Source organism: Zootoca vivipara, chromosome 2 (genome assembly GCF_965207765.1).
Source record: "Zootoca vivipara chromosome 2, rZooViv2.hap1.1, whole genome shotgun sequence".
NCBI classification, from domain to species: Eukaryota; Metazoa; Chordata; class Lepidosauria; order Squamata; family Lacertidae; genus Zootoca; species Zootoca vivipara.
In genome coordinates, this window is record NC_142584.1 from 122161585 (window position 1) to 122277592 (window position 116008).

Sequence of the window (116008 nt, forward strand, 5' to 3'; positions counted from 1 at the left end):
GCTCCCAGTACGTTTCCGAGCACAATTCAAAGTGTTGGTGCTGACCTTTAAAGCCCTAAATGGCCTCGGTCCAGTATACCTGAAGGAGCGTCTCCACCCCCATCGTTCTGCCCGGACACTGAGGTCCAGCTCCGAGGGCCTTCTGGCGGTTCCCTCATTACGAGAAGCCAAGTTGCAGGGAACCAGGCAGAGGGCCTTCTCGGTGGTGGCACCTGCCCTGTGGAACGCCCTCCCAACAGATGTCAAAGAGGAAAACAACTACCAGACTTTGAGAAGACATCTGAAGGCAGCCCTGTTCAGGGAGGCTTTTAATGTTTAATATATAACATTGTGTTTTATTCTTCTGTTGGAAGCCGCCCAGAGTGGCTGGGGAGACCCGGCCAGATGGGTGGGGTATAAATAATAAATTATTATTATTATTATTATTATTATTATTATTATTATTATTATTATACTTTGAAGGTGGTCGGAAGAGGTTCTTGGGAAAGGGCTGGCACTTTCAAGGCAACAGGCTTTGGGGAAAACCTTTTCTAGTCTCTGCCCCGCCACTTATTTTCTCTCGCAAGTGCTGTTTCAGCAGACCTAGAGGAGGATCCTGGCCTGTTTGTGAGGCCAGTCTGGTTTCCAAAAAGACGGAGGAGGCTCTCCTTTGTCCCCTGCCCTGCCCTGCCCCTGAGAGCTGCCCCAGGAGGAGGCTGGTGGCTGCTCGACTTGGGGAACGGCCTCCCCAGGGACTCTTCTTCCTTGGAGGTTTTCAAGCAGAGGTTGGGTGGCCATCTGTCAGGGATGCTTGAGCTGAGATTCCTGCATTGCAGGGGGTTGGACTAGATGACTCTGAGGGGTCCCTCCCAACTGTACCATTCTAGGATCCGCAGTCTGAGTGAGCAAGCACAGAAGCACCCGAGACCCTGCCCTTGAGGACGAACCGCCCCCCCCCTCATTCCAGCCCCCCTCCCAGGCTCCCTTCTGCTCTGGTCCCCCCCCCCAAGCAAAGCACAGGAGAGAGCTTTGCATCCCCCTTCCCTTCTGCTCTTAGCTGCTGCTTTTATATCTATATATATCTGATGCTTTTCTCTTGCTGGCCATTTTTAGAATCGCACTCTTTCGTGCTTGCAAGTCGCCTCGAGGTCACTTGCTGCAAATAAATAAAAGGTGAGGCCTGCAGAAGAAGTGCCACTTGGTATCTTCTGCGTTATCAGCAAGAGGAATTCAAGGGCCCAGATCCCTGCCGCCCACCCACGCACCCTGGGGGGCATGGCTGACAGAGCTGGACCCATGGCAATTCCCTCCCTCCTTGGGGGGGGGTGACCTGTTAGCCTTGGCTGGCCCTTCCAGCAGCAGTGTGAGTCACCCAACACCCCCCCTCCCCATAGGGTCTGAGCTCTTTGATGGGAGACTTTGATGGAAGAGAGTGAAAACCCACCTTGCAGTTGCTCCTCTCCTAATAATAATAATAATAATAATCATCATCATCATATATTATAGAATCATAGAATCATAGAGTTGGAAGAGACCACAAGGGTCATCCAGTCCAACCCCCTGCCAAGCAGGAAACACCATCAAAGCATTCTTGACATATGCCTGTCAAGCCTCTGCTTAAAGACCTCCAAAGAAGGAGACTCCACCACACTCCTTGGTAGCAAATCCCACTGCCGAACAGCTCTTAATGTCAGGAAGTTCTTCCTAATGTTTAGGTGGAATCTTCTTTCTTGTAGTTTGAATCCGTTGCTCCGTGTCTGCTTCTCTGGAGCAGCAGAAAACAACCTTTCTCCCTCCTCTATATGACATCCTTTTATATATTTGAACATCCTTTTATATATTTGAACATGGCTATCATATCACCCCTTAACCTTCTCTTCTCCAGGCTAAACATACCCAGCTCCCTAAGCCGTTCCTCATAAGGCATTGTTTCCAGGCCTTTGACCATTTTGGTTTCCCTCCTCTGGACACGTTCCAGCTTGTCAGTATCCTTCTTGAACTGTGGTGCCCAGAACTGGACACAGTACTCCAGGTGAGGTCTGACCAGAGCAGAATACAGTGGTACTATTACTTCCCTAGATCTAGATGCTATACTCCTATTGATGCAGCCCAGAATTGCATTGGCTTTTTGAGCTGCTGCATCACACTGCTGACTCATGTCAAGTTTGTGGTCTACCAAGACTCCTAGATCCTTTTCACATGTACTGCTCTCAAGCCAGGTGTCACCCATCCTGTATTTGTGCCTTTCATTTTTTTTGCCCAAGTGTAGTACCTTACATTTCTCCTTGTTAAAATTCATCTTGTTTGCTTTGGCCCAGTTGTCTAATCTGTGAAGGTCATTTTGAAGTGTGATCCTGTCCTCTGGGGTATTAGCCACCCCTCCCAATTTGGTGTCGTCTGCAAAGTTGCTCAGGATGCCCTCAAGCCCACCCATTATGTATACCCCACCCATCTGGCTGGGTTTCCCCAGCCACTCTGGGTGGCTCCCAACCAAATTTTAAAAACACAATACAGCATTAAAGATAGTTGTTTATTTCCTTGGCATCTGATGGGAGGGCGTTCCACAGGGCGGGTGCCACCACCGAGAAGGTCCTCTGCCTGGTTCCCTGTAACTTTGCTTCTCGCAGGAAGGGAACCGCCAGAAGGCCCTCGGAGCTGGACCTCAGGGGGCTGTGGAAGGTGGGGAAAAGCTCCAGAGCCTCCTGGGGGCAGCAGAGGAAGGAAGGACAACTCCCCCCTCCCTCCCACGGGATGGGGGTGGCTTTAGGTTGGCAGCGTAGTGGCAGGTTCAGAAGTCCAGGGTCCCTTCCCAGCCACCCCTCTTCCAAGGTAATGCAAACTTCTAAGAAGATACAATTATCACTGAACCTTAGAACTGGGAGGGATCCCGGGGGTCATCTAGCCCAACCCCCTGCAATGCAGAAATTGTAGCTGGAAAATCCCTGGCAGGCAGCCACCCAACATCTGCTTTTAAAAACCCCATTCCCAGGTTCCCCCATCCAGCAAACTGAGGGCTAGTGAATGTACGAGGGGGTTAAGACTCCGGTCTCAAAGCCAAGTTTCTTTCTTCTTTCTCTTCCGCCACGTGAAGCTGACCAGGGAACGTGTCTCCTAAGTTCTTGCTGCTGCATGGAATGACGCATGAATCTGACCTTGGGACGTTGTAAGTAAAGCATTCAAACGGACTAACAGTGTGGCCTGTTCACTGCATATTTGAAAGGTAGAACAGCCTATTCTTCCCGCGCTTCACTGTGCTGTGTAATTCTGTGATTCTCAACTCTTGCTGGAGAGAGCGTTGAGTCCCGTGCCTCAGATCTCAGGATCCAGCTAATTCTTTTTTTAACGAACCTGACACGGGTTATATACCAACCCCAGCCTTTCCTTTTTGGGTGTGTCCCTTCCAATAGGATTCTACCTGACAGAGCTTGCCCCACCTTCCCTTGAGACTGAATCATAGAATCCTAGAGTTGGAAGAGACCACAAGGATCATCCAGTCCAACCCCCTGCCAAGCAGGAAACACTGAGGCCCTTGCACACTCGCTCTCCCAAATACTTTGCTCTGGCCACCCACAACTCTGGGACCCTTCCTTTTGAGGGGCAGAGAACAGCTGGGGGGCTTCTGGCTGAAGTTCTCTCGCTCAGCCCGACCTGGACACGGGCAGAAATGGCGCCCCCCCCCCAGCAGCCAGAAACTTGCCAAGTGCCCACTGCAAGACCCTCCACCCTCTCGTGACTCCAGGAGCGAGGATGCCCCTGAAATTGGGGCACTTGCCCCACAGAAGCCCCCCATCCCACCCTTCCCTCTGCCTTTACGGCTGATGTGGCATAAAAGACCAATTGCTTTTTATTAAACATTTTCGTCTGTTTTCACCACACACTCCAGAAAAAAAATGAGAAAAAAATAAATTTGACATAAAATAAACTCGAGAGCTAGAGAGAGAGAGAGAGAGAGAGAGAGAGAGAGAGAGAGAGAGAGAGAGAAGATGCCTGGGGAGGCCAGAGTGACCTGAACCTCCATCCAAAGGGAGGAAATATGTACACAGGCTCTGAGTTCGAGAGGGGGGGAAGGAGGCAGAGAGAGAAAGAGAGAGAGAGAGAAGAAGCAGCTCTTTTTATGTACAGTACAAATCCCGCGGTAATTACACCAGGGGGGGGGCAAGTCCATGGGGAGCAGGCAGCGGGGACTTCACATATGTACAATCTCTTTATATTATAATAATAATAATAATTCATCATCATAATAATACGTATAAATATCTACGGTGCCCGCCTGAGCCACCGTCATTGTCCGGGGTGGGGGTGGGGGGTGGGGAGAAAGAGGGGTGGGGGGGTGAGAGCGGGGAGGGAAGGAGAGTCCTTACAAAATAAATATGGGGGTCAGAGAGGGCGGAAATGGTCGGGTGCTCAAAGCGGGGCTAGGGGGGGGGAGAGGGTCCGGGGCGATGCGCAGCGGGGAGGGGGGGGAGAAAACAGCCACGACAACCACGAACTCTTGTGCCGAACACCTCTCACCCTGCGGCAGCTGCAGCAGCTCAGGAACCAAAAAGCACAACGGGGCAGGCGGGCGACGGACGGGGAGAGCCAGCAGCAGCAGCAGCACCACGCCAAGTGTGTGTGTGGGGGGGGGTTGGCCCCCGTCCCCTTTGCTTCTCTCCATGGGGGGGGGCGCAGGGGGTTCCCACCCATCTCGAGGGCCCCGCTTTGGGCTGGCTGGGCAGTTCAAAAAATGGCTTCTTTGAGAGACAGAGAAAGAGAGTTTGTCAAGCCCCCTCTCCCCCCCCCCGGTTGGAAATGGGGGGGTGGGAGCCTAGAGGGGGGGGCGGCTTGAGACCAGAGAGGAAAGGAAAGAAGAAAAGAGTCAACCCCCCCCCTTGCGCTGCCCCCCACAACACAGAGGAAAAGAGAGCTATGTATAGAGAGAGAATAAAGAATCGAGAATAACCAGAAACAAAGGTTGGGGGGGGGTCACTGTACATAGCAGGCAAAGCCCTTTGTCAGAGGATGGAGAGCGCAGAATGGGGGGGGGGAATGGGGGGAGGCACAGCCTTGCCTGGGGGGGGACTGGGCAGTGCGGAGCTTCGGGGCCTGGGGGGGTCCTCCCCTTCCCGCCCAGCCTTCCCTTCCCCCGCCCCTCTGGAGAAGAAAATGAGCAAGTGGGGGGGGCAGCCCCCACCCGCCATGGCAGCTGGCTGAGGCAAGTGCGCGTGGCAAGGGAATCGGGACCAGCCTCCCCCCTGCAGGCGAACTTCCTGCCCCCCCACCCCAACAGCAGAGGGGGGCCCGGGAGGGGGGGCCAAGAGGGACCAGCGCCCTCCCCCCCCTTGCTGGGGCTGCTGCCTTGGGAGGGGGAGGTCAATGCTGCCATGGGGGGGGGGAGCAGGTGGGGAGGAAGAAGGGGATGCCACTCCTGAGAAATACCTGGGGGGGGAGGGAGGGAGAACCCCCACTCTGTTTGGGGGCAGAGCAGGGGAAGGCGGTGCTCTGTGGGGAGGGGAGGGGTGGGGGTCAGAGAGGGTGTGATGGGGGGGTTAAGATTGTCGTCTGTGTCCTGCTATAAAACACCCTGAAAATGTTCCCGGCCCCCTCCCTGCGCCCGGAGGCAGACAGGCAGGCCGGACCCCCGCCCCGCCCCACCCACCCCACAGCGGCTCAGGGAGGTGGGGGGAGGCAGGGGGCGGCCGCTAGTGCTCAGACACGGTGTTGCGAAACTCTCCATTTTCCGTGATCTGGAGTCGCGGGGGCGGAGGCGGTGGCCCGGAGTGGATCCCGTTCCAGGGCTGCCCCATAGCGGCGCTCAGACGCGGGTTTGCTGCACCCACGGCGGAAAGCTGCCTCTCCTGTAACAGAGGGGGGGCAAGAGGGGGCACTTATTTATTAACGTTGGGGGGTGCCGGCTCTCGCAAGGCAGCCCCCGCCCTTCCCGCTTGGGCCCCAGAGGACCTCCCCCCACCCAGCAACGGGGCTCCTCAACAGCAGCCCAAGGGTGTCCAAGGGCCTTCCTCCCCCCATTTGCGGGCTCCATGGGGCTGGCTGGGACACCCTGTGGGTGGGGTCCGCCGCCCTCCCTCTCCCAGGGCTTGGCCTGGCAGCTGGGTCAGCCCATGGGGCATCTGTGGGGCCAGCCAGGCGTCCCCATGGAAAGGCTGCAAGGCAGGCGGGACTGCAGCGACCCCCGTGCCCACAAGTGGCCCCTGGCTGGAGCTGAGTGCATGAGGCTGGGCTGTGTCCTTGGCCCTGCCCCTGATTTCAGCTCCCCATAGCAGCCCCTGCTGGGTGGAGACGCCCTTTCCTGGCCCTGCCCTGAGCCCCCCAGCCAGATAGGCCCCACTTGGGTCTCCTCCTCTCCACCTGCTTTCCCAGAGGCCTCCATCCTGCCCCCTTCCTCACACGGGGAACTGCTCACCCCCCACCCCAGCCATTCCCAGGGTGCTTGTTATGGGTGCAGGCCAGACCCTCGGCTGCAGCAGGCCTCCCCCACTACTCTGACACCCAGGTTCTCTGGGGTTCAGCCCCCCCTTCCCCATCCACACTGGGGTGGGGACAGGCTTCCCTCACTGGCTGTGTTGGGGGGACCCCGAGAGGAAGTCCAGACTTGGACGTGTTCACCGTGCATTTTACGGGGTAATCAAGGACTATGGCACACCTCTCGGAAAGAGAAGGGTCCTCCTCTGCGGACCCCAAGCTTAAAGCCCACCCTCGGGGGCCCCAGGCTGGGCTGAGTGGGGCACAACTTGAGGCCTTTCCCCCCTGAGCAGGGGGGGGGGAGAGGAGGGCCCCACATGGGAGACCCTTAGGCCAGCGAGGGAATGCCCTCTGCCTTCGCCCCTTTCAAAGAACCGTTGACAGGGACGAGGCCGTTGTCATTTGCATTGACCAATGGGGGCTCTGTCCCCCAAAGGCTGCCATTGGCCAGGATGCTCAAGGGCACCCCCAAAGCCCCTCAGGAGCACCCATAGCCCCCCCAAGATGGGCAAAAGGGAGGGAGCTGAGGGGACACCCCGTGGCAAGCGGAGGGGAACAGGACAGGCCTTTTGGAAGCACCTAGGAATCCTGCTCCCTCCCCTCCCCTTCTCCAGACCCCACAATTCCTTTCCCATCTTTCCAGGCCCCCGCCACCTTCGAACCACCTACACGGAGGGTGGGGGCAAAGCTGGGCAGGACTGAGCACAGGGGGGGAATGGCGCCGTTATCACCCTCTGTGGAAGGGTGGCTGGGTGGGGGGTGGGTGCCCCCTCACCCATTCCTGGGGCTCGCTCATCCTCTCCCACACTGAACCTTGGGGGGAGGGCAGCAGTCGGGCACCGAGTTCCCCAGGGACAGCCGCCTCCACCCACCCACCCCCAGCCCCCCATGCCCCCACTCCCGCCCCCCTAGCTGGCACTAACCTCTTGGGCCAGCTGTCCACCACCACTCGCCCGGCCCCCCCCCTGTGCCTGGGAGGGTCCGGCCCCCTCCTTGCCAGACCGGTGGTGGAGGGGGGTCCTCCCACACCACACCCTCCCCCCACATGCACAAAGGACCCTGCCCGCCCCCACCTCCAGGCACATGCGCAGGCTGCAACCCCCCCCTCCCGCCGCCAGGGAACAGACAGTACTGGGTGTCCAAGTGGAATGTGGTGCGGACAGACACAAGACAAACGGGGGGGCAGCAGTGCGGGAGGCGGGGGGCCTGGGGTCACGCAGGGGGGGCAGGCTGGGTTTGGGGGTGCCCCTGTGGTGCTTCTGGCCTTCCTGGGGGAGGAGGAGGAGGAGGGTGTCCAAGAGGCTGCTCCTGCTGCATGTTAACAGAACGGCCCCTCCCTCCCTCCCTCCGACTGATGTGGGGAGGGGGTTGCTCAGAGGGGAGGGCCCCCATGCCCCCCTCCCCCCATGAGCAGCAGGTGCCCACTGCCAAGCTTTTGACTTGAGGACCCCTTTCCCCCCAGAATGAGGCTGTCCTCCTACATATAGATGGGCACCCAGTGGGGTCCCCCTAGAGGGTCACCCCCCCACACCTATAGGGACATAAAGGAGGAGCAGGAAGAGGAAAGGCAGGGGGAGGGAGGGAGGGGGAAGAGAGGGTCTACTCCTGATGGGGGGGTGGGAGAGGGGCGAGGGGCGTGTACGGGACCCACCTGGTCGGCTACTGAGTGGCGGGTGTCCCCCCGATCCCTCCATGTGAGAAAAGCTGAGTCATACAGAGTTACCTGGTGAACAGCTAGGATGAAACGGAGAAAACACAGTGATTGGGTCAGGGGGGGACCCCCCCCAGCAGTTGTGGGGCAGTGTGGGGAGGGGGAGGGCCTGGGCAGGGCAAGGAGCTGGGGCAGGTGGGCAGCATCTCCCCCAGCCCCCCGTCCATCTCTTTCCAGTGCCAAGGAGGCGGACGAGGGGCTGGAGGGGGAAGGGCTGCTCAGCCACGGGTGTGCTGGGGGGGGGAACCCTGTGTACCCCCCCCCAGCCAGGCTGTAAGAAGAGCCTTATGGATGGTTCCCCAAGTCGCAAGCCCAGAAGCCGCCCTGTGTTCCAGGCAGGAGGTGGGCTTCAGAGGGCCGAGACTCTGGCCCTGGGTCCCGCCTGGCTCTGCTGCTCTGGGGAGGCTCTCACTTTCCATCGCAGGCACTCCACCCACCCCCAGCCCCCCCCCCGAAAACTGAGCACAGACCCTCTGGCTGGAGGAACTCCTGCTTGGCAGAGGGGGAGCGAACGGGACAGGGGGCAGCCCCTCCCCCTCCCCGGGGGACTCCTGGGCGCCTTCTGGCACCTCGTTCCAACTTGGTCAGGGCCAGGCAAAGGGACTCTGGATCCCACCCCCCTACCCAGTGTGTGGGGCCGGGTCTCAGCAGGCGGGGAGCCCCCCTCCCTCCCTCCCTCCCTCCTTCCCTGCCCAGGCCCAGCCCCCTCCCGCCATGCAGAACGGGGAAGAGGCAGAAGCGGACTCAGGCGGTGGCAGGGTGGGGGGGGCGGCATGCCCGGGGGGCGAAGGTGAGCAGACGGAGGGAGCGATGCCGGGGGGGGGGGGAGACGCAGACAGGGATGGCGATGGAGACATGGGCTAGAACAATGACATTGTAATTTCCACCTGAGCGTCGAGCAGCCGCTTCCGCGGTTCGGAGGCGTCGAGGGCGGCCGAGTGATCCCTGCGCAGCTCCTCCTCCACCAGCATCAACCTGCAGGGACAGGCTTCACTGGAGTCAATCCGGGCCCCCCCACCCAGCAGGCAGGCGGCGGGAGCCGGGGCCGCCAGCAGCTGCGGGAAAGGGGGGCTCCCATGGGCGGCCCTGGGGGAGCAGCCGGCCGTCCGGAAGCCCCCCTCCCTGCCCCAGGCCCCACCCCGCCAGGGGCCCCCCTTTCCCGCAGCTGCCCAGCTGGGGGAAGGACAGAGCCTCTTGGCCGGCCCCTTCTTCTGCTGCCCCCTCCCTCCCTCCCCCCAGGGCCTCCCCGCGGCTCCGACCTGCAGCTCACCTGCCAATGATGCTCTTGATCTGGGAGTCCTTCTCCACCTGCTGCTGCCGGAGGCGCTTCTCGCTCTGCTCCAGCCGCTGCTGGTACTGCTGCAGGATCTTGCTGGTCTGCTCCTCCTGGCTCAGCAGGCGCCGCTCGTACTCCTCCAGCTTCCGGTTGGACATGTGCAGCCGCTCCTTCAAAGAGTGGATCTCCTCCTCGTACTCTTTCACCTGCACCGGGGGGGGGGGCACCCAAACGAGGCTTCATTTGGGAATCAAGATTGGCACAAGTGCCCTCAAGGGGATCCCGTCTGATCCTACAACACCACTCTAGTATCGCACCAACACGAACCCCCTCAAGATCAAGCCCTGAGTAGTAAGGGCACCCTTTCCTACCCCTTCTCTGTTGCCTGAGACTGTATGTAACCAGATTTCTTTATGAATGAATACAGTGTATTTCTAAATGAAACCCCCTTTTTCCTACTCTGGCCAAGGGCTCTCAAGGATGCAGGGAACAGCCATAATCCCTTAAGCAAGAGGTCAGGTAGCCAGGGTGGTGCTCCTCTGCATATCCATAATCCATTCAGGTACCATCTCCTGCCATTCCCAACCCGAAGCCAGAGGCAATACTCACACCTGGACCCATTGTTTTTCCCCACCAGGAACTCAAGGATCCCCTCCCAGATACTTACTGGTACCGGTACTTGCTTGACAATGTCCTGGGACATCGTGCATTGTTACCTTATGCTAATCCTGCTTACCTCCTGTTTACCTGTATGCTAATGCCCCTTGCACCTTCCCCTTTTCTGACGTTTTACCCTGTCACAAGTGATGTATGCATGATGCTTTCGATGTGCATTATGGGATGGTGGTGGGAAGTTTTAAAAGTTCCTGCAGCCCTGTTCACGGTGTTCAGTCTGGCATTGAACCTGCTGCGCAGTAATAAACATTGCTGTTTGCTCCGGATCGTGGCTGGACTCCTTCCTTTTATACTCCGCAACGACCGCAGGCCCTTGCCTGATGAGCTGGGTGGCTGAGCATTCTCGCACCCAGAATTTTGCCCTAACAGGAGCCATCTTGCAACCGAGTCTGAAAGCCGCCCCGCCCCCAGCCCCGTGGAGCCCAAGCAGGCTGCTTCCCAAGGACCGCCCGCCCCCCTTACCCGGTCCAGCCGACTCTCGTCCATGGACTTGGAGTACTCCTTCAGCTTGTACTCCTCCCGCTCAATGTGGGAGCTCTCAATGTCCGCAGAGAGGTGGGGCATGTTGGACACCCAGGCGACTGTCCTCTCGGAGGCCGGCATGACAGGGTTCAGCGTCGAAGGCGTGTGTGATTGCTGCAGAAGGGGCAGAAGGGGCACCGGGGGGGGGGGAGAGAGAGAGCATGTCAGTTGGGCCCTCCAACCCACCCCCCGGCCCCCGTTTCCACCAGGCCCCATCACTCTCATCTCTGCTGAGAGTCCATGGACTCTGTTACTCTCCCCTGAAGCTTGGAAACAACTCTGAGCAAAGTGATGGCGGGAATTGGGCCTGTCCATGCAAAGAGTGGACTGCAGGACATTCCGTGAATGGCGCACCCCTTCCCCCTGGACTGGCAGAGCTAAGAATGACCCCTTTGCCCCACTGGATGAGAAACAGCCATGGTGACTGTGCCCAGCACAAAACATTATGCCACAGCAGACACAGACATCCGGAAAGTAGTAGCACCACATAGAATCATAGAATCGTAGAGTTGGAAGAGACCACAAGGGCCATCCAGTCCAACCCCCTGCCAAGCAGGAAACACCATCAAAGCATTCCTGACATATGGCTGTCAAGCCTCTGCTTAAAGAACTCCAAAGAAGGAGACTCCACCACACTCCTTGGTAGCAAATTCCACTGTTGAACAGCTCTTACTGTCAGGAAGTTCTTCCTAATGTTGAGGTGGAATCTTCTTTCTTGTAGTTTGAATCCATTGCTCCGTGTCCGCTTCTCTGGAGCAGCAGAAAACAACCTTTCTCCCTCCTCCATATGACATCCTTTCATATATTTGAACATGGCTATCATATCACCCCACATTTACACCTCCATTCAAAACCCTATGAATCCACACTCTGTAAGACTAACTCCTTTCTTGCAAATTGAAGCCACTGGTTCGAGGCCCACCCTCCAAACAAGCTTGTTCCCTCTTCCACGTGGCAGCCCTTCAGATATTTGAAGACGACTCTCCTATCTCCTCTCAGCCTCCTCTTGTCCAGGCTAAACATACCCAGCTCCTTCAACTGTTCCCTCTAAGGCTCGGCTTCTAGACCCTGGATCATTTTGGTTGCCCTTCTGTGCTCACATTCCAGCTTGTCAACACCCTTCTTAAATTGTGGTGCCCCGAATTGGACACAGGATTCCAAGTTTGGTCTGACTAAAGCAGAATAGAGAGGGACTATTACTTCCCTTCACCTGGACACTGGACGTCCGCTCACGCAGCCTAGATGAGCATTAGCTTTTTTTTTGCAGCATCACATTGTGATCCACCAAGACCCCTCGATCCTTTTCACATGTACTGCTAGGGAGCCAGGTGTCCCCCATCCTATATTTGTGCATCTGGTTCTTCCTGTCCAAGTGCAGAACCTGACATTGGTCCCTATGGAAATCCGTTCTGTTCGTTTGGGCCCAGTTCTCCAACCTGTTAAGGTCATCTTGAATCCCAAATCCATCTTCTGCAGCATTAGCTACCCTTCCCAATTGGTGTCGTCTGCAAATGGGATGAGCATCCCCTCAGGTCCTTCTTCCAAGTTGTTTATAAAGACGTTGAACAACAAACAGGCCCAGGACAGCACCCTGAGGCACCCCACTGGTCGCTCTTTTCCAGGAGCGCTCTTTGTGTTCAGCCGGTCAACAAGCTACAAATCCACAGATCCTTTCAGCCTCCAAGCAGTCAGGTGGAAGAGGTCTGCCTGAGGACGGAAGACTGGATCCTGACTGAGATGGTCCGGGAGAAGGGGCAGCGTCCAGGGTTCCCACATTGATAGATTCAACAGATCTGGAAAACACAGTCTCCTGGGCCAGAATGGAGCTATTACCCCCAATGGTCACCAGACCTCCCTCCTCAAAGTATCTGACTGATAAAGATGGTACCTTGTCTGAAATGATTTGGGAGGCTTTGACTACGTTAGAGAAGAATCAAACAGGGAGGGTGAAAGGTTTAAGACGCTACCTGCAAAATTATAAAAAGGCCTGGGGAAAGACATATAGCGATTTGAAGAAAATGATTGTTGTTTTAAAAAATTGAAGTTATGATATTGAGAGGTACAGGACTTGATGGACTGTTGGAGCGAAAGACTTTGTTCCGATTTGTGAGACAGGATGCCAGGCCAAGATGGAAGGAAGAAGCCTCGGCCAAAGAAGATAAAGAAGAAGATGGACAAAATAAATTACTGAACTATGCAGGACTAATTATTACAAAAAGGGGCAATTGTCCAATGCATAATTTTTAAGCTTTGTGTACAGATTTTTACATTAGTATAACTTGTAAAAGTCACTTGTAATGAGATGAAGAAGGTTTTAAAATTGGCTTGTTAAGTATATAAGGTTTTATGGGTGTGCATAGACAAGTATTGGACTGCAAGAAGATCAAACCTATCCATTCTGAAAGAAATCAGCCCTGAGTGCTCACTGGAAGGACAGATCCTGAAGCTGAGGCTCCAATACTTTGGCCACCTCATGAGAAGAGAAGACTCCCTGGAAAAGACCCTGATGCTGGGAAAGATGGAGGGCACTAGGAGAAGGGGGTGACAGAGGATGAGATGGTTGGACAGTGTTCTCGAAGCTACGAACATGAGTTTGACCAAACTGCGGGAGGCAGTGGAAGACAGGAGTGTCTGGCGTGCTCTGGTCCATGGGGTCACGAAGAGTCGGACACGACTAAACGACTAAACAACAACAAAATAAATAAGTATATTATAATGAAACCAAGAGGGATAATAATAATAATAATAATAATAATAATAATAATAATAATAATAATAATAATTTATTATTTATACCCCGCCCATCTGGCCGGGTCTCCCCAGCCACTCTGGGCGGCTTCCAACAAAAAAATAAAACATAGTGATCTATTAAACATTAAAAGCCTCCCTAAACAGGGCTGCCTTCAGATGTCTTCTAAAAGTCTGGTAGTTGTTTTCCTCTTTGACGTCTGAATGGAGGGCGTTCCACAGGGCAGGCGCCACCACCAAGAAGGCCCTCTGCCTAGTTCCCTGCAACTTGGCTTCTCCCAATGAGGGAACCACCAGAAGATGGAGACACTCCTTCAGGTATACTGGACCGAGGCCCTTTAGGGCTTTAAAGGTCAGCACCAACACTTTGAACTGTGCTCGGAAACGTACTGGGAGCCAATGTACTGTAGGTCTTTCAGGACCAGTGTTATGTGGTTCCAGCGGCCGCTCCCAGCCACCAGTCTAGCTGCCGCATTCTGGATTAGTTGTAGTTTCCGAATCACCTTCAAAGGTAGCCCCACGTAGAGCGCATTGCAGTAGTCCAAGCGAGAGATAACCAGAGCATGCACCACTCTGACAAGACAGTCTGCAGGCAGGTAGGGTCTCATCCTGCGTACCAGATGGAGCTGATAAACAGCTGCCCTGGACACAGAATTGACCTGCACCTACATGGACAGCTGTGAGTCCAAAATGACTCCCAGGCTGCGCACCTGGTCCTTCAGGGGCACAGTTACCCCATTCAGGACCAGGGAGTCCTCCACACCTGCCCACCTCCTGTCCCCCACAAACAGTACTTCTGTGTTGTCAGGATTCAACCTCAATCTGTTAGCCGCCATCCATCCTCCAACCGCCTCCAGACACTCACACAGGACCTTCACCGCCTTCACTGGTTCTGATTTGAAAGAGAGGTAGAGCTGGGTATCATCCGCATACTGATGAACACCCAGCCCACACCCCCTGATAATCTCTCCCAGCGGCTGCATGTAGATGTGAAAAAGCATGGAGGGAAGTCAACCAAAACATGATGGCTTAATTGTTTATGATTTTTTCTTTTCTGTTGTTGTTCTGTTATTTTGGGAAAATCAATAAATTGCTACCAAAAAAGAAAAGAAACAAAAGGAAATGTATTATGGACACAGGTCGCACTTTACAAACATTCACCAAGCAAAAATTCAGTTATCCGAACATGAGGCTTTTAGTACCGAAACCTCCCTAGACGCACCACAGAGTCCGTGGTCAGGAAGACGGCAGACATTTCCCCACAAGAATCAGTAGGATTTGTTCCTTTGTTATGCGAGTGGAAATTGTGAACTCGCAACGCAAATGCTCACCTAACAAACCATATCTGGGTAACACATTGCGTTTGGTAAGTGGCATCTGCAGGCGGGGGAAACCAGCCCAGCCCCGAGGTTGCCTCTCCCCTCACCGGCAAGCTCCCCATAACGGACCAAAAACTGTACTCTGCCGAGCAAATTTCATAGAATCATAGAATCGTAGAGTTGGAAGAGACCACAAGGGCCATCCAGTCCAACCCCCTGCCAAGCAGGAAACACCATCAAAGCATTCTTGACATATGCCTGTCAAGCCTCTGCTTAAAGACCTCCAAAGGAGACTCCACCACACTCCTTGGTAGCAAATTCCACTGCCGAACAGCTCTTACTGTCAGGAAGTTCTTCCTAATGTTTAGGTGGAATCTTCTTTCTTGAAGTTTGAATCCATTGCTCCGTGTCCGCTTCTCTGGAGCAGCAGAAAACAACCTTTCTCCCTCCTCTATTTGACATCCTTTTATATAGAGGAGGGAGAAAGGTTGTTTTCTGCTGCTCCAGGGGCCAATGAATTGAATCCTGAGAGAAAAGAGAGGAAACTATTCCTTTTCCGTAGCTAGAAGAGACGCTCCACAAAACGAGGAAAGAGGACAAGCCCCTCCTGTCGTTTTTGCAGGAGGCCAGTTTCAATCCATCCTCTGGAGAGCGACGCTTCTCAAACCTTTTCCTCTGGGCCACACTTTCAGAATAAAAATCTGCTTGCCCCAAGGTGAATTTTCTTCTTCTAATCTCAGCTCGTTACATACAGTGAAGATACCAGCTAGCCTGACATCTGGCTGGTTGATAGGGGATCAAATACTTATAATCAAATACTTCACCTTATAATGCACATCAATCTCTGACTTTTGCCTTCTGGGTTTCTGGGGTTTTTCCTGTTGTTATTCTGTCTCTCACAGCTACAATAAACCTACCATTAAAATTATGGAATGGTCATTTCTTCGTCAGAGGGCAAACGGGCAAATTTAGCAGGGGATCAAATACTTTCTCTCCCCCCCCCCACTGCAGGGATGCATTTTAATCAACTGATTGCTTGTTTTTATGCATGTTGTCATGGGCGTACGCGGGGGGACCCCCCCCAAAGTAAAAATTTTTTGCCGTATTTTATGGACCAGAACCTGCACTTTTCCCCTCTGAAAACTGAAGGGGAAAAGTCGCTGCGAGTTATGGAAATCGGGCTGTTTTCGCCCCCTCCGCGGCTGCAGACAGCGACAGGAACGTGGGAGGGGGGAGGAGCAGCCTGAGCTGGGGGGGGGGGGCAGATGGGAGCTCCATCCTTCCTTCCTTCCATCTTTCCTTCCCCCCTCTTTATTTCTTCCTTTCTCTCTCTCTCTCTCTCTCTCCCTCCCTTTCCTCTCTCTCTCACCCTCCCCTTCCTTTCTTCCTTTCTTCCTTCCTTCTCTCTCTTCCCTCCCTCCCTCCTTCCTTCCCTTTCTCTTCCCCTGTTTTGCCCCCACCCCTAGTTTTGATCCTGCATGCTGTATAACTTATCTGATGTTAGCTGCTCTGAGCCCAGCTCCAGCTGGGGAGGGCAGGGTACCTATATATATATATATATATATATATATATATATATATATATATATATACATATATCTCTGGGGACCCAGGTGGCGTTGTGGTTGAACCAGTGAGCCTAGGGCTTGCTGATCAGAAGGTCGGCAGTTCGAATCCCTGCGACGGGGTGAGCTCCCGTTGCTCGGTCCCAGCTCCTGCCAACCTAGCAGTTCGAAAGCACGTCAAAAAATGCAAGTAGATAAATAGGTACCGCTCTGGCAGGAAGGTAAACGGCGTTTCCATGTGCTGCTCTGGTTTGCCAGAAGCGGCTTAGTCATGCTGGCCACATGACCTGGAAGCTGTACGCCGGCTCCCTCGGCCAATAATGTGAGATGAGTGCGCATCGTTTCCAGGCCTTTGACCATTTTGGTTGCCCTCTTCTGGACACGTTCCAGCTTGTCAGTATCCTTCTTGAACTGAGGTGCCCAGAACTGGACACAGTACTCCAGGTGAGGTCTGACCAGAGCAGAATACAGTGGTACTATTGTACTTCCCTAGATCTAGATGCTATACTCCTATTGATGCAGCCCAGAATTGCATTGGCTTTTTTAGCTGCTGCATCACACTGCTGACTCATGTCAAGTTTGTGGTCTCCCAAGACTCCTAGGTCCTTTTCACCTGTACTGCTCTCAAGCCAGGTGTCACCCATCCTGTATTTGTGCCTTTCATTTTTTTTTGCCCAATGTAGTACTTTACATTTCTCCCTGTTAAAATTCATCTTGTTTGCTTTGGCCCAGTTGTCTAATCTGTTCAGGTCATTTTGAAGTGTGATCCTGTCCTCTGGGGTATTAGCCACCCCTCCCAACTTAGGGCTCTCCTCTCCTTTAAGACCCAAACTGACTATCACACTTACGTCTACCGCCTGCACAGAGATGTCTGCAAATGTGAGATGAAGGCTGGCAACGTCGACCCCGCCTTGCGGGAATCCCTTGCAGACGACTGCAGTGCCAGGAGACCGACAGCCGTGACCAGAGGAGGAATGACCGCTGTGAGGAGCTCAGAGAGAAGAAATGCCATGGGGCACCTGCAGAAGCACAGCCGGACGGCTTCACCTGCCCCAGCTGCAACTGAACATGTCTCTTCCCCTATCAGTTTCTACGGCCACAGCAGTCACTGCAAACTTCCGTTCAAAAGGCAGCACTCCTCCATTGTCTCCCAAGACAGATAGGAGTGATCACAGTGCATTACAGGTGGAGCAAAATAAAACTTAAAAAACCACCGAGAGAGAACAATCAAGTGTACTGCAAGGGGAGAGAACGATCTTGAGATCTTGTATGATCTCCCTGTCCTAGGGGCTGAAAGCAGACTTCTCTCCCGCTCAAAGCGAACAAAAAATGGCGGCTCCCACCAAACGACAATGACCGCACCCGGCTGATCTCTTAAGGCAGTGTTTCTCAACCAGTGTGCCTCCAGATGTTTGGGGACTACAACTCCCATCATTCCTGACCACTGGTCTTGCTAGCTAGGGATGATGGGAGTTGTAGTCCCAAAACATCTGGAGGCACACTGGTTGAGAAACACTGTCTTAAGGGAGATCCTGCTTGCTGGCAAGGGGAATTGCACTCGTGGCAAGCAATGAACTACTCTGCAGGAGCATTTCTGACTTGACTGGGATTGCCTCTTTCCTCTCTCATGCAGAGACCGACGCAAGACTGTTATCCGTGCCGTCCTCCCCTCATTCACAAATCCTGCCAGCTAATAGCACAGGAGGGAAGGAGCCAAGAGGACCCTCCGGACCGGAAGCTCTCTCTCTGCATTGCTGCATCCTCTGGGTGGGAGCCCCTCGAGAGAAAGCCTTGTGCTGGCAAGCGGGGCCAGGGAAAAGAAAAAACTAAACACCCAAGTTTTAGAGAAAGACCTGAGGGGAAAGGAAGCTAAAGGAATGGACCCCCCCCCCAAAAAACTTTAACACTATTGTTATTATTATTAGGACATGGGTGGCGCTGTGGGTTAAACCACTGAGCCTAGGGCTTGCCGATCAGAAGGTTGGCGGTTCGAATCCCCGCGACGGGGTGAGCTCCCGTTGCTCAGTCCCAGCTCCTGCCAACCTAGCAGTTTGAAAGCACGTCAAAGTGCAAGTAGATAAATAGGTACCGCTACAGCGGGAAGGTAAACAGTGTTTCCATGTGCTGCTCTGGTTTGCCAGAAGCGGCTTTGTCATGCTGGCCACATGACCTGGAAGCTATACGCCGGCTCCCTCGGCCAATAATGTGAGATGAGCGCGCAACCCCAGAGTCGGTCACGACTGGACCTAATGGTCAGGGGTCCCTTTACCTTTACCATCACATAGAATAACAGGAAAGGCAAATCAGACACACACAGAAGAAGACTTGAGGCAAGGATAAGAATGGTCACAGTGTCAGGATAGGACCCGGGAGAGACCTCGGTTAAAATCCCGCTCCGCCCCGAAGCTCAATGGGTGGCCTTGGAACAGGGATTGGCTCTCAGCCTAGCCTGCCTCGCAGGGTTGTTGGGAGGGAGAACCATGCCTGCATTCTGGGGCTCCTTGCAGAATAAATGCAATGAATAAATGCTTGCGAGAGTAATCAATCTTGTGAATCGCCCTGAGATCTTGTGATGAAAGGCAGTATATCAATCTCATAAATAATAGTAATAAATAACAGCACACTCTTAAAAGGGCCTCTGGCTTGTCCATTACAGTGGTGCCTCGCTTAACGAATGCCCTGCTTAACGAAATTTCCGCTTAACGAAAGGATTTTTCGAGCGGAGGTTGCCTCGCTAGATGAATGCGTTTTATGAAAAATTCGTCTAGCGAATCGCGGTTTCCCATAGGAATGCATTGAAATTCAATTAATGCGTTCCTATGGGCAAAAAAAAATTAAAAAAAAATTTCAATGCATTCCTATGGGATTCGCTAGATGAATTTTTCGTTATAAGAAAAGACCCATGGAACGAATTAAACTCGTCTAGCGAGGCACCACTGTACCTCTAAATCCACTAGATTCCACCTGGTTTTCATTGGACCTTTAAAGCCTGGGAAAAGGGGCTGGCGGGGGGGGGCGTGTTTTCAAGGGAGGCTGTTTCTGCTCGGCGTGAGCCACCCGCCCCGCCCTGCTCACCTGCTTGGTGATGGATGGCTTGAGGGCGGAGGGGGTCTCCTTGTTGACGGACTGCTGGCGGGGGCGCGCCTGGCCGTAGGTGGGCTCGGGCTGCAGGAGGTTCCCGCTGGAGGGCCGGGGCTTCTGGGCGGAGGAGACGGTCAGCTGCTGGGACTTGCCCCGCTGGCCCTGGGGCTGCGGAGGGGCTGCGCGCTGGGGCTGCTGGGGCCCGATGGTGATCTGGGGGGGCGAGAGCATGTTCTGCAGGTTCTCCTGCAAGGAGAGCTGGCGCTTGGTGAACTCGGAGCCCTGGCGCGTGAACTCGTCGCTGTAGCTGTGGCTGTGGATGATGTGCTTGCTGGCCGAGAGGTCTTCGCTCTTGCTGTAGCCGTGGAAGGGGGCGAAGGCGTCCGGGTTCCCCTCCGCCGGCCGGTGCGGGTGGGCGTGGCTGTGGAGGGGGCCGCCGCCGGCCGGCCCGTCAGAGGCCATGTGGAAGAGGGGGTTCTGGAAGGAGAGGGGGATCCTGAGCTGCTGGGCCGCCGAGGAGGAGGTGCCCCCGCCGCCCCCGTCGGCGGTGACGCCCATCTGGCTGAGGCGCAGGCCGGCGGCGATGCTGGAGCCGCTGCCCTGCGAGAGGCGGCTGTGGCGGAGGCCCAGCCCGGCGGTGATGGAGGCCTGGCTGCTGTTGAGCAGGTCGCCGGCGCTGTGGAGGTTGGAGATGCTGTTCATGCGGCTGTCTTGGAGGTCCAGCATGGAGACGCTCTTGTTGACGCTCAGCACCTTCTGGTCCGGCTCGGTGATGTCGGAGCTGCTGGTGCAGTAGGCCGGGGAGGAGCGGGCCAGCGGGGGGCGGGCCACAAAGAACATGTCCTTGGAGCCCCCCTTCTCGCCCTTGGTGGGCGATGGCAGGCGGGTCATGTCCATGGAGCTGCAGGGGGGAGAGCAAGGGGGGGGGCTTACCTTCCAAGTCCCAGACTGCAGAATCCGGGATCGGCAGCCGTGTGACACCGGAAGTTGCGTCAACGTAACTTCCGGTGTCGCTTTGCCCTTCTATGGGCAACAAAAATGGCCGTCGCCACCTTCAAAAGTCACTTCTACGCATGTCAGGAAGTATGTCGACGTAACTTCCGGTGTCACTCCGCCCAGCTATGGGCACAAAAAATGGCCGCCGCCGACACAGGAAGTCACGTCTATGCACTTCCGGGCATGCGTAGATGCGACTTTTGAAGCCGGAGTCGGCCATTTTTGGTGCCCATAGAAGGGCAAATTGGAACGAAAAAAAATGGCCGCCGACAGGAGAAAATAACGGAGAAAAGTGGGAGACGAAGTGATACGGGGGACCACCGGGAAAAGGTAAGTAAAAACGGGGGTTTCCCGGGGAAAACGGGGTACTTGGCAGCTATGGTGGGCGGGTTAAGGCCCCTCTGCAGGAAAGAGGGCGGCAGCAGCAGCAGCTGCCGCCCCACTGACCTGGGGAGTGCCCACTGCCCCTGTCTCCTCCCTGCCTCTCTCATGCTTCCTGGAGGGAGCCGGGGGGGGCAGGGATGGAGGGTGGGTCCAGGAGCCCTGGAAGGGGGCACAGCCAGTCACAAAGGGGAGGGGCGTTGCCGCAACATGGGGCAGCCCGCGAACGGTGGAGCAGCCACCTCCGGGGGAGAAAAGCCCCCCCTTGCCCTCTGGACTTTAATCCTTTGTGTGGTGGGGGGAGCCCAGGCGCGCCTACCTCTTGGGGCCTGGCCAGACTCACCTGTTCATGCCTCGCATCATGTAAGGCTGCATGTCGACAGAGCTGTTGGGGAAGAGGGAAAGTCAGGCTAGAGACCCGTAGGGCCCCTTCCCACCCCGCCCTGGGCTTTCCTAGCCAATCCTGGCAGCCCCCTCCCACCCCGTGCAGCCGGCCTGACCTGTTGAGGTCCCGCATCATGTAGGTGGACTGCATGTCGGTGGAGGGTCCCCGGAGGATGACGGGCTTGGCCTGAAGTCGCTCGCCCTGGTGGCTGGGCTGGCGCTGGATGTGGGGGTTCCTGAGAGCGAGGCTGATGTCGTTGAGGAGGCGGGGCAGGGGCCCCAGCTTGATGAGGGCTTCCTGGCGGGGGAAGAGGGGCAGGCCGGGGGTCAGAGAGGGGGGAGGAGGAGGAGGAGAAGCCCCGGGGCCCCCCGCACCCCCTCCCCCTCCCCCTGGGTGGGGCCCGCACCTTGCTGAGCTGAGGCATGACCTCCCAGAGGAGGGCGTGGAGGGTGGAGAGCTCCCGGCCCAGGTCGATGTAGCCCTCAAAGCTGCTGCTGTTGGTGAGGGTGTCCAGGTTGGAGATCTCGTACAGGAACTGCTGCATGCTGGACCATTCCAGCTCCAGGAACTCGTTCATGAAGGCCATGTACTCCTCTTTGCTCCCAAACCTGAGGGCACAGGGGGAGGGGAGGGGAGGGGAGGGAGAAGGCAGCCCTTGAGGACCCCCCCCCCCTTGAACCATCAAGGAGGGGTGTCTGTGGAGCAACTCCTGCCTGCTCTCAATTTATCACCCCCGGTGTTGTTCAGAGTAGACTAGGCTACAGCCATGGGTCAGACACGGAACTGCCCTTGAAGCCAGTTTGCAATAATAATAATAATCTCTCTCTCTATATATATATATAAATGTAAAAATCGTGAAACTGCGTTCTACACTTTTCTCCGTAACCGCTTGACCGATCGTCCTGAAATTTTGACACAACGATCCAGGCCACTCCCCAAGCGTTGTTGGGGTCAGAAATCCCTCAAATCACACACCTGGGCAGGTGTAGATCTGGTTTTCCACCAAGTCAAACAGCGCCCTCAAGTGGCGTAGTACCCTCCTCCACCCCCTCCCTTCCTGTGAAATCTAAGCCACACCCACAAACCAAATGACATCATCAACCAAGCAACTGAATGAAACCACCAAGGCGGCCATTATCAGTCAGACTAGGCCGCTTTCCAGACTAGGCCAAGTGGAGGTGGGGGGGGGCAATAGAGGGCAGGGATACATAATGGGTCAGAACAGGGGGGGGGGAGACACAGGGATGAAACCTGCCCTCTCCACAGTATCTCGCCTCGACTCAGGAGGACTCTGAGGCTCAGGGGTATCTGAAGGGGGGCTATTACCCTCCATTTCACAGACTAACGCACAGCAACGCGTGCAGGGCCAGCTAATAATAATAATAATAATAATAATTTATTTATACCCCACCCATCTGGCTGGGTTTCCCCAGCCCCTCTGGCAGCTTCCAACCAAATATTAAAAACATTACAGCATCAAAGTTGTCTTTTAAAAGTAAAATAGTTGCTTATTGCCTTGACATCTGCTGGGAGGGTGTTCCACAGGGCGGGCGCCACTACCGAGAAGGCCCTCTCTCTGCCTGGTTCCCTGTAACCTCACTTCTCACAATGAGGGAACCGCCAGAAGGCCCTCGGCGCTGGATCTCAGTGTCCGGGCTGAACGATGGGGGTGGAGACGCTCCTTCAGGTATACAACCACAACTGGGGCAGAATGACACAGCCAGAGGGCCAGGCAGGGCAGGGCGCTGGGGGGGGCAGGAGGAGGCAACCGAGAAGCCTACAAGCCTCCTGTACCATTCAACATCAACAGAGGGGGGGTCCTTGGGTCAACTGCTGCCCATTTTATTGTCCCTGGTGCTGCTGGTTTGCATTATTATTATTATTATTATTATTATTATTATTATTATTATTATTGATATAATAGAATTGTAGAGTTGGAAGGAGCCTCAAGGTTCAGCTAGCCTAATCCCCTACAATGCAGGAATTGCAACGAAAGTGATTTATTCAATAGGTTTATTTAAAATCATAATTATCCTGCCCTTTAGGGTACTGACCCTTCCCCCAGGCAAAAGCAACCGGTAAAATAAAAAGCTATTAAAACAAGAAAAGGCATGTTAATAAATAGAACAGCAAGCAGCATTAACCAGGAGGAGCCAAAGCCGTGCTTAGAACAAAGGTCCACCTGAGATTCAGGTAGGAAGCAGCAGCTTCCTTGGGGCAGGGAAGTCGGCCGGGAACACTGTCTCCATCAAAGCGGCCAAGAGGTTTATATTATACGTACGTTTTCCATCCTATCAAATCCCATTTGCCAGCCTCTCTTTCATTGACATCCTAGATAGATTATTTGGTTTGTTGAATCTCCTTTGCATTCCCATCCCTTTTCCCTTCCCTTCCTGGTCCCTTATTTTGTCAACTGCGGATCGCAAACTTAACTCGACTTGCAAGAAGCCTTTTTCAAGACACTTACGGCATTTACAACACTGTCCGAGCTCTGGCGCATGTCTTAAAGGCTGCAGACTTGTCCCAAGCCAAGTGAGCAGAAGGAGAGCGGAAGGGGAACGAATCCAGTCTTCCCAGGTATTCCTTTTTATTCTAGTGACGTGGCCGTATATACTGTAGTTCCACTGGAACTGACAATCGGTTCCACTCGAAATATCTCTCTTTCCATCTATATTCCTTATCTTAGTTGTCATGCTCGCTAGTTCAGCAAATTCTATTAATTTATGTTAGGCGTAATATTTCTGAAATTCCTGATTAATGCATTTTAGGTTGTAGATTATTCAATCTTCGGCTGCAATCTTGTTTATGGTGTTTAAATTTCTTCACTTTTTTTCAATTGCCATGCTAGTAGTTTTCCCAGCTTTATTTGCCGATTCAAATTGTTTCTGCTTGAGTGCTTTATAATTCTTTGCTCCACTTTGCATTGTCATCATGAATTGTGTCTGAAGTACTTTCAGTTGTCTTTTGATGGTTGAGTCTCCTGGTTTTTCTGTCCATCTTTTTCCATAGATTAACATTCATTTTTGTTTTTCTTCTCTTTTCTTCTTCTAGTGTGAATTTTGTTGAATAAATAACCCCCTTTACTAGCATCAATCTTGAAGTGTTATTTTAATAAATCAAAACCTTTCCATTGGATTATGATCCTGTAGAGTCTACATTTTTTATTCCTGTTGTAAGTTCTTTAGATAGCCAAACCATATCTATTCTGGAGTGGGGTCCATTCACAGAATCATAGAATCGTAGAATTGGAAGATACCACAAGGGTCATCCAGTCCAACCCCCTGCCAAGCAGGAAACACCATCAAAGCATTCTTGACATATGCCTGTCAAGCCTCTGCTTAAAGACCTCCAAAGAAGGAGACTCCACCACACTCCTTGGCAGCAAATTCCACTGCCGAACAGCTCTTACTGTCAGGAAGTTCTTCCTAATGTTTAGGTGGAATCTTCTTTCTTGTAGTTTGAATCCATTGCTCCGTGTCTGCTTCTCTGGAGCAGCAGAAAACAACCTTTCTCCCTCTATATGACATCCTTTTATATATTTGAGCATGGCTATCATATCACCCCTTAACCTTCTCTTCTCCAGGCTAAACATAGCCAGCTCCCTAAGCCGTTCCTCATAAGGCATCGTTTCCAGGCCTTTGACCATTTTCGAACGGGAGTAATATGTGAACTCGTGTTTTGCACGATTTTTGTATCTCTGTTAAGTCCATCGATTACACCATTTTGAACAAGGTCTCTTTTAAGTTTCCCTTCTATAGCTTGGCCACATTTGCTCATTTTATCATGTTCTAATGATATCACTCCACTGAAGTCGCCCATTATTATTAGTTGGTCATTGTAAAACTGAGATTGACCTTCGTCAAAGGCATTCTTTGCCCCTCTCACCCATGGCTGACCCCGGCCTTTCGGGGATGGAAAAGTGGAGGGGGGTCACTGTTTTAACACATTAACAGCACAGTGGTGCCTCGCTAGACGAATGCCCTGTAAGACGAATTTTTCGCTTAACGAAGATATTTTTCGAGCGGAGGTTGCTAGATGGATTCGTTTCACGGAAAATTCATCTAGCGAATCGTGGTTTCCCATAGGAATGCATTGAAATTCAATTAATGTGTTCCTATGGGCAAAAAAAAAAATTCAAGGCATTCCTATGGGATTCGCTAGAGGAATTTTTCGTTATACGAATTGACCCCTGGAACGAATTAAATTCGTCTAGCGAGGCACCACTGTAGAGGCACGCAGGTCCCCTTTACCAAACACAATGCGTTACATGGAAATCACTCGCTGGCAGAGGTTGGCATAGCGAGTTCACAATTTCCATTGGTTCCTATGAGAACATGTTCTCAGCCATGGAATTTTGGCCCCACAAAGCCTAAATAAACCCAGGAAAGGCCTCTGAAACCTTCCCGTTTCTCAGCCAACCAGCAAAAGGCAAACAAGGAAGTAAAAAAATGATGTTTGGATACCTGAATCTGCAGTGCATCTAGAAAGGTTTGGGTACAAATTCCTTGTGTTGAGTTAATTTTCACATGTATCTGTGTCTACTTGGCTCTATTTTGGAAGGGGAGGGCTTCACTTACAGGAACTGAATTGTTGGGGGCACAGTGATAGGGGGGGGGGGGTCCCCATAGGATAATGAGGTTCTCAGCATTATTAGCAAGTGTCAGTTGCCTTTTTCACTAACGTGGCCCAGCCACCACAAGAGAATGACAACTGGGAACCACATATATAAACTCATTAAGAAGGCAGCTTTGATGGCTCCCATTCCACTAAGAAAAAACCCCCAACCTTCTGGGTTAAGGGCTGGAAGTAGGAGCAAACCAGAAAGGCCTTGTGTCGCCCCCCTCCAGGAAGAAGCGCCTCAAATGGCAACCTCGGGATTCCAGCTGGTGCATGTGGGAAGCCTGTTGGGAGGGGCCAGGCCCCACAGGTGCTCAGCACCCACACTTTGGAACACCCTGCCTATTGACCTCGGGCAAGACAACTTCACTGTCCTCTTTTCAGCACCTGTTTTTCAGCACTTTTCTTCAGACCAGCCTACCCAGCTACCCAGCCCAGTTTAAGGGGTGATATGATAGCCATGTTCAAATATATGAAAGGATGTCATATGGAGGAGGGAGAAGCAGACACGGAGCAATGGATTCAAACTTCAAGAAAGAAGATTCCACCTCAACATTAGGAAGAACTTCCTGACAGTAAGAGCTGTTTGGCAGTGGAATTTGCTGCCAAGGAGTGTGGTGGAGTCTCCTTCTTTGGAGGTCTTTAAGCAGAGGCTTGACAGGCATATGTCAAGAATGCTTTGATGGTGTTTCCTGCTTGGCAGGGGGTTGGACTGGATGGCCCTTGTGGTCTCTTCCAACTCCACGATTCTATGATTCTATGATTCATCTCTTTGTGGCTTCATTTTTTCTTCAATGTTTTAGATAGCTGTTTTCAACTTTCATTCATAAGCTGTTCTGAGGTTCTTTTTTACAATCAAGCAGTAATTTTTTTTCACAAAAAAAAGAGATCAGCTAGGCTAGCCCTGCCCTCCCCCCCCCACCCCACTAGTGGGTGGCTGTGCCCATCTCAGCTGAGCTGTGCTGGAAGCAGCCTCAGAGCCCTGTGTCTCAGAGGCAGGGCTGAGCTGGCAAGGGCCGGGCGGGCACCCCAAACCCTTTCCACGCCTTTGCCCTGCTGAGCCTGCTGCACAGATCGCGGCTTGTCCATGCTGCCCCCCTCCCTCCCCGCCTCCCCGTGACTCACTTGGAGAAGTTGGCCAGGTTCTGGATGACCTTGGCGATGAGGGTGAGGGTGCGGGAGGTCTGCTCGTCCGGGTACTCCTGCATGAGCCCAAAGAGGCTGGGCGACATGACGGCCGGGCACAGGAAGCGCAAGAAGAGGGAGGCGCTGATCAGGCGGTCGGCAATGTCCTCCCTGCCCCGCTCGGCGCAGCGCAGCCTCCAGGATGCAAAGACCTCCTTCAGCTCCCGCGGGAACACACTGCCGGGGGGGGGAGGCAGGGAGAGGGGTGAGCGGGCGGCCAGACAGGACCACGACCCTCCCCCCGTGGACCCCCTACTTCCCCCCGCCAAACCACCCACCCACCCACCAGCCCTGCCCGCTCCCGGCACTGACCAATGAGAGTTGACGACCTTGCAAAGGGCCAACTCGCAGCACATGCGCAGGTTGGCTTGGTGGTCTGCCAAGGTGGAGGCCGAGCACTTCATGGGGTCCACCTCGCAGTTCTCCTCTGACTCGTACAGGGCCCGGATGAACTCACCTGCGGGGAGACGGGGCAGGTGGAGCAGTCAGGAGCCTGGGGCCGGCCAGCAGCACCTCCATGCCCACATGCCCCACCCATGGGGGCAGGTCCAGTTGGAGGCCCCCCCTCCTCCTCCTCCACAAGCGTCCAGGGCTGTGTGGATGCGCCCACAGCTCAGGCCTGCCCGCCTCAGGAGAACACCCCAGGGTGACTTACAGCCTGAATGGAAGGACACTTCCTCCCCTCCTGTCCCCCACTCCTCCCAACCCACCCGCCCCCTGCTCACCAATTGCATCTTTGAGGTATTTTTGTCCAATCAGCTTGAGATACTCCTCTATGGCTTTGGTGGCCAGCGTGTTCTCCCGGAAGATGAGGTGCTCGCGGTCCATAAAGCGGTCCACCTCCGTCATGGCCATGTCGGACAGGAAGTCCTGCCAGGAGAGAGGCAGAGGGGGGAGGGGCGCTCGTTGCGAGGAGCCAAGTTGCAGGGAACCAGGCAGAGGGCCTTCTCGGTGGTGGCGCCTGCCCTGTGGAACGCCCTCCCAACAGATGTCAAAGAGGAAAACAACTGCCAGACTTTTAGAAGACATCTGAAGGCAGCCCTGCTTTTAATGTTTAATAGATATTGTGTTTTATTCTTCTGTTGGAAGCCGCCCAGAGTGGCTGGGGAGACCCGGCCAAATGGGCGGGGTATAAATAATAAATAAAAAATTATTATTATTATTATTATTATTATTATTATTATTACACTAGAGAGCTAGTGTGGTGTAGTGGCTAAGAGCGGTAGACTCGTAATCTGGGGAACCGGGTTCGCGCCTCCGCTCCTCCACCTGCAGCTGCTGGGTGACCTTGGGCTAGTCCCACTTCTCTGAAGTCTCTCAGCCCCACTCACCTCACAGAGTGTTTGTGGTGGGGGAGGAAGGGAAAGGAGATTGTTAGCTGCTTTGAGACTCCTTTGGGTAGTGATAAAGCGGGATATCAAATCCAAACTCTTCTTCTTCTTCTTATTATTATTATAGTGGCCAGGCGGCTCTCTGCCCATGGAACCCCCCCCCTTCCCTGCCCGAGGCCCGCTCCCCGACCCCTCCCTCCCCACCCAACCCCCTTGGGGGGGGTACCTTGGCCTTCCCGGTGCTCTGGAGAATGTGGACCAGGGCGCAGGCCACCTCCTCCTTGCTCTTGACGCTGAGGACGGGCTCCAGGACGGCGCAGAGCATGCGGTAGTTGTTGGTGACGTACTCGGCAAACTCCTTGTAGAGCTCCATGGGGAGGATGCTCATCGTCTGGAAGCGGCTCTTGACGCGGACGGCCGGGCAGCAGCCCGACTTGCTCTTGCTGGCGCTGGGCTGGCTGAGCGGGTACCACTGCTCGGCAAAGTGCCTGCCCGTCACGCTGGCGATGGGGATGCTGACCATGCCCACGTAGTTGCTCTTGTCCTTCTTCCGCTTCTTGTCCGTGTCCTTGTAGAGGTGCAGCCGGATGGTCCGCACCGCCGGCAGGTTGTTGAACTCAAAGTGCTCCCCCCAGAAGACGTTGTCTGTCCGCACCTTGCTGGTGGTCCGCGCGTACAGCATGTCGTCCAGGCACAGCTCGCAGTAGTAGCGCTTCTTGGGGGGCAGGTCCCGCGCCTCAATGATCCACAGCTTCAGGACGTTGTCCACACGGCGGCTGTTGTCCTGGGCAGGGGAGAGAGAGAGAGCGGGGGTCAGGCAAGTGGTAGGGGGGCAGGCAGAGACCCCAGGGGCCGGCGGTTAAATCCCCCTTGGGGTTTCAGACCAAAACACATCGTTTCCAGGCCTTTGACCATTTTGGTTGCCCTCCTCTGGACACGTTCCAGCTTGTCAATATCCTTCTTGAACTGTGGTGCCCAGAACTGGACACAGTACTCCAGGTGAGGTCTGACCAGAGCAGAATACAGTGGTACTATTACTTCCCTTGATCTAGATGCTATACTCCTATTGATGCAGCCCAGAATTGCATTGGCTTTTTTAGCTGCTGCATCACACTGCTGACTCATGTCAAGTCTGTGGTCCACCAAGACTCCTAGATCCTTTTCACATGTACTGCTCTCAAGCCAGGTGTCACCCATCCTGTATTTGTGCCTTTCATTTTTTCTGCCCAAGTGTAGTACTTTTCATTTCTTCTTTATCGTACTGCCAATACAGTCATACCTCGGGTTGCAGACGCTTCAGGTTGTGCATTTTCGGGTTGCGCACCGTGCCGAACCTGGAAGTACCGGAATGGGTTACTTCCAGGTTTCGGCGCTCACACATGCACAGAAGCGCCAAATCACAACCCGCGTGTGCACAGACGCGGCGCTGCGAGTTACAAACATGCCTCCCGCATGGATCACGTTCGCAATCCGAGTGTCCACTGTAGTAGGAGACTTGCTTGCTGCAACTTCTGAAACTCGGTGGTTAAAAAATCTTAATTTATTTGCAAAGCTAATTGTCCGTGATTTATTCTAGCTTGTCAGCTGGAACTGACTCCTTTCTGAGGAACAGCCACAAGGGACAGGACTTTTTAGTCTAGGCAAGCAACTTGGGACATCCCCCCCCCCCGAGTGATGCCCAGGACCTGGTACTGTATGTACCGTAAGTGTTACTGAATTCACTGGGAATGGTGAACACAGCGCTCTAAATGGACAATCGACAAGAAAATCCAATGCTTGCCACATTTGACTTTGAAATAAAAAAGAGTCCCCAAAAAGAGGGGATTGAGAAAAGAAAGTTGAGAGGCAACAGTAAAGGGGTCAGATCAGAATGTTGGGGAGCTGCATGTTCCTGATCTGAGGGCCAAGAGGACACCAGCACCGTTAAAGAGCAGAATCAAAGAAGCTATTGGAGGCAAGAAGAAGGATTCCTCCCAAAAATGGAAGTCTTGTCCAAATGAAGAGAATCATAGAATAATAGAGTTGGAAGAGACCACAAGGGCCATCCAGTCCAACCCCCTGCCAAGCAGGAAACACCATCAAAGCATTCTTGACATATGCCTGTCAAGCCTCTGCTTAAAGACCTCCAAAGAAGGAGACTCCACCACACTCCTTGGCAGCAAATTCCACTGCCGAACAGCTCTTACTGTCAGGAAGTTCTTACTAATGTTTAGGTGGAATCTTCTTTCTTGTAGCTTGAATCCACTGCTCCGTGTCCGCTTCTCTGGAGCAGCAGAAAACAACCTTTCACCCTCCTCTATATGACATCCTTTCAGATATTTGAACATGGCTATCATATCACCCCTTAACCTTCTCTTCTCCAGGCTAAACATACCCAGCTCCCTAAGCCGTTCCTCATAAGGCATCGTTTCCAGGCCTTTGACCATTTTGGTTGCCCTCTTCTGGACACGTTCCAGCTTGTCAGTATCCTTCTTGAACTGTGGTGCCCAGAACTTGACACAATACTCCAGGTGAGGTCTGACCAGAGCAGAATACAGAGAATAAAGAGCTGGGGGGTGGCTTGTGGAAGGAGCTAGCAGCCAGCAGCAATTCTGCTTAGCTGATCTTGCAGCTTCTGAGACCTTGTGATCAGAACTTGTAAACCGGGGCATTTCTGAGGGTGTTTGGAGGGGAAGAAGGCCCAGAGTGCTGTCTCAGGGTGTGCAGAGGACCAAGAGACATGGAGGGCGAGGGACCTGCTGCAGTGACCTGCCACACCTGCACTATGTTTGCCTTCCTGCCTGAGAAGGTGCAAAACTACACCGGCAGCCAGGGCAAGCTGGTTGCCTTTCTGGAGGATATAGGATACTGCGTCAAAGAGACCAACGCCCAGACTCGGAAGGAGGCACCTTTCTCCAATCCTACGTTCTCTGACAGAAACAGAAAGATATGATAGATGAGGAAGAGGATTTATTGAATTTATATACCACTGATTGGTTCAAATTGGGAAAGGAGAACGACAAGGTTGTATATTGTCTCTCTGATTATTTAACTTATATGCAGAATTCATCATGCGAAAGGCTGGACTGGATGAATCCCAAGCTGGAATTAAGATTGCGGGAAGAAATATCAACAACCTCAGATATGCAGATGACACAACCTTGATGGCAGAAAGCGAGGAGGAATTAAAGAACCTTTTAATGAGGGTGAAAGAGGAGAGCGCAAAATATGGTCTGAAGCTCAACATCAAAAAAGCCAAGATCATGGCCACTGGTCCCATCACCTCCTGGCAAATCGAAGGGGAAAAAATGGAGGCAGTGAGAGATTTTACTTTCTTGGGCTCCTTGATCACTGCAGATGGTGACAGCAGTCACGAAATTAAAAGACGCCTGCTTCTTGGGAGAAAAGCAATGACAAACCTAGACAGCATCTTAAAAAGCAGAGACATCACCTTGCCGACAAAGGTCCGTATAGTTAAAGCTATGGTTTTCCCAGTAGTGATGTATGGAAGTGAGAGCTGGACCATCAAGAAGGCTGATCGCCGAAGAGTTGATGCTTTTGAATTATGGTGCTGGAGGAGACTCTTGAGAGTCCCATGGACTGCAAGAAGATCAAACCTCTCCATTCTTAAGGAAATCAGTCCTGAGTGCTCACTGGAAGGACAGATCCTGAAGCTGAGGCTCCAATACTTTGGCCACCTCATGAGAAGAGAAGAATCCTTGGAAAAGACCTTGATGTTGGGAAAGATGGAGGGCACAAGGAGAAGGGGACGACAGAGGACAAGATGGTTGGACAGTGTTCTCGAAGCTACGAACATGAGTTTGACCAAACTGCGGGAGGCAGTGCAAGACAGGAGTGCCTGGCGTGCTATGGTCCGTGGGGTCACGAAGAGTCGGACACGACTAAACGACTAAACAACAACAAATATACCACCCTATACCAGCAGGTGTCAGATGATGTTGGGGGTCTTGTTTTACGGCCAGGTGCCAAACTCCGGAGGGCACAAGCACCCCACAGAATCCCTGGCTCCACAAGGTGGAAATGCAGCGAGAAAGGAGACCTCCCAACCTCTTGCCTGGCGTGTAACAACCCCAACAGGGGGGATGTGCATCTGCCAAGACCCTTAAACGTCTTGTCGGGGAAGAATGTGCCACCCCAGTGCCAGAGGATCAGCTCCCACTAGCGGCTGGAGCCCAAGCGTTTCCTCCACGCGGCTCTCCAAGCAGCTTCTGGCAAACGCCCGATACAAGCCAGAGCCCTACGCTGACAGCGCTCGTCACGCCTGGCGGGAGGTTCGGTTTGGAATCCCACGTGCTCCCGAGGCTTTTCAAAGGAAGATGACTGAGCTCCTTAGGGACATGAAAGGAGTCCCTGTCACCGTGGATGACAGCCTAATCTACGGTACATGAATGGGAGACCCTGAGAAAACACCGGCGCTGCCGCCCCCGAAGCGGATCCGGGACTCTGGGCTCAAGAAAAACAAGAAGAAAGGCGCTTTTGACGGGCGCAGTACAGGTTTCTTGGGACAAATAAACTCCCATCGTGGGACAAAAGCTATGCTCAGGAAAGGGAACACACTCTCGGAGAGCAGAAAGCACCAGCCAACACGACAGAACTGGGGTGCTTTCTGGGAACGGTGCAAGCCAATTTCGAAGAGGTGCGACCACGAAACCTGCTTACCAAAATCCACCACATTCTGGTTGCGAGGACCATGCCAGGAGGTCACCTTTACACAGTTGGACAGGTGTGGAATCCTACCAGGACTGCCCCGCGTGGTTCAGGATGTGGGCCTATTGCCTTCTGCTCCAGCACTCTTTCCCCACCAAGAAAGGAGTGCCGGGCAGGGGGAGTATCTGGGCATGCAAACCCTTTCAGAGATACTTATGGGCTGCCAGCGGTTGAACTAGAGGACTCTTCCAACACTAAAATTCTATGACTCCATGAGGTTCGTTTTCTTGAAACAACAGAATGGGGGAAACCAGAGACCTGTTCAAGAAAATTGGAGATATGAAAGGAACACTTCGTACAAAGATTACCATAATCAAGGACAAAAGTGGTAAGGACCTAACAGAAGCAGAAGACATCAAGAAGAGGGGGCAAGAATACACAGAGGAATTATACCAGAAAGATATGGAGGTCTCGTACACCCCAGGTAGTGTGGTTGCTGACCTTGAGCCAGACATCTTGGAGAGTGAAGTCAAATGGGCCTTAGAAAGCACTGCTAATAACAAGGCCAGTGGAAGTGATGATATTCCAGCTGAACTATTTAAAATTTTAAAAGATGATGCTGTTAAGGTGCTACACCTAATATGCCAGCAAGTTTGGAAAACTCAGCAATGGCCAGAGGATTGGAGAAGATCAGTCTACATCCCAATCCCAAAGAAGGGCAGTGCCAAAGAATGCTCCAACTACCGCACAATTGCGCTCATTTCACACGCTAGCAAGGTTATGCTTAAAATTCTACAAGGCAGGCTTAGGCAGTATGTGGACCGAGAACTCCCAGAAGTGCAAGCTGGATTTCGAAGGGGCAGAGGAACCAGAGACCAAATAGCAAACATGCGCTGGATTATGGAGAAAGCTAGAGAGTTCCAGAAAAACGTCTACTTCTGCTTCATTGACTATGCAAAAGCCTTTGACTGTGTCGACCACAGCAAACTATGGCAAGTTCTTAAAGAAATGGGAGTGCCTGATCACCTCATCTGTCTCCTGAGAAATCTCTATGTGGGACAAGAAGCTACAGTTAGAACTAGATATGGAACAACTGACTGGTTCAAAATTGGGAAAGGAGTACGACAAGGTTGTATATTGTCTCCCTGCTTATTTAACTTATATGCAGAATTCATCATGCAAAAGGCTTGACTAGATGAATCCCAAGCCGGAATTAAGATTGCCGGAAGAAATATCAACAACCTCAGATATGCAGATGACACAACCTTGATGGCAGAAAGCGAGGAGGAATTAAAGAACCTTTTAATGAGGGTGAAAGAGGAGAGCGCAAAATATGGTCTGAAGCTCAACATCAAACAAACCAAGATCATGGCCACTGGTCCCATCACCTCCTGGCAAATAGAAGGGGAAGAAATGGAGGCAGTGAGAGATTTTACTTTCTTGGGCTCCTTGATCACTGCAGATGGTGACAGCACTCACGAAATTAAAAGACCTTGTCCTGGGTGCCTCTCAGCCCCCTGTCTGCAGGAGCGGCAAAGTGGGCAGGGCTGGAGCCAGAGCCAGTGGAGGGGGGGGGAGAAAGGGGGGCAGGCACCTGAAGAAGCGGCCTTGCAAGAGCCCTCCCCCCGCAAGATATGGGGTCACAGTACAGGAAGGGGGGCAGCTGTGAAGATGCAGGGCTGACCAGCTCACCCCATCCCTCCAAGTGGCTGCCATTGTACTCTAGGGCATGAGGGACCGGGGGGGGGGCTGGCTGCTCGGCCCCAGTGGGCCAGTGGTGGGACAGGCCCTTTTCCTTCCCAGGAAATAGGCCTTAAGGTCTGGTGTGCCTCACGGAGAGAGAAATACGGTATCTATCTATCTATCTATCTATCCCCTGCCTTTTCCCCTGATGGGACTCAACCAAAAGAAATCCTCAGACTTGGTAATTTAAGGCCTAATCCAATGCTGTGAGGTAGCCGGCCAGAGTCCTGTTCCTGGAGATGACCTCATGGCCGACATCTTACCCTGCAACCGCCCTGAGATCTTGTGATGAAGGGCAGGATATAAATCTAATGAATACAAATAAGGAAAAGAGAAGAAGGGGAACATTTCATGGTGGGACACTTCCTGGGAAGAGGCCAACGGCTGACACCAGCACCGGAAGTGAAAGAGCCCTTTCACGGAATCATGGAGTCAGAAGGGACCCCGGGGTCATCTAGTCCAACCCTCTGCATTGGAGGAATCTCAACGAAAGCATCACTTGGCCTCTGCTTGTAAACCTCCAAGGAAGGAGAGTCCTTGGTTCGCTCTCGCGTCCCAGAGGAACCTGCGGCTCTCAGTTCACAACAACAAACCCCCCATCTTGCCAGCCAAGATACCTGAAGCCTGGACCCAGAACTGAAAATGGGGAGGAAAGCCGGGAAAAAAGACCCTTTTCCAACCCCAGGAGAGGAGGAGGAGGAGGAGGAGGAGGAGGAGGAGGAGGAGGAGGACTGGCTCCTCGTTGCAGAGTGGCCTGACCTGGAAAAAGCTGCCACTTCAGCTTACCAGTCTAACCAAGAAGTGACAGGCGCTGCTGCTAGAAGTGGCCCAGTTCAGGGCAGGAGAGAGCGAGAGCGAGAGCGAGACAGGGAGGCCTCACCCACAACTCTCTTTGCCTAGCCGCTTTCCCCCATGAAATGGAACAAACAAGCCACCAACTTTTCCATGGTTTGTTGCCTATTTTGTTTTGTTTGTTCCACCTCAACATTAGGAAGAACTTCCTGACAGTAAGAGCTGTTCGACAGTGGAATTTGCTACCAAGGAGTGGGGTGGAGTCTCCTTCTTTGGAGGTCTTTAAGCAGAGGCTTGACAGGCATATGTCAAGAATGCTTTGATGGTGTTTCCTGCTTGGCAGGGGGTTGGACTGGATGGCCCTTGTGGTCTCTTCCAACTCTAGGATTCTATGATTCTATTCTGATTTAGCGCTCAAGAGTAAGTTTTCTGGGGGAAAGCAGCGGGGCAAAGGCAAAAGCACTTGGACAAACAGAAGTGTGGAAGAGCCCAGAGAGAGAGATGTATGAAACTTAACAGAAAGACGGCCCAGTTGACTCTGGCTCCCACAGAGTTGGAAGGGCCCCCCAAGGGTCATCTAGTCCAACCCCCTGCAATGCAGGAATCTCAGCTAAAGCATCCAGGGCAGATGGCCGTGCAACCTCTGCTTTGAAACCTCCATTCCGCTCTCAAATAGCTCTTGTGGATGGCTTTGAAAGAGGAGAAGACAGATTCACAGAGGAGGAGAAGGCTACTGCTGATGGACAGCCCGTCTCCCTCTCAATCTCAGTTTCTGGGAATAGCGGGAGGGTCCCCCTGTCATTTGTAGCGCCATGGGGCAAAGCAAGGGGAGGACCCTGACAGTAAGAGCTGTTTGGCAGTGGAATTTGCTGCTAAGGAGTGTGGTGGAGTCTCCTTCTTTGGAGGTCTTTAAGCAGAGGCTTGACAGGCATATGTCAAGAATGCTTTGATGGTGTTTCCTGCTTGGCAGGGGGTTGGACTGGATGGCCCTTGGGGTCTCTTCCAACTCTAGGATTCTATGACCCCCATCCCAGAGCGAAGCAGGGGCAAAGGAAGTGACCTCAGCGGGAGGAAGTGGCGGCTGACTGGCTCCCTGCCAACCTGAGAGCTTTGGGGTGGGGGGAGAGATCAGGGACAGGGAAGAGGCCCTGACTTTCAGCAGGAGCTGGCGAGGGTTGGCAAGCGACAGGGGGCAGCCAAGGGCCAATGGGGGTGGGTGGGTTTTGTGGGGCCTACCTTGTTGGGCTTGACGGCCCTCTGCAGGTTCTCGATCCACTTGTCCCGCTCAGCGGCCGATCGGCAGGCAAAGCACTTGGTGCCCGAAGACGTGGTGACCTGGGAGGGGAGCGGCAGAAAGGCATGGGTCACCTGCGCTCTGCACGTTCCCATGCACCCGCCTGCCCTCCCTCTCCTCTCCCCCCCTCCCCCCACGTACCTCAAAGCAGAACTCCTGGCCCAGGATGCTGCTGTGGACGGGCTTGATGATGGAGTCCTCGTCCAGGTTGAGCTCCAGGGCCTCGGCGGCGCTGCTGGGGCTGAGCAGGGACTCGTGGGAGTGGGACTCCTTGAAGCTCTGCATGAGGCGGGCCCTGCGAGGGGGCAAAGGGACAGGTCAGGCGGGAAGGGGGTGGGTGGGGGGCAGGCGGGGGTGCGGAGGCCGCGTCCGGAGTGCAGGGGGAGCAGAGGGAGGCGGGGCCAGGGGGGCAGGGGGGCCAGGGAACCTGAAGGAGGGGGGCGCAGGTGAGGCTGCTCCTATGGGGTGGGGAGGGGGAGTGAGGGGGCAGGGGGGAGGTGCCGGTGGCGGCTGGGGCGGCAAAGCCCACCCTCAGGCGGGGTACCTGGCGTCTGCCCCCCAGGGGGACATTTCTGCAGCTGCCAGGGGGGTCCCAGCCTGGAACGGGGTCAAGGCGGAGGAGAGAAAGAAAGAGAGAGAGAGAGAGAGAGAGAGAGAGAGAGAGAGAGAGAGAGAGAGAGAGAGAGAGATGGAGACCAGTGTCAGAGGAGAGGTGAGCAGCGTCAGCCCCGGACACGGGGGTGGGGGGAGGAAGAGGAGGTTCCTGGGGTGGGGGGCGCCCCACAGCTCCTTCTTCTCTCTTATCCAAGGAAGCCTCTGGGAGGGAGAGACGCAGGTGGGGGGCAAAGGGGTCCCCCACCGACTCCGTGTCTCCGGTCCGAGGACAGAGCTGCCCCCCCCAGCCCTCTCAGAGGACCCCGCTGGGGCTCCCCTCGTGGGCAGCGGGCGCAAGCGAAGGCCTGTGAGCTGGCTCCTCTCGCAAGGGAGGCCCCCCCTCCCTTCCCCGGTGGCATTTCTGCTCGGAGCTGCCGCCCCCAGGAGGATATTTTTAGCCGAGCGGCGTAAGCGGAGGGAGAGCGAGAGAGAGAGCCCGAGCGTGTCGGGGCTGCCGTCAGAGGGGGGGGGGACTGGGGCTGGGAGGAGGCTAAAAATACACGCGGGGACCCAGGGATGAGCCTCCCAGGGAGGCAGCCAAGCACAGCCACCGCCGTGGGGAGTGGATCTGGGGGACGGGGGTGGAGAGCGTGCAGCAGAGGAGGGCAACCCGGGGGCAAGGGTTTGGGGGGAGGGAGACGGGGCCTGGCGTCCACCTGCAAGGGAAGGGGCACCCCAACCTGCCTCCCCACCTGCCCCTCAGCCTCTACCTCTCGGCCCTCTTCGTTGCCGTCGTCATCCCCTCACCTGTCATGGTCGGCGCTGCGGAAGCGGGGCAGCATTTGGCGGAAGCTGCTGGTCCGGTCCAGCTTGGGCTGGCTCTTGGTGCGCTTGATGGAGCTCTTCAGGCGCCGGCTGAGGAATCCCTGCTGCTTGGGGGCCCCAGAGGTCAGGGGGAGACAGAGTCAGAGCCTTGGGCAACCGCCCCACAGCCAGAGGGCAGCCAGAGCCCCCTGCCCTCCTCCTCCCAGAAGCCTCTCAGCATGTCCCCCACCTCCACCTTTGCTTTCAGGAAGAAAGGGGGCCTGTTTCCTGGGGAGGGAAAGGGCCTGTCCCACCATTTGCCCACTGGGGCTGAGCAGCCAGCCAGTCCCCCGTCCCCCCCCCCGTCCCTCATGCCCTAGAGTACAATGGCAGCCACTTGGAGGGATGGGGTGAGCTGGTCAGCCCTGCATCTTCGCAGCTGCCCCCCTTCCTGTACTGTGACCCCCATAGCTTGCTGGGGAAGGGCTCTTGCAAGGCCGCTTCTTCAGGTGCCTGCCCCCCTTTCTCCCCCCCCTTTGCCACTCCTGCAGATAGAGGTCTGAGAGGCACCCAGGACAAGGTGGGCAGGGTCCCACCAGGGGGTGGGGTGGGGCTCCCTCCCCCAGGCCTGTCATCCCTCCATGGCCCTCTGTCAGGGATTCTTAAATGGGGATTTCCACCTTGCAATGGGTCAGACCTGATGACCCTCAGAGCCCCCTTGCAATCCTTCCCTTTCTATGATTCGGTGGCCTCCCCTTCGCTGGAGGGAGTTGGATGGCGGCCCCTCAGGGATCCTGCAGATCTGGTCCCTGCACTGTGGGGGGGGGGGGTTGGACTAGATGGCCCTTGGGTTCCCCCCTTCTGACTCTCCCATTCTAGGATTCCTCCTCCAGATGCACGACCCCCGGTGGTGCGAGAGGGAGGGTGGGGGTGGGGTGGGGGGGTCTTTGCTCACCGAGGGCCGGAAGGGCGGAGCGGGTGGGGCGTCCATGTTGATGCTGTACTGCTTCCCTCCGGGGACGCTCTTCCGACGGGAACGGGCAGCGTGGTGCTCTGCAAAAGGAGAGGTGGCCGTCACGGGGGGTGCCCCCTTGCCGTGGCCGTGGGGAGTGCCCCCTGGGAGCCAGTGGAGAAGAGTGGAGGCCACAGGGGGAGGGGGGTCCGGTGCGGCTGCAGCAGGGTCTTCTTGTAGGGATGGGGGGTGACAGCAGAACGACACGGGCAGCGCCCCCCTCCGTCGAAATGGGGGGCACCGCCCCAGCCTCAGCACGTGGTTGACAGAGAAGCCGGGGCGCCCCTTCCCCCAGCCAGGCTCTGGCCCTAGAAGAAGGGGGCTTCCTCTTCTCCCCATAGGCAAGAGGGGCATCATCATGGGGGGGGGCCTCCTGCGTGCTGCCTCCAGGGGACCGCCTGGCATGTGTGGCGCTGGGTGGTTGTGAATGAGCAGATGGGGGGGAGAAGCTCTGCCGGAGGCAGCTCCTCCTCCTCAGGAGGGGCTGGGGGACACACACAGGAGCCTCAAATAGCAGAAAGAATTGGCGTCAGAGCTGGAAATAGCAGCCAAAGCGGCACAGAGGCCTGCCTGGCTATTTACCCCCCTACACACACACACACACCCAGGCCACTTGGCACCTGCATTTGAGAGACCACCCACCAAATACCCCCCCCCAGGACCCAGGGGGTCTGGGCTGATGCTGCACTGCCACCTCAGAAGAGGCATGGGATTCCAAATGGGATATTTGGATGGATCCCTGCAACGGTTGGGTTTCTGCCTGTGACACGGCTACTAGAGCTTGAAAGTCCTGCAGGGGAAGCGAGGCGACAATCCCCTCTGGCTCCTCAACTTCCAAGCCCCTGCCCCAGACGCTGCCACAACTCCAGGGAGGTCCAGCCGAGCCCAGCCTTCTCCTCTCTGTGGACAACCAGGCACCCCAAAGAGAAGGGGCCCAGGCGCCAGCAGGGCCTGACAGCAACACAGCTCCCCCCAGAAAACAGGCATCCTGATAGCAGAAGGGAGGACTTGGCCCTCTGTAACCCGAGGACCGGAAAATAGTCAATGGAACGCCAATTCTGGGATACTACGGGCCACTCACTAGTGAAAAGCAGCTTTAAAGGTAACATAACAAAGTGGTGCATGCTCTGGTTATCTCTCGCTTGGACTACTGCAATGCGCTCTACGTGGGGCTACCTTTGAAGGTGACCTGGAAACTACAACTAATCCAGAATGCGGCAGCTAGACTGGTGGCTGGGAGCGGCCTCCGAGACCACATAACACCGGTCCTGAAAGACTTACATTGGCTCCCAGTACGTTTCCGAGCACAATTCAAAGTGTTGGTGCTGACCTTTAAAGCCCTAAACGGCCTCGGTCCAGTATACCCGAAGGAGCGTCTCCACCTCCATCGTTCTGCCCGGACACTGAGGTCCAGCGACGAGGGTCTTCTGGCGGTTCCCTCGCTACAAGAAGCCAAGTTACAGGGAACCAGGCAGAGGGCCTTCTCGGTAGTGGCACCCGCCCTGTAGAATGCCCTCCCACCGGATGTCAAAGAGAAAAACAACTACCAGACTTTTAGAAGACATCTGAAGGCATTCCTGTTTAGGGAAGATTAAAATGTTTGATGGACTACTGTATTTTAATATTTTGTTGGAAGCCGCCCAGAGTGGCTGGGAAAGCCCAGCCAGATGGGCGGGGTATAAATAATAAATTATTGTTATTATTGTTATTATTCAGCCCTGCTGAAGCAGCGCCAGCATGGCTTCTGCAGAGGCAGGTCCCATCTCACAAACCAGCCCGTATAGACAGAGGAGATCTGGTTGATGGGGTACTTTCAAACAGCTTTGGACAAAATTCCTCACCAAAGACTTCCGAGTAAGGCGGAGCAGTCAAGGAACAAGAAGGAATCGATTTAGCTGCAGGAAGTTCTCCAAATGGAGAGAAATGGGGTCCCCCCCCAAGGATCGGAACCTGAGCTTTCTAACTTGCTCATAAATGACCCAGAGATAGGAGCGAGCAGTGAGGTGGCCAGGTTTGTGGATGAGGCTAAATTGTTGTTAAAGCAAAGAGAGATTGCAAAGAACTCCATAATAATAATAATAATAATAATAATAATAATAATAATAATAATAATAATTTATTATTTATACCCCGCCCATCTAGCCGGGTTCCCCCAGCCACTCTGGGCGGCTTCCAACAAAACACAGAAATCCATCAAACATTAAAAGCTTCCCTAAACAGGGCTGCCTTGAGATGCCTTCTAATCATAAAATCCTAGAGTTGGAAGAGACCACAAGGGCCATCCAGCCAAGCAGGAAACACCATCAAAGCATTCTTGACATATGGCTGCCAAGCCTCTGCTTAAAGACCCCCAAAGGAGGAGACTCCACCACACTCCTTGGCAGCAAATTCCACTGCCGAACAGCTCTTACTGTCAGGAAGTTCATCCTAATGTTTAGGTGGAATCTTCTTTCTTGTAGTTTGAATCCATTGCTCTGTGTCCGCTTCTCTGGAGCAGCAGAAAACAACCTTTCTCCCTCCTCTATATGACATCCTTTTATATATTTGAACATGGCTATCATATCACCCCCTAACCTTCTCTTCTCCACGCTAAACATACCCAGCTCCAAAAGGACTTCTCCAAACTAAGGGAACGGGTAGTAAAATGGCAAATGCAATTCAGGGTAAATTCAGGAGGTCTTTAAGCAGAGGCTTGACAGGCATATGTCAGGAATGCTTTGATGGTGTTTCCGGCTCGGCAGGGGGTTGGACTGGATGGCCCTTGTGGTCTCTTCCAACTCTATGATTCTATGATTCTATGATGTATGTTTGGGGGGGGATATTAACTTCACATACACACTCCTGGGGTCTGAACAGGACGTGACAGCCTCGGGAGCGAGACCTTAGGGTCATAGCAGGGACCTTGGTGAAGAGGTTGTGTGGAGGCCATGAAAAATGCCATACTAGGGGTTCTTTGGGAAAGTGATTGAAAGCAAAACTGCCAATATTCCTACATATATACATGATTGTATTTGTATGTCACTTTCCCACAATTGAAACCATGCTCAAGGCGGCTTATAACATAAAGAAATACATAACTGCAACGTAACAAAAGTACTCATAAACAAAAAATGAAACATGAAAAAGGAAAGGAAAGCAAGCTAAACCATTTCCACATAAATCGCCACCAAATCTAACAGGTGGATGCCTTTATACGAGTCTATAGGGCAGCCACATTTGAAGCTGTGTCCCTGCAAAAGAGTATTGCGGAGTTAGAAACGGTTCAGAAAAGGACCACCAAAGTGAAGAGAAGTTTAGAGAAGAGGCAGAAGTTTATCCACCTATGGGAAAAATGGAAAGGCCTCTCTGTCTCATAGCATCCCAGAAAGCTGAATGTAGGAAGCTTCATGCAGCCCACAATTGACCTATGGAACTCCCTCCCACAGGAGGCAGCAACGTTCCTTTGCAGGGGAGCCGCTCCCTCCCCTCCATTGTTTGGGCTGCCCTTTTTCTGAACCTCCCAGCTCTGCAACCTCCGCAGTTTCGGACCTGGGCAGCGCATCTCAAGGGGGCTCCTCCCTCCATCACTCACACGGAGCTGTCACTTGGCGCGAGGACCGAGTGAAAGGCCGGCGGGTCAGGGCCTGGGCGCCCAGAGAGGTGGCAGGGGCAAGGAGCCCCCCCCAGCCCAGAAGGGTTGCTGGAATGTGAGCTGTCACTCAACTGGGGGCGCTCTTTGGCACATCTGCTGAGCAGCCAGATCTTGCGGCCTCCCCCTCCCCAATTCAGGCACATCTGCTCGGAAGCAGCTGGCCATGCTGACAGGACGGGGTGGTGGTGATGAGCACTTGACAGGCAGGCCGGGAGAATGGGGGGGGGCTTACAAAAAGGCGCAGTGAGCGAGAGCAGGCGCCAGTCAGCTAGGAAGAGTATCGGAAGAGCCCCAAAGCAGCTGGACCTAGGCCAGCCTCCTGCTGTTCCCAGAGAGGCCACCCAGGAGCAAGCGGGACTCGAACGCAGCCCCAGCAGCCTACAAGAAGGCCAGGGCCTCTGTCTCTGGGCCAGGCATTGCCTGGGGGGCAGGCGGTTGGGCTCGATCAGGGTGGCCAGACGCAGATGCTTTTTGGGGTGGCCCTTGGCAACATCTCATGCCCCCCGCCAGCGAAGCAAGGTGCTGGGCTTTGGGAAGGAGGCGCGATGCTCTGCCAGGGTCCTCCCGCCTCCTCCCCAAAGTTAGCGCTTTCCCCACTTTGGGACGGAGCTGGGAGGGCGCTAGGACTCTGCCAGGCCTCCTTCCTCCCCAAAGCCCAGAGGGAGCATCACATTTTGGCCTCCCCCCCCCACTCCCCACGACAAGGCAGTGTGCGGCCGCCTGCTGCTTCCGCGTCAGACTCTGGTGACCCACTTAGTCCAAGAGGTCGGACCGCCCTGGGCTAAAGGACCCCTGGGGTCCCTCCTAAGCTGACGGCTGCCTGACTGTACGGCTGCCTCTTGGGCTGCTTCTCCCTGCCTGCAAGGGGCTCACAGGGCAGGAAGAGGCCAGGATGCAGCTCACCTGCCCCCCCCTCACCTTCCCTCTTCCCCATGGCTCAGCCAAGGCCCCTCCAGCCAGGCCAAGCTTGTGACCGGGGTGGGGAGAGGAAAGGGCAGCGTCCATAGGGCAGAAAGCCCCCCACCCCCAGGGAGGACTTTCCAAACCAAGCCAGCCTTCCCAGAGGAAAGGCTCCTGCTCTGGGGGCAGTTGAGCGGGGGGGGGAGAGAAGGGGGGCTGTGGCTGATGAAGAGCGTTCAAACCAGGCCCAGTGGGGGGGGGAGCCATCCCTCACCCCTTCCTCCCAGCATCAACACTTGGCAAAAAGCCCCCCCTATCTTCCCTCTCCCCCCCTGCCCTGGGGACTTCTGGTCCTCCCCCTGCCCATTGATGCCCCAGTAGCAGAAGGTGGCTGCTGCCTGAAGCCAGACAAGGGAGGGGCCCATGCCCATTGCCCTCCCCAAGCACACAGAGCGAGGGATCTGTTCCTGCACCCAAGCGCCTCCTTCTCCTCCGTGGGTGAGCCATCTGCCTTCGCTGCCCCCCCCCAGCCAGCCACTCGTCCAACTTGGCCGGTGCTCCCAGGCCCCCTCTCCAGGCTCTGGGGCCTGGCTTCAGCTCCGGGGCACAGGCCCCCCCTCCACCCACCCCACATCTGGGTCAAGGCACCTTGAGAAAGAAATGGGGGGGTCAGCTCAGGAGACCTCTCCCAGCTGCCAGGACCTGATTCTGGGACAGACGGCTGCCAGTGGCCCCCAGTCTTCCCAAAAGGCCTCACCCTGCTCAGCTTCCCAGGCCAGACCAGGGAGAGCAGCTTTTAGGGGAGAGGTGCCTGTGGCCAGAGACCTTCCCACTAGGCTGGGCTGTCCAGAGAGGGAACCACAGGGCAGCTCTCCTGCCTGCTGCCCACTCTCCTCATGTCCAGCCCCAAGGAGGAACCACGTGGGCATCGCCAACGGCAGGGGCAAGGGGGGGGGTTTTGAGGCAACACCTCCTCCTCTACCCCAACACACACCTTTCAAAAACCATCCCTGGGTTCCCTCTAAGCAAAGCCCACCCCACAGGCCCCACCTGCAGGTATCCTATGGGGGCACATTCCTGCCATGGGGTGCCAGCCAGCCCCCCACCGCAACCATGCGGCTCTTGTAGGGGCTAAAAGGCAGCATGAGGGAAAGGAGGGGGGGCTCCCTGGCCAGCTGCCCCAGGAATCCTGCCTGCTAGGGTTTCCCTCCCCCCACCCTGCGCCCCTCTTGGCTTGCTGGTTTGCCTTTAGGAGCTGGGGGGGGGGGGCTGTGAGGAGGCAAAGCCAGCCAGCAGCTTCCAGGTGAGCCTCTGCTGAGCCAGGTGGTCAGGTTTGTGGCACCTGCTGTGGGGGGGGGAGGGGGGGTGCTCAGCTGCTGCCCCCTCAAGGCCCCTCAGCACACCTGCGCCCAGGCTAGTCCATGGGAGAAGTTCCTGTGCAGGCTGCCATGGGGCTGGGAAGGCATGCTCAGAGGCGCTCTTGCTGCTGTGACCTCTGGCCTTTGGGAGCCACTGGGGAAGACCATTGCTGGGAGGAATTGGCATGGTGGGGAGAGGAAGAGAGGTGGGGGTTCACCTGGCAGGGCCCCCCCCCCGTGAAAAGAGGCCACGCTGGGCTAGGAGGAGCTCCCTTGGGCAACTGACCCAGCTGCCTGCCACCTCTGCCCCTGGGCTCTCCTGAGGTCCTCCAGAAGGGCGAGGGAGGCGCTGCACTCCAGAAGCGTGCACGGGTGCCAGGGGAGGGGGGCTCCCTGTCCTTCCCCCCCCCGCCCGGCATGCAGCGCAGTCCCCCTCCCCCGTCACGCACGCACGACGCAGGCAAGCGGCGACCCCCCCCCCCATTCTCCCCTCCCCGGGCAGCGGGAGAGGCGAGCGAGGGAGCGCGCGCGGGCAGGTGGAGCCCGCAGCTCCTCTCCCCGCCCGGCGCAAGGTTCCGTAGGATCGGCTCCCCGGCGCAACCTCGCATGCCCTCGCCGGGGGCGCGCTTGCCCGCTCGCCCGCCCTCATCCACTCGCTCGTTGGGGCAGAGACGCGGGTGCGCGCAGCTTCCCCCCCCCCACATCGGATGCCTCCTCCTCCGCCCGCGCAGCGCCCTCGCCCCCTCCCACGCGGCGGAGCCTCCGGCCCGGCCCTTACCTGCGCGGCGACCGGGGGGCCTCCCTCCGGGCCGCTAGCTAGGGCTCGGGCTCCATCTCCTCCTCCTCCTCCTCCCGGGCGCGGCCCATCGCCAAGGCCCCGCGGGGGCGGCGCGGGGGGGGGGCGCCGGGCCCGATCCTAGCCGGCCATGCAGCCGGGCGAGCGAGCGCCCCCCTGGCCCCCGCCGGCCCCTGCAGCGGCGCAGCTGGCCCGCTCGTGCGCCTGCCTGCCTGCCTGCTCGTCGCTCGCCCGCCCGCCCGGTGCCCGCCCGCTCGCTCCCCGCAGCATGCCGAGCCGTTGCTAGGAGACGGGCTCGCCTGTCAGCAGCCGCTCGCGGGAAAGCCGGGAAGGGACGGGCACGGGCGGCACGGCAGGCGGAGGGGCCCCGGGACACCGGGCAGCAGGGGCCGCAGCGCGCCCGGCACTCCCAAGTCCGGCCACGAGGCGGGAAAGCCAAAACTCCCCGCGCCCCCCCCGTCTGCAGGACCCCCCCCTGCTCCCTCCTTTGGGGTGACGAAAGCGAGACGCCCCGGAGCAGATCCCCCCAATCGTGGACTCTACGAGTCTCCGTAAGGGAGAGGCGCTTGCTCTCTCTCCCCCCCCCAAAAAAAATCTCTGGGTCCGGGGGGGGGGCGGGTGTCCCTCCCCGCTGCGCCTTCGTTAGGCCCCTCTGCCCGAGCAGGGTCACTCGGGGTCACCGCAGGGGGGGGGAGGGAAGCCGGGTCGCGCAGGTGAGGGGGCGGCGCTGGAGTTTGGCAGTAGGCCAGCAGGGGGCGCTGGAGGCCCGCGGCAAAAGAGGGGGCGTCGCGTGCGCGCGCGCGCGTGTGTGTGTTGGGTTGGGGGGGGGGCATGTCCCCGGATTCCGCCTGTCTCCGGCTGCCTCTCCCCTTCATCTCTTCTTGGAGTTTCCATGGAAACCTTTTAAGCCAACTTCTCCGGGAGACAAAAATCTTTTTTTAAACCTCAAGCAGGAAAAGGGGGGGGGGAGGGAGGATGAAGAGGGAGGGGAGAGGGGAGCGAAGGGCACACACGCGCTGCCCTCCCCCCAAAACACCCCTAGGAGAAGAGGGCGCAGGCCAGAGCCCAAAGACCCCCCCATCTCCAGAGAGGGGACCCATGGGGAGCCAGGACAGGGGGACTGGGGGAAGCAGGAGACCCCCGTCCTCCGCTGGGGGGGCCTGGAACAAAGCCCTCCACTGCGGGGGGGGGGAGCTCAACGCTCACCCTCTCCCCACACACCCTGGCAGGGCCCTGCAGCCACCTGCAGGGAGAGCATTTGAGCCAGGACTCCTGGGTCCCTCGCAGCAACACCCACGAAGGGCCAGCTCTGAATAGGGCTGCCTGGGAAGGCAGCCAGAGGGAGAGAGGGTTCCTATAGCAACAGTTGTCAAGCGCCCGGGAGCCGTTACCTTTCAATGGAACTCACTATTATGGGATAGGGACACGGGGGGGGGGGGCGCTCTGGAGCGAATAGCTGAGAAGCTGCTGGCAGTGGGTCACGAGGGCGGGGGCTGCAGCTGAAGCCCAGCCAAGGTCCCCCCAAAACAGGAGAAAAGAGCACCCATGGGTGCCCCCAGCGATATGATGCGGCTCCTTGGGGGGGGGGTTCACCCAGAAAAAGGCCTCTGGCCGTTCCCCTTCCCTTTTCTGAACAATCCCAATGCTTCTACTGCTGCTTTGGCGATCCCTCGTAGCCGAGGAAGATTGTCTTCCGTGAACAGGGTCTCAACAGTGAGTCCGTAAGTGACTGTGGAGGCCAATTCTGGATCCACACGTCCTTCCGCAGTGGGGACATTGGTTTCTGGGGGGGAGTTGATCACGGGGAGGGTTTGCCAAGCATGCCTTCTCCCTTTCGTCTGGGGCTAGTGTTTCCCAGTTGTTGGTGTTTATACTACTTTTTTATTTAGATTTGCCTTGAGACAGTCTTTAAACCTCTTTTGTTGACCAACAACATTACCCTTTCCATTTTTAAGTAGTTGCTTTGGAAGAGGATAATTGGGCATCCGCACAACATGACCAGTCCAACAAAGTCGATGTTGAAGACTCATTGCTTCCACACTGGTGATCTTTGCTTCTTCCAGGACACTGGTACTAGTCTGCCTGTCTTCCCAAGTGATGTGTAACAATTTCCGAGACCCCATTGATGAAGTCTTTCTTTTGAGGAGTTGGAGATGGCGTTTATAAGTGGTCCATGTTCCCAAAGGGAAGAAGCAGAACCCAACAACTTCACAAACCTCCATCTATGTCACTTTCACTTGCCATCTTTCTACACTCAAAAGTTCCTTTCTTCACAGGGGACTGACTGCTCCGGAAACCTGGGTGACTTTCCTGAACCTTTTCCGACTCTGCGATCTCCTTTCTGAGCTGAGGCGACCAGAACAGGACACAGGGCTCCCCACGCAGCCGCACCATCCATTTGTATAATGGAATGGTAATAGTGGCAGTTATAGCTTCGATCCCTATACGAATGATCATAGAGGTCCCTACGATGACCCCAAGGTCTCGCTCCCGTCCAGACCCCAGGAGTGTGTATGGGAATTTAAGATCCCCCCAACATACATCGCTCTCTCCAAAGCTGTTTGAAAGTGCAAGTACCCCATCGTCCAAACCCCCTCTGTCTATAGAGCTATTGACACTCAAAGAACTCTAATAGGTTTGTGAGATGGGACTCCTCCTCCTCCTCCTCCTTAGAATCATAGAATCCTAGAGTTGGAAGAGACCACAAGGGCCATCCAGTCCAACCCCCTGCCGAGCAGGAAACACCACCAAAGCATTATTGACATATGCCTGTCAAGCCTCTGCTTAAAGACCTCCAAAGAAGGAGACTCCACCACACTCCTTGGCAGCAAATTCCACTGCCAAACAGCTCTTACTGTCAGGAAGTTCTTCCTAATGTTTAGGTGGAATCTTCTTTCTTGTAGTTTGAATGCATTGCTCCGTGTCCGCTTCTCTGGAGCAGCAGAAAACAACCTTTCTCCCTCCTCTATATGACATCCTTTGATATATTTGAACATGGCTGTCATATCACCCCTTAACCTTCTCTTCTCCAGGCTAAACATACCCAGCTCCCTAAGCCGTTCCTCATAAGGCATCGTTTCCAGGCCTTTGACCATTTTGGTTGCCCTCTTCTGGACACGTTCCAGCTTGTCAGTATCCTTCTTGAACTGTGGTGCCCAGAACTGGACACAGTACTCCAGGTGAGGTTTGACCAGAGCAGAATACAGTGGTACTATTACTTCCCTAGATCTAGATGCTATACTCTTGATGCAGCCCAGAATTGCATTGCATGCTCCTCCTCCATGGCTTTGGTTATTTTGCCAAAGTCCAGTCCATCCACACAAGTCAACCAAGTGGCCATGTGACGAGGACACCTTGCAACTCCCCCTGAACCCTTGCAGTGGGGCCAGGGCAGGGTCCTCAGGGACTACTTGGGGTCCTTTTAGGATGGGGTCTTGAAAGGCGAGACTGGGAACACATCCTGACTCACTCCAGACTGCACTGCCTGCAGGGTTTCTCTAGGGCAGGCACCCCCAAACTTCGGCCCTCCAGATGTTTTGGACTACAATTCCCATCTTCCCCGACCACTGGTCCTGTTAGCTAGGGATTGTGGGAGTTGTAGGCCAAAACATCTGGAGGGCCGAAGTTTGGGGGTGCCTGTTCTAGGATTTCAGAGGGGGGGCACAGTCAGCACTGCAGAGCAGCCGTCTCCACACCAAGCCATGGGTTTGTCTGCACCTATAAATGCCACGTGGCATTGAAGCCGGGACTTTCTGCATGCAAAACAGACCCTCTGCCCACAGGTCCTATCATGCCCTTTAGCCAGAAGCCCTGGTTGTGGCTGCTCAGTGACCAGCGCTTTGTTCAGGAGCACCCTCGTCTCTATGCCCAAAGATGTGCTTGTGGGCCCACTTCCCGCACCTCAGGGCCCCCACGCGGCCCCTCTCCCTGCACCCCACCACAAGGCCAGTGCTACCCAACCCATCCACATTGGAGAGATCGTCTTGGGGGACCTCAAAATCCCTTGTCTCCAACACCCTGAACAACTGGGTGTCCTCGGCTAATTTGGGACACCCCACCTCCCCAACTCCATTATCTGACTGTCCCCTCTCACCCCATGGTGGCACTTGTGTGGGGAGCCCAAGTGAAATCTCCATGGGGTAGCTGAGGGCGACATTCGCCCCACGGCGATTCATGCAGGGGGTGGACATGGGGAAGGGAAGGAGAGTCCCCTAAGGAACAGTGACAGCAAAAAAGTGGACAGCTCAAATGGCTGCTGGCCCGAGCCAAATAAATAAATAAAGGTAAAGGTAAAGGGACCCCTGACCACTAGGTCCAGTCGTGACCGACTCTAGGGTTGCGCGCTCATCTCGCATTATTGGCCGAGGGAGCCAGCGTACAGCTTCCAGGTCATGTGGCCAGCATGACAAAGCCGCTTCTGGCGAACCAGAGCAGCGCACGCAAATGCTGTTTACCTTCCCGCTGTAGCGGTTCCTATTTATCTACTTGCACTTTGACATGCTTTCGAACTGCTAGGTTGGCAGGAGCTGGGACCGAGGAACGGGAGCTCACCCCGTCACAGGGATTCGAACCGCCGACCTTCTGATTGGCAAGCCCTAGGCTCTGTGGTTTAACCCACAGCGCCACCTGCGTCCCTTAAATAAATAAATACCCCCCCCAAAAAACCCCAGACATTTCCTTTAAAACATAAAATTCTCCCCGGTCGGGCATGTCTGGGATTTTCAGGACATAGGGCAACCCTACGCAGAAGGGGAAATGAGGCAGGCACCTGTGAACACACGTCCCTGACCCAAATTGGCCTGGATCAGAGGGATTATTAGGGTACAGGTTCGTTAAGGAGGGGATTGGTCAGGGTAAAGAGAAGCTCCCTCCCTTTCCCCAATGACCCCCCCAAAGAGTCACGGGAGGGGGGCTCCAGTGTGATTTCACACAAGCGGACGAAATGGACGCATCCTCTCGGCCCTGAGCCTCCTGGCCAGCCTCTGCCAGCTCAGGCCCCATTCAGGAGGTGGTTTCATTTCATTCACTATATGGGGATTTGTGCTCCCCCTTTCCTACCCAGGGGAGCTTTAGGAGGAGGGTTGAAGGGACAGACCTGATTGAAGACACACCCCCACACACACACACATTCTCAACAGCCCTGCAGAGGCCTGGGGCACTGCCTGGCATGCATAAAAATGTAAGAAAAGCCTGCTGGATCAGGCCACCCAGTCCAGCATCCTCTTCTCACAGTGGCCGACTGGTTCCTCTTGTCCCCAGGCCGTGAATAATCCTACCAACGTCTATCCTGTCTCTTCCTCGCCTGTTCTCTAAGCTGAAAAGTCCCAATATGATAGCCATGTTCAAATACAAGAAAGGATGTCATATGGAGGAGGGTGAAAGGTTGTTTTCTGCTGCTCCAGAGAAGCGGACACGGAGCAATGGATTCAAACTACAAGAAAGAAGATTCCACCTAAACATTAGGAAGAACTTCCTGACAGTAAGAGCTGTTCGGCAGTGGAATTTGCTCCCAAGGAGTGTGGTGGAGTCTCCTTCTTTGGAGGTCTTCAAGCAGAGGCTTGACAGCCATATGTCAAGAATGCTTTGATGGTGTTTCCTGCTTGGCAGGGGGTTGGACTGGATGGCCCTTGTGGTCTCTTCCAACTCTAGGATTCTATGATTCTATGATTCTAACCTCTGCCCCCTTTCTCCGCTCCCTCGCCTGGATCCCTTCAGTGGCCCTTCCCCAAACCTCTTCCAACTCTACGATATCCTTTGTGAGGCGAGGCGACCAGAACAGGACGCAGGGCTCCTCCGCCTGCAGTCACACCACAGATTTGCATCATGGCATTACGGCATTTGCAGTTTAAATTTCAGCTCCTTTCCTAATGATCCCTAGCATGGAATTTGCCTTTCTCAAAGCCACTGCGCACAGTGGATCCCTTGGATCAACCACCTGGGCTGGGAGCACTTTCTCCCCCAATTCCCCTGGGATGCACCACCGGTCCTGGCCCCCTTCCTGCTGCGGCGCCCGCTCTCCCTGGACGGAGCCGAGGGGCATTGCCAGCGAGGGGCGTCATGCCACCCACAAGCGTGACGCTGCCTCGTGTGCGTTTTGGGGCAGGGCGCGCCGTGCACAGGGGCAGGGCACATGCTTTGGGGGCAGGGTGGGCAGCCATGATGGCGCCCCTGAGATCGCGCCGCTCGGGGCGGCCCGCCCCCACCACCCCTATCTTCCTACGCCCCTGGCTGGAGGGGCATCCATGGGTTTGTAATCACGACCCCACAGCACTTTCAACATGCTGTGTGTGCTCTAATGTCCCCGGAGGAAGGAGGTTTTGGCTGAGGGGAGGGTGGCAGCGTCGCCTGCGGATCTGAGAGACCCAGGAGAGCCCCCTCTTCTGGGGGGAGGGCAGCCCCACACCCAAGTGCCACCCTGCTAGACATGGGGTGGATCCTGCCCTCAAGCTTCTCTCTTTTCCTGCCAGGGGGCAGGGGTGGGCAGGGAGTCTCCTCTGCCCTAGAGGCTGTGCTCCTCCGCATGGAACCCAGAACCCCCTCCTTGCAGCTGAGAGGAAAAGCAGGGGCAAAAAGGCAACCTCAAGGGTCCCTGCCTCCAAGAGGCTTCTGAAGGCAAGCCAGATCACTGCTGGGGGTGAGGGTGGGGAAGGATCTCTCCCTGCACAGGATCTGCTGGGATCACATGGTGCTCTTCCCCCCCCCCCCTGGTATGATCCAAGTGTATGGCCCACCCCCCTTAACAGCACCCACTCCCTCGGGGTCCCCTACCGTGCTCTGGGTGGGGTCTCCCTTCCACAGGGACGCTGACGGTCCGGCGCAGGAGCTTGTTCCGAGCGGGATCCCGCTGGCGTTCTCGAAGGAGCAGGGGGTGGATCTGGCCGAGGAGAGAGGCAGACACCAGGGCACAAGAGAAGATAGCAGAGGGGAAAAGGAGTCCCGAGACCCAACCCGCTCCACCCCACAGTCCACCCCACACCCAAGCAGCTTCGGGAGCCAACGTGGTGCTCCCAGGGGAGAAGCAGAAGCAGGAGGAGACAAGGCCCCAACTCAACAAGGGGTGGTGGTGGTGATGGGGACTCTGACCCATCTCTCTCTCTCTCTCTCTCTCTCTCCACTTCAGGCTTCCCATCATGCTCCTCCCTGCTTCACAAGGAAGGCTCCCAAATGCAGGAGGCTGCCTTCCCCCATGGACCCCCGAGGATTTAAACCACCCTGACCCCTCTCAGGCTCCACGAGGCCAGCTCATAGCTGCCAAGTTATCCCTTTTTTAAAGGGATTTTCCCTTATGCTGAATAGGCTTCCTCGCGAGAAAAGGGAAAACTTGGCAGCTATGGGCCAGCTGTGGTGCCTTGTGGGGGTCTCCAGCACCCACCAGAGAGAAATGAGCATTTATCTCCTAACTCCTAGCAGACTCCCTCAGAAGTTGAAGGAACTCTCCTTCGTTGGAGGTTTTTAAACATAGTTGGGAGGGTGTGTGTCTAATAATAATAATAATAATAATAATAATAATAATAATAATAATTTATTATTTATACCCCGCCCATCTGGCCAGGTTCCCCCAGCCACTCTGGGCGGCTTCCAACCAAATATTAAAATACAGAAATCCATCAAACATTAAAAGCTTCCCTCAACAGGGCTGCCTTGAGATGCCTTCTAAAGGTCTGGTAATTGTTGTTCTCTTTGACCTCTGGTGGGAGGGCGTTCCACAGGGCGGGCGCCACCACCGAGAAGGCCCTCTGCCTGGTTCCCTGTAACTTGGCTTCTCGTAGCGAGGGAACCGCCAGAAGGCGCTTGGCGCTGGACCTCAGTGTCCGGGCAGGTGGCCAGAGCCTGGCAGGATTTGGGCCATCATCAGAGGTGAAGAAGGGGGGGCTTGTTTTCTCCAAGAAAGGAGATTCCAACTACCGTAAAACTGAAGGAGAACTTTCCTTGAATCAGGTGTGGTCCGACCAAGGCTGAGTACAGAATGGGGCTATTACTTTCTGAGGATAAGAGGAGTTTGACAGTGGAATCGTCTCCCTCAGGAGAGTGGTAGACTCTCCCTTAGTAATAATAATAACCTTGCTACTAATAGTTTTATTAGGTAAAGGTAAAGGGACCCCTGACCATTAGGTCCAGTCGTGACCGACTCTGGGGTTGCGCGCTCATCTCGCATTATTGGCCGAGGGAGCCGGCGTACAGCTTCCAGGTCATGTGGCCAGCATGACAAAGCCGCTTCTGGCAAACCAGAGCAGCACATGGAAACGCCGTTTACCTTCCCGCTGGAGGGGTTCCTATTTATCTACTTGCATTTTGACGCACTTTCAAACTGCTAGGTTGGCAGGAGCTGGGACCAAGCAACGGGAGCTCACCCTGTCACAGGGATTCGAACGGCCGACCTTCTGATCAGCAAGCCCTAGGCTCAGTGGTTTAACCCACAGCGCCACCTGGGTCCCTTAATAATTTTATTATTATTACTATAATTACTAACTCTCCCTTAGTAATAATAACAACAATAACTTATTGTTTATATGCCTTCCCTCTGACTGGGTTCCCCCAGCCGCTCTAGGCGGCTTGCGACAAATTACGATACGACATCAAACATTCAAAACTTCCCTGAGCAAGGCTGCCTTCAGATAACTTCTAAAAGTCAGTTGTTTATTTCCTTCAATCTGATGGGAGGATGTTCGACAGGGCGGGCGCCACTACCGAGAAGGCCCTCTGCCTGGTTCCCTGTAACCTCACTTCTCGCAGGGAGGGAACCGCCAGAAGGTTTTTAAGCAAAGGTCGGATGGCCAAATGACCTTGGCGTTCCTTCCATCTCTACAGGATTGTGATTCTATGGACCCAAGAGCAATTCTCCTTTCCTGCAGCTTTCAGCAACTAGCATTTGGTAGCCCTCAACAGCCCTTTCCTCTACGAATTTGCCGTACATCTCAGGGCGAGCAAAATACAAGGAATGCAGAGAAATAAAGAAACAGTCATACAATTCTGTACGCATGTTCTGTAGAACTTCCCGAAGGCCAAATATAAAAAGACCTTTATATTCCACCAATAAGCAGAGTGCCTTCTCCGTTTTATGGAACTGACTTTTCTATTTGAGAATGTGCTTTGCCGTCTTATCGTTCCATTGTGGGCTGACCGGAGGAAGACACTGGACCCAGAGATTGGCATCAGGTGATCTCAGGGTTTCACACAGCTGAGGCACTGCAGTTTGAGTGACTGAGGGAAAGCTACAACACTCAGGGATGTGGACAGCTTTTTCGGGTGTGTGGATTATCCTTTAGCAACTTCTTCTTCTTCTTCTTCTTCTTCTTCTTCTTCTTCTTCTTCTTCTTCTTCTTCTTCTTCTTCTTCTTCTTCTTCTTCTAGTGATTATTTTCTCTTTACTGAATGAAGGAATATTTGGACGGAACTTTGGCCTTGAGACTTCCTGTATTGCACCTGAATATGATTTTGGTACTGCATTTTTGTTGTTTAGTCGTGTCCGACTCTTCGTGACCCCATGGACCATAGCACGCCAGGCACTCCTGCCTTCCACTGCCTCCCGCAGTTTGGTCAAACTCATGTTCGTAGCTTCGAGAACACTGTCCAACCATCTCACCTTCTGCCGTCCCCTTCTCCTAGTGCCCTCAATCTTTCCCAAAATCGGGGTCTTTTCCAGGGAGTCTTCTCTTCTCATGAGGTGGCCTTCTCACGAGTATTGGAGCCTCAGCTTCAGGATCTGTCCTTCCAGTGAGCACTCAGGGCTGATTTCCTTCAGAATGGAGAGGTTTGATCTTCTGGCAGTCCATGGGACTATCAAGAGTCTCCTCCAGCACCATAATTCAAAAGCATCAATTCTTTGGCGATCAGCCTTCTTTATGGTCCAACTCTCACTTCCATACATCACTACTGGGAAAACCATAGCTTTAACTATACGGACCTTTGTAGGCAAGGTGATGTCTCTGCTTTTTAAGATGCTGTGAAACGGACACTTGGTGGAATATAAAAGTATTATTTTTATATTTGGTCTTTGGGAAGTTTTATTTAATTGCATACAGAGTTGTATGAGCTGTAAGTCTCAGGGTGGCTGGGCGATGGGGGTGATGGCTTCCAATGGGCTCCCTCTGGTGCCCCCCCCCAGAGCAAAATGCCCACCCTCCCCGTTCCCACTGCCCCCCAGCGCCCCCCTCTCCCATGACCTGCCAGCCTCTCACCTCTTCCTCATCCAGCATCAGCAGCTGGTTTCCGGAGATGATGCAGAATCGGGGGTTCCAGGGCCGGTCGTAAGGGGAGTGCATGTACTGGGCGCGGTGCATAGGGGCTCCTCGCACATCTGCGCAAAGTGGAAAGGGAAGCATTAAGCAAAGGCCCCAACACCTGCCCCCTGGGCACCCCCTTCCTTCCCTCCCACCCCCACCTCTGGCCAGCCCCTCTCCCTCCTCAGTTGCAGGTACCGTAGGTAGCCGTAGTGATCTGCCGTAGTCGAAACAAAATTTTAAAAATCCTTCCAGTAGCACCTTAGAGACCAACTAAGTTTGTCATTGGTATGAGCTTTTGTGTGCATGCACACTTCTTCAGATAACACGAAAGCTCATACCAATGACAAACTTACGGTACTGTACTTCCAAACCGTACGCCAAAGGATAAATGGACATAAATCTGACATCAGGAACCATAAGACAGAGAAACCAGTAGGAGAACACTTCAATCTTCCAGGACATTCTATACAAGATCTCAAAGCAGCTGTTTTATTACAGAGAAATTTCAGGAACAGACTGGAAAGAGAAGTTGCTGAATTGGAACTCATTACCAAGCTTAAAACCATGGAGCCACCTGGGATGAATAAAGACATCAGATTCTTATCTCATTATGCATGATCAAGCTTTCTTTAGCGCCTCAGCCCTTGCTTCCCCCCCCCCAGGACTAATTGCAGTCATCAGCAGTCGTTAACAGCCATCTACAGGTTTACCACTCCCATCAGCCCATCACCCACTCCCACCGACCCCCACCACCCTCTGTATATATATAAGGGTCTGACACTTCTGTTTCAAGTGTATCTGAAGAAGTGGGCATGCACACGAAAGCTCATACCAAAATATAAACTTAGTTGGTCTTTAAGGTGCTACTGGAAGGAATTTTTTTATTTTGTTTCGAGGTTAGGATCAGGCAGCCATTGCCCCCCCCCAAATCCAAGGCGAGCCCCCCCCTTACCCCAACACCACCCTCAAGAGAACAGCCGCCATTGCTGCCACCCTAAGGGCCAAACAACAAGCAAAGGGACAGAGGAAGCACAAGAACATAAGAACAGAGGGAAAGCCTGCAGGATCAGACCCAAAGGGAGCCCAGGATCCTGTCCTCACCATAGCAAAGTAGGTGCCCATTATGGAAATATGCAAGCAGGAACCAAGCACAAGAGCCGATTCCAGCAACTAGCATTCATAAACATGGCTATCTCCGAGCGTGGATGTGGAGCATGGCCCTCTCCTACATGAGGATCACCTAGAATCACAGAATCCTAGAGTTGGAAGAGACCCCAAGGGCCATCCAGTCCAACCCCCTGCCAAGCAGGAAACACCATCAAAGCATTCTTGACATATGCCTGTCAAGCCTCTGCTTAAAGACCTCCAAAGAAGGAGACTCCACCACACTCCTTGGCAGCAAATTCCACTGCCGAACAGCTCTTACTGTCAGGAAGGTCTTCCTAATGTTAGGTCACCCTGGTCCACCTGCTGGCAGGTGGCTCTCCAGGGTCTCAAGCAGGGGTGGGGGGTCTCACCTGGGCCCACCAGGTGATGCCAACACCACAGCTGGGGTCAGCAAAGCCCCATTTTCACTACAGTGTGTGGTGTTAATAACAGGAGGGTGACTTTTTTAACCTAACCCTTTAAAGGACCCTCTCCTTCCCTGGGACCCTTTTATGCATATAAGGTGTTCTCACACACACACACCCCAAATGAGCCAAGACTGTTCCTGTAGCAGAGCCAGAGGTCTGTGCAAGGTGTTAAAACCAGGGATGGGGCGGGACAGCTAAACGACTCCCCCAAAATCCCAAGTCCCCCCCCCCACAGCCTCAAACAAAGGCCATGACAATGACGTTCTGCTTCACTGTTCACACAAGCACCATACATGCAGAGAGGCTCAGAAAAGCAGCCTATAAAATTGTAGCAATAAGCAGAGACCACGTATCTTACTGTTTCCACTGACTACCCAATATAGAAAACTGTAGAAACTTCAAAATCACCAAAATTCAACGGTTTGACCGATTTCCTTGGTTCCAATGGTTCCAATAACTTCTCTGGAAGAGGGGAATCCAGGACCCGTCCTGCCTCCATAATCACTTAAGCATAAAGGTCACATGCCCCTTGCCCCTCCAGAAGATGTGAATTGTTTAGCCTCACAATAGGAGGCAGGAGGCAATCAAGGACAGCACATACCCCAGGGAATGGTGGATTGGATCCTGATACTTTCAAAGGAGAGATACTTTCAAAGCTAGGGGGATGTGTAAATACTTTTATTGTCCCACTGTATTCTGCTCTGGTCAGACCTCACCTGGAGTGCTGTGTCCAGTTCTGGGCACCACAGTTCAAGAAGGATACTGACAAGCTGGAACGTGTCCAGAAGAGGGCAACCAAAATGGTCAAAGGCCTGGAAACGATGCCTTATGAGGAACGGCTTAGGGAGCTGGGTATGTTTAGCCTGGAGAAGAGAAGGTTAAGGGGTGATATGATAGCCATGTTCAAATATATCAAAGGATGTCATATAGAGGAGGGAGAAAGGTTGTTTTCTGCTGCTCCAGAGAAGCGGACACGGAGCAATGGATTCAAACTACAAGAAAGAAGATTCCACCTCAACATTAGGAAGAACTTCCTGACAGCAAGAGCTGTTCGGCAGTGGAATTTGCTGCCAAGGAGTGTGGTGGAGTCTCCTTCCTTGGAGGTCTTTAAGCAGAGGCTTGACAGCCGCATAGCTGCCAAGTTTTCCCTTTTCTCGCGAGGAAGCCTATTCAGCATAATGGAATTTCCCTTATAAAAAGGGAAAACGTGGCAGCTATGAGAATGCTTGGATGGTGTTTCCTGCTTGGCAGGGGATTGGACTGGATGGCCCTTGTGGTCTCTTCCAACTCTATGATTCTGCGATTTGTGATGTATTGATGATGCTGTTGAAAAATGTATTATGGGAAATGGGGAGAGGTCTTAAAAGTTCATGCGACCCCATGCTCGGGGTTCCTAATCTTTGCGCGTTTGAACCTTGTTGCAACAAATAAAGATCAGGTCAACTGACCGCTGTTTTGCTGCTTTAACTTGGCTGGAGACTCCTCCTTTTGCTGAGCAGAGGGACAATTGTCACCCCTGGAAGCTGGATGCCACTTGGCTTGGGGGCTGGGACAGCCTCTTCAGCCCCCTTTCCCCACAACCACCAGATGGTCTATGTCAGTGTTTCCCAACCAGTCTGCCTCCAGATGTTTTGGGACTACAACTCCCATCATTCCTGACCACTGGTCTTGCGAGCTAGGGATGATGGGAGTTGTAGTCCCAAAACATCTGGAGGCACACTGGTTGGGAAACACTGGTCTATGTGGCGTGGTGGGATGGGTGACTACAGGAGGTCCCTGGCAGAGGAGGGGGGGCTGCTGCAGCGATCCCACCCTGGGGAGCCCTCAGCAGCCTCTGTGGTCTGGGAGGGCTCAGTTGGAAGGACAACCAGTGGACCTGGGAGGAGGAGGAAGAGGAGCTTCCTCTCCTTCCTTCCTTCCTTCCTTCCTCCCTTCCTTCTGCAGCTGAGCCTCCATTTGGAGAGCGTGGATGGAATCTCCATATTGGGGGGGGGGGAGAGAGAGCAGAGGATGGGGAGTTGTATAAGGGCCTCGCCTGGCAAGGTGGTGCTGCCCTCTAGTGGTGAGAAAAACCCAGCCAAGTCCTAGAATCTAGTCCATTTATTGTATGTGTGTTTAGGGGAGGAGCTTCAGCTGCCTACAGAGTGTGGGGATGACAAGCAGGTCACCCCAAAAGGTGCAACTTGCAACCCAGGCCCAAGGAGAAAAGGGAGGCAGCCTCAGCCTCCAGGTGCCAAAGGACCAGAGGATCGGCTCTCTGAATTCGCAGGATATTTTTAGGTCCTTAAAAGTGATGGGTGGGAATGGGAGTGAAGAAGCCAAGCTCATCGAGACGGCCAGGATCTGGAGAAGCCGCTCTGGGGCTTCAGCACAGGCCAGAGTCCCAGATTCCCCAGCCCAGGGGGTGTCCTCACGGCCAGGCCCACTAGCCTCTGGAAAGGAGGGCCCCACCATGCCCACAGTTGCAGGTCAGCGGCCAAGGCCCCCGACGCCCTTTCCATGCCCCTTCCTTCCTTCCTTCTTTCCACTGTTACTGGTAGCAAAAGTTCTCTGCAATTGCACACATCAAAACCAAAGCCATAAACCAAACATTAAAACCATAGAATAGAATCATAGAATCATAGAATCCTAGAGTTGGAAGAGACCACAAGGGCCATCCAGTCCAACCCCCTGCCAAGCAGGAAACACCATCAAAGCATTTTTGACATATGCCTGTCAAGCCTCTGCTTAAAGACCTCCAAAGAAGGAGACTCCACCACACTCCTTGGTAGCAAATTCCACTGCCGAACAGCTCTTACTGTCAGGAAGTTCTTCCTAATGTTTAGGTGGAATCTTCTTTCTTGAACCCCTAAGGGTTCAAGCCCTAAGGAAGGCAAATAACCACAACCTCATACCCCACCAGGTGCCCCCAGAATTTTGTTTCGGAGGGCTGCTCCTGTCAGCCTCATCCAGTTGGGAGCTGTTTTCCATAACACCGGGGGGGGGGGGTGCACGCCTGGTTAGGGGAGGCAGCGGAGAATTAAAAGTATATTACAAAACGCACACAGCAGCACCAACATTCCCACAGATGAAGACCTGCAACTATACACCTCGCAGAAAGGCATTGAATCTGGAAAGCCAAAGTGTCAGGGGGGCCTCTCTGCTGCAGGGGTGCCACCCCTGGAAAGGCCCTTCATATATCCTCCATGAGGAGGGAGCCATGGCAGTTTTAAAAGAGCTTAGAACAAGTCGCCATCACAGAGCAAGGAGGGGAACCTAGAGCTAAGGGGTCACCGTGGAGAAGGCTCTCTCCCCCGAGCCACCTGCTCACCCCACACATACCAGAACTGTTGAGATTTTAATGCCCAGGCAGGTCTGGGGGAAGGGGTGGTCTCTCAGAGGCCGAGTCCTTTAGGGCTTTCAACACCACTGGGAGCATCGTAACTCAAGCCCAGGAACTATAGGGCGGCTAACTTTGGCAGGGGAGAGCCCTCAGTCTGTGTCCTGGCCGCAAGGGGAAGCCTGGACTTTAAAGGGTGAGAACCTAAGGCCTGCAGCCCTTGGAATTGGGTGCAGAACCGTCTCAAAGAGCAGGGCAGGCGATCTCATCTTTTCCCTGTTCAAACCCTAAAGGTACAGGACCCCTGACAGTTAAGTCCAGTCGCAGACGACTCTGGGGTTGCGGCGCTCACCTCGCTTTACAGGCCAAGGGAGCCAGCGTTTGTCCGCAGACAGTTTTCCCAGGTCATGTGGCCAGCATGACTAATCCACTTCTGGGGCAACAGAACACCGAAACCAGAGCAGCGCACAGAAACGCAGTTTACCTTCCCGCCGGAGTAGTAACTATTGATCTACTTGCACTTCGGGGCGTGCTTTCAAACTGCTAGGCTCACCCCATCGTGGGCATTCGAACCGCTGACCTTCTGATCGGCAAGCCCAAGAGGCTCAGTGGTTTAGACCACAGCGCCACCTGCGTCCCTGGACCCTCTCAAAAGCCTCTCTTCGCCCTCCCCTTGGCTTGCCTCTGGGATCTCAGTGTCCCAGTGGTGATAAGGCCCACAAGCTGCCTGTCACGGTCCGGTCGGCGGGCGTCAGGACCAGAGGCAAGATGGTGGTGAAGAAGCAGGGTCGAAGGCAGAGGCGAAGGTCCACGGGGCACGAAGCAAGGCGAAGGCAAAGCGAGGGTCCAGGAACAAGAAGCAAGGCGAAGGTCCACGGGGCAGGAGCAAGGCGAAGGCGAAGCAAGGGTCCAAGGAGCACGGCAAAGGATCCAGGAACAAGAAGCAAGGCGAAGGTCCACGGGGCAGGAGCAAGGCGAAGGCGAGGCAGGGGTCCAAGAAGCACAGCAGCAACAAGGCAAGGGTCCAAGGAACAGGAGGCCAGACGCAACCAGGCAGGGATAGCGTTGCTGTGGCAAAGAGCTGAAGGGAAATGCTGGGCTTTTATCCCTCCCAGCTCCTGCCACCAGGTGCAGTGAGATCTCAAGTGGCCTCACCTGGGTGATTACTCCTTGCCTCTCCAGCACAAGTTGAGGCATGCCCCAGTCCTGCAAAGCACTACAGGCCCCAGAGCCTGACTCCTGCCCATACTCCTGACACTGCCCCCCCATGGATTCCAATGCAGTAAGAGAGGCAGGTGCCCCTGGACTGAGCCAGGGCCCGACTGCCCACCTCCCTCCACTACACACACACCTGAGCATTGCCTCTCCCATGCACAGGGATGGCCCTTAGGGACCAGCCACCCCAGTCCCCTGCCTCCGTCTGGCATCTCCAAGGAGGATGCTTAGGAGTCCTAGAATCAGCAGGTCAGGGACTGGTTAAGTTAGCAGGAAGCAGAGTGTAGGAAAAAGAGGGTGGGATGTAGAAAGTGGGTTCCTCCAAGGATCCAGAACAGGGACTCCGCTTGGTGAGCAGAGGTGGCCACATCTGCCCTGGATATCGTAGTGCTGGAAAAGGTCTGAAAAGGGGGGCAAGAGAAATGATCGGGGGGGGAGCAGCTCCCCTATGAGGAAAGGCGGCAGTATTTGGGGTTTTTAGCTTGGGGGGAAAGTAAGTTACCGTATGCGTTTGAAGAGGTGCTTATGAGATGATGGAAGGATATGAAATTATGCCTTGTGCAGGGAAAGTGGAGATAAGGAAGTTTTGAGTTGTCTTGGGCAAGATAAAGTGACTAACAAATTTAATAAAATAGTAATAATAATATTAGAACCCAAATGTGGTCATCCAAGGAAGCGGAGATATTTCTTGCAGCAATGGTTCTTCCAATGTAAAGCGCTTGGAAACGGTTTGTCAACAATTTTATCTTTTTCTGATCACCTTCAATGAAGTATAAGCTTCCTCACAACCAATGACCGTGTTTGCTTCCTCTTCTGTGTTCCTTATCCAGCATATTTGTGCTAGCCAATCGTGCGCCAGTTCTTTCTTCTGCTGTCACCCATTTCTCAGTGTGTTTTTTTAACTCATTGGTCCAGAAAGAGTGAAGCTAACTATTCTAACATCTCCCAGTTCAAACTGGAAGGTGTGCAGAGGAATATGATAAAGGGTCTGGAAACCAAGCCTTATGAGGAACGCTTGAGGGGATTGGATATGCTTAGCCTGGAAGAGGCGATGGCCATCTTCAAATATCTCAAGGGCGGCCGCATGGAAGGTGGAGAAAGCCTGCTTTCTCCTGCTCTGGAGGGCAGGACTCGAACCAGGAGCTTCAAGTGACAAGAAAGGAGATTCCAACTTAACACCAGGAAGAATTTTCTGACGGCTACAGCCGTTTGATAATGGAACAGAGGTTTCTTAGCAGAGGTTGGACGGCATCTGCAGGACTTTCCTCATACATTTGTCCCTCAGTATAAAGTAAAAGGTTTTTCTTCAGCTGACACTGTTTTTGGTAGGCAGGCGCTTCTGACAGCAAGAACTATTTGACAGTCCTCCACGGGAGGTGGCGGACTCTCCTTCCTCGGAGGCTAAGAGGCTCAGAATCATGCATTGCAGGGGGTTGGACTAGATGACCCTTGGGAACCCCTTCCAACACTGCAAATCAAGGATTCTCCTTCCTTGGGAGGTTTCATAGCAGTTCGTCCATCTGTCAGGGATCCTTGAGCTGAGATTCCTGCATCGCAGGGGGCTGGACTAGATGGCCCTTGGGGGCCCCTTCTGACTCTTCGATTCACAGGCGAGCGGGATATTCCGGGGCTTATGCATTATTCCGCTGTCAAAACAATCCTCCTCCTCCTCCTGGGATCCATAAATTATGGGGAATTATGATGCTGGTGTTCCCCGCTTGGGCTCGAGGACGCCTCCTCCAGAGGCTCCGCCCCTCCTGCGTCAGAGGCCCCTCCCTCCGCCGGCGGCTCCGCCCCCTCCTCACGAGCTTCCCGCCCATTCTTCCGGGGCCTTTTCCTCGCCCATCCCCCGCCGACCCCGCGGCCTCCTTCTCTCCCTCACGGAAGCGCCCGGGCGGGTGGGCGTCCCCCGGTCCCGGCTCCTGGCCGCTCCGGCGGTGGGAAGCGAAGGCGAGCGGCGGCCCCGGCGACCGACCTCCTGAGGTAGACTGAGGCGGCGGCGAGGAGAGGCACTGCGGCTGCGCGGTGGAGGGGCCGAGGGGAGGAGCGAAAACCCCGCCCCTCTACGTCAGCCCAGCGGCAGGGGAAGCCACGCCCACGCGGGGAGAGACGGACGCAGTAGCCGCAGGCGAGGCGGCGGGACTCCCCGCCACATGACGGAGCCTCGCCGCGCTACAGGGTGAAGCGCTCCGAGACCTATGGCTATGGGGGGGTATGCAAGTTTGATTAACAACAACAACAACAACAACATGATGAATATATAAAAGGATGTCATATAGAGGAGGGAGAAAGGTTGTTTTCTGCTGCTCCAGAGAAGCGGACACGGAGCAATGGATTCAAAGTACAAGAAAGAAGATTCCACCTCAACATTAGGAAGAACTTCCTGACAGTAAGAGCTGTTCGGCAGTGGAATTTGCTGCCAAGGAGTGTGGTGGAGTCTCCTTCTTTGGAGGTCTTTAAGCAGAGGCTTGACAGGCATATGTCAGGAATGCTTTGATGGTGTTTCCTGCATGGCAGGGGGTTGGACTGGATGGCCCTTGTGGTCTCTTCCAACTCTAGCATTCTATGATTCTATGAATACAATAGTGGGGGCAGGTAAGCCTGCTTACCTGCCCCACATAATTGATCATAAGAATGGCAATGCCCATCAGCTTCGGGGTGGTGGCCCCCTCAAAGAGTCAGCGCTGTGCTCCGAATGAAATCCTACCCCCCACATGACCCCTGGAGGGCGGGGGGGGGGGAGAGAAGCAGCCTTGCCTCTGCCTTGGCCCACCCTCTTCATTTGCCCAAAGCTGAAGGCGTCTTTCTTGCAAAATCGCCATGAGGCACTCAGACGGATGGCATTCCTACTATTACAACTAATAATAGTGATTAATCCTAGTAATAATAATGGTTCTTGGGAGGCAGGAGCCCCCCTGTCCTGGTCCTCCCCCCCCCCCCGTGCGCTCCCGCATGGCTGCAAAATGTGCCCATTTGGGGGCTGAACTTCCACTTTCTGAGCCGCGGACCTTCTCACACCAGCCCTTGAAATGGGCAGCCTGATGTCAAGGTGTGAAAAGGTAACCAGATAGAATCAGAGAATCATAGAGTTGGAAGAGACCCCAAGGGCCATTCAGTCCAACCCCCTGCCAAGCAGGAAACACCATCAAAGCATTCTTGACATAGGCCTGTCAAGCCTCTGCTTAAAGACCTCCAAAGAAGGAGACTCCACCACACTCCTTGGCAGCAAATTCCACTGCCGAACAGCTCTTACTGTCAGGAAGTTCTTCCTAATGTTGAGGTGGAATCTTCTTTATTGTAGTTTGAATCCATTGCTCCGTGTCTGCTTCTCTGGAGCAGCAGAAAACAACCTTTCTCCCTCCTCTATATGACATCCTTTGATATATTTGAACATGGCTATCATATCACCCCTTAACCTTCTCTTCTCCAGGCTAAACATACCCAGCTCCCTAAGCCTTTCCTCCTAAGGCACGGGTGTCAAACACAAGGCCCGGGGGCCAAATCCGGCCCGCCAGACCTCGTCATGTGGCCCGCCGAGCGCCCCAGCCAGCGGGACCCAGCAGTGGGACCTTGCTGCTGAAGCGCCGCGCCGACAAAGCGCCGACAAACAGCTGGGGCGGGGGGGGGGGTTAGAAAGGCGGCCAGAGCAGCGCTGCGTGGAGCGCCCCGAGCCACAGCAGGAGAAGGAGGAGGCAGCTTGCCGGGTCAGCGCCCGGCAGTGCCGCACGGAGAGTCCCGAGCCTCTGCGACGCAGCAGTGCTCTGTAGCACTTTGAATCCTCCTCCTCCTGCCACGGCTCAGCGCCTGGAAACGGCGGCTGCTGCTGCTGCTGCTGCTGAAGCACAGATAAAGCACCCAGCAGTGCCGTGTGGAGGAGGAGGAGGATTCAAAGTGCTACAGAGCACTGCTGCGTCCCAGAGGTTCGGGACTCTCCGCACGGCGCTGCCGGGCACCGACACCGACCCGGCAAGCCGCCGCCTCCCCCTCCTCTTGCCTCACCTCCTCCTCCTCCTGCCACGGCTCAGCCTCATGAACGTGAGCTCAGCAGCGGCTCAGCCTCACGAATGTGCAACTCTGAGGCTTTACGCACTTCTCCTAAAACGGACACCCGCTGCCTCACGCTGCACGGGAAATGCTTTTTGCCCCTGGGTCCCTTCGCGCTCTTTTCTGGCGCTGAATCAAGGCAGCGACCCCCCCTTCCCTTTCTTTCTTTCCCTCTCCTTCCTTCCTTCTTTATCTCTGTCTTCTCTCCCTCTTTCTTTTTCTTTCCTTCTTTATTCCTTCTTTCCTACTCTTCTTTCTCTCACCTCTTTCCTTCCTCTCTCCCTCCTGCTCCTTCTTTTCTTTCTTTCTTTCTTTCTTTCTTCCTTTCTTTCTTTCTTCCTTTCTTTCTTTCTTCCTTTCTTCCTTTCTTCCTTTCTTCCTTTCTTCCTTCTGTCCTTCCCATCTTTCTTCCTCTCCCTCATTCTTATTCTTTCTTTCCCTCTACTTCCTTCCTTCTTTCTCCCTTTCCGTCTTCTCTCCCTCTTTCTTTTTCTTTCCTTCTTTATTCCCTTTCTTATTTCCTACTCTTCTTTCTCTCCCCTTTCCTTCCTTCCTCTCTCCCTCCCACTCCCTCTTTTCTTCCTTCCTTCCTTCCTTCCTTCCTTCCTTCCTTCCTTCCTTCCTCCCTCCCTCCCTCCCCTCCCTCTCCCTCTCCCTCTCCCTCTCCCTCTCCCTCTCCCTCTCCTCAGAAACATAGGATGCTGCTTTATACTTCTGGCCCTTTAACCCTGGAACCAGGAGAGCAGCTCCAGTGAGTCAACCTCAGCCAGTCCCTTTGGTGAAGGGTGGTGGCTCACTGGCAGAACATCTGTCCTGCATGCAGAAGGACCCCAGCATCTCCAGGTGCTAGTAGCTCCGCAAAGGTCCTGCATGAAACCCTAGCGAGCCTCCACCACCCAGTGCAGTTACCAAAAATCATTTTTCAATAAATTGTACAATAATTGTACATTTGAATATCTACTTGCCATTATTCTGACTACGTTTCTGCTTTCAGAGCTAGTTATTACTTACATTATTACAAAAAACAGTAATAATTGAATGCAGTGACAATAATTTATGATAATAAAGAGTGGACACATAGTCCTACAGATACAACCGGCCCTTTGAGGGTGACCAAACTGCTGATGCGGCCCCCGATGAATTTGAGTTTGACACCCCTGTCCTAAGGCATCGTTTCCAGGCCTTTGACCATTTTGGTTGCCCTCTTCTGGACACGTTCCAGCTTGTCAGTATCCTTCTTGAACTGTGGTGCCCAGAACTGGACACAAGATGGCAGGTTTTGCCCTTTACCTACTTCCTGCAAACCCCAAAGTATTTGACATTATTAGGCATGGGGTGGGGTCCAAATGAGGTGTGTCAATGGCATCCCCCTCCCTCCCAAAAAACTCAGCCTCGTTGGTTCCCTCCTAGGGGCCTGGCTGAAGAAGTCCCTGCCAGAGAAGAGGGGGAAAGCAGGTCCCTTGGGGCCCACTTGAGGAGGGGCCAGGGGGCCACCTGGGAGGGGTGGGGGGCACAAAAGGCCGCCTTCACCTGGCCAGGAAGTTCCTTCGGAAGGGAGCCAACAGGGCCAGCCTCCATCTTGGCAGGGGCTGCGGAAAAATATGGGCCCCGCTTGCTTGGCCTCTCCCTCCAAAGGGGTCCCGAGACAGCAGGAAGGGAGAGTAGGGTAGCCCCCCAACTCGGACAAGGAGGGGCTGACGCTCCCCACAAGCTCAAAATGAATTCCAAGAACCAGCCCTGGCATCACACGGGACTCGGGTGCGAGAGAGTCACCCACCTTTGGGAAGGGCAGTTTTTCTTGGCTTTGCATCCTTTCTTGCCCCAAACCATTTTTTCTTCTCAGGGAGCGACCCTAGATTGGCCTCCCTTGAACTACAACTCCCATCAGCACCCACGTGGCCAGCCTGGCAGGGGCTGATGAAAGCCGCCCTCCCCAAAACGGCGGGAGGGTGCCAGGTAGGGGGGCAGTCGCAGCTTCAAGGAAAGACAACTCTTGCATCGCCAAGCACCCCGTCTCCCTCTCTGCATTTCATCACCCAACAGGGGCAGACCAGGTGCATAGATTCCTGAGATACGCAAGGTGCCTAACCCTAACTCTGCCCTTTGGAACTCCCTCCCTCTTGAAATCCAACAGGTACCTCCACAGGACTCTGCAGAACCTGCTGGAAAAACAGTTTTGTTCAGACAAGCCTGCACAGGTGCTCGGAAGGTAGAGGTAGTTTTAACCTGTTTTAGTATTCTAACTTTTGTAGGGCTGTGATTTCCCCCAATTTTTGCTTGTTTTCTCTTTCTGTAAACTGCTGAGGTTTTTCTCAATCAAGTGGTGTGTAAATTTCATTAAATTTCGTGTTTTTTATATTGTATATCAGGCATCCCCAAACTTCAGTCCCCCAGATGTTTTGGACTACATTTCCCATCTTCCCCAACCACTGGTCCTGTTAGCTAGGGATCATGGGAGTTGTAGGCCAAAACATCTGGAGGGCCGCAGTTTGGGGGTGCCTGTTGTATGTTTATGTTATGAACCACCCTGATATCTACAGATGACGGGAATAATAATAATAATAATAATAATAATAATAATAATAATAATATACAAATAAGCAGGGGTTGGGCTTCAAATGTCTCCAAGGAGCCCCCACCAGGCTTCATAAATATGGAGAAGGGTCCTGCCTCTGTCCACTTTTAAAAAAAACACTAAGCAAAGTGCATTTTACATGCTGACAGCTTGTCAGATTTTGCTGAAAAATGAAAACCAGCTCTTTTTCAAAGGGGGAGGCAACTTAGACAGTTCCCTTCCAACTTGACGCTTCTATGATTCTACAATCTTTGCATACGGCTTGGTTCTAATAAGCCTCCTAACAAGAGTTTTGCCGGAACGTTGAAACGTAAAACAGGCAGTTGAAAACAGTCGGGGGAAATGCTTAAAATCGACAACTAGCAAAAACATTAAAAGACGTGTCTGCTTTTCGAATGTCTGGGTGGGCTTGCCTGAGTGAAAACATTGGCATCAGGCACTGGGAAGAGTCCGGCAAAGAAGGAGCCCAAGTCTCCAAAAGACGCAAAAGACTCCAAAAGCTTCCTGGCCTTAAGAGCCGCCATTCAAACTACAAGAAAGAAGATTCCACCTAAACATTAGTAAGAACTTCCTGACAGTAAGAGCTGCTCGGCAGTGGGATTTGCTACCAAGGAGTGTGGTGGAGTCTCCTTCTTTGGAGGTCTTTAAGCAGAGGCTTGACAGGCATATGTCAAGAATGCTTTGATGGTGTTTCCTGCTTGGCAGGGGGTTGGACTGGATGGCCCTTGTGGTCTCTTCCAACTCTAGGATTCTATGATTCTAAGCCTCGCCTCCGTTCCCCAGCCCTTTTCCAAGCTGCCTAAGGCAGTGGGCACCTTCCCCTCCTGCAGCAAGGAGGTCCACCAGTTAACTGGGAGAAATGCTGCCTTTTCTCCCTCTCAACTTCACCCCCAGCAGCTGCCCCTCGCACTCGCCTCCACATGCTCCCCGCTCGCAATTTCAATCCCTTCGTTTTCAAGAGCCACTGAGCGGGTTGTAAGTTGGCCACACAATCTTGCCCCCAGCGGGCAAAGCAATGCCAGAGATGCCACAGGCCAACTCTGCTGCTGCCACCACCACCATTATTATTTATTAAATTTATATCCTCGCCTTCACCCCATCTCCACAGACTGGTGAAAATCGCCCAGCATCGCACAGCCCAGCTCAGCCCTCCACACCCCCTAGCCAGAAACTCAGGCGCCCTCCTCGGCTGGCCCTGTGTGACTGCATTCCAAAGTGCAGCAAGTGGGTTTCAGAAATGCCCCTCGGAAGGGGGCAGAAGGAGGGCACACAGCCTCCCAAGCAGCGTTAGAAATTAGCCCGGCGCCAGGAGCGTTTTGCGACTGGCACGGGTCCAGTTCTGGCCACGTAGCGATCTCTGGGTGCCAGGTGGTTACAGGGAAAAACAGAATGTCTCTTAGAGAAGGAACTGAAATGTTTTTTTTCTTGAAGCTGAAATATATTCTGAATTATTATTTTTGACGTTTAGATGTGTGCCAGCCGCTTTGAGATTTGTTTGTTAAAATATAAAGAAATGATGTTCTTCATAATAATGGTATCATCGCTAACAACCACCAATGAAAAAAGCCCCCTAGACTTATATATCTGAGAGTCTAACGCTGCTCCCAAGGGAGACGGGGGAAGTCAGAAGATCCTCTGCTGGATCAGGCCGTCGTCCCACCTAGTCCAGGCTCCTGTTTTCCCCGCCAGAAGCCCCAAATGGGAAAGCTGCAAACAGGATCCCACCACACCAGAGCCACTCCGGCCTCTTGTGGCTCCCAGCAACTGGGATGGGGAAGGGAGGCAGAGAGAGCTATCCTGGCCAGTGGTCCTCCCTCACCCCCTTCTCCTCCTTAGAAAGTGCTGGCAAAGGTGCCAGCCAGGAGGTGCCAGGCTGGTGCTTGTGGCTGTGCCCCCTGCGGCCCCCTGCCACGTGGCCAAAGGGGAAATCTCTCTGGCGCTCTCTCTCTCTCTCTTTTCAATTCTTTCTCCGCCTGCTAGAAGGCCAATTCAGGATGGAGAAGCCTGTAAGGCTTTTGGGTGGGTGGGGGACACATAGAAGGAGGGAGGGGGCTAGGGACCTGGGTGCGAGTGGTGCCGCCTGCCTCCCCTTGCCACCCAAGTCCAACAAGGAAGAGCCGCAGGCCAGGAAATGGTGGCAGAGAGGGGAACAGCTGCCCCCCCCAACCATAAAAAATGCCAAGCTCCCACACACATTGCTTTTGTGAAAAGGACTGGCTGGCGATATGCAAATGGCATGCAAATGCGAATCTGCTCCCAGCTCGAGGTGCCAATCAGATTGGGAGGCATGCAGATCCCTTCTCCACAAGCTCATTAAATCATCTTCAGGGTGCTTGCCAAAAAAGTCTCCCCCCCCCTACACACACATCAAGAAGGGAACATGTGTCTTAGGCCCAGGAAAAGCGAAGTTTTGGGTGGGGACCTCTCCAGGGAAGGCCGTCTCCCCAGCAGGCGAAAGGAAGCACCCTACTTCTGCTGGTCACATGAGGCAGAGCCCCCCCACAAGGTCACCTGGACAGGGGTGCAGAGACTGGCAAGGCACGATGTTAACCCTTCAGCTGCCTGCCAGCCACCACAGCGATGTCCCCAGACCTGTCCTGGAGACCCCCCCACCGCCCCCTTACCACCCTCTTTCTGTTGCTATGCAAATGGTATGCATAGCAAACGGGCAGCGGCAGAAGCCATTGGGCAGCAGCAGCATCTTGTTGAGGGGAAGCAGGAAAGAGTTGCACCGCTGTATACACACAACGCACAACCAGCACGCCCGCGGGGCCCCCCCCCCCACCGGAAAGAAAGGCCCAGGAGAAACCTGGGGGGCGGAAGAGAAGTGGCCACCCTCCTCTCACCAAGTCATTCCTGGGGAATTGGGACTTGTACCCCCAAACAACCGTCCTGTGGGGGGGGTCCCAGTTCCTGGAAGTGGCAGCAGAGCCACTAGGGCAGCCCAGGACACGCCAGCAACCGGGGGGGGGGGCTTGGGCTGCCCCCTTCCTCCTCAGGCCACCCGATGGGGAGCAGGTGAGGTGGGGGATGGAGAACCCGGACCTTCCTGTCTTGGGGAGGGAAAGGAGGTCTTGGCGGGTGTGTGTGGCTGGGAGGGGGGGCAGCAGCTCCCTGCAGTGCAGCATCACACTCTGGGAATGTGCTTCTTGCTGAAACGGCCCCCCCCCACCACCACCCCAGCATCCCTCTGACAGGGTTGCCTAGCAACATCACGCCCCCTCTCCTGCCACAGGAAGAGAAGGGAGGCCTCCGGGTGCCAAGCTAGGGGTCCCAGAGCCCCACCCCCTAAAAAGCCCCTTCCTCTTAAGGACTGGGAACAGAGAGAAATGTGCCCCCCCCAGTCACTCTCCCCTCAAGTGGGGATTATTGGGCTCTCTCCCTGCCCCCCACATATCACTTGGTGTGGGATCCTGATACTGCTCCCCCCCCCAACGCTTTCAGTGGCACAACCACAAAATATATGCATGAAAGGGTTTGCCAGGCATACAGTGCCCCCCTCCCCACGAAAGGCTGCCCCTCACCCACTTTGCCCTCCTGCCTGTTGCTGGTGCTGCACCAACCCCCCCCCCCTCCATGGGCAGAGTAGGAGTTAGGAACCTGCAGGTGTGGGGAGCAGTCTCCAGGTGTGGCAGGAGCCCTGTTCCCTGGGGCTGCCACAGGTGAGCCACCCCCCTCCCGTGGCCCTCATGTGGCAGCTGCAGCACATGAGGGCCACGGGAGGGGGATGGCTCACCTGAGCTAGCCATCCTGGTGTGCTCAGCAAGGGGAGGGGGGGCGCATTTGGCGGATGGGAGCACATGGCAGTGCCAATCCTGACCCTTTGCAGGGCAGGAAATGGGATCGCCAGAGAGGGCTAGTTTTTTTTATTTGGGGGGGGGGCGAATTTGCGGGTTGGGGTGGAGGGAGAAAGAAAGACCGAGCTATGGGTCAAGCAGGGGCTTTCAAAGATGCGGGTTGGAGGAAGGGGCCCCACTCTGTCCAGGGAGGACGGCAGATGTGAGCAGCACGGTCGGGGGGGGGGCAAGAAGAGCTATGAGACACCCCCTTACAGGCCTCCGTCTCAAGCAGAACCCCCCCCCCCCAGCTCAGCAGCAGAAGCATCTGCGAGGAGCAGAAGGGATCCCGGGCCTCTGGTGGTGATGGGGGGGGGGGACTCGCTCGGCCTCCTCTCCCCACAGAGAGGAGCTGGGGGTGGAAGGAGCTGAGCTACCTGCCCCTCAACCAACGACGGGACATTCTGGGATCCAGCGCTAGGATGACGCCTCCCTGCCCCCCTCCGCCCCACGTGGAGACCCAAGCGGGCCGCGGGCCAGATGGGGGTGGAGTGGGGGGGGACACCTGTCCCTCCAAGTTCCAGCCGTCCCCCACCCGCCTTGCCCGCCAAGGCCCCAGGACGACCCCCCCCCCCAACACACACAAAATAATCTCCCACCTCCAGCCTGCAACCCCCACCCCCACTCCGCGCGCCCCGTCAATCCGAGCCCACGCCAGCCTCGCTCCGGATTCACCGCTGCATCCCCCGAAAATGGGGCGCGGGCTGGGTGGACCTGGCCGAGGGCGGCGAGCTCCCCCTGCCTCACCCCCCCCAATCAACACACACACACACACACACACACACATATTCACGCGCGCGCCCGTACCTCGGAAGGGGGCATAGGACATGGTGCCTTCAGCCTCTGCCTGCGCGCTCGCGGCTCATGGACCAGCCGGGGAGGGGGACGGCCGGCCCGGCAGGGGAAACGGAGCGGGAGCCGCGGGGAGGGGGCTCAGGCCCGGCAGGAGGAGGAGGAGGCGGCGGCGGGCGGGGGGGGGCGCCGGGCCTGCCTGCCTGCCTCCCCCGCACTGCGCCCCCGCCCGCCCGCCTGTTGGCGGCGCCTCCCCGGCTGGTCCTGATGCGAGAGGATGTCGCCGGCTGGTCCTGATGCGAGAGAGGATGCAGGCGAGGATGCAGGCGGCGGCCGCGGAGGAGGAGGAGGATGCTGGCGCGGAGGCTGCGGCGCGCACAGGCTCCCTCTCGCCGCCGCCGCCGCCGCCGCTGCTCTTCGCTCCTCCTCGCCTTGCCGCCTCCTCCTCCTCCTTCTTCCTCTTCCTCCTCCTCCTCCGGCAGCCGCCTCAGCATCACAGCCCGGCCGGCCGCGCAGAGGAGCAGCAGCAGCAGCGCATCTCCGCCGCGTCGCCGCCGCCGCCGCAGGAGCGCTGCCCACTCTTAAAGGCGCCCGCCGGCAGCAGCTGCTGCTGCATTTGGAGGGGGGGCACCGGAGCCGCTGCGGACGGAGGGCAGGAAAGGCGAGGCCCCCTCTTTAAGCGGAGTCAGGTGGCGGGGGAGAGGGGGGTGTCTCACGGTGCCCCCCCACCATGCTGGATCCACCACTGCATTCTCCCGGCATGACTCCCCCTCCATCACAGGACACCCCCAGCTTGCAATTTTGAGGTGTGGTGGGAGAAGAAGGCAGGGTCTGATGTGGGGTTACTACTTTCAACCTTCCCCACGTGGCGACACCCCCATTTTTATCACCCAGGGTGCAAAGGCTCAGCACAGCTTTTCCCCCCCCCCATCTCAAGGCACCTGCTCACTCCTTCCTCCACCTCCTGGCCCAGCCACACAGAGGAGAGGCCTATTGCACTACCCCCCCTCCCCACAGCAAGCTGGAAAAGCAGGTCCCTCATGGGCCCATTTTACAGATAGGGAGGACTGAGGCTTCTGGGGCCTCTGGGGTCACCTGCGCTCTCTTGTCAGCTTAGCCTACAGACAACCCTGTGGTGTAGGCCAACCCTGCGGGCGAAGCAGGACCTCCTTGCAAGAGCCATATTTGTGATGGGGGGCTATTGATTTCCTCAGTTCCTTAGGAAATCACCCTATGGGAGCCATGCAAGTGAGTAGGGGGGGGAGGCTCATCTTATTTCACCTTCTGTTGGGTGGAATGGGGGGCTTCTGGGCAGAAACTATTTGAGGGATAAGCAGGAGAGGAGATATTAAAGTTAATTTATCTCTCACATGAGAGGTTTAGCGCCTTAGCCTTTCTGAATTAAACTATTCCCATCCCTTTGCAGAGTCGAAACGGAAACTTGAGGTTAGGTTGCTTAGCTTTAAATGTACTTGGAGGTCACCCCATTTGCCACCTGCAAAAGTAATCAGACTGTGTACTCACATGTAGGTCTTGCCAGGATTCAGCAAACAACATAGTACCAGGCAGGTGGTGATCCTTGCGATTGACTTCCTACAGACTCAAAGAACGGAGGCTGTCAAGCAGCTCGGTGACCTTTGGCTTTTGACTTAGAAACAATACATTTTCTGCTCTCTCTACACCTAGGTTACAGGAGAATTTCCCTGGTTCCTTGACCTCCACACCCTTGCTTAAATACTGGAGAACTATGTGCATCATCTTGGCCACTCTTTCTTGCAATAAGCAAGTCATCTACAAATGCCCACTACATAGGGAAATGGTCCATTTTTGCATTTGCCGTACAAACACTTGTCTGTGTGGCTTGTGTGTGCCCCGACTGTGTGCACGGGCTGTACAAGGTCTCCTTCCATGCCCAGCAGCCTGTTTAAGAGGCCCTTCTGAAGATTGCGTACTAAATGGGCTTCATTTGGCTCAACAAAACTTTTGTCCTGGCCCCACACTGCTTTTTCCTCCTGCACCACTAGCTACACCACTGACTACATAGATTGTGCTGTGCTGATCTCTCCTGTTTTTAAGTCCAACATTCTGTAGCCTTTGCCTCCAGAAGCGTATCCTAAAGGAATTACAGTACTGTTGTTGTAGTTGTTGTTGTTTAGTCGTGTCCGACTTTCGTGACCCCATGGACCAGAGCACACCAGGCACTCCTGTCTTCCACTGCCTCCCGCAGTTTGGTCAAACTCATGTTCGTAGCTTCAAGAACACTGTCCAACCACCTCATCCTCTGCCATCCCCTTCTCCTAGTGCCCTCCATCTTTCCCAACATCAGGGTCTTTTCCAAGGATTCTTCTCTTCTCATGAGGTGGCCAAAGTATTGGAGCCTCAGCTTCAGGATCTGTCCTTCCAGTACTACCTCTGCCCTTTTTGTTATTTATAACCTCTCTTGCAAGCCTGTGTTTTAGCCCGCCTGACCTTCACCCTGCAACTGTTGGCTAGTTGTGTATACTCCTCCTCCTTTATGATTTCCCCTTTCTTCCCTTTCTTACACATTCCCTTCTTAACTCTCAGCTCATCTGTAAGCTCTTTACGCAGCCACACCGGTTTCCTTACATGCCTCCCACTTTTCTTTCTTGATGGAATTGTCTGCATTTGGGCCTTCAGTATTTCACTTTTAGGAAACTCCCATCTATCTTGGACTCCCTTCTCTTTGAGTATTTCTGACCATGGGGTCGCACCCAGTAGCTCTTTCCGCTTCCTGGAATTGGCCTCCTTAAAGTCCAGGTTCCTTGTCAACCACCCTCAGCTTTCCCTTGCCTCTGTATTGTGAAACACAGGAGGACATGGCCACTTCTGCCCAAGTTTATGGCTGCTTCCACTTTGTGCCCATCTTGAGAGATGCCATTTTATTGTTTAGCTACTCACCCTGATAGGGACCTTGTTGGTGCTTTTGTTGTTGCTTAGTCGTTTAGTTGTGTCCGACTCTTTGTGACCCCATGGACCATAGCACGCCAGGCACTCCTGTCTTGCACTGCCTCCCGCAGTTTGGTCAAACTCATGTTCGTAGCTTCGAGAACACTGTCCAACCATCTTGTCCTCTGACGTCCCCTTCTCCTAGTGCCCTCCATCTTTCCCAACATCAGGGTCTTTTCCAAGGATTCTTCTCTTCTCATGAGGTGGCCAAAGTATTGGAGCCTCAGCTTCACGATCTGTCCTTCCAGGGAGCACTCAGGGCTGATTTCCTTCAGAATGGATAGGTTTGATCTTCTTGCAGTCCATGGGACTCTCAAGAGTCTCCTCCAGCACCAACAATTGTTGGTGCTATTTTTATAGAAAAAGAGGTGCCAGGCCGCACCAAGGACAGCTCCCTAGAGAGGTGCCGGGATTTAGTTTGGGTGAATTCTGGCTGCAAAAAAAGTCCTGGACATACCGGTAGTGAGCTCAGACCTACTGGCATCTTGCTGTGCCTCCAAACCACCAGCAATTTCTGAGTTAATATATAGAATCATAGAGTTGGAAGAGACCACAAGGGCCATCCAGTCCAACCCCCTGCCGAGCAGGAAACACCATCAAAGCCTTCTTGACATATGCCTGTCAAGCCTCTGCTTAAAGACCTCCAAAGAAGGAGACTCCACCACACATCTTGGCAGCAAATTCCACTGCCGAACAGCTCTTACTGTCAGGAAGTTCTTCCTAATGTTTAGGTGGAATCTTCTTTCCTTTTGCAGCATTCTTGACATATGGCTGTCAAGCCTCTGCTTAAAGACCTCCAAAGAAGGAGACTCTTCCTAATGTTTAGGGCAGGCATCCCCAAACTTCAGCCCTCCAGATGTTTTGAACTACAATTCCCATCTTCCCTGACCATTGGTCCTGTTAGCTAGGGATCATGGGAGTTGTAGGCCAAAACATCTTGAGGGCCGCAGTTGGGGGATGCCTGGTTTAGGTGGAATCTTTTTTCTTGTAGTTTGAATCCATTGCTCCATGTCCGCATCTCTGGAGCAGCAGAAAACAACCTTTCTCCCTCCTCCATATGACATCCTTTCATATATTTGAACATGGCTATCATATCACCCCTTAACCTTCTCTTCTCCAGGCTAAACATACCCAGCTCCCTAAGCCGTTCCTCATAAGGCATCGTTTCCAGGCCTTTGACCATTTTGGTTGCCCTCTTCTGGACCCCCCTTTAGATGTGCCCCCTTTGGCTTCACCCAGTTGCATCCGGCCACTGCTCACACAGAGCCCATAACCCAGATGCGCTACGTTGCTAGCCAGTTTAATTCAACAACAGACCCTGGAAACCTTCCACCAGACATTCAATGACCGTGTTTCTCATATTATAAGACATGTCTTATATTTATTTTTTCCTCAAAAAAACACACTATGGCTTATTTTCAAGGGATGTCTTATTTTTTTCCTCCTCCTCCTGCCGCGGCCAGCATTGCTGCTGCGCCTATCACTGTGTCTTATTTTCGGGGTATGGCTTATATTCCTTGAATGCTTAAAAATCCTGCTATGGCTTATTTTATGGGTATGTCTTAAAATATGAGAAACAGGGGACTTTCACCCCACCATCAACCTAACAATGAACCAATCCATGCAAGAAATACATTTTTTGGACACTACTATAAAAATACAGGATGGACGTATAGACACCACCTTATACAGAAAACCAACTGACCGACAAACATATCTACATGCTTCTAGCTACCATACCAAACATACCAAACAATCCATCGTATACAGCCAGGCCCTACGTTATAACCGTATCTGTTCCAACTCTACAGACAGAGAATCTCACCTAAGAGATCTACAGCAAACCTTTTTAGAACTAAAATATCCACCTGATGAAGTTAAACAACAGATCAACAGAGCCAGACTGATACCTAGGGAGAACCTGCTGCAAGACAGACCCAAAAAAGAAAATAACAGAACACCACTAGTCATCTCATACAGCTCCCAAGTTAAAACAGTACAACGCATCATCAGAGATCTACAGCCTCTCCTGGACAATGACAGCTCCCTTTCTCAAGCTCTGGGAGGAAGACCTTTCATTGCCTACAGACAGCCACCCAATCTTAAACAACTCCTCACCCACAATAAGACAACCACCAGACTTAACATGGACACTGGTACCAGAGCCTGCAATAAACCCAGATGCCAACTTTGCTGCCACATACACCCAGACAACACCATTACTGGCCCCAACAACATCCAACATACCATCTCAGGACTATTTAATTGCTCATCTTCTAACATTGTGTATGCCATCAAATGCCAACAGTGTCCTTCAGCTCTCTATATTGGACAAACAGGCCAAACCCTACGCCAAAGGATAAATGGACATAAATCTGACATCAGGAACCATAAGACTGAAAAACCAGTAGGAGAACACTTCAATCTCCCAGGACATTCTATACAAGATCTCAAAGCAGCTGTTTTATTACAGAGAAATTTCAGGAACAGACTGGAAAGAGAAGTTGCTGAATTGGAAATCATTACCAAGCTTAAAACCATGGAAGCACCTGGGATGAATAGAGACATCGGATTCTTATCTCATTATGCATGATCAAGCTTTCTTTAGCACCTCAGCCCAGGACTAATTGCAGCCATCAGCAGCCATTAACACCCATCTACAGGTTTACCACTCCCATCAGCCCATCACCCATTCCCACCCAACCCCACCACCCTCTGTATATATATAGGGTCTGACACTTCTGTTTCTAGTGTATCTGAAGAAGTGTGCATGCACACGAAAGCTCATACCAAAATATAAACTTAGTTGGTCTTTAAGGTGCTACTGAAGGAATTTTTTTATTTTGCTTCGACTCAGACCAACACGGCTACCTACCTGTAACCAGTTTAATTCAATTATTGGTTTGTTCTTGTTCTTGTTCCATGATGCCTTTTGCGTTCTCATTTTGTATTTTTATGTTGAGAACTGTCTTGCCAGGTAGCAGCTCCACGAAGAAGACTCTTGGGGGATAACCAGCGCCATAGAACCACCATGCTGAATGCAGGAAGGGGTTAATGCCATAGAGTAAACTGTCCTGCCAGGGGCCACTCTCCCTCTGCTTTTCCCATGCCACTTTGTGAAGCCCGCCAGGAAGGAGGTCTAAGCTGGGTGCTCCAAGCTTAGACCGTGTGGCTTAAGCAAGCCACCTTAGTGTTTCTATGCAAATAATTTAGAAACATTTCCCTTTGGGAACCTACATCCGGGAGTCCGTTTGACTTCTGAAATGTTCAAAAAGCAAGGTGCAGCTTCTGATTGGTGCAGGCGCCCTGGAAACAATAGCCGACAGCCGCATCGGATGTTCGGCTTCCCAAAAACGTTCAAAAAGCGGAATACCTACGGGACCGCCTCTCCTGGTATGCCCCGCGGAGGACCTTAAGGTCCACAAATAATAATATTCTGGAGATCCCGAGCCATAAGGTGGCTAGATTGGCCTCTACTAGAGCCAGGGCCTTTTCAGTACTGGCCCCAACTTGGTGGAACGCTCTTTCCCAGGAGACCAGGGCCCTGCGGGATTTGTCATCTTTCCGCAGGGCCCACAAGACAGAGCTGTTCCGCCTGGCCTTTGGGTTGGAGTCAGCCTGACCCCTGTGTTTTCCTCCCTCATGGCTTGGATTTATGGCCTACTTGAAATGAGGCTGCACTTTAATTTTAATACTGTATTTTAATCTGTATTTTAATTAATTGTTTTTATGTTTTATTGTAATTCTGTTGGTGTCAGCCGCCCTGAGCCCGGTTTTTGACTGGGGAGGGCGGGGTATAAATAAAAATTTATTATTATTATTATTATTACTTACTTACTTCTGGGTTTCCGGTGTTTGGGAACCAAGGCGTTTGAGAACCAAGGTACCACTGTAGTGTGTAGTTTATCTCATTGACATCTGATTATTATTATGTTATAAGAAAAAACTGCTCGTTTTTCCCTGATGGAGTATCCAAGAGCCTAGGTTCTCTAGGAGAAAATAACAGAGGCCAACCAGAGAAAATTGAGAAGCAAAGCAGCTAGTAAGCCTGCTCTTTATTAAACTGTTGCAACAGGGTCCTCCAGTCCCCTTATATAGACTTTTGATTTACAGGGGTCAGCAAACTTTTTCAGCAGGGGGCCGGTCCACTCTCCCTCAGACCATGTGGTGGGCCGGACTATATTTTTTTTGGGGGGGGGGAATGAACAAATTCCTATGCCCCACAAATAACCCAGAGATGCATTTTAAATAAAAGGACACATTCTACTCATGTAAAAACACCAGGCAGGCCCACAAATAACCCAGAGATGCATTTTAAATGAAAGGACACATTCTACTCATGTAAAAACATGCTGATTCCGGGACCATCCACGCGCCGGATTTGGAAGGCGATTGGGCCGCATCCGGCCCCCGGGCCTTAGTTTGGAGACCCCTGCTTTTGAAGTTGCTCACCCTATAGCCAGAGACACCCCCCCAAAAAAAAAAATCACAGGAGGCCGTCTCCAGCAGAAATCCTGCCTGCCACTGACTGCATTACCTGGGCAGCCTGGGCATTCTTTTGTGATGGTGAGTCCAGGTCACAGGCTCACCCCGTTCATACATAAATATGCTCTAAAGACAGGATTTGTAAGCGAAAAGACAATGGGGAGAATATTTGAGGTTACTGGAAGAGTCAAAATGGTTTCAGGATTGCTCTCCTGTACTATTTCAGACATGTGGTTTATACACTTATGCATTTGCCTTGTAAATTTATGAACCTTGGAATTCCTATCACACCCTATTCCAAGATATGAAATAACATCACATCAAACCAGGGCCGGATTCAGGTTTGATAAGGCCCTAAGCCACTGAAGGGAATGGGACCCTTTATATCAGGGGTCAGCAAACTAAGGCCCGGGGGCCAGATGCAGCCCAATCACCTTTTCAATCCGGCCCGTGGACAGTCCAGGAATCAGCATGTTTTTACATGAGTAGAACGTGTCCTATTATTTAAAATGCATCTCTGGGTTATTTGTGGGGCCTGCCTGGTGTTTTTACATGAGTAGAATGTGTCCTTTTATTTAAAATGAATCTCTGGGTTATTTGTGGGGCAAAGGAATTCATTCATTTTTTTATTTATTTTTTCCAAATATAGTCCGGCACCCCCCACAAGGTCTGAGGGACAGTGGACTGGCCCCCTGCTGAAAAAGTTTGCTGACCCCTGCATATGTCCAGCTGTCCTTTGTCGACCACAAATTGTCACTGTTTTTTTGTGTGTGTGTTGAATATATGCTAGATGAAATTAAAAAAAAATCCTTCAGTAGCACCTTAAAGACCAACTAAGTTTTTATTTTGGTATGAGCTTTTGTGTGCATGCACACGAAAGTGCATGCACACGAAAGCTCATACCAAAATAAAAACTTAGTTGGTCTTTAAGGTGCTACTGAAGGAATTTTTTTATTTTGTTTCGACTCAGACCAACACGGCTACCTACCTGTAACTATCCAGGGGCCAGCAAACTTTTTCAGCAGGGGGCCAGTCCACTGTCCCTCAGACCTTGTGGGGGGCTGGACTATATTTTGAAAAAAAATATATGAATGAATTCCTATGCCCCACAAATAACCCAGAGATTCATTTTTAATAAAAGGACACATTCTACTCATGTAAAAACACCAGGCAGGCCCCACAAATAACCCAGAGATGCATTTTAAATAAAAGAACACATTCTACTCATGTAAAAACATGCTGATTCCTGGACAGTCCGCGGGCCGGATTTAGAAGGCGATTGGGCCGCATCCTGCCCCTGGGCCGTAGTTTGGGGACCCTGTGCTAGATGGTCATTTATAGACCTAATAGGGCCACACCGGACGCTAAACACTGTATTTGGAATCTTATATTTTGGAAATGTACCTCGTTTTTCCCCCTCTGTTTTTTTGGGGGGCCCTAAGCTATAGCTTGTTTAGCTTATATGTAAATCCGGCACTGCGATCAAACATTAAAAACTTCCCTGCCTTCAGATGTCTTCTCAAATTATTTATCTCCTTGACATCAGATTACAGTATTATGAAAAAAAAGCCCCCCCCTTGCCCCCCCATTCCTTTCCAGCAACTTCTGCGGCCTTGAAAGGTCAGTGCAGAGCCATAATAATTTTTTTGGGGGGGGGGCATAATAATTTGGGGGGGGCAGTGCAAGAGACCGGGCAAGGGGGCGGGGGGGCGGACTGGGCATGCGCGCGCTTGCGCTTCACCGGCCGCATCCCTGCCTGGCGGATGCGTCGAAAACGACGTTGGTGGGCGGGGCCCGGCGGGGGGCGGTGACGTCAGAGGGCCGGAGGGAGAGCGGGGCGGGGCTCCTGCTCACGTGGCGCGGACGCGACGGAGAGCAGGTAGGGGGAGAGAGGGAGAGAGAGAGAGAGAGAGAGACGGGGAGGCCCCCCCCCGCAGCAACAGCAGCGCAGCCTCCCAAGCCCCCCCCAAAAGCAGAATCGGGGACCCCTTTGGAAAGAGCCCCCCAAGAAACCCTGATCCGCGCCCCCCTTCTTTGCAGGCGGGAGTTCCACCGGTGAAGGCGCCGCCCCCCCCGGTTGAGTGTCTGCCTGCGGGGGGCGGGGCTCCAGGCAGGTCGGAGCAGCAAGCATCCTTGGGGAGGGCTCGGGGAGACCCCCCCTTGTGCCCCCCACCCGCCCCCCATGCCAGGCAGGAGCAGCCGAGCGCAGATGGCCCGAGGCGCCTGCTGTGTAAGTAGCTGGAGTGGGGGGGGCACCAGACCCCCCATGCCCCCCATCACCACCTTCTAGGGGGCAGAAAGTGCAGGCCTTGGGGGGGCAATGGGGACCCTGCCACGCCCCCAAAGCCCCCCACTTTCCTCCCCCAGGTCCTTCTCCTGGCGCTGCTGATGCTCCCTCTGCTCCGGAGGGCCTCCCAATTCTTCTCCTCCATGGCCGCCTCCGCCGGGGGACCCTACGTCCCCGGGACCCTCTCCGCCGCCTTCGTCACCTGCCCCAACCAGACCGTCGCCAAGGAAATTGCCAGGTGAGCCCTGCCTGGGGCAGGGGGGTGGCGGGGTTGGGATGGATGACCTTCCGGGGTCCCTACCGACCCTGCTGTTCTAGTTGGAAAACAGGGCTGCCCTGGGACCTTCCTTCTGCCTCACCTCCCCCCCCCCCGGCGGATGGCAAGGGGAGGCTCTGCCAGGCCCTGAGGGTCTCTCTCTCTCTCCGTCTGCCCGCCCCACAGGGCCGTCGTGGAGAAGAAGCTGGCAGCCTGCGTCAACATCGTTCCCCAGATCACCTCCATGTGAGTGACGAGCGCCAACCCTCTGCCCTGGTGGGGTGGGCAACAGCTCAGGCGTGGGCCAATGTGGGGCTGCGAGGCGGCAGGGCACCCCAGAGAAGGGGTGCCGGGGGTTGGACTAGATGGCCTCTGGGGTCCCTTCCAGGATTCTGAGCCCTGAGGTGGGGCATGGGGATTTCCTTCCTGTGCAGTTTCATTTTGTTATTATATTTACATACATTATTATTAATATTATTATTATTATTTACATTTCAATTATTCCCACCAGGAGCTCCACAAGGGGGGGAGGGAGCTGGGCCTGGGGCCCTTTGCACCCTCTGCAAAAGGGCTCCCCCCACTTTGCTGGGGGGGGGCATCCCAGGCCACACCCCATTTTTATTTCATCCCATTTCTGCATGGGCCCCCCTTCCTTCCTGGGTGCCATATGTGGTTCTGCTGCCCCTCACAACAACCCTGCGAGGCAGGCCACGCCATGAGCCTCATGGCCAAGAAGGGGCTCCCAGGCTCCCTCGCCTGATGCTCTAACCACTGCACCACCGCTGCCTCCCCATCTCTCTGTCTCTCTCTCTTGCAGCTACGAGTGGAAGGGCAAGATTGAGGAAGACTCGGAAGTGCTGCTGGTGAGTTACTGGGCCCCGGGTCCCCCACCCCTTGCAGCCTCCGGCCCTTGCTGTCCCCCCTCCCTATAGGTCCACAAAGATAGTTCCTCTATTGCCTCAGGTGCTGGGAGGACATGGAGAATTGTAGGGTTGGAAGGGGCCCCCAAGGGTCATCCAGCCCAACCCCTGTAGCACAGAGTTGTGAGATGGCAGGGGCGCCCCATTCTTGGGAGGGGGCCTTCTGCTAACCCCTGCTCTCCCTATGCTCCACTGTGCTGGGGGGCAGGGAAGCCCCCCATTAAGGAAGGAGGGGCTGTGATGGGCATCTGGGAGGGATTTCTGGCCTGGCGCCCCACCCCACCCCCCATCCCCCGGCAGAGTTCGGTGCCCCACCAGGCCAGAAGCAGGCCAGAACACACTGGGAGGCTTTTCAGAGCATGCCCTCTAACCATTGCGCGTCACTTCCAGCACACACTGGGTGGGGGGTCAAAGAACGCTTTGCATTCAAATCCTGCCTCTCCCCCCCCAACAGATGATCAAGACGCGCAGCTCCCGTGCCTCGGCCCTCGCAGAGTTTGTCCGGTGAGTCACTTGGGGGGTGAGGATGGCCTGGGGGGGCGGCGGTGACACACATCGAAGGACCCTCCCTCCAGCCCCGCTAGAAGGTGACACCCCCTTTTCTGCCCCCTGCAGGTCGGTGCACCCTTACGAAGTGGCAGAGGTGATCGCCGTCCCCATCCAACAGGGGAACCCTCCCTACCTGCAGTGGGTCGAGGAGACCGTCCCAGAGTGAAGTGGAGGGGCTGGGGAGTGCCCCACGGCCAAGGAGGAGATTTGAGGAGGAGAGCAGAAATAAACACCTCTCAGCCCCTAGGGGCCTTGTGGGGAGAAAGCCAAGGTGGTGTGGTCTGAATCTGTCCCTGGGTAAGAGGATTTTTTTTGGGGGGGGTCCCGGGGGTCTCGAAAATGGACACACCAAACAGCTGTACCAAGAACAGGGTTTTGGGAATGATGCTAAGTCCCTCCTCCGTCAGCCCCCCAAAATGGGCTCTTGTCCAGGACCCAAGCAGGGCTTCCTGCCCCATAGCCCCTTGGTGGTGGTGGGGGAGCCAGCCAGTCGGGATCCTGGCCCCCTGGGCTCTGCCTCCGAAAGGAAGTCCTTCCTCGAGCAGCAGAGTTAAGCTGCGGAACTCCTTCCCACTGGAGGCAGCGATGGCGGGCACGCTCCGCCTCCCCAGGCGGCAGCAGCCAATTCTTCCCGAGCGCCAGTCGCTGGAAGACACAGGAGGAGAAAGATCTCCTCCTCGTGCCCGGATCATAGAACCACGGGCTGGCAGAGTTGGCGGGGACCCTAGGGGTCATCTAGTCCAACCCCCTGCGACACCCCAACGTGGGGCTCAAACCCGCAACCCTGAGATTCGGAGCCTCGCCCTCCTCTCCTGATCCAGCCACCCCAGCAGCGGGCTGCCTTTGGCCTGCTGATGGAGCTTCCAGGCCCAGGGGCAGTCTACCTCGAGTCCTTGGCTCCAGGAAGCAGCTGCAGGCGGCAAAGTCTTGCCCAGAAGCTCTTTTTATTCGGAAGTGCTTTGTACAACAGTCAGTCTAGCAGCAGCAGAAGCAGAACTACAGGCGCAAGGTGGGCGGCTGTGTGTGTTTTAGGGGGCAGCCAAGGGGGGGCGCTCTCTCTCTCTCTCTCTCTCCCACTCAGGCCTCTTTAAATAATACCTTTAACCAACAAACAGTAAAAAAATAAGCAGGGCTCAAACTCTTTTCGGGGTCCAAGACGACGATATGGGGGGGGAGCAGCAGCAGCAAGTAGAATAAACTTGGGGGTCTCCTGCCCCCCCAAAAGCAAGAGACGGCACAGTCCACATTCCTCAAGCAGGTAGGGGGAGCCACCCCACGGCCTGCCCCCCCCCCCAGAATTGCACTTTTTGCTCTCTCCTCGGCCAGGCACATTGGGGTCCTCTCTCGGTCCCGCTTTGGGCGCCCCCTAAAACATGCTGCCCCCGTTCCATTCCACCAGGTACTGCACGGTGCCCTCGGTGGTGACGCGGCGAGCCAGGATGCGCACAGCTTCCCCCCGCGCCAGCCGGCCCATGGGTCCAAAGTAGCCCGAGCTGGCGGGGCTGCCGGGGGCTGCGGAGAGGGCCGCAGGCGCCGGCGCAGCCTGCGGGGGCCGCTTGGGGGCAGGCGGCATGGAGTGGCGACGCAGGAGTGTCCGGGGTGCGGGGCAGTCATCCGCCGGAGAGTGCTCTGGGCTGCCCCGCTCCGCAGGGGTGGCGGACGTGGCGGCGTCACCGGCGTCGAGGGGGGCTCCGCTGCTGGTGCTGCAGAAGGGAAGGGAGGGAGGGGGTCAGTTGCTGCAGCCAAAGTCACCCCAAATTTCATCTTGCCCCCCGCTTGCCCTGGACAGCCAGGCCGGTGCTACAACTCCCAGCAGCCCTTGCAATGTGGGAAGCAGGAACTCGAGGGTCCCTGACAGACGGCAGTCCAACATCCGGGGAAGGAATCATAGAATCCTAGAGTTGGAAGAGACCCCAAGGGCCATCCAGTCCAACCCTCTGCCAAGCAGGAAACACCATCAAAGCTTTCTTGACATATGCCTGTCAAGCCTCTGCTTAAAGACCTCCAAAGAAGGAGACTCCACCACACTCCTTGGCAGCAAATTCCACTGCCGAACAGCTCTTACTGTCAGGAAGTTCTTCCTAATGTTTAGGTGGAATCTTCTTTCTTGAAGTTTGAATCCATTGCTCCGTGTCCGCTTCTCTGGAGCAGCAGAAAACAACCTTTCTCCCTCCTCCATATGACATCCTTTTATATATTTGAACATGGCTATCATATCACCCCTTAACCTTCTCTTCTCCAGGCTAAACATACCCAGCTCCCTAAGCCATTCCTCATAAGGCATCGTTTCCAGGCCTTTGACCATTTTGGTTGCCCTCTTCTGGACACGTTCCAGCTTGTCAGTATCCTTCTTGAACTGTGGTGCCCAGAACTGGACACAGTACTCCAGGTGAGGTCTGACCAGAGCAGAATACAGTGGTACTATTACTTCCCTAGATCTAGATGCTATACTCCTATTGATGCAGCCCAGAATTGCATTGGCTTTTTTAGCTGCTGCATCACACTGCTGACTCATGTCAAGTTTGTGGTCTACCAAGACTCCTAGATCCTTTTCACATGTACTGCTCTCTAGCCAGGTGTCTCCCATCCTGTATTTGTGCCTTTCATATTTTTTTTGCCCAAGTGTAGTACTTTACATTTCTCCTTGTTAAAATTCATCTTGTTTGCTTTGGCCCAGTTGTCTAATCTGTTAAGGTCATTCTGAAGTGTGATCCTGTCCTCTGGGGTATTAGCCACCCCTCCCAATTTGGTGTCATCTGCAAACTTGCTCAGGATGCCCTCAAGCCCATCATCCAAGTCATTGATAAAGATGTTGAACAAGACTGGGCCCAAGACAGAACCCTGTGGCACCCCACTAGTCACTACTCTCCAGGATGAGGAGGAGCCATTGATGAGCACCCTTTGGGTTCGGTCAGTAAGCCAGGAGAGGCACCCCCCTCTCGACCCCCCCCCTGCTGTACAGAGTGGGGTGGTCTCCTCTCTCCTCCTGCCTCCTCACAACAACCCTGTGAGGTAGGTTAGGCTGAGGGATGGCAACTGACTCCAAGGCCGGCTGAGTGGGGATTTGAACCCTGGTCTCTCCCAGGTCCTAGTCCAATGCTCTAACTGGACGAGGGTGGGGCTCACAGGGGCCGACCTGACCTGGCAGGAGAAAGCAAGTGGACCGGATGCCCCTTGCCCATTAATGAGGCCGGTCACCCCACAGGCTAGATAGCAGCCTCTTGGGGGGTTTCGAGCTGGCGCCTGCAGGGGGCTGGACTAGACCACCCGAGTGCTGGGCCAGCCTTTCCGTAGAGTGGTGGTAGGTCTCTTACACTTCCGTCCAACCCCCCCCCGGGGGGGAAAGTGGGGTGTATCCCTCCCTCCCGCTCACCTCAAGGTCCCTGCAGTGTTGGCCGAGGGATGGAAGGAGGCGAACATCCGGATCGGGGCGCTGCAGGATGGTGGGGGAGAGAGAGAGAGAGAGAGAGAGGCAGGCCGTCAGTGTGGGGGCGGGGAACGCCTCCCCCCGCCCCCTGCCGTGGGGCTGCCTTGCCCCCTCACCTGTCCTGGCAGCGGGCGTCGGTGCGGCGGAAGTTGTAGGAGCTGGAAGTGCCGCCGTAGCCGCCGTAGCTCTGGTTAGCGCTGACTGGGTTGTGCACCACCTCCTGGGGGGCGGACAGAGCGGAGGGCGGCTCTTGAGCGGGGACGGAGCAGGGGCCCCCTGGCCTGCCCCCCCGCCCCCACCTTTCCTGGCCCCCGGCCTGCCTACCTGAGTGAGGGCCCTCTCCAGGCGCTCCCTCTCCCGGGTGCTCCGCTGCTGCTGCTCCTCCTCCTGCTGCTGCTGCGCCCACTGCCCCCCGCTGCCACTCAGGGCTGGCGGGTGCCCCTTGCGCCGGCGCTGTGGCTGCTGCTGCCGCGGCTGCCCCCGTCGCCCGGCCCTCGGGCGCTCCGGCCCCTTCCCACGCCTGCCCTGCCCTGAAAGGAAGCTGTAAGAGACCCTCCTTATCTGCACGGCACGGAGGGGGGGTGTGCCGGAGGAGGGGGGGCTGGGGGGCCGCTGCCCCCTTTCCCCACCCCCTCGGGCTGGCTCCGCTCGGCTTCTGGCACTGGGGGTGGGGGAGATCCCCGGCTCACCTGCTGCCCGCGATGAAGGGGGTCCCGGGAGCATCCCCGGAGCCGTCATCCCCTTGGGGGGCGGGTGGGGGGACCCGGCAGTGCAGCCCAAACAGGCCCTTGCGCTTCTTGATTTCCTTCCCAGAGATGAACCTGCAGAGGAGGCAGGTGTGATGGGGCAGCTCTCGAACCCGGGCCCCTCTGGCCGCCTGCTTGGAGGGCACCCAGCAGCCCCCCAGGGGTCCCGCTACCCTCCTCACCTGTCCTTGTGTCCCGTCAGGGCGTTCAGCAGCTGGCTGTAGCGCTCCCCCTTCGGGGTGTCCGAGAGCTGCGGGGGAAAGGGACAACCTCAGGCCCCTGCCACCCCCTTCCCTGTCAGGGGAGGCGCAGGCCAGGGTGCCCCACCCTGAGGCCCCTTCTTCACAGGGGGGGGGAGGGGATCCCGCCTCCTGGCCCACACTGCCAATCCCTGACTCCCAAATTAAAGGGATCATCGACTTTTATCCTGCAATTCAAGAATGTTTTGCGCCCCACGGGACTCGAACTCGCAACCCTGAGATCCAGAGTCTCCTGCTATGGAGGGAGCAAAGGTGACCCCCCACCCACCCCGCTTTTCTCCTGCTGCCCCCGGGATCCCTCCCCCCCACCGGCCTCTCACCTCTCCCAGCAGGAGGCTGTCCCAGTTCTCGCTGGCGAAGGGCAGGATCTCGCGTTCAAAGTCAAAGTACTTCTTCTTGCAGCAGATGCTGAGGTGGTAGAGGATGAGGTGGGCCACGTCCACCCTGCAGGGGCACAGGTGGGAACCCCTCAGCGCAGCCAGCGCAGCCCCTTCTGCTGCCTGCCCCCCACTTCCTTGGGGAGCAGCTTCCTCCTGGAGCCTCCTGGCCCTTTAGGTGGCAGCTTCCTTCGCTCTGGCTAAGGTGCCAAAACCTCCTTTCCCATCCTGCTCTTTCTTTGCTTTTGAGATCGGCTGCTTAATTCTGACGGACTTATCTTAAGTTACCAAGCGGCGTCCCAATAATCCCAAGCAACGTATTTGGCAATCGAGCGATGAGCAGGAAACCATTAATTAAAGGGCCAAAGTAGATCAGGGCACTTTTGGTTTTTACACTCAAGATGTGGTGTTTTTTTTAAGGACCCACCTTCCTTTGGCTATCTTTGAACTGCTTTTATATGGAATCACAGTTGGCAGGGACCCCGAGGGTCATCTAGTCCAACCCGCAATGATGCAAGGACCTCCTGCCCAACGTGGACTGAGTCTCTGCCAATGCAACTATGGGCTGGGGCCAGGCAGGCCTCCCTGGGGAGAGAAGCTGGCTGCTGCATTGCTTGCTTGTGCTTGAGCCCCACTGCCCGCCCCACTCACCATCTCAGGGGGAGACGTCGGACGCTCTCCGGGCCTCCCGTGCAGACGCAGCACTCAAAGACGTAGAACCTGCCGGGAGGAGCCGGGGTGGGTGGGGGTTGAGTCACAAGATGCCTGCGCCCTCTGATCCACCCCCCTCCCCCTGCCAAGGGCTGCCCCTCACCTGTCCCCATAGAGCAGGGGCTTGCTGAGGCACTGGGTGCAGGCCTCGTGGAACCACTGGGCACAGCAGCGGCATTGCAGCATCTTCAGGTTCCACCTGCGGCAGAGGAAGAGAGGGGGCCAGTCAGGGGAGCTGCCCCCCTAAGACCACAGCCCCATCCGCAGAGGGGCAGGGACAGGGGGACACACAGGGGGCCCCGGTTCCAGAGGTGCCCTTCCTCCTCCCCACAAGCCCCTTGGCCCCCCTCTTCCGTGGGGCAGACTCACTCTCCGGGGCCCCCACAGTAGCAGTAGCATTGCTGCCGGTTGGCGAGGTGCTCAGCGTCCCACTCCAGGGCCTTCAGCTGGTAGGGCAGCACCAGCTTCATCCCCAGCATGGCCTTGGCGTAGGGTCCCTTCTTGAGGGCGCCGCCCCGCTGCGGAAGGAGAGAAAGCCGTGGGGCAGAGTCAGTGCGTGGGGCACGGAAGGGGGGCCCCACCCCAAGCAGGCTCTCGCCAGGTCTTCTTTCCACGCTGCAGCAGGCCGGTCTACTGCAGCGAGAGCCGTGGGGCAGAGCCAGCACGTGGGGCTGGGACAGAGGACCTTTGGGGGTCCCTTCCAACTGGGGGTCAGAGGAGGCCACTCTTACCTTGGTGGCCACAGCAAAGACACACTGCCGGCACGTCCAGGCCCCATCGCTCAGCACCCGGGGCAGGTGGCATTCCTGGTGGTAGGCTGCAGGGGGGAGGAGAGGAAGGAGGGTCATCAGTGGGGCACTGGGGGGGGCATCAGGGGCAGCTTGTGGGGCTCCTTCGGCGGACTTACCGTGGCTGCATTTCTCGCACCGCACCAGCCGGTTGTCTGGGCTCACGGCCTCTGAGTGGCACACGCAGCAGGACTGCTCCTCCCCAGGCACAGCCGCTAGGAGAGAAGGCAGTGGGGGGGGCGTGAGGGGCCAGTTCCTCCCCCCCCCAAGGGCCTCGGAACCGAGATAGAGTGCCCCTGGAGTTGGAGGCTCCATTGGGAAATAATAAGTGTCTGCTGGATGGGGCCAAGGGGGGCTCTCCTCTGATCCAGCCTCCTCACTGGGAACGCCCCCCCCCAAAGGGATATCTTGGCAGCCATCACTGCCTCCAGTGGGAGGCTGTTCCACAGGTGAACTCTGCATTGGGGTCATCCCCACAGAGTAAGAAGGGGTCGAGAGCCAGCCCTGCAGGGTGGGGAGATTGTGGGGGCAGGTGACCCCAAAGAGGAGGCCCAGGGTGGTGGTGGGGGTGTCACCCAGGGGGTGGGGGGTGGGGCATCTCCCACTGACCTGGGTTGATGTCCTTCCAGAGCACAAGGAACTGGGAGTCGTCCTCAAACTGCACCAGGCACACCTGCCGGAGGGGGTCCACCTGCAGGGGGGAGGGAGGGAGGGGGTGAGCAGAGACCCCCAGCGGGGGGGAGGAGACCCCCTTGAACCCCGAGGGGAGGGAGGGGGCAGCCACTGACCTTCTTGATGGTGCCCAGGTAGAGGAGGCCGTCGGTCCAGCGCGCCAGGACATCCTGGCCCTCCCAGAAGCGAGGCCAGCCGGGAGGGGCTGCGCCGGGACCCCCGGGCGAGGGGGGCGCCCCTCCGCTGCCGGCCGCCGGCCGCTTCCAGGGCCCCGAGGTCAGGCGGGCGCTCGTCCGGGTCAGCCGGGCCGAGGACGGGGGGGCGGGAGGCTCACTCGCCATCACATTGCGCCCCACCTGCGGGGGGGGGGGGAGAGAGACAGACGGGGGGTCAGGCTCCGCCCGCAGAGGGAGGGCCACCAAGAGTCTGCCCCCCACCCACCCACCCACCTGGGCGTGCTGGGGGGTCCCCGGCGGAGGAGTGGTGGGGGGTGCGGGAGGCGCCCCCCATTGCAGGCTCGGCTTGGGGGGTCCCTCCCCCGGAGGAGGCTGCGCCCCTCTTGGCGGCCCCTCGCCCCTTACCCGCTGGGGGTGGGGGTCCCTCCCCGGTGGGCTGGGGGGTCTCAGGGGCGGCGGAGCGGGACCCTCTGCGGCTCCATCCTCCCGCGGAGCGCCAGTGACGCAGCAGCCGGAGCGGGGGGCCGCGAGGGGGGATGCCGAGGGCCGGCCCCCGAGCCCCCCCAGCGCCCCCACCCGGACACCGGCACGCCCCCGCCGGCCTTGGGGGGGCGCCAGGCGGTGGGGAGGGGAAAGACCCCCCAGGACGCGGGGAGGGGGCAGCCCGCGCCTCCCCCTCGCGCTGCACGCCCCGCCCCCCTGAGCTCCCAGACGGGCCCTGGGCAGCGCCTGGGGGTCCCGCCTGCCTCCCCCCCCCATGCCGGGACCCCCTCCAAGGGGATCGCCCCGTTGCAGCGGGGCTCCCCTCCCTGCTTCCCAGAATCGAAGGGGGGGGAAGCTGGCCAGGGGCCTTGTGTGCCCCCACCTGCTTCAGGCTCCGAACCCGCTTCGTGACACCCCCCCCCTAAGATGACAGTCTGATAAATTAGAAGCCCTGAGGGGGAGGGCGAGAGAAAAGGGGGCGAGAGAAGATAGAGGAAACCTTGGCAGGGTCACGAGGGGTCATTTTTGACATTGGGGGTCCCTCCCCTCCAGGCCCCGCCCCTCGACCCCCCTCCGCCCCACCTGCGCAGAGGGGCAGGCGGGTGTTTAACTGGGGAAGCTGCTCCCCCTCGCGCAGGCGGCTGCACCTGTGGAATAGCTGCCTGTTGCTAAGCAGCGCTCCGCCGGCCTCCCCTTGGGCTCCCCTTCTGTTTGTGTGTGTGTGTGTGTTTCTCTCTCTCTCTCTCTCTCTCTTTCTACATTGATCTCTCTCTCCCTAGAGATCTATCTGGCCCCGCCCCTCCACAGGCCCCGCCCCCTGCGGCGCAGGCCCCGCCCCCGCCAGCCCGGTTCCTGCGCGCCGCGCGGGACCGTTGCCATGACGGGGCGGGGCCTGGCTGCGGCACGCGCGCGCGCACTCACACCAACGCTTCTTCCGGCGGAGGCGGTCTCGGGCTCCTTTTTTTGGCGGCGCGCGTGCGCAGTGCGTCGTCCGCTGTGGCCGCGCACGAAGGGGCGGAGCTGGCGCGAGGTGATACGGTGACGCGACTGGGCCGTTGGCGTAAGACGAAGAGGGCGGTGCCGGCGCGTGCGACGGGCGGCCGCGGATTGGTCTCCTCCTCTCGCCCGCCTCGCCATTGGCTGTCGGGGCGGCGCCGCGGGGGAAGACGGGAGCTGCCCGTTTGAATCCTTACGGCGGTTGGATCGGAGAGGGAAAAGGGCGGCGAGGAGGAGCAGCAGCAAAAGGGGCGCCGAGCGCCGCGCCGGTGAGGCCTCTGGGCATGGGCAGAGGGTCCCCTTTCTCAGGCCTTCATTTGGCCCCCGGGAGCAGGAGGCTGGACTAGCTGGGCCTCCGCTGACTTCCTTGGGCCTCCCGCTTCGACGGCTGAAGGGCTTTGCTTCCGCCCGAAGGCCGTGCCTGGAGCCGATGGATGGTCCACCTCCCGTGAGTCGCTTCCGGGGGGTCAGGGGGCTTCTCTCTCTCTCTCTCTCCTGCCTGCCTGCCTGCCATTGTGATTCCTGCCTCGCAACCCTCCGTTTCTCTCTCAGTTGCCACTCCGGGAGCAGAAGATGAACTCCGAGGGGAAAAGTTCCGTGCTGCCCAAAGGCCCCTCCCGGCTCCCTGTGTCTGGACTTCGCCTCAAGCGCCCGGCCAGCGATGAGAATGAGCCCCCCAAGGTGGAGCGGGTGAGTTCTCAAGCCCCTCCCTTCTGCTGCACAAAATCCAGCAGAGAGGGACGTTGAATAGAATCAGGGAGGTGGTCAGGGACCCCTGCAGGTCATCCAGCCTGACCCTTAGGGAGCTGGGTATGTTTAGCCTGGAGAAGAGAAGGTGAAGGGGTGATATGATAGCCATGTTCAAATATATGAAAGGATGTCATATGGAGGAGGGAGAAAGATTGTTTTCTGCTGCTCCAGAGAAGCGGACACGGAGCAATGGATTCAAACTTCAAGAAAGGAGATTCCACCTCAACATTAGGAAGAACTTCCTGACAGTAAGAGCTGTTCGGCAGTGGAATTTGCTGCCAAGGAGTGTGGTGGAGTCTCCTTCTTTGGAGGTCTTTAAGCAGAGGCTTGACAGGCATATGTCAAGAATGCTTTGATGGTGTTTCCTGCTTGGCAGGGGGTTGGACTGGATGGCCCTTGTGGTCTCTTCCAACTCTATGATTCTATGAATAACAAACAGTTGCCCTTTCCTTCCTCCCAGAAACGGGCTCGGGGTCCCCTGGAGCCTACCAAGCGGGCAGGACCTGTGACAGCAGCAGCCCCCTCCTTGCTGAAGCCTCCGCCAGCGGCCCCTGGGCTCCGAAGCCACCGCCAGGCCGGTAAGCTCTGGTCAGTGTGGGGAGGGGAAGGGGCAGAACCTGGAGAGCCCTTCTGGACTTTGCAGTAACGCAGCTTTCTTGGCAGGTGGGCGCCGCCGCTCCAGCACTCGGACACGGGGGACTGCGGGTCTAGCAGGGCCTTCCGTCACAGGTAGGCCTTGGGCTGCAGAAGTGTTAAGGGTGCCATATTATACCTGTCAGGAATTGATCTTTTAGAGGACCAGCACCCATCCTGTTATTTTTTTTTTTTAATATTATAAATATTGTATTGATTTCCATTACAGTGGTACCTTGGTTCTCAAACGGCTTAGTTGTCGAACAAATTGGGTCCTGAACGCGCAAACCCGGAAGTAAGTGTTCTGGTTTGCGAACACTTTTCAGACGCTGAACATCCGACACGGCTTCCAAATGAGTGTAGGAAGCTCCCGCAGCCAATCGGAAGCCGTGCCTTGGTTTGCGAATGGAGTCCTGGACTCCTGGAATGGATGAAGTTCGAGAACCAAGCCACCCCTGTATACAAAAACAATGGTAGTGCATAGTTAACCTATGGAACTTCCTCCCACAGGAGGTAGTGAACTTGGATGGCTTCACAAGAGGATTAAACAAATGCACGCCAGAGAGGGCAATCCATGGAGGGAGCAATGCTTCTGGATACCTGTTGCTCGAAGCCACAAAGGGGGAGAGGGCTCTTGGGCTTGAATCCTGGTTTCCCACAGGAAACTGTTTGGCCATTGTGAGAACAGGATGCTGGACTAGACAGGCCCCCTTGGGCCTGATCCAGTTATGCTGTTACAAAATTAGGTAGCTATCTTTGCTGGACTGTCTTCACCCGCTGAAGCCATTTTACTTTTGGCAAGCCAGGATTCAGGTGTGTAGAATGTGGGTCCCCTTGTAACCCTGCACCTGGTGCCCCTTCAACTTGTGTGCATTCAGTGTATGAAACAATATAAAAAGTTTGGAGAGGGGCTGGGGTTCCAGGAAAAATGCTCTGGCAATCCCACCCACCGTTCAACCCAGTGTGTTTCAGCTATACACTATTTTGGTTTTAGGCACAATCCGTGGAATGGAACCCCCACATATGTTGCGAAGTATTGTTATTTTTCACAATCAATTGGGGTGTAGATTTCAGGAACCAATGGAGGGGAGAGGGGTCCCCCTTGGGAACCCTTTCACTGCTTCATATCTCATTCCTCCTTTCCCAGCAGGATCCCGTCGGATGGTGGTTGCGGCAGCCCCTAAGCCAGGTGAGGCCAAGAGAAAGGAGGGAGGTGGCCCCCCTCCTTTGCCATCCTTGAGCCGCCCCTGGGACCTTCACACTGTCCTCTCTCTATCCCTCTCCCCTTGGCAGCCGCTGCTCCTGCCAGTGCTGGCGGGGGTGAGAAGAAGCGGGCCCCCTGGGACTTGAAGGGGCAAGTGAGCGACCTGCGGGCCAAAGTGGGGACCTACAAGGAGAAGGCCCAGGGGCTAGCCGGGGAGAATGAGGCCCTGAGGCAGCGGCTGAACCAGCTGGAGGGGGAGCTGAAGCAGGCGACAGGCCTCAGCCAGCAGCTGGAGGGGCAGAACAGGTGAGTGAGCGGCAGCCTGAGAAGGGCATGGCGGGCTCCTCCTGCTGCAGGATCCGACCTCTGACCTACCCTCTCTTTTGCAGTGCCTTGGCCTTGGAGCTGCAGACCTCCCGAGCGCAGGCCACAGAGAGCCTGCAGATGGTGGAGGAGCTGGTGGAGCAGGAGCGGCGGCTGCAGGAGACTGTCCAGAGCCAGAGCCAGACAATCCGGGAGTTGGAAACCGCTGGCCGCAAGGCCAGGGAGGCCAAGGAGGATTTGGCTGCCCAGCTGGAGACCAGAGAGGTGAGCGGGGGGCTGGGGGTACTTCCACCTACCCTTCAATGGAGAGACTGTCGGCCTCCGTGAGGTGCTGGGAATCCCAAGGTGAGGTGAGGAATCCTAGGGACCAGCCAACATCTAGTTGTGGTTCCTGCATTGCAGTCGGTTGGATTAGATGTCCCTTAGAGACCCTTCTGATTCTACAATGCCAGGATCAATATCTAAGTTTTAAAAAAAATTCAGCATAGGTAAAGGTAAAGGGACCCCTGACCATTAGGTCCAGTCGTGACCGACTCTGGGGTTGCGCGCTCATCTCGCATTATTGGCCGAGGGAGCCAGGGTATAGCTTCCAGGTCATATGGCCAGCATGACAAAGCCGCTTCTGGCAAACCAGAGCAGCACATGGAAACGCCGTTGACCTTCCCGCTGTAGCGGTTCCTATTTATCTACTTGCGTTTTGACGTGCTTTCAAACTGCTAGGTTGGCAGGAGCTGGGACCAAGCAACGGGAGCTCACCCCGTCACAGGGATTCGAACCGCCGACCTTCTGGTCAGCAAGCCCTAGGCTCAGTGGTTTAACCACAGCGCCACCTGGGTCCCTGATACAATAAAAGCCAAACTAGTTAAAAAAGGATAATTAGAAATAGTAATAGTAATAATAATAATACCTTTATTGTCAATGTACAACTTGTGCACAATGAAATTAACCGAGCCCCCCCCCCCCAAAAAAACACTCAATCTCATTGCACTCTGTGTGCTTGTCACACAACACACCAACCCCGAAAGTCAGTTGCACTATATTATTTTCCGTTCAGCAGCCTAACAGCCCACGGGTAGAAAATGTTTTTTAGCCTGTAGGTACGACTGATCATTCTTCTATATTCCCTGCCCGAGGGTAGAATATTAAAGAGGTGCTGGCCGGGGTGTGAATCGTCCCAGATAATTTTTCTCGCTCTCCTAAGGCAATGATCCCTTGCGATGTCGTCTCGCGGACTCAGGGAACAGCCCATGATATCGTGCTGTATTTCCCACCCTCTGTAGAGATTTTCTGTCCGTGGCTGTCAAGCCAGCATGCCACAGGGAGGTAGATGTAGCAGGCCCAATCCTCCCTGTTTGTGGCCGATCCATCGGGAAGTCTTTAATCCAGTCATAGATGGTAGAAGAAATAATAATAATAATAATTTATTACTTATACCCCACCCATCTGGCTGGGTTTCCCCAGCCACTCTGGGCTGCTTCCAACAGAAAAATAAAACACCGTAACCTATTAAACATTAAAAGTCTCCCTGAACAGGGCTGCCTTTGGATGCCTTCTAAAAGTCTGGTAGTTGTTGTCCTCTTTGACATCTGTTGGGAGGGCGTTCCACAGGGCAGGTGCCACCACCGAGAAGGCCCTCTGCCTAGTTCCCTGCAACTTGGCTTCTCGCAAGAAAGGTCTGGTTCCATCAGCTTTTTGATAAGAATGTCCGGGAGGATGGTATGAAAAGCCGAGCTATATCAATAAACAACATAGGAATACAATACAGGAAAAAGCGATAAAAGGTGGGAAGATAAGAAGGAAAGAAAGAAAATGAATAAAAATCACAATAAGAGTGATAATCACAATAAAACCTCCCTGAAGGAGCCTGTGGCGCTCCTGGATCTGTTGCCTGGCTTCAAGGTGGCCCACCCCTCACTGCCCCTGGGGTTTCTCTGATGCAGGCGGAGTTGCGCCAGGCGCAGGAGAGCCTGGCCCAGCGGGCGCAGGAGAATGAGGTGCTGGCCGCACGCAAGGCTCAGCTGGAGCAGAAGCTGCACGAGTCGGAGATGGAGCGGCGCTTCCTGCACAACGCCGTCCAGGAGCTGAAGGTGGGCCGGTGGTGGTGGTGTGGGGGGGGCTGGTGCTGGGGGTCCCTTGGTGGGGCTGGGTGCTGACGAGTCCCCGCTCCCTCCAGGGCAACATCCGTGTCTTCTGCCGCGTGCGCCCCCTGCTGAGCAGCGAGAAAGAGGCACAGAAGCATGGAATGAGCCACTTGCGCTTCCCGGCGGACGACAGTAAAAGCCTCGTCTTATCCAAGGTGGAGGAGGTCAGTGTCGGGGGGGGCACATCCTGTGGGGAAGGGGGGGCACAAGTCTTGGCAACGGGGTGGCTAAACCACAGGAGCAGGAGAGTGTGTGTGTGTGTGTGAGAGAGAGAGAGACCATTGTGGCCCCTGGAGAGCTGGCCAAGGGGGAATGCGGCCCCTGTTACCGCTCAGTCAGTAGAGCATGAGACTCATCATCTTAGGGTTGTGGGTTCAAGTCTTGCCTTGGGGAGGGTGGACTAGCTGAGGCTTGAGGGTCCTTCCAACTCTGCAATTCTTTGAACCTCTGCCAGTCCCACGTTGGCCGGGAGCGCAAAGAGGACATTGTCTACGAGTTCAACTTTGACCAGGTCTTCCCTCCGTCCAGCTCCCAGGAGGAGGTCTTTGAGGAGATCTCTCTGCTTGTGCAGGTAAGGAAAATTAACAAAGGAAATGAATTTTATTCCGTGAACCACCCTGTGATCTTTTAATGAAGAGCAGCACATAAATAAAATAAAAAAATATATAAAATAAATATATTACGGGGGTAGGGAGGCTTTTAATGTTTAATAGATTATTTTATTTCATTTTTCTGTTGTAAACCGCCCAGAGTGGCTGGGGAAACCCAGCCAGATGGACGGGGTATAAATAATAAATTAATATTATTTATAAATTATAAATTATTATTATTATAGTAGGGGGGCCAGTTCTTCTAGTTCAGGCACCCCCAAACTGTGGCCCTCCAGATGTTTTGGCCTACAACTCCCATGATCCCTACCGGTAGCCAACAGGACCAGTGGTTAGGGATGATGGGAATTGTAGTCCAAAACATCTGGAGGGCCGAAGTTTGGGGATGCCTGTTCTAGTTTGTTATTATGTATGTTGAGTATGATACAGTTGTATCTTGGTTCTCGAACGCCTTGACACTCGTACGGTTTGGCTCCTGAACGCTGAAAACCTGGAATTAAGTGTAATTTCCAAACATTCTTTGGCAGCCAATCAGAAGCCGCGCCCTTAGTTTTTGAATGATTCTGGGAGTCAAAGGGACTCCTGGAACGGATTCAGTTTGACACCCAAGGTACCACTGTATTATGATGAAGATTACCCTGTCGATTTGGCTGAAGGATGGTATGGAAATGTAATATAGGGCGGCTGTCCCCCTCCGGGGACAGGAGAGCAGGTAGGGCCTGGTGGACGCCAGCTTGATGGCTTCCCTTCCTCCCCGCAGTCGGCCTTGGACGGCTACCACGTCTGCATCTTTGCCTACGGGCAGACGGGGAGCGGCAAGACGTACACCATGGAGGGCCCCGACTGCCGGGACCCTTCCGCGGCTGGCATGATCCCCCGCGCAGTCCAGCAGATCTTCAAGAAAGCCCGGGAGATGGAGGCCAAAGGCTGGAAGGTGGGCAGAGGGAAACCGGTGGCAGGGGTTCAAAGGGGGTGGAGGGGTGAGGAAGCCGCAGGAGACGCCCGCTGCATTCACTCGCCGCGCTGCCATTCCCACCCAGGGTGGTTTAACTCTGGGAACCACTCTCAGCACTTGGGGAGGGAGGGGGCTGCCTCTTTCACACACCCCCACCCGCCCCACAGGATGGTTTCCTTCCCAGCAGGGCCTCTCCTGCCTTAGATCCCTTGGCTGGCGAGACCTCCAGTGTTTTTCTGCAAGGCTTTCCATTCAGTTGCAGACGATCCCCTGAACCCCGAAAGGGTGGCATGTCTGAACTCCTAGGCCCTGAGACTCACCTTTGGAGCCAGGCCAGCTTGGAATAACCATGCCAGTTGGTCATAGAATCTTAGAGTTGGAAGAGACCACAAGGGCCATCCAGTCCAACCCCCTGCCAAGCAGGAAACACCATCAAAGCATTCTTGACATATGCCTGTCAAGCCTCTGCTTAAAGACCTCCAAAGAAGGAGACTCCACCACACTCCTTGGCAGCAAATTCCACTGTCGAACAGCTCTTACTGTCAGGAAGTCTCCGAGTCTGAGCTGGGAGCGATGTGCCGGCTGGGCCCGCACCTCCCCAGCCGCCTTCCCTGGTCTGATCCTGCCCCTCTGCCTGTCTCCTTCCAGTACCATTTTACCGCCAACTTCCTGGAGATCTACAACGAGTCTCTGCGGGACCTGCTGGTGTTGCGCCCTGAGCGGGGCTCTGAGCTGGAGATCCGGAGAGTGAGCCAGTGCACGGAGGAACTGCACGTCCCCAACCTCTGCTACGTCCCCGTTGTTTCAGAGGAGGAGGTACTGCGGTTGGGGGGGTTGGGCTAGATGACCCTTGGGGTCCCCTTCCAACACTGCTATTCTACAGCTCTGTGCACTGTGTCAGGCCACCAGTCTGCTTGCAAGGGGTGGAGGAGAGGCAGACGCCAGAGGACCAGCCCCATTGTGACGACCCATTTTAGGGCCTTGGTCTGGGGACAAGGCAGCCAGAGTGTGTCTGCATCCAAAGCCTCTGAGGGGGGAGGAGCAGAGTGAGGAATATGGGGTTGGGCTAGATGACCCTGGGGGCTCCCCTCCAACTTTGCAATTCTCCGATTCTTCTCAGGGCTTTTCTCTGAGAGCCAGCCTGCCTTTCTGGAGAGTTCAGATCCCCTGGGTCTTGGCCCCTCGGCTCCTTATGGCTTTTCTGCCTGCCCTCGAGTTCCAAGAGGAACATCTCCCCGCCATGCGCCCCTTTCAATTTGCAGGCAATGTTAGAAACTCCAATATAGAAGCTAGGCGCCAAGCAGCTCCTTAAACCAAGGTTACACTCGCCAAAACGGATTGATTCTCAGTTATACATCTGGTTAGTTCAGATGACCACCTTGAGCTGGGATTGGGGCAGTCCACATATATATTGGCCTAGTCCAACTTCTTTTTCTTAACGGTCCATTCATAATATAAGAATATTCTTCACAACTGTGAGTGGGGCAGTAAGTGAAGTCAAGTGACCACAATTAACTGACATTGCTCACTGCTTCTGCTCAGGCTGCAGAGAGAAAGCCTTTTTTAGAACAGAATAATAATTTATTGGCCAAGTACTAATATACCGTACTTGGAATTCAAAAGCATCAATTATTCGGCGATCAGTTATATTCGGTAATGTTCTGTAAATTCTTCCAAAGAGTAGCTGAGTCCCTGTTGAGAATTGATTCTGAATCGTAGGTTTGTTTTCCCACTTTATAATCTCCTTTGTCAGTGCATTCCTAGCTGGGAATTCCTTTCCTGTAAGCCTCCTCTTTAGCATATTGGAGTTTCTTGAGTTTTATTGATTAATAAGGTGCAGTTCATCCATTTTGATTCCTGATATTCTTTCCGATTGTGCAGCTAAAATATAACGGATAGAATCCTACAGGATGAGGTACTAGTGTGTGGAAACAGTATAGATCCAAGGATTCCAAGGCTTGCACCTCTAGGTGGTGACGCCAAACGTCATCCTGTCAACTGGGCATCTCAGTCTGGTCGCAGTAGCCAATAGCCAGGTGGAAAATGTGCCTGGCTAGCTTCTTCACCCTGTTTGCCAGGTGTTGGCTAGGGCCGCTAGATGACCCTCAGGGTCCCTTCCGACTCTGCTTCCATTCTCTGCTTGCCCCTTCAGGTGCTGAAGCTGCTTCAGAGGGCCAAAGCCCACCGCTCGGTGGCCAAGACCAATCTCAATGAGCGCTCCTCCCGCAGCCACAGCCTCTTCCAGCTGCGCATCGAGGGCCACAACGCCAACCGGGAGCTGCACACCTCCTGTGAGTGCCAGGCGGGGAAGAGGGTAGCCGGCCCCACCATCCCCCCTCTTCTAGGCCAGGCACTCTGCCCCTGGTCCCCTCAGTGGGAGACGGGGGCACCCACCCTCATCCCTCCTTTGTCCCCCTGGCAGCTGTGCTGAGCTTGGTGGACCTGGCTGGCAGCGAGCGCCTGGACAAGTCCCTCTCCACAGGTGACCGCCTCAAGGAGACCCAGGCCATCAACAGCAGCCTCTCCAACCTGGGCCTGGTCATCACCGCCCTCAGCAACAAGGTAGGCGGGAGAGGGGGGGTCGCTTGTGCCTCCGGGTGGGAGAGTCCCAGCCAGCAGTGGGGCAGCCCTTCACAGCCCCCCACCTGCAGTGCACTGGTCTTCTGCGAGGGTGCTGTCTCAGGGGTGGGGTGCCCACCTGTTGGGGGCTCTTGGTGGTCCCTTCCCTCTACAATTCTATAAGAAATGGGACAGTCTCACGATGCTGGCGGAAGCGGCCTGCCCTGAGTGGGGAGGAGGGGCCCCCAAACATTTCCCCTTCCTGCACCCATTCTTGTCCGCCTCCTTTGCCCCCCCCCCCCTCGCAGGAGGCCCATGTGCCCTACCGGAACAGCAAGCTGACCTACCTCCTCCAGAACTCCTTAGGTGGCAATTCCAAGATGTGAGTCGGCAAGGTGGGAGAGCGGGAGGGAGTTTATGGACCCCCCCCCTTTCATGCATTGTCTGCGCTATACTGCCAGGGACACAGTAGGTTGGGCTCCAGAGAAGCGGACACGGAGCAATGGATTCAATCTACAAGAAAGAAGATTCCACCTAAACATTGGGAAGAACTTCCTGACAGTAAGAGCTGTTTGGCAGTGGAATTTGCTGCCAAGGAGTGTGGTGGAGTCTCCTTCTTTGTAAGTCTTTAAGCAGAGGCTTGACAGGCATATGTCAAGAATGCTTTGATGGCGTTTCCTGCTTGGCAGGGGGTTGGACTGGATGGCCCTTGTGGTCTCTTCCAACTCTAGGATTCTATGACCCCTTTCAACCCAAAATTCTCTGACAGTGGTGCCATGCATACCCCTTGGGGCACCCTCTGTCTCTCCTCACCGTCTCCTCCTGCCTCCCCCCCCCCAGGCTGATGTTCGTTAACATCTCGCCCTCGGAGGAGAACTTTGCCGAGTCCCTCAATTCCCTTCGATTTGCCCGAAAGGTAAGTGGCTGCAGCGTACGGTTGCGGGTGGTTCTTTTTCTTGGCTGCTTGCAGAATCTCCTCTGCTGAAGGTCCGCCCTGACTGACCGCAGCTGGAACGGAGGAGGTGGCGGCGGCGGCGGCAGCAGTAGCAGCTGTGGGCTGCCTGCTTCTTTGAGGATCAAGCACCAGTTTCTGGCCCCCCAAATCTGCCCGGTCTTGCCTTGCAGGTGAATGAATGCGTCATCGGCACGGCATCGAACAGGAAGTGAGGGCGGCGGAGGCGGCTGGTCTTGACCCCATTCTTACTATTTTTATACTTACTTTGTAATAAATGTTTATATTTCTTCTTCCACTGCTGATTTGGGCGTTTTCTGCTTTCTTCCTGCGTGCCCAGGCTTCTTTCTCTTCGGGGTAAGGGGAATGAGTGGCTTGAGCTTGAGTTTGGCCCTCCTGGAAAGGATCCTGGGGCAACAGGAGGACTTTAACTGTGGCTGCAGCAGGAAAGCATTGGGAGCCTTGTAGGTCAGAGGAGGCTTCAACAACTCTCAGCAGCCAACTCTTGCATTATATGGCTTTGCCAGCAAGGCCGAAACATGCAGAAATGGCCCGCCAGGAAAGATGGGCTACTCTTGTAGAACTCCTTCCTCCAAAGCACCTCGCCAAAGACTCCTGAGCAGGCTATTATGTTCCAATGTTCAAAGAGATGGAAATTTAGCTGCCTTTCAGAGAAGGAAAACATGCTGGTTGTGTCAAAGCTTGTTTGCGAGCTGTGGGGATTATCTGTACTTAACCTGAAGCGAACTTTCCCATTGAAAGTAATGGAAAGTGGATTAATCCGTTCCAGACGGGTCCGCGGAGTACTTAAACGGAAAATACTCCAACCGAGGTGTACTTAAACCGAGGTATGACTGTACAAACACAGAGTCCAAGGCCAGGAAGAAGAAGAAGACTGCTTTTGCTTCTAAGGACATGTAAGGATGGCGCCGGGAGAGCCACCCTGGGGAGAGCATCTCACAAATGGGGAGCCACTGCAGAAAAGGCCCTGTCTTGTGTGGCCGTTTTCTGGCCCACTTTCAGAGGATGTTGACAGAGGGGCCACTGTCTAAGTTAAGAAGATAGGTGACTGGTGGGCTTTCCCTAGGTCTGGCCCTTGTAGTGTCCTGTACAGAGTATTTTAAACAATTTATGGGAGAAGGAAAGACCCAGGTCTCCCGCTAGCATAGGTCTCCCATATGAATCATAGAATCATAGAGTTGGAAGAGACCACAAGGGCCATCCAGTCCAATCCCCTGCCAAGCAGGAAACACCATCAAAGCATTCCTGACAGATGGCTGTCAAGCCTCTGCTTAAAGACCTCCAAAGAAGGAGACTCCACCACACTCCTTGGCAGCAAATTCCACTGCCGAACAGCTCTTACTGTCAGGAAGTTCTTCCTAATGTTTAGGTGGAATTTTCTTTCTTGTAGTTTGAATCCATTGCTCCGTGTCCGCTTCTCTGGAGCAGCAGAAAACAACCTTTCTCCCTCCTCTATATGACATCCTTTTATATATTTGAACATGGTTATCATATCACCCCTTAACCTTCTCTTCTCCAGGCTAAACATACCCAGCTCCCTAAGCCGTTCCTCATAAGGCATTGTTTCCAGGCCTTTGACCATTTTGGTTGCCCTCTTCTGGACACGTTCCAGCTTGTCAGTATCCTTCTTGAACTGTGGTGCCCAGAACTGGACACAGTACTCCAGGTGAGGTCTGACCAGAGCAGAATACAGTGGTACTATTACTTCCCTAGATCTAGATGCTATACTCCTATTGATGCAGCCCAGAATTGCATTGGCTTTTTTAGCTGCTGCATCACACTGCTGACTCATGTCAAGTTTGTGGTCTACCAAGACTCCTAGATCCTTTTCACATGTACTGCTCTCAGGCCAGGTGTCTCCCATCCTGTATTTGTGCCTTTCATTTTTTTTGCCCAAGTCTGTCTGGATTTCAAATACGAAATTGACGTCTGGGTGGGACATCTGGTGTTACTAGCTGCCTGCCATATAAAAATACAATTAGTTCATACAGTGGTACCTCTACTTACAAAGTTAATGCGTTCCGAACACACATTTGTAAGTCGGAAAAAGTCGAATCCCATAGGAATGCATTGGGAGAAAAAATCTGTAAGTAGAAGTAACCCTATCTAAAAATTCGTAAGTAGAAAAAATCCTATCTAAACCGCATTCACGATGGCGGACAGCTCCATTCGCAAGTAGAAACATTCGTAAGTAGAGTTTTTCTTAAGTAGAGGTACCACTGTATATCATATTGTTGCAGGAATTTATAGGTTGGGGGAGGGGTTGCCCCTCCAGCAGATATAATGCACATGCAGCCCACTACCAAAGTCAGCACAATCACTAAAGGGTGTGATTAACTTGGCTGGGAAACGGGGAAATGTAAATATCTGTTTTGTTACACTTGATGGGTGTTTTGTGGAGGTCAAGGGGAGGCATGGGGCAGGGTCCAGGATGCTCAGATTACTGCCACCAGACCTCCCCTTTCATGATGTATTAGTGATGTAGTTTTGGGGTGTAACATGGGGATTAAAGGTAAAGGTACAGCTGACCGTTAAGTCCAGTCGCGGACGACTCTGGGGTTGTGGTGCTCATCTCGCTTTACTGGCTGAGGGAGCCAGCGTTTGTCCACAGACAGCTTCCGGGTCATGTGGCCAGCATGACCAAGCCGCTTCTGGTGAACCGGAGCAGCACATGGAAACGCCGTTTACCTTCCCGCCAGAGCGGTACCTATTTATCTACTTGCACTTTGACGTGCTTTCAAACTGCTAGGTTGGCAGGAGCAGGGACCGAGCAACGGGAGCTCACCCCATCGAGGGGGACCTTCTGATTGGCAAGCCCTAGGCTCTGCGGTTTAGACCGCAGCGCCACCCGCGTCCCAACATGGGGATTAGCAGCTAATAAAAGTTTGGGTTCTTTTCTGTACGGGGCTTCCATCTTGTTTCACCTGGTGGCAGGTGGGAGTCCTGTCATGAAAGTCTTCAATAAAGACCAAGCCTACTGGCTGCTGTTTTGCTCTGGTTTTCCTGGCTGGTGTCCTTGTTTTTTGTTTTGTCCAAGGGATTTCTCTGTTAACAATATATACAATATGTTTGATACACAGGGCCAGATTTAGGTTTGAGGAAGCCCTAAGCTACTGAAGGTAATTGGGCGCTTTATATGTCCAGCTGTCCTTTGTCAACAAATTGTTGCTGTTTTTTGTGTTGAATATATGGTAATTTATGGCCCTAATAGGTCTCTAAAGCCAGTTGTACATAAAAAAAAAATAGGAGCCTACGCAATACAAAACACTTGCTGTATGTAGGTTTTATTTTATTTTATTTTATACTAGCTGTGCCCTGCCATGCGTTGCTGTGGCAAATTGCATAAAACTGAAAATAAAGAAAATAGAAATGTTACCTTTTAAAGTTGTACAATATAATACTCGTAGGGGGTATAGTAGGAAGGTCTTGAGGGTGGGAGGTGGTGAGGTGTCCCAAGGTGGAAGTTGGGGGTGGGGGGATACTGGGGAAGACGACATGATCGGAAGTTCTTGAGGGTGGGGGGTGTTGTCGACTCAGGGTCCTATGGAGTTCGTCAGGTGTCCCGCGGTGGGAGTTCTGTATGTGGGGGGGGGGAGAGAGGGGCGGCCTGCTCTCTGGGGCGGCCTTGCTCCCAGGGTTGTGGGGTTCGATGGGGAGTGGGCGGGATTGTGGCAGTATGTTTGTTTGTTGGATGTCCACTGGAGGGTGCAATTTTTTTGTACAGAAATTCAGGTTTTTACCTGTCCTAAGTGTGTCATCTGGTCAATGTAAGTGGATAGAAACACTCCCACATGCACATCTGAAGCTGTGGCAAAATTTGAGGGCGATTGGGGAAGCGGTTTTGGAGAAAAGTGTGGAATAACAAACATGGACCTTCTACATTTTTATATATATAGATTTTGGAAATGTACATCACATCAGTTTTTTCCCCCTTTAATTTTTTTGGAGGCCCCCAAGAGAGTGGGGCCCTAACAAGCAAAGTGTTTCCAGCTCTTTGCGTGGCTTACATGCTGCATTTTGCAATTGTTATAACACAATGTGGTTTTTTGGGGTGTGTGTGTGTGTTCAGCTTTATACAAATGGCGGTTTTGCAGACCACACAAAGGTTGCAACAGATTTTCTTTGGTGTTTTCCTTTTACTTTTAAATGCTGGAAATGAGGCTTCCTCCAACTTGGCGCTCCAGATGTTTTTGGCCTACAACTCCCACGATCCCTAGCTAGCAGGACCAGTGGTCAGGGATGATGGGAATTGTAGTCACAAACCATCTGGAGGGCCGAGTTTGAGGAAGCCTGCTGTAAATCGCCCCTGTGATATTCAGATGAAGGGTGGTATATAGATGCAACACCACAACTTCTAGTAAATAGTCATGACAATAATAATATCTTTTCGGTGTGTTTTGACTCGCCAGCAAGCCCCGCCCTCCCCGCAGCAAAGCTCCTCCTCTCGCTGAGGACTAGAAAGCAGCGAAGGCGACCAGGAAGAGCCGCCGCCTCCTGCCCCTCCCTCCCAGGAGCCGCGTCCAATGGGAAGGCGCAGCGCCTTCTCCCGGTCCCGCCTCTGCGCTGCTTGTTTGCCTAATTGAAGGACGGCACCTTCAAAGCAGCTCCCGCCTAAGTCGAAGAGCGCAGCCAATCAGAGCCCAGATCCGCATCCGGGTCCTGTTCTTCAGAGGGACGAGAGAGGCGGGGCGCCAGTCCAAGGGGCGGGACACGAAGATCTCTCCGGTTGGCTAAAATGCCCGGAGGGGGCGGGGCGTCGGAGCCGGGCGCCAATCCGAGCCAGCGCCCTCGCAGCTTCCGATTGGGCGCGGAAGAGACGCCCCGTCTCCAGCTCCGGCTCAGCCGCTTCCGTAGGGCGGAAGGAAGGAAGGCGGAAGGAAGGGAAGGCGGCGGCGGTGGCGGCCGAGGTGAGGCGGCGGCGGCGGGGGAGGAGCTTTGGGAGCTTCTGGCCCCGCCCCTTGGCGCGTCGCGTCATCCTCCCCAGGGGGAGGGGCCGGAGCGAGGGCGCCCCTGAGCACGCGCAGAGTGCCGGCCGCTGAGCCGAGGGCGCTCCGGAGAGCGGGCAGAGGGCGGGGCGCGCAGCCGCGGGGGCCAATCAGTAAAGAGAATGGCTCCCCCGCGGAGTGGAGGGAGGACTATATATATTGGGGGGGGGGAGACCCACCTGCGCAGATCGGGCTGTTATTAACTCGATTAATTGGCTCATAAGTCGCCTGCTGGCTGTTAGTACCAAACTCTATGCCAGGCACAGGCAACCTTGGCTCTCCAGATGTTTTGGAGCTACAATAATAATAATAATAATAATAATTTATTATTTATACCCCGCCCATCTGGCTGGGTTTCCCCAGCCACTCTGGGCGGCTTCCAAGCAAATATTAAAAACAGTACAGCAGCAAACATTAAAAACTTCCCTAAACAGGGCCAGCGGTCAGGGATCATGGGAGTTGTAGTTCCAAAACATCTGGAGAGCCAAGGTTGCCTATGCCTGGTCTACGCGTTGCTTGCCCAATACCTGGGTGCTTCACGGTAACATTATACAGTATAGTGAAAATGCAAAAGAAACGAAAAGAAAAGAAAAGAAAGGCATATAGGCACATTTAAGTCACAGAGATTCCACTTGAAATATGCGACATGAGACCAGCAAAGACTCGGCGAACAGAGACATCACGGCCCCAAATGCGCCCCGGCCCCCCAAGTGTCAGACTGGGGCAACCCTGTCGGATAGGCGAGGTACTACGACAATTATTATTACTACAGTGGAACCTCGGTTGTCGAACGCCTCCGTTGTTGCATGTACACTCCTGAATTCTAAGAAATATATGAATAAATGAAGTATTATTTAGATGCGTATACCGCCCTTCATCGTAAGATCTCATGGCGGTTCACATACTTCAAAACAAGTAAATAAGAAAACAGCAAAAGAATACATGTCCCCTTATTATATTCTGAACTCCACCACCCCCACCCCGGCAGTCTGGGTGGTTGTCCTCCTGCTTCAGTGGCTGGAGAGATCCTGGATATTACATACAGTTGGTCATTATTCTGGAGTGCATAGTCTGAATAATTGTTGCTACAGAGGAAGGATTTCACCCAGCGTTTCCCTGACTTTTCTGAAGTCGGCTTTCTTAAAGTCTAGAATTTGAGGCTTAGTATGCTTAGTTGCTCCTTCAAGGTGTATAATAAACTCCAGAAGAGCATGATCACTCCCACCTAATGATCCTGCCACTTCTACCCCACTAACCAAGTCATCACTATTGGTTAGGACCAGATCTAAAATGGCTGATCCTCTTGTTGCTTCTCCCACTTTCTGGACAATGAAATCCCTGACGGGCAGAGGATATAGAAAGGTTTGGAATAGAACCTAGCCCCCTGCAATGCAATTCATAAAGCAAGCCTCTTGTGGCCCTTCATCTCTGGATTGCAGATTTGAGCCCCGCATTGGACAAAAGATTCCCGCATTTCATGACCCTTGGGCTCCCTTCCACCCCTGATAGGCGGCTGCCTGGCCTGCGGAGCCCCCTCTGCCCTCGCCTCACCCCTTGGCCCCTCCCTCTTCCCCAGGTGAAGGATCCCTCACCCTCTCCCTCCTCCTCCTTGCAGCAGCGCCCATTTCCCCGGTGGCCATGGAGCCCGAGACCCGCAGCGTCCAGATCGAGTTCCCTCACTACGCAGCCGTCCTGCTGGAGTCGCTCAACAAGCACCGCCTGGAGGGCAAGTTCTGCGACATCGCCATCCACGTCCAGGGCCGCATCTTCCAGGCGCACAAGAGCGTCCTGGCCGCCTCCTCGCCCTACTTCCACGACAAGCTGCTCCTGCACGACACCAACTGCATCGTGCTGCCCGGCGTCATTGAGCCGGACGCCTTCGAGAACCTCCTGCAGCTCATCTACTCGGGGCGCCTCAAGCTGCTCCTGGAGGCCCTGCCCAGCCACCTCCTGGTGGCCAGTGGGCTCCAGATGTGGCAGGTGGTGGACCAATGCTCGGGGATCCTCAAGGAGCTGGAGGGCAGTGCCTGCCGGCCTTGGTCCAGCCGCGCCAGCGAGAGCCAATCGCCCAGCAGCAGCAACTACTTTGGCTCCAGGGACGAGGCCGAGGCCGAGGCTCCTGGGCGGCGGCGGCGCACCTGCCCCGACGGCGAGGTCCTGAAGATCCGCGTGCCTCCTGACGAAGAGGACGAGGAGGAGGAGGAGGAGGAGGAGCACCAGGCGCCGATCTGCAGCGGCTCCACCGACGGGCCGGCAAAGGCCGAGGAGAGCCGGGCCAAGGAGCCGCACGAGGCACCCAAGATCTTCTACATCAAGCAGGAGCGCTTTGACGCTGAGGAGGCGGCCCCTTCGGCCTCGGGGCTGGGCGGGGCCGGCACCAGCTCCTGCCTGTCGGAGGCTGGCTTCTTCAAGTCTCTGGGCAGGCCGCTCGCCGCGTCGGGGCTGTGCCCGGCCGAGATCCAGGAGAGCGGCGAGGTCAGCTACCTGCTCCCTGGCACCGCGGTGGCATCCTCGTCCTGCGGCCCCGGCGGCGGCTTCTCGGCGAAGGCGGACTCGGTGGCCTTCCCGGAGAGCTCGTGGAAGCCCGTGGACCTCCACGGGAACGAGATCCTGGCGCACGCCGTGCACGGGCAGGTGGTCCACGCGCCCGTCAAGCTGATGTCTGCGCCCGACGGCAAGAAGTTTGGCTGCCTGTGCGGGAAGCGCTTTGCGGTCAAGCCCAAGCGGGACCGCCACATCATGCTGACCTTCAGCCTGCGCCCCTTTGGCTGCTCCGTCTGCAACAAGAAGTTCAAGCTCAAGCACCACCTGACCGAGCACATGAAGACGCACGACGGCAACCTGTACGCCTGCGAGGACTGCGGGCGCAAGTTCCGCGTCCAGAGCTGCTTCCTCAAGCACAAGGAGATCTGCAAGGGGCAGGGCTGGGCCACCGCCTGCTGGACCTACAAGTAGAAGCAGGGGGGGAGGCCCACCCAGAGATGGGAAGCCCTGTGGACCTTCTTAGGGGCACAGAGGCGGGTGTGGGGGTCAGGGGGCCAGAGTACCTGGGGTGGACAGGGCGCCTCACCCTGTGCTGGGGGGCGATGGCATGGACACAACCAAAGACCCCCCCCTCCCCAGCCCCGTCTCTTTGGGGATCAGGCTGGGCGTGAAATGCAGGGAGCGAAGGGTTAAGCCCCTAGGGGTGGGGGTGCTCTCCTTCCTGGGCAGCCAACTGGCACCTGCCCGCCCCGCCCCCCCCCCGGCATGTAAGCTGTGGGGCCTTGCAGAGGCCTGCTCTTCCTGCCCCACCTTCCTTTGAGGGAGAGTCTCTGCTCTCCCCCCCCCCCACTTCCCTGCCTCAGTCTGGACCCCATTTAAAACCCAATTTAATGCACAATTCTAAAATCCACCTTAAAACCTCACGATTTACACAGGCCGGCTGCTGGATGAGGCCACGGGAAGCCCCTCTCATCCAGCACCTCCAACTGCTCCAGGGAGGAGGCAGGGGGCAGAGAGAGGCCTCCCCGGCTGCTGCCCTCCCTGGTCTTCTGAGGTGGACTGGCTCGGGACGTGGAGGCTCCATTGTGGCCTCGCCCTGCTCTTCCATTTGGGTGGCCGGCCTGCCCCACGGCCCTGTGCCAGAGGCGGCCGCTGGGGCTACACCCCAAAGCGCACCTGTCGCAGGTTCCTGGGGCCCCGGGCTGCAACCCTCCCCTGCTGCTCTGCCCTCAATGGGGGGCCGTGCCAATGGAGGTTGCGTGGCCCTGCTCCCCCCTTTCCACAGCCTGACATGGTCAAGGACTAGATGAGCTTTGGGGGTCCTGCCCAGCCCTGGTGTATGATTTCCCCATGGGATAATGAACTAGCTGCCTAGCCTTTCTGCAAGCTGCTTCTGAGAGGAGCTGCACAGGAGTCGTTGGGCTGGGGAAGGGCTTGGTGGGAAGAGGAGCCCCTCGGGTTCCTCCTGGCCCTCCGGCCGACCGGCCCAGGGGTCTGGCCCTCAGGGCTGCCAGGAAAGGCAGGCGCCTGGTGGCTGCAGGGAGGGCAGCCGGCAGCCATGGAACCACAACATTTCAGGGGGTCTCCAGGGCCCTTTCTCCAGAAGAGCCAGCAGGCGGCAGGTGCCCCCCCCCAGCTGTGTGCAGAAAGACAGGAAGGAGAGGCGCCGTCTCCGCGGGAAGCGCGGGACCCTAGTGTGGTTACGGACGCTCAGTCACCAGCATCTCCAGGCCCCAGGTCCGAAATCCAGCAGAGCTGCTGCCAGCCAGTGTCGGCAGCCCTGGGTTAGCCAGACCCAATGGCCTTGGCGCTGTCTAGGGTGGCTCCTCATTCCCTCCCCCTCCCCATGTTCATATGCTGGGATAGCTCAGTCAGTAGAGCAGGAGTCCTGCGTTGGAGTGGGCCGGGCGCCATGACCTCGATGGTCCCGCCTGACTCTGTGATTCTATCCTGACTTCCAAAGCTTCCCAAAACTGCAGAGGGGGAAACTGAGACTGGATGTAGAAATAATACTATGTTTATTATTTTATTCTCTATACGGCTTCCAACAGAGATGAAAGCATAACCAAAACATCACGCATGGAAAACTTCCTTGTACAGGCAGCTCCAAAGCTGTTTTTGCTATTAGAGTAGTAGAGTGGATCTGGGTAGGGAGGAGAGATCCTGGAGTCGTGGCAGGAAGAGGCAGGGCGGGTCTCTCCCCCCCCCTTTTTTTTGAAAGGAGGCTTACCGTAATTTATTACATAAAAAGAGAGGAAAGTGATAAATACAAGGACACAAAAACCACAGGAGAAGACTCTCTTCTCCCATGAAATGAGGTTCAAACCCAAGGAGAATATTCCCAACAATATAACGCCACAGTCACGAAGGAGCCCCTTCCAGCATAGAATCCTAGAGTTGGAAGAGACCACAAGGGCCATCCAGTCCAACCCCCTACCAAGCAGGAAGCACCATCAAACCATTCTTGATATATGCCTGTCAAGCCTCTGCTTAAAGACCTCCAAAGAAGGAGACTCCACCACACTCCTTGGTAGCAAATTCCACTGCCGAACGGCTCTTACTGTCAGGAAGTTCTTCCTAATGTTGAGGTGGAATCTTCTTTCTTGTAGTTTGAATCCATTGCTCCGTGTCCGCTTCTCTGGAGCAGCAGAAAACAACCTTTCTCCCTCCTCCATATGACATCCTTTCATATATTTGAACATGGCTATCATATCACCCCTTAACCTTCTCTTCTCCAGGCTAAACATGCCCAGCTCCCTAAGCCGTTCCTCATAAGGCATCGTTTCCAGTCCTTTGACCATTTTGGTTGCCCTCTTCTGGACACGTTCCAGCTTGTCAGTATCATTCTTGATCTGGGCGCCTCTTTTTGAGGAGTGCCCAAGGTTCAGAGGCACAGAGGACCCCTGCAGCCGGATCAGGCCGGTGGCTCCTCTGGGTCAGCACCCTGCTCGCATCGCGGCGAACCACGGGCCCCAAAGGGAAGGAGCCCCAGAGCAGAACCCTTTCCCCAGCTAGAAGCCCCCCTTCAGACCCAGAGCTCCTGGCCACAGGCGGAGAAATGAGCCCCGATCCTCCGTTCATTTGCCTAATTGGTGGCCATCGCTGTCTCTTGTGGGAGCCAGTCCCATGGTTTACACACATCTGCCCTGTATCTTCCGGCATCCGGCCTTTTCAGATGTCGCCGGCTGGTTCTAGAGGGGGAAATGCAGGCAGAAGAAACCCATCACCCCTTGAATGCTCCCAGGCCCCCCTCTGTCCCTGGGGGGCTTCTCTTGCTGGGGGCGGCTCACTTTTCACCATCCAAAGGCGGCCATAGTTGAGGAAGAAAGAAGATTCCACCTAAACATTAGGAAGAACTTCTTGACAGTAAGAGCTGTTCAGCAGTGGAATTTGCTGCCAAGGAGTGTGGTGGAGTCTCCTCCTTTGGAGGTCTTTAAGCAGAGTCTTGACAGGCATATGTCAAGAATGCTTTGGTGGTGTTTCCTGCTTGGCAGGTGGTTGGACTGGATGGCCCTTGTGGTCTCTTCCAACTCTATGATTCTATGATTAGGAAGAACTTCCTGACAGTAAGAGCTGTTCGGCAGTGGAATTTGCTGCCAAGGAGTGTGGTGGAGTCTCCCTCTTTGGAGGTCTTTAAGCAGAGGCTTGACAGGCATATGTCAAGAATGCTTTGATGGTGTTTCCTGCTTGGCAGGGGGTTGGACTGGATGGCCCTTGGGGTCTCTTCCAACTCTAGGATTCTAGGATTCACTTTCACCATCCAAAGGCGGCCATAGTTGAGGAAGGCTTTCTGCCTTGCAGGCGGTTGGACTAGATGACCCTTGGGGTCCCTTCCAACTCCATGATTCTATGACTTGCCAGAAGCAGGTCAAAAGCAACACCTTGAATGGCGCCAAGGAGCCATGGGTCCTGGCCGCCATTGTTCCATGGAGGTGGCAGCGAAAGTGTGGGTCTTTGTGCTGGTTGCAAACCCCACCCCACCCCACCCCCAGGGACCTGGGCTTTCATTGCAAGGGGTTTGGCCTGGATCAGTCCTTTACAACTCTCTGATTCTATGAGATCCCACCTCCTTCCCAAGGAATCTCTTCCACTGTCAGAAAGTTTTTTCTTGCTGTTTATTTGGGGTCCCCTATGTCGCCCCCCACCCTGCGACCTGGCTTTTTATGGCTGGACAGTACGGGAAAAAGCCTGGGAAGGCTTAATTCTTCCATGGTGGGGGGTTTGTAGCGGGTGGAGAAGATTCAGGGCCCTGCCGTTTCTTCAACCTCCCCGTTCTGAGCAGGAGCAGCAGAGATGTCCAAGAAGGAGGGAGGTTTGTTTGGAAGTCTGCAGGAGGCGGAAGCTGCCCAGGGCATGAAGATTTACTTAAAATAAAATAAAATGAACGTGCCCCCAGCCCTGGTTCTAAAACTGGTTTTCTGTGTTTCCGCTAGATACCTTTCTGCATTGCGTGTTGCTTCTCTCACTGCCTGCTAGAACATCCAGTGCCAGAAGCACAGAAGCAATGAGAAGCAAATGCTTGGGGGGGACGACCTGGTATTTTAATTGGGGGGGGGGGACGACGACAAAGAGTCAGTAGCTGTGGAATGGCCAGAGGTGGGGGGTCAGGTATCCCGGAGGCGCAAGAGGAGCAAGCCCATCCTGTTGGGGGGGGGGTCTCCACGACAGCATTTCACGGCAGCTCTCGCTTGGAGCAAATAAACACTCTCCCAGTCGCATTGTCTGACAATCATTTATTGGTTTATAAAAAAATATTTATATGCCGCCTTATCCTAAAGTGGTTTGCAGCAATGCAAGAACACAAAACCAAAACGTAAAAATTGTAATGAGTAAAAAAAGAAAGAGAGAAATTAAAAGCCTTCATAGACCATGTATTCTTAGCTGCCTGCGTAGGTCTGTGTCCAGTTCTG

At 54.9% G+C, this 116008-nt stretch overlaps 5 protein-coding genes across 28 annotated transcripts; 3 read left to right on the forward strand and 2 right to left on the reverse strand.

Annotated features, from left to right (window-relative positions):
- Positions 1-3805: 3805 nt before the first annotated feature.
- On the reverse strand, positions 3806-64260 carry SYNGAP1 (synaptic Ras GTPase activating protein 1). Of its 13 annotated transcripts, none has more exons than XM_060271098.2 (20): positions 62896-64260; positions 55983-56101; positions 52573-52678; positions 39063-39160; positions 38111-38232; positions 36851-37004; positions 36652-36750; positions 28460-29017; positions 27628-27772; positions 27215-27359; positions 26843-27079; positions 21507-21708; positions 21216-21397; positions 21059-21100; positions 19333-20239; positions 10566-10739; positions 9423-9634; positions 9040-9140; positions 8093-8175; positions 3806-5816 (listed from the first exon to the last, which is right to left on the reverse strand). In XM_060271098.2, exons 2-20 carry the CDS (start codon positions 56082-56084, stop codon positions 5661-5663), a joined length of 3825 nt encoding a protein of 1274 aa, XP_060127081.1. In that variant the 5' UTR covers positions 56085-56101; positions 62896-64260; the 3' UTR covers positions 3806-5660. The 13 variants fall into 13 exon arrangements, 12 of the variants coding, with proteins under 12 accessions (XP_060127081.1, XP_060127079.1, XP_088520433.1 ...); XM_060271096.2 differs by having other exon boundaries at positions 38111-38235; XM_088664307.1 differs by having other exon boundaries at positions 38111-38235; positions 62789-64260.
- Positions 64261-82682: 18422 nt separating this feature from the next.
- CUTA (cutA divalent cation tolerance homolog) lies at positions 82683-85116 on the forward strand. Of its 4 annotated transcripts, none has more exons than XM_088664320.1 (7): positions 82683-82713; positions 82875-83064; positions 83202-83359; positions 83564-83623; positions 84195-84240; positions 84752-84801; positions 84913-85116. In XM_088664320.1, the coding sequence occupies exons 2-7, from the start codon at positions 83017-83019 to the stop codon at positions 85010-85012; spliced, it is 462 nt and encodes a 153-aa protein (XP_088520446.1). In that variant the 5' UTR covers positions 82683-82713; positions 82875-83016; the 3' UTR covers positions 85013-85116. The 4 variants fall into 4 exon arrangements, with proteins under 4 accessions (XP_088520446.1, XP_088520447.1, XP_034957652.1 ...); XM_088664321.1 differs by having other exon boundaries at positions 82875-82948; XM_035101761.3 differs by lacking the exon at positions 82875-83064.
- A 655-nt stretch (positions 85117-85771) lies between these two features.
- Positions 85772-93255, reverse strand: PHF1 (PHD finger protein 1). Of its 6 annotated transcripts, none has more exons than XM_060271091.2 (15): positions 93134-93255; positions 91944-92183; positions 91765-91846; positions 91275-91370; positions 91099-91184; positions 90737-90885; positions 90471-90566; positions 90308-90376; positions 89600-89723; positions 89202-89269; positions 88963-89094; positions 88598-88814; positions 88390-88493; positions 88220-88279; positions 85772-86549 (listed from the first exon to the last, which is right to left on the reverse strand). In XM_060271091.2, exons 2-15 carry the CDS (start codon positions 92166-92168, stop codon positions 86213-86215), a joined length of 1845 nt encoding a protein of 614 aa, XP_060127074.2. In that variant the 5' UTR covers positions 92169-92183; positions 93134-93255; the 3' UTR covers positions 85772-86212. The 6 variants fall into 6 exon arrangements, with proteins under 6 accessions (XP_060127074.2, XP_088520443.1, XP_088520444.1 ...); XM_088664317.1 differs by having other exon boundaries at positions 93069-93196; XM_088664318.1 differs by lacking the exon at positions 93134-93255 and adding an exon at positions 92869-92893.
- A 439-nt stretch (positions 93256-93694) lies between these two features.
- On the forward strand, positions 93695-103906 carry KIFC1 (kinesin family member C1). Of its 4 annotated transcripts, none has more exons than XM_035101757.3 (17): positions 93695-93930; positions 94035-94172; positions 94693-94810; positions 94896-94961; positions 96013-96054; positions 96159-96375; positions 96459-96657; positions 98334-98480; positions 98567-98698; positions 98989-99105; positions 99903-100076; positions 100746-100913; positions 102250-102388; positions 102520-102659; positions 102965-103038; positions 103497-103572; positions 103782-103906. In XM_035101757.3, the coding sequence occupies exons 1-17, from the start codon at positions 93913-93915 to the stop codon at positions 103821-103823; spliced, it is 2007 nt and encodes a 668-aa protein (XP_034957648.3). In that variant the 5' UTR covers positions 93695-93912; the 3' UTR covers positions 103824-103906. The 4 variants fall into 4 exon arrangements, with proteins under 4 accessions (XP_034957648.3, XP_034957649.3, XP_088520441.1 ...); XM_035101758.3 differs by having other exon boundaries at positions 96016-96054; XM_088664315.1 differs by having other exon boundaries at positions 93695-93751.
- A 4539-nt stretch (positions 103907-108445) lies between these two features.
- ZBTB9 (zinc finger and BTB domain containing 9) lies at positions 108446-113165 on the forward strand. Its single transcript, XM_035101766.3, has 2 exons — positions 108446-108536; positions 110230-113165. Exon 2 carries the CDS (start codon positions 110253-110255, stop codon positions 111567-111569), a length of 1317 nt encoding a protein of 438 aa, XP_034957657.1. The 5' UTR covers positions 108446-108536; positions 110230-110252; the 3' UTR covers positions 111570-113165.
- The last annotated feature ends 2843 nt before the right edge of the window (positions 113166-116008 follow it).

Bases quoted from the DNA above. Each gene is read 5' to 3' on its own strand.
- SYNGAP1 (XM_060271096.2), bottom strand. From the start codon at position 56,084: ATGCACCGCGCCCAGTACATGCACTCCCCTTACGACCGGCCCTGGAAC. The intron at 36,751-36,850 runs GTACGTGGGGGG...CTCCCCTCCCAG, and splicing joins GCCAGGAGTTCTGCTTTGAG to GTCACCACGTCTTCGGGCAC. The intron at 9,141-9,422 runs GTGAGCTGCAGG...ACTCCAGTGAAG, and splicing joins ATCAAGAGCATCATTGGCAG to CCTGTCCCTGCAGGTTGATG.
- CUTA (XM_088664320.1), top strand. From the start codon at position 83,017: ATGCCAGGCAGGAGCAGCCGAGCGCAGATGGCCCGAGGCGCCTGCTGT. The intron at 84,241-84,751 runs GTGAGTTACTGG...CCCCCCCAACAG, and splicing joins AAGACTCGGAAGTGCTGCTG to ATGATCAAGACGCGCAGCTC. The intron at 84,802-84,912 runs GTGAGTCACTTG...TGCCCCCTGCAG, and splicing joins GCCCTCGCAGAGTTTGTCCG to GTCGGTGCACCCTTACGAAG.
- PHF1 (XM_060271091.2), bottom strand. From the start codon at position 92,168: ATGGCGAGTGAGCCTCCCGCCCCCCCGTCCTCGGCCCGGCTGACCCGG. The intron at 90,567-90,736 runs GTGAGTCTGCCC...CCTCTGCCGCAG, and splicing joins TACTGTGGGGGCCCCGGAGA to GTGGAACCTGAAGATGCTGC. The intron at 90,377-90,470 runs GTGAGGGGCAGC...TCCTCCCGGCAG, and splicing joins CCCCTGCTCTATGGGGACAG to GTTCTACGTCTTTGAGTGCT.
- KIFC1 (XM_035101757.3), top strand. The intron at 98,699-98,988 runs GTCAGTGTCGGG...AACCTCTGCCAG, and splicing joins TCTTATCCAAGGTGGAGGAG to TCCCACGTTGGCCGGGAGCG. The intron at 100,077-100,745 runs GTGGGCAGAGGG...GTCTCCTTCCAG, and splicing joins TGGAGGCCAAAGGCTGGAAG to TACCATTTTACCGCCAACTT.
- ZBTB9 (XM_035101766.3), top strand. From the start codon at position 110,253: ATGGAGCCCGAGACCCGCAGCGTCCAGATCGAGTTCCCTCACTACGCA.